The sequence below is a fragment of the Oryx dammah genome, unplaced genomic scaffold, assembly GCF_014754425.2.
Source record: "Oryx dammah isolate SB20612 unplaced genomic scaffold, SCBI_Odam_1.1 HiC_scaffold_4, whole genome shotgun sequence".
NCBI lineage: Eukaryota > Metazoa > Chordata > Mammalia > Artiodactyla > Bovidae > Oryx > Oryx dammah.
Window position 1 is genome coordinate 78,621,946 of NW_024070188.1, and position 144,179 is coordinate 78,766,124.

The 144,179-nt window shown below is 39.8% G+C and overlaps 1 protein-coding gene and 1 non-coding gene across 2 annotated transcripts; one reads left to right on the forward strand and one right to left on the reverse strand.

Annotated features, from left to right (window-relative positions):
* Positions 1 to 42,600: 42,600 nt before the first annotated feature.
* Positions 42,601 to 108,528, reverse strand: NOX3 (NADPH oxidase 3). Its single transcript, XM_040239324.1, has 13 exons — positions 108,481 to 108,528; positions 107,753 to 107,848; positions 107,526 to 107,636; positions 106,428 to 106,512; positions 97,044 to 97,189; positions 94,389 to 94,570; positions 88,966 to 89,089; positions 83,441 to 83,533; positions 80,851 to 81,104; positions 74,106 to 74,268; positions 59,273 to 59,419; positions 54,246 to 54,370; positions 42,601 to 42,727 (listed from the first exon to the last, which is right to left on the reverse strand). The coding sequence occupies exons 1-13, from the start codon at positions 108,526 to 108,528 to the stop codon at positions 42,601 to 42,603; spliced, it is 1,701 nt and encodes a 566-aa protein (XP_040095258.1).
* Positions 108,529 to 118,880: 10,352 nt separating this feature from the next.
* TRNAE-UUC lies at positions 118,881 to 118,953 on the forward strand. Its single transcript has one exon. It is a non-coding gene; the product is annotated as a tRNA-Glu (tRNA).
* Positions 118,954 to 144,179: the final 25,226 nt, after the last annotated feature.

Here is a 144,179-nt window from a genome sequence, read left to right on the forward strand (position 1 = left end):
GGGAGGGATTGGGGGCAGGAGGAGAAGGGGACGACAGAGGATGAGATGGCTGGATGGCATCATTGACTCGATAGACGTGAGTCTGAGTGAACTCCAGGAGTTGGTGATGGACAGGGAGGCCTGGCATGCTGTGATTCATGGGGTCGCAAAGAGTCGGACACAACTGAGCGACTGAACTGAACTGAACTGAATTTTGAAGAGATCCTAATCTTTTAAAGCAAAACAATACTCAATTGCACTGAAATCAGGGCTCTCAGACATGTTTGAGCACTTTGCTCTGGATGGTTGAAGCTTCTAAGTAGCTCGGGTGTCTTACTCTTGAAGCAAAGTCTTTCCATGTTAATTATTTTGGACAGATCATCTTTCTAAGATCTATTAATATAGATCTTAATATAGCCACACCTTTAAAAACAGCAGATAATTAACCTTAAAAGAAGATTAAAGTTTGCCATTTAAAACCAATTTTAGAAATAAGAAGCCCATTCCCTGGTGGCTCAGTGATAATCTGCCTGTCAATGCAGGAGACACTGGTTCAATCCCTGGTCTGGGAAGATCCTACCTGCCTTGAAGCCACTAGGCCCGTGCACCACAACTATTGAGCCTGTTCTCTAGAGCCCAAGATCCGTGACTACCGAAGCCTTCACACCCTAGAGCCCGTGCTCTGCAACAAGAGAATCCACCGCATTGAGAAGCCCTCATGTTACAACTGGAGAAGGCAATGGCACCCCACTCCAGTACTCTTGCCTGGAAAATCCCATGGATGGAGGAGCCTGTAGGCTGTAGTCCATGGGGTTGCTAAGAGTTGGACTTGACTGAGCGACTTCACTTTCACTTTCATGCATTGGAGAAGGAAATGGCAACCCACTCCAGTGTTCTTGCTTGGAGAATCCCAGGGACAGGGGAGCCTGGTGGGCTGCCGTCTATGGGGTCGCACAGAGTCAGACACGACTGAAGCGACTTAGCAGCAGTAGCAGCAGCAGATCGCAACTAGAGAGTAGCCCCCAGTCTTGGCAGCTAGAAAAAAGTCTGTGCAGCAATGAAGACCCAGCACAGTCAAAAGTAAAAATTAAAAAAAAATAAAAATAAAAATGTTATTAAAAAAAAAAAAAAAGAATCCCATTAGATACCCTCTAACCAAGTGCCCTTGTGGCTCAGCTGGTAAAGAATTCACTGGCAATGCGGGAGACCTGGGTTCGATCCCTGGGTTGGGAAGATTCCTTGTAGAAGGGAACGGCTACCCACTCCAGTATTCTGGCCTGGAGAATTCCATGGACTGTATAGTCCATGGGGTCGCAAAGAGTCTGACACTACTGAGTGAATTTCACTTTCACTTTCAACCAAGTGCCCTCATGAACTGTTGGGACTCAGAATCCTGCTTAACCCATTCGGGTCTCTGTTTACTCATTCAGGGGCATCTCCCTCTTCCCAGCAGTCAGCAGGTCTCTTTTTTTGTGACAGTGGCTGAGTCCAGCAGCATTCCATTTCTCCCCTGTTCTTGGTAACCAAGATAATCAGGTGATGAACTGGTCAGAACTGAGTTTCCTTCCTATGAGACTCTGTTCTTCCTTTCTTCTTTTGGAAGGTCTTCCCCTAGCTGCCAGCCTAGCAGAAAGTAGAAGTCTCATTCCAGGGTTTAGTTTTAGCACTCAAAATCTGACCTTGGTCCTCAGGTCCCTGCTCTGATGAATGTTCCCTGAGCCCTGGCTTCCTCTAGCCTCCCACCACACATGTCTGGTCTGCATCCCTAATTGCTTTCTGTAGCTCTTGTTAAGCTCTGTTCCTCTCCATTGGGATTGGGGATTGCTTTGAATTGTACCTCTTTTTCCCAGACTTACCTTCTTGACTTTTGCTGTCTTTATTCTCATTGTTTCTTATTATCCCTCCTGAACAATCCCTGTAGCCCAAATACAGAGCAGTTGCTTGCTGGAAATATTGGGGAGCAAAGCTCTGACATAAGGACTCTTCCATTGCCTGACTTAGAGTCTGAGCACTACATTTGACCTTAGGACTGATTGGACATTTGATTCGAATATCAGCCACAAGTTCATTAAGTGCCCTGGTGATTGTGATTCGGTGTGTGTGTGTGTGTGTGTGTGTGTTAGTCACTCAGTCATGTCCTACCATTTTGGACCACATGGGCTGCAGCCCACCAGGCTCCTTTGTCCATAGAATCCTCCAGGCAATAACACTGGAATGGGTAGCCATTCCCTTCTCCAAGGGATCTTCCTGACCCAGGGATAGAAGCTAGTTCTCCTGCACTGTGGGCTTCCCTGATAGCTCAGTTGGTAAAGGAGACCCTGGTTCAATTCTTGGGTCGGGAAGATCTCCTGGTGAAGGGATAGGCTACCTATTCCAGCATTCTCGGACTTCCCTTGTGGCTGGTAAAGAATCCGCCTGCAATGTGGGAGACCTGGGTTCGATCCCTGGGTTGGGAAGATCCCCTGGAGAAAGGAAAGGCTACCCTCTCCAGTATTCTGGCCTGGAGAATTCATGGACCGACTGTATAGTCCATGGGGTCACAAAGTCAGACATGACTGAGCGACTTTCACTTTCACGCCTGCATTGCAGGCAGATTCTTTACCGTCTGAGCCACCAGGGAAGCTCTTATGTGATCATTGGCCCCGCTCAACCCTGCCCTTCTAGGTTGAGTCTGTATGCTTCATCTGTCAGCTGCAGGTAGCATCTTGCCTCTCGGGGGAGGCACAACAGCTATTACAGGGAGCAAATAAACTCTAAGAGAAGGACCGAGGAACTTGCACACGTAAGGACATGGCTTTGTGCCCTTATGTTTCCAGGGTGGCCGTAGGCTCCAGTTTGCCTAGGGTCATCCCAGTTTATGTTTGCTGTCCTGTCATCATTATTAACAAGGCCCCAAGCACTGTCATGATTTGGACGAAATCTTATATGGTCACCCTTCATTTCTCATCTGAAAAATATGGATAATATTGCCAAGCTTTTCTTTCTTGCAGTGTGGTTAAGAATAACCAAATGAGATTACATTTATGAAGGTATTTCAAAATGATTTAAAGAAAATCCTCTGTGGCAACTTGAGGTGGTGGTATTATTTTTTGTTATCCTCTGTTTTGGCTCTAATAGACTTATTAGTTCAATTTCATTTTCTTGGATATGTTTTAGATTGTTCAGGTCATGAAACAAGTTATCTTCTGATTAGAAAGGTGTTATTACGTATACAGTTCCATTAACAGTAAAAAAAAAATCTCATTTTTTCAAGTTAACACTTCATTTAAAAATACAATTGATTTTTTACAAAATAGAAACATGCTAGTGCTATAAATTTCCCCCACTATTCATGTTGGACTCTGATTAAAAAGATATAGAAACAGAACTTTAAGCAAAAGATAAGCAATAAAGCACTCTTTACTGCAATAATACAAATAAGAAAAAAAACCTCCACAGAATACCTAATGCTGTATGTATTCTGTATGTGTGTGTATTTTTGGCTCAACTTAAAGATATATAAACTTGATAAGTCTGCATTTGCCAGCATCTGGTGGCTCAGATGGTAAATAATCCACCTGTAATGCAGGAGACCTGGCTTCAATCCTTGGGTTGGGAAGATTCCCTAGGAGGAGGGCATGGCAACCCACTCCTTGTCTGGAGAATCCCCATGGACAGAGGAGCCTGGTGGGCTACAGTCTATGGGATTGCAAAGAGTTGGACACGACTGAGCAACTAAGCCCAGCACATTAGTACTGAAATAAACACATACTTCTAAGCAAGAAAGGACAAAATTTGGGGTTGAGTAACCAATAAAATGGTGAATCAGATCCTAAACACCTGAGAGTTGACTGTCTTTTAAGTATTGACATTACTTCTTTTAGTTAAAACAGGCCAACAACCCACCTGTAATTAAACTCTGGCCTGATTATGCTGTTCTAAGGGTTGCCTCTGGTGCAATAACGTGTTTTCTCAAATGGGATTGTTCTTCTATTGCTGTTGATTCCTAAATGACCTGATATTTCCTAAATAGGGAGAAAATGTGCTTATTTAAATGAAATAATCCTTTCTTTCAGAGTCCAATAGTATCATTTGGCATGTGATCTATTTTGGGGCTTCTGGTGATACCTCCAGGCAATGAAGGAGTTAATGTTCCTAAGATGGACACTGTGGGTTCCTTCAAAGGGAGGAAAGCATTCATGGATTTCACAGGAGGATCCTTGTTTGCTCCATTAGCGTCTTTTGTCCTGACCGCTCACAGCAATTTTGTTTGAAAGTGGAGAAATGTCATCTGTACTAGAATGCCTCTGAAGTTGAAAACTGGTTACCTGTATGTTCTGCTTGACAGGTGGCATTAAATTTTTTTTTTAATATGAAACTTCATACAGAAATATAGAATTTTAGCTTCTCAAGAAATGGAATACTTCATGTCAATGACTTGGCTGCAAGCTTAGTAGTAAGAAGCTGTTATAATGCTGCCCTCAGTGGATGCCTGGCATATTTGACAACCCCCTCTCCTCTGAGACTTCGATTTTTGAAGTCTTAATCTACATCTTCATTTATTAAACAAAGTAAAAAGACTTCAGTTCAGTTCAGTTTAGTTGCTCAGTCATGTCCGACTCTTTGCGAACCCATGGACTGCAGCACGCCAGGCCTCCCTGTCCATCGCCAACTCTCGGAGTTTACTCAAACTCATGTCCATTGAGTCGGTGATGCCATCCAACCATCTCCTCCTCTGTCATCCCCTTCTCCTCCTGCCTTCAATCTTTCCCACCATCATGGTCTTTTCCAAGGAGTCAGTTCTTCACATCAGGTGGCCAAAGTATTGGAGTTTCAGCTTCAGCATCAGTCTTTTCAATGAATATTCAGGACTGATTTCCTTTAGGATGGACTGGTTGGATCTCCTTGCAGTCCAAGGGACCCTCAAAGTCTTCTCCAACACCACAGTTCAAAAGCATCAATTCTTCAGTGCTCAGCTTTCTTTATAGTCCAACATTCACATCCATATCTGACTACTGGAAAAACCATAGCTTTGACTAGATGGACCTTTGTTGGCAATGTAATGTCTCTGCTTTTGAATATGCTGTCTAGGTTGGTCATAACTTTTCTTCCAAGGAGCAAGTGTCTTTTAATATCATGGCTGCAGTCAGCATCTGCAGTGATTTTGGAGCCCCCCAAAATAAAGTCTGTCACTGTTTCCACTTCTCCCCATCCGTTTACCATGAAGTGATGGGACCAGATGCCATAATCTTAGTTTTCTGAATGTTGAGCCTCAAGCCAACTTTTTCACTCTCCTCTTTCACTTTCATCAAGAGACTGTTTAGTTCTTCTTTGCTTTCTTCCATAAGGGTTTCATGCAAAACCCTGTTCAAGGAACTGAGTCAATATGTGTATGGTTTTTTACCCAAACCGTCTTGTGGAATCCCTGAGATGCTCAGTGGAAGGCATTCCATGGACACATGAGATGGGATGTGTTACCTATTTCTGTCTTTGAAATTCATAATGCATTTTTGTTGTTTTTCAGTTGCTAAATCGTGTCTGACTCTTTGTGACCCCATGGACTGCAGCGTGCCAGGCTTCTCTGTCCCTCATCATCTCCCAGAATTCACCAAAGTTCATGTCCATTGAATTGGCAATGCCATCCAATCATCTCATCCTCCTGCTGTCCTCTTCTTTGCCTTCAATATTTTCATAATGCATATTGGCATATAAAAGGCTCTGAAAAGGCTTTCAGTAGAGAAACTTGTTGAATATTGCTTAACCATTGTTTATTTACTAAAAAATTTATATTTAAAGTAAAAACTGGGCTTCCCTCATGGTTCAGTGGTTAAGAATCTGGGGACACAGGATTCTTGTGCAATGCTGGGGACACAAGTTTGATCCCTGGTCAGGGAAGATCCCACATCACAAGCAACTAAGTCCTTGGACAACAATAAAGACCCAGCACAGTCAAAAATAATTAAAAATAAATTACTTTCTTTAAAAAAAGTAAGAGCTATTACTTCCACAAGGCTGATTCTGGGGAACACACTTTAAAAAAGAGTGATCTGTAGCTTGGCTTATAAATTGAAGGCTGTTAACATTTACATATTAATAACTGTAGGGAATAAATTAGAAACTTGGGAAAGTCTCTAGCAAAAATATTCAAAGGGGGAAAAATAACTGAATTAAAGACTATTTGTAACCTGCAATAAGGCTCATAAGATATAAAGACTCATGCTTTTTTTTCATAAAACACTAATATTGGATGTACTTTTTCCTTCTCTTTTTAAAAATTACCATTTGTATAGAGAATTTTTAAAAATTCAGTCAATGTGGCAAGTAGGAAGAGTAAATAAATGTGAACTATTTTGAGGACTGATCCATTAATACATTCATGTATTTGTTTAGCAAAACCAATTCTTGTAGGTTTTACCTCCTGAATGTCTCCGGAATGCACACACTCCTCTCTAACTCACTGGTATCCTTATAGCAGCTACTCCTGTCACCTGGTTCAGGTCAACAGATCTGAAAGGTCTCCTCACTCTAATTCACTGTACACAGGACGAGCTATTAAAAATGTGAATCTGGAAAACTGAATGGCTTATAGTTGTTTTTGAAGATCAAACTTCTTAGGAGGTCTGCAAAGACACACATACGTTGGGTCCAGCTCCCTCCAGCCTCTGGTAATTCAACCCTCTCACTCTTTTTCAGTGTTACATTCTCTCAAGCCTTTCACTTCTTCAATGTGCACTCTCTCTCTTGCCCCAGGGCCTTTGCACATGTTTTTATTTGCCTGTAACTTTCTCTTCTCCCTCTTGTCCTTCCCTCCCAAATTCTGCTGGGTTGGGAAGATCCCCTGAAAGGGAAATGGCAGCTCATGTTTTTGCCTGGGAAATCCCATGGATAGAGGAGCCTGGTGGGCTATAGTCTAGGGGGTCGCAAAAGAGCTGGACGCTACTTAGCAACTAAACAACAACAATGATGTCCATTTACTAAACTCTCAGCTCAAATAGTGCTTCCTTCTTGACCCATCACCCCCTCAGTCCTACGATTATATGATTCCCCTGTTTCATCCTTTCATGTAGCACCTTCTACAGCTATCAGGTTTTGTAATTCATGCTTTTCATGATTATTTAATCAACATTTGTCACCTTTTGTTTACTAGTTTCCTAGCGCCTGGCAAAATGAGAAACATTCAGTAAATATAAATGAAGAGGTATGTGACAGAAGATAGAATTTTCATGCTTATTGGCAAAAGAAGTGGCAGAATCTACCTTTTGGAGATTTAAAAATAAGCCAAGATTGTTTATAAGCTGGAACATTAATCCATATATTTTGACATAAACTTTTTTTCTTTTCTTTCTGCTGGTGGAGGGGAGGGAGGTAGGATGAAACTAATGCAGCAGCAAAGAAAAACAATTTTTTTTCTGGTGAAATAAGTAATGGTTTTCTGGATGGATAATTCGACACACAGAAAATGATTGATTAAAACTTCCTGCAAGCTTGGGCTATGCAAATAAAGCAGGTGTCTATGTATATGCCAGGCTTGAACGCAGTCTTCAATTATATTTTGGAAAAATTGCCCTGGTTGAGCTTTGAATCATACTTCCACATCTGTTGGTATGTTCCAGTCACTACCCAAACAGGAAGCAGACATGGCCAACTAGGCCAAAAATGATAAAATAATATAAATAAATATAGTTTGGCTTCCCAGTATAGGGTGACTGTTCCAACTTACTTATGTCTGTTTCAATGAAAAAAAAATGATAGAATGATCATGAAGGCATAAGTATGGCCTAACAAATCCCTTGGTGCTTGGTGTCACCATAAATACGTGTTACATTAGCGAAAGAATGAGTGAATGAGTGAATTTCACCAGGGAAAGCGATCTGAGGACCTTTTCCTCTGATCTGTGGCCTTTTTCCCTCAATCCTATGGTGATCTTCTATAACCAAAATTGCTTTTGAGAGTTAGCTCCTCACTTATAACCTTCTAATACACCAGGGTTTCTTTGAAAAACACTTTAGGCTGAATGCCAAAGAATTGATGCTTTCGAACTGTGGTGCTGGAGAAGACTCTTGAGAGTCCCTTGGACTGCAAAGAGATCAAACCAGTCAGTTCTAAAGGAAATCAGTCCTGAATATTCACTGGAAAGACTGAACCTGAAGCTCCAATACTTTGGCCACCTAATTTGAAGAGCCGACTCTTTGGAAAAGACCCTGACGCTGGGAAAGATTGAAGGCAGCAGGAGAAGGGGGCGACAGAGGATGAGACGGTTGGTTGGCATCACCGACTCAATGGACATGAGTTTGAGTAAACTCCTGGAGATAGTCAAGGACGGGGCAGCCTGGCGTGCTGCAGTCCCTGGGGTAGCAAAGAGTCAAACACAACTGGGCGACTGAGAGACAGCAAAAGATTGCCCTAAGGAGCTCTTAAACAATTGATGAGAAAGGATCCACTTTGTTGCATGGTATGTTTTACTTTTCAGGTAGGTCAGTGGATCAGTGTTTCTGGTCCATTTCAGCCTAACTGCATTCCATTTGCAGAATCACTTTTTTATGATCATCTTCTGATCTTTTATCCTCATAGGTCTCATTAAAAGTCTCCTCAAATCACTGAAGAGTGATTTCTAGCAATGGATTCAACAGCAAAAATTCATTCCGACTCTTGGACACATTATTGCCTAGTTCTGCTTTATCTTATACAGCAAAACAACAACAAAGACCCAGTTTGACCATTTAAATAGGAATTGATGAAAAGAGCCAATGCTTAAGATGGATTCACATATAGCTGACAGTGTTTTTCAAAATTCATTTTTTTCATTGTAAGTAACATTTTCCAATTGACATATTTATTAAGCACCTTCGATGATTACCAAGATTCCTTCCAATTACAAGAACATTCTATTATTCTGTTCTTATATAAACCATCTTCACTTATGATTCTGTGACCCTGATTTGTATGTGAATCTGAACTCAAACTCTGCTCGATTGAAGAGAATAATAATATCCATTTCCAGTAGCACAAGTTTAGAAAATGAGTCATACTACATAAAGTAAATAATTGTATTCACTTTAGAAACTAATACTAGTATTTTCACGTTTTAAAGTTAGGATAGTAACAGTATACCACTAGCTCTCTCAACAACTGGAATTCTTCAGATCTGAAGAAAGCAGATGTGAAAGGAAATCGTTTATTCTCAAACAAAGAAGAAACTTGATAGTATACACGACACCTTCAACAATTAACTCCATTGTTATGAACAACTCTTTAAAGTCCTATTTAACATATTTCCCAATTTAATATTATATATTTTTAAAAGGACAAGTCTATGGTACTTACTTATCTAATGGATTTCTTGGCCATTTAAAATGAAGGTAGACTGCATGTGTGCGTGTGTGCCAAGTTGCTTCCGTCATGTCCGACTCTGTGTGACCCTATGGACTGTAGCCCTTCAGGCTCCCCTGTCCGTGGGATTCTCCAGGCAAGAAGACTGGATTGGGTTGCCATGCCTTTCTCTAGGGCATCTTCCCAACTCAGGGATAGAACCCGTATTTCTTACATCTCCTGCGTCAGAATGTGGATTCTTTACCACTAGCGCCACCTGGGAAGCCCTCAAAGACAGCTTGCTGCTGCTAAGTCACTTCAGTCGTGTCCCACTCTTTGTGACCCCATAGACAGCAGCCCACCAGGCTCCCCTGTCTCTGAGATTCTCCAAGCAAGAACACTGGACTGGGTTGCCATTTCCTTCTCCAATTATGCCATAATTTTATTTATTTATTTATTTACTTTTATTTTTATTATTTTTTTAATTTTATTTTTTTTACTTTACTGTATTGGTTTTGCCATACATTGACATGAATCCACCACAGGTGTACATGAGTTCCCAACCCTGAACCCCCCTCCAACTACCCTCCCCATTTTTCACTTTTTTTTGGCTGCACTGTGTGGCCTGTGAGATTTTAGTTCCAAGACCAGAGATTAAACCTGCACCCCCTGCTTTGGAAGCTCAGAGTCTTAACCACTGGACTGCCAGGGAAGTCCAACCATGTCATAATTTTAAATACATTTATTTAAAAATGCTATACTTAAATGCAACTTGAAAATCTCTGGGCTGACATAAAAAACATATTTGTCTAGTTCTGATTTGTTCTTCTGAAGCCTGGCCATACTTCTTGGCCTTGCTTTTCTGGCTCTCAAGTAAATGATGAAAAATTCCCCAGGTCTTAGGATTACTTCCTGCAATACAAACTCTATTTGTAACTATCCTTTGAAGTTGTATAATTTCAACTTTGAGACTGATACGCATCATTTAAAATTATTGCCTAGTGTCTAGGTTTATTTCTAGGTTTATCACAATATTTGCCTTATAAAGGGTGACACTTAAAAAAAGCCTTTAAATTTAGTAGTAGGCTTTGTTAGATAGGAAGTAGGTTTTATTTTGAAAACAATTGAAATGAATGGAGTTTTGGGGTCCTCATTCAAAAGGCCACTGAAGTGGCATTAGAATTCTACTTTAAATGTGATTGTGTGTGCACATGCGTGTGTGTTTTCCATTCCCTAGTCTAATGTCCTCAAGCCCTATTTGTTTTTTTTTTTTTTTCAAATTTTAAAATCCAACTAATGTCTCACTTTTTCAAAGACATTCTGAGTGAAGCTTAATTGTCTCCATCCACAGTGGTTCTGAAATCTCTCTCATTCAGGTGTCATAAGACGTTATGATTTAACTCTTCTTATCAGGAAGCAATAGTTAGAACCGGATATGGAACAACAGATTGGTTCCAAATAGGAAAAGGAGTACGTCAAGGCTGTATATTGTCACCCTGCTTATTTAACTTATATGCAGAGTACATCATGAGAAACGCTGGGCTGAATGAAGTGCAAGCTGGAATCAGGAGTGCTGGGAGAAATATCAATAACCTCAGATATGCAGATGACACCACCCTTATGGCAGAAAGTGAAGAACTAAAGAGCCTCTTGATGAAAGTGAAAGAGGAGAGTGAAAAAGTTGGCTTAGAGCTCAACATTCAGAAAACTAAGATCATGGCATCTGGTCCCATCACTTCATGGGAAATAGATGGGGAAACAGTGTCAGACTTTATTTTTGGGAGCTCCAAAATCACTGCAGATGCTGACTGCAGCCATGAAATTAAAAGACGCTTGCTCCTTGGAAGAAAAGTTATGACCAACTTAGACAGCATATTAAAAAGCGGAGATATTACTTTGCCAACAAAGGTCCATCTAGTCAAGGCTATGGTTTTTCCAGTAGTAATGTACAGATGTGAGATTTGGACTGTAAAGAAAGCTGAGTGCTGAAGAATTGATGCTTTGAACTGAAGTGTTGAAGAAGACTCTTGAGAGTCTTTTGGACAGTAAGGAAATCCAACCAGTCCACCCTAAAGGAGATCAGTCCTAGGTGTTCTTTGGAAGGATTGATGCTGAAGCTGAAACTCCAATACTTTGGCCACCTGATGCAAAGAACTGACTCATTTGAAAAGACCCTGATGCTGGGAAAGATTGAGGGCAGGAGGAGAAGGGGACAATGGAGGATGAGATGGTTGGATGGCATCACCGACTTGATGAACATGAGTTTGGGTAAACTCTGGGAGTTGGTGATGGACAGGGGAGGCCTGGTGTGCTGCAGTTCATGGGGTCGCAAAGAGTCAGACACGACTGAGCAACTGAACTGAACTGAACCGATCTCATGATCTATATTGTTCTCTTTTTCTGGGATCATTAAAATAACCACTAGACTTCTCAAAGTTGATGCTAATGAAAGATAATCATTGCCTCACTCAACTGGCCAGGGTTAAAATGAGCTATTCTAGAAATGCTTTGCAAAGTTAAAAACTTTTACCATTTCCCTTTTCCCCTGCTAATGGGAAATAGGCCTAGTATCACCCCTGATGAGTAGACTGTGGATCACAGGCATCTTGTCATTTTTGCTGGTAGGACAAAGGAGGAAGAGGAGTTTCCACATTAGGGTGGGACAGACATTCAGGAGCAGAGAATGTTTGTTTTTTTTTTTTTTTGTCATCAGAAGCCATAGACACATAGGAAACTCCTGAAGCTCCATAGGTTCATCCATCCATCCATTCATTTATTCATTCAGTTCATTTATTCATTCCACAGAGACTTTTGGAATGCCTTCTCTGTGTCAGTGATGGGATAAAAGACTGATTTGTGTGCCCTGCAGCTTTTACTTCAGGTTAACTACTCTTGTCCGATTTGTCTTGCTCCTTCTTTAAAGGGTCTCTCTGTTCTCTCTACCTGTGTTTGCCAGGTTCAAAGTGATTTCAATACATGCTTTTTATTGAGGATGATGTTTGCAAAGGGCTTTTAACATAATTTAGCTGTTGAAAATTTTCTTATATAAGAGTCTCTCTTTTGCCAAAATCTTTTGTCTCCTTCCTTCCTTGGTCTCTTCTTTAATATCATTTAATTTCTTATACGACTGTTTGTCATTCCTTTTCTTATCCCCCTATCCTCTTGAATTCATTTTCTTCCTTGGCTAACTAAATAAAAATGCTTGGAAGATTTTTTTACCCCCATTTAAGAAAAATCTCTTTTATCTCTACGTGACATTTTCCCTTTCTTATAGCTCTTTCATTTTAGTGCTTTTTTCTTTTGCCTTTTGTTTGGCATTGCTTTTTATTCCTGTGCTCAGTAAAGTCAGTTTTTTTTACACGTTCTTCCATTTCTTTTCAAGGTGGGCCTATATCTGCTCTCAGTTTCTCTCTTTTCTTCTCAATAAATCTCTTTTTCTCTGTCTGATGTCTTCCTCTTTCCTCTTCTTATTACTCCTTCCTCTTTTTCCAAATTTTCCAGTATACCTTCATCTTTTTATTTTCCTCGATTATTTCCTTCTTCCTTTTTTTCAGTTCTTTCTAAGGGAAGAACAATTTGGAAACTTTTTTTTCTTTTTTTTACACTATTATCAGGAGAGGGCACACATTTCCAGCCTGCCTCTCCAAGCACAGCAACAACACGGGGGAGGTGATGGGTTTGAGAACCTGCTGTCCCCAGTCCTGCAGTCAGAGCATCACAGAGCTGAAGAAGCAACCAGGAACCCACACCTCAGCCTTTATGCAAAAGTCCTCTTTCATCTCAAATATTGGAGAAGGAAATGGCAACCCACTCCAGTATTCTTGCCTGGAGAATCCCAGGGACAGGGGAGCCTGGTGGGCTGCCATCTATGGGGTCGCACAGAGTCAGACACAACGGAAGTGACTTAGCGGCAGCAGCATCTCAAATATAGACAGCTCTTTACTCCTTTCTGAGAAACTACAGTTTAATACCTTTTTCAACTTTCCAAAGTATCTATGGCCTCCTTTTACCCAAGCTGAATGAAGCACGGGGCCCATCTCCATCGGATGAACGGGGCAGCTGAGGCAGAGTGAGGAAGCGTGTGTTTCCTGAGATCTCCCAGTCCTGCTGCAGCTCCATGGCACCTGGGGATGACCCAGAACGTGGTGTGGTCGTAGGCCTTACCCTCTAGATTCCAGAGGGGGCCTTTTTAGTACTTCTCCCTGACTCTCCCAGCAAGGCAGGTGGTGTTTGTGGCTCTGCTTCGCCTCCTGCCTGTGCTTCTCTTCCTCTGCATCTTCTGAGGAGGAGGCTAATGATTCAGGTAGTTTTCCACCTGTGGATTGGGAGGCATTGCCTTGAGCCTCACTCATCAAATTCCAGTCTGTCATCCTCTTGTCAGAAACACCATAGAACGGATTCCTGACCTTTTGGCTGCAGAGAGGAGATGGGATTCAGAACCACGTGTTTTCCAGTCCCTTCTAGAGGGCCATGTAATTCATTCATTTCTGCTGTTTAGTCACTCTGTCGTGTCCGACTGGTAATTCTGTGTTGTGCATGGAAATACGTGTTGTTGAGATTTTAAAAAATGCACATCCCTCTTACTAAAATAGAAAATTCCTTTCATATTTTCTTTCCCTGTGTTCACTTTTCCTTTGTTTCACAAATAATCATCCATAACTACATATGCTTGGATGTAGACTGTCGACAGTTCCCAGCCTTTTCTTCCCTAGGTCCTAACCCCTAACAATGCAGATTTCAAGTTAGAATGGGAAGGCCCCATAGATAGGTTCCAGACTGCTTTCACCTTGGAGACTGGATACAGTAATGTAGAGGTAGCAAGGATCTGTTTTCACCTTTAAAAGGGAGAATATTTACCAATGATAAATTGTATAGACTATAAAAATGTAATTTTCAGCTCTTAATTGTATCGACTTAGCGTGTTAACACTGGTTGTCTCAAGGGAAAACTACATAGGATTGCCTAATGAAGGGGATTTGGCAGCCCAGTATTTTTGTGGCGTGATCCTAATGTGGGAAGGAGTGATAAATGTGGCCCTTTGTTTTCAAAAGCTGAAGGACGCCTCACTGGAACTTAAGCAGTGAGTGGTGGAGGGGGCTTTAGAACTCAGGGGTGTTGACTCCTACTCAGGTGCTTCAGACTGAAAAACGGAGCATTAATTTGTCCTCTCTTTCAACAAACATTGAATGAGTTCTTACTATAGGTCAGCTAGGTAGAAAATGGGAACACACAAGGACATACGAACATATGCAGCTGAGCAGAAACACAGCCCTGAAACTCAACAGAAAGTGACTCACAGTGGGTGACACCGCAGGGCTGTGTGCTCTGCCATAGTCGGCAGAGGGGCTGGGGGACCCTCAAACCTTACAGTTACTGCTTTTATTGCCTACTTAGTATCTGTGTGTTATACGTGTAAAATGTGCCTATTTCATGTTTATTTATGTCTGTTAACTTATGGTATTAAATTTCTCTGTGATCAGCCCGGTTACTACTTTTAAACCTCTTACCCACAGTCATATATTCCTTAGCTTGATGAGCACTCAGGTAATAGTTCTTTGATTAGGTGGTTTGAATAAGTGGTTTGTTCTTCTTGGAGCTGACAATCTCATCATAAATCCCTACTGAGTCTCTGTTGAGATCTGTCCACTTTTTCAGCTTGTGATCCTTATTAACTTTAACCAAGATTTGAAAGCTGTGGAACATCCCCTACAAATTTAATTAGCATCTTCTCAGTTCACTCATGAGTGCAAAATAGAACCCCACCCAAGGCCAACACTGCGCCCTGCTCTAGTTCGTGCTCACCAGCTGGCTTTGTAAGGAGGCTCAGCTCACCCTAGAGCTCCCTAGAAAGTTTTTCTGTAGTCAAGGACAGCAAATAAAATTATTGTTAATTACATGTTTGATATCCATTATAGATACATTAACTTTTAGTCAAATTTATGGCAAGTTAGAGCTGTATTTTTATGTGATCAATGTACTTAATAGCAGGTTAGGGTTCTTTCATAATCACCGTGCCTGTTCTATTTTTGTTCATTTTATAAGACCTGGGGCCAAATTTTACTATTTCAAATGACTATAAAATTTTATTGTTGTGTCTTTTCCTTTATGACTTATTGTTGGTCATATCTATGATTTATTGGATTTAAGTCCTTGATCAAGAACACAACCCCTAACTACAAACTTGTTTCTAGGGGACAAAACAATCTGCTTTACAATTGTATGTTTTGCGATGAAGCTTTTTTAGGAATTCTTTGTGGTGACAGTTGTGGATTTTTTACCCTTAAAACTGCTTTCAGTTAAAATTCTCACCAAGGGCTTCTGACATTAAAAAAAATGATCATTACATTAAATAAACCAACCTAACTTCATTTTAAGAGAGGTTTGTAAATTATTTTTGTTTATATGCTTTAAGAACAGGGAGTCTAAAACCTTATTTTGTGTAGGAAATATTGAAGTGTTTTGATTTACTACAATGACCATTTAAAGGGTAAGGGAGAGGAACGATTTTAAAAGGGTGAGAGAAGGAAGGAAGTCCAAAGGAAAGAAAGAAGGTTTGCTAAAGGGGGAAAAAAAATTGAAGAAATGCCTAGACCAAGGAAAGAAAGATTAAGAAAAAGAGGCAGGCTGAGGAGCAGGATGAAGTAGACTAAACACAAGACCCTGTTGGTCACTGATCCCATTTTCCTTGTCAACTTTGACAAGAAAGTAGGGAGCTAGTGATGAAAGTAGTGAGATAGTTCAGCGCTTTGAGCTAGTGATGACCAGGGACTGCTGTGCTCAGACCTTCAGGGACACCTGGGGGTCTGGGTGGGACGACTCAAACCATTCTTCTTCCCAGTGTCACCCATGGCGGTGAGACTGACGTGGGACCAGGTTCTCGATCAGTGAGGTTCTCACCCACTTTTCTCTAGCAACGAAGCCACTGGAAGGATATTTTTTATAGGCACCAAACCTGTAACACTGTAACTTCTGGAAGGCTGTTGGAATCCAGAATTAGACAGAGGTAGTTTCTACAGAGCCAATCCCCGTCATATAGCCTCCTGCAAGTCAAACTGCCCCCTTCCACAGACCCTGACCCCCCAAACATTGAGCAGAAGTCTTCCCAAATTACCCCACAACCGCCCAAGTGAGCATGCTCCTTCCTGTGTGAGCTGAGCTCAATCTCAACATAAATAAATACATGCCACTGGTTGTAGAGAATTGCTAATAACTGCCATTGGCATAGCACTAAAATTTTACAAGAGTTTTTTAGCTATGTTATCTTATGAATCCCTATAACAACTTTGTAATGGATGCATTATAATTACTATTCCCATTTTACTGATAAATGAATAGGCTCAGATGCTAGGAAAGATTGAGGGCAGGAGGAGAAGGGGACGGCGGAGGATGAGATGATTGAATGGCATCACGAACTCAATGGACATGGGTTTGGGTGGACTCCAGGAGTTGGTGATGGACAGGGAGGCCTGGCATGTTGTGGTTCATGGGGTTGCAAAGAGTCGGACATGACTGAGCAACTGAACTGAATTGAATAGGCTCAGACAGATTTGGAATAAAAAAAAAAAAAAAAAGAAAAAACAAATAAATAAAAAAACAGGCTTAAAGAGGTTAAATAACTTGCTTCATACCACACAGCCAGCAAGTAGCAGAGAGACAATAAAACCCTCTGGTTCTAATTCTAGCAATGTTCTTATTACACCTTGAGAAATTTCCCCATACATTCAAAATAAATATTTGATAATATGTCACAGCAGAGATGGTGCAAATAGTTCTTTGAAGTGAGAAATACAGGGATTTCATTCTTCCAAAGGTTAATACTGAGTTGGCCAAAAAGTTTGCTTGGGTTTTTCTGTTAAATGTTCCATAAGATGGTTGTTCTACTGGAGACCCCTACAACTTTGTTCTTTTTTCATCTCAAACACACACATTCTTTCTTTTACTTTCGTCTCATGAGTGGAGTTCTATACCACCGTCTTCCGCCTTACACTGATAGATCTGACTTTGCCCTGAGTATGCAGAGTGAAGAACCATTTATCTGTGATAGCTCTGTATTTCAACTATCCTGAGGATTCAATTTCAGTCTGAGATTGACTTCAGGTCACGAGTAGCTGAGAGCCATGGAGGGGGAAACTGGAGAACCTCCTTCCTAGATCACCGGAGCTACTAGCAGTAACGTTCTACTATGAACGACTCTACAGGAAAGCCAAAATCAGATTAAATTTATATCCTTAGGTATCCCTCTCTTTTCTATTACACACCTATTTCTATTTCTTCCTGCATTTGGTCTTACTATTGTATTTGTGTCATAAATGAATATCATTAGAAAAGTTGGTTTAGCAAATGTTGGCATCAACTACATTGATAATATCATTTATAACTCTGTAATTGAAAAAATGTTTTAGATTTGAGTGACATCAAGTTTTACAACCACTAAAGACATATATGTTATAGCCTACCCTGCAGAAAAATACACCATTATAATATATTGATAATAATATATTAGCATACATGTTACATATATGTATTATACCAACATATACCCAATTTATATCCAGAGAAACTCATTATTCTAACATAAAACACATGTACTTGGTACTGAGCTCTGACTCGTGTCCTACTGGGATGCAGGAATATCTGGATAGGGACTTCCCTGGTGGTCCAGTGGCTAAGATGCCGTGCTTCAGAAGCAGGGGGACAGGGTTTGATCCCTCATCAGGGAACTAGATCTCACATGCTGCAACTAAGACCTGGCACAGCAAAAAAAAAAAAAAAGAATATCTGGATAGTTCTTTATCACTATGATATGTTTGATACCAAGATTAGAAGAGGAAAGACAAAAAGAAAAAAACATTTTTCTTTTTGATGGTGAGTATTTTGGTACATTGTCCTTTAATTTACTATGTAGGTAGATGTATATGTCCTCACTGGAAACTCCAGAACTATCTACCTGCCTCTGAGGATTGACAAAGTTGGATACTATTGTGGCCCAAGAGATAACAGGGGTTGAATACAGGATCTGTGCAATTGCCCTTGATGGATGGTAGGAAAGAGAACTGAAACTTGTGCCTTAAGTTACTCAAGGTTTCTGGGGAAGATTGGCAGTAAGCACAGCACAAAAAACGACTCTTAGAAGCATCAGACCTTGGAAGCGACAGGGGCAGATTTGGGAAAATGAAAATACAATACAGCTGGGTGAGACATGCTGAGTCCACCTACATAGTTCAGGAAATCCCAGGTTGCAGGGAGTCAACGTGCATTCAGAAGAGATCTTCAACTAAGGGCCACATCCAATGGAAAGAGAAAGAAAGGTAGGAAAATGCAACTCAGCCAATCAGGGCAGATGAACACCCACCTGAAATTCATTTCTTATGTCTCTGCTTGTATCCTCCAGCAGGCATGCTCTTCAAAGGGGATTGGAGACACCTGAGAAGAACAAAAAACTATTTAATGCCAGAAACAAATGCTTGGTTCTGAGTAACCAGGTCACCTCAAGACTCAGCCCTCAGCCCTCCACTCCCCCCGTACACTTCCTGTTTGCCCCCATCTGCTCCTTTGCTGAAATACTAATAACTTCAGAGAGTGTGCCTCCTGCCTCGCGTGCAGCTCACACCAGGCATGACTCCATGATATTTCCCTTGGATGGCTTCTGCTCATCACAAACTCCACATTGCAAGCTGACTCTGTTCAGTCCTGGCCGCACTTCCTCTTCTAGAAATATTTTCCTCTCTTTATTCACAGGGATACTGTGCTCCTGGCCACAAAAGCTTATGTCTTCTTTGAGTCATTTTGCTCATTTTCATATCCAGTCAGTCTCCAAGTTCTGTCAAGTCTTCCTCAAATAACTTTTTTTTTCTTTTTTTCTCTCCATTTCTACTGTTGATCCCTGCTGACTTGGATTACACTTCAATCTCTTAACAGTTTTCTCTATGACCTTGCTCACTCCATTTTGCCTGACCTACCAATGCCAGAACATTATTCTTTAAACACTTAAATAGATCGTGTTGAAAAACTTCCAGAGACTTTATTTTGCCAATGGAATAATGACTGCATAAGATCACACAGTTCATTAGGGACACGGTTTATGGCTGGAGCCCAGGATTTTTTAACCTCAGTTCCAACACATTTTTTACTAAAGTATATACACTGAGTCCTAAGAATTCCAGCATAGAATGCATTATCTGTACTATTTTCTCCCAAACAGCTTTAGTTTTTTTTGTACTTTGTTTTAATCTGTAATTTGTCTTAATTCTTTTCAGAAGTAGGAGGGATGTTAAAATTTATGTAAAGCAAAACAAATATTGGTCAAAATAAAAATCCTGTATTCGTAGACAGCCAAAACTATATCAAACTGGTGGAACCACCCCTGCTCTTTTTCAGAGACAAGTTATACTGAATTTGGTTTCACAAGTCCATTCCAGATGATTTCTGACTGGAGATTCTCTTTTCATTGACCCCTGCTTCCAGAGAGAGCATCTATTCTGAACGCTCAAGCTGGAGCTAGCTCTTGGTGCTGAGCTCTGACTCTTGTCCTACTGGGATTCAAGAATATCTGAATCGCTCAATATCTCAACATTGTAGAAGAATGGAATTCCATCTATCCAGGGAAAGTTGGTTAAAATCACATCTTAACAAATTTCAAATTGGACTTGGAAACTTCTAACAAAATTATTTATAAATTCTTCACTTGGCCTTAAGAAACCTCCTGCAAGGAGCCTGTAGCAGGGGGATTGGCAAGCAAAAGCAGGGAGCTGCAAGGATAGGAGCTCTAGAGCTGGGACCTCACAGACACTTGGGGAAGATGCTCTCCCCAAATCCTAAAGAGAGTACACTGGGCTCAGTCTCCTGAGAGCCAAAGACCTTATATAGCCCATCTTGGGCATAATAGTTGTCTTAACTATTAGTGGACTTATTTCTTACGCCACTCACTTATAACAAATGAGAAACCAGTTCAATATACAAAGCCCTTATTTGGCAATTTTCATCTTCAGTGCACTTTCCAAATGTTAACCAATTAATCTGCTTGACAGTGCTCCCCTTAACAGTGGTACATGTTTTATGTTCATAAGCTCTTTGATATTTCATTTCTAGCTCTTTTTTTCCTCTCTTCTTCCAAGGCCAAAGTAGTGAGGTTCTTTGCTGATGTGGTGCCCGTTTTCTTTTTACAATCTAGATGCCCTCATGGTGGTAAACGATCAAGTGAGAAGATGAGATGAGGATGTCGGAAGGAGAGAAAGAGGGAATGAGCCTCACCCTTATGAATAGCAGAAATGCCACCCAGCGAAAGACCCTGCCTTCGGGGAGCCGCTGCCTCTGATGGCACCACCAGGATTCCCCTAGCTCCTGAGTGGTCAACAAGTATTTAGTGAGTGCCTACCATGTGCCAGGCCCCTGTTCTAAGGACTAGGCATAGAGCAGCAAACAAGATCTCAGTCTTTGCCCTCCTGGAGCCCCAATATGAGAAACTTCGAGATCTACCTTGCATATCTCCCTCAGGCAGTTTCATAACTTTGTCTTCTTCTTCTATGGCATTTCTCAGGGAAATGAACTCCTCACGTTTATTTTTCGTGGAGTAAACACAACTTAATTAATTCTAAAGCTTTCTTTTGCAAGCCTCAATATCTACTCCCAGGAATTAGTGTCTGAATCTTCACCCTTACCCTCTAGATAACTAGTTCTGGAGATTTTAGGGTTATGAACATTGTTAAGGATCTGATGATAACTATGCATCTAATGAACAGAAGGAACATATATGTATCATAAACATATACAATATATAGATATAGATGGGTTTCCCTGGTGGCTCCGTGGTAAAGAAGCTGCCCACCAATGCAGGAGACCAGGATTCAATCCTTAGGTCAGGAAGATCCCCTGGAGAAGGAAATGACAACCAACTCCAGTATTCTTGCCAAGAAAATTCCATGGACAGAGGAGCCTCATGGGCTATAGTCCATGGGGTCACAAGGAACTGTATACAACTGAGTGACTGAGCGTGCATGCATATACATACACACACACACACACACACGTGCATGCCACGCCAACGCCCATGCTCTCCAGGTTAAAGAGCATGATCTAATCCAGCAGTATTACCATTTTAAAGATTTCATTGTATTTAGATTTCAGCTGCCACAATTAGATTTTATACTTTGGAGAATGCCAGTTATAATCATCACTGACTCTCATAGGCAAGTGTCTTCACTTCTCTGACCTTTTAGAGGATTTTTAAAAAATGAAGTATGAAAAAAAATGAAGTATGGTTGATTTATAGTACTGTATTAGTTTCAGGTATACAACATAGTGATTCAAAATTTTTATAGACTATATTTCATTTACAATTATTATAAAATAGTGGGCTATATTCCTGTGCTGTTCAGTACATCATTGTAACTTATTTATTTTATTCATAGTATATACCTCTTAATTCCCTACCCCTATCTTGCTTTGATTATTTATTTGAATTATTTTAGCTTTTATTAGGGCAGGACTAAAAATGCACAGAGCACTCTAGCTGTGGATATACTGTTCTTTTTGAGAATATAATATTGGCTTCTGCATCATTTTAAATCTTTTAGTTGAATCTGTACATTGTCTTTAAGGTATAGTCTATAATGATGGCATGCTCCATGTTCTAGACGGTGATTAAAACTGTGGAATCCATCATTTTTCTAGGATAATTGGTCTTACAGTCCCCTGAATATATTCTTTTACACTTGCATATAAGGAATTTCATCTGCCAGTTTTCTGCTCCCATATGCAGTCTTGTGAAAATTTCAGTTTCCTCTGCATACATGGTATAATATTTCATTATTAAAAAGAACTTAGTGTCACGTGCAAACCTGAGGATTTTGTTGTAAACAGTCTCTTGTTAACATCTTAGCATTCATTTGTGAGTTGGTACAATTTAAAAAATATTTTTCCTTTCCCTTTTCTCCTTTTTCTGGAGCCAGTGTCAGTTCTCTTCTAAGATAAAACAGTTAATTAAATTCTGTGTTCGGTCCCAAATAATATATGGAAGAATATCAACAGTGGACTCTTCTGGTTAGCTGGATTATGGATGATTTTAATTGAATTCATTTTGCTTCTCTATTTTCCACATTTTCTACAAAGAATATATATTGCTTTTGTAATTAGAAATATTAAATAGGCAGTTTTTCATGGAATTGTAACCCACCCAGGCTTACTGAGCATTTAAATAGAGGACATTTACCACATGCTTCCTTCAAAATATTAGGCAGGTGTTAGTCTTGCTTTCATAAACTGTCTTGCCTTACTCTGTAGATTGTCTCTTTCTTAAATGTACAGGGAATCGTATTCTCCGGTCTTTACTCGTAAATGCTTGTCACATTAGCAGCCTGCCAGTCCTCCATTAAATTGACCTGTCTACACAAGTTTCAGTGGATCCCAAATTTCACCCTTGAATGTCTTCTAAACTCTTGGGTAGAGCCCATTTATTTCCAGTGATTACTCAAGTTCGGGAAAGAAAATTGTGACAAAATGCATTATTGATTCAGCCACGACATCTAGTTTATTTATTGCTATTTGATTTTGTACTTGTGACTGATCTGCTTCAGAAGTTAATTTAGGAGTGAGACTGTCACTAATGCTTTTCTTTATAAGCTGATTCATTCTTCTATCTCCTTTTCAGACCTGCATGGACTTTTTATATTGTGATCATCAATCAATTGGTCTCATTGATTCTCTTGCTATCTCTCTGGCTCCCCTGTTTCTAACAAGTATTTTAATACTGGGCTTGATTCCTCAGATATGTACCCTGGTTCTTTTTGAGCTTAAAAATTTTTTCTGCTATATATTATGCATATATATTCATTTTTTCCTGGTATATATTATGTCACTTATATTTTTCTATTTGGGCACATTTATTTTCCGTATGATGCCTTTAAAACAATATATTTTTATTTTTAAACTTCGTTTAGATTGCAGGCTATACAGAAATAAGCTGCAGGTTGGATTTGGCCTAACAGGCTGTAATCTGCCAAAGTCTGATCTAGATATTTAAGTATTATATTTTCTACCCCTGGTGATTCTATCATATTTCCTCAGTCCATAAATTCCTGCAACTTGTTTTCATTTAAGAGGCCCTAAAATACAAAGCCACATCCCCTCCTGTGTGCCTGCACCATATCCTTTCAAGACAGAGTTTTTGTTTGGCAGCAGGAGGCTATCTGGTTCCTTCTTTGCTAATTACATCATAGCTCTCATTTGCTGTCAACATATTTCCTTCTGGCCATTTGGTCTGATAAGTCTTTATTGTTTATTTGAAACAGTTTTGCAGGCTGAATTGATCTTTCACCACTTCTCCCATCCACTAGTTCTTAGATTACACCATCCTTATTTTTCTCAGATATGTTCTCTACTTCCTCCTTGATTGCTTTATTTGAATCTTGGATAATTCAAGTATGTTTTTAGCCATTTCCCACTCTATTATTTAATTTTAAACTTTCTGAAATTTGAAAAGTATCCTTAATAGTCTGGTGCTATTTTACCTCAGATAGTAGCCCATTATTTATTTTATTTTTTCCTGTGTGGATTCTGACTTTCCAAAAGATATCCTGGTTCTTGGTGTATCTATAAATCTCTTTCTTATACCATTATTTTATCTATATGTTCTGGCTTTGTAAGTCTGCTCTCATGAAATTCATCATAGAATCTACCTTACTTCAGGATATTGGACTGAAGCTGTTTGTTTTGTAACTTAAATTTGACTCAGGTGTGATTCAAGTTGAGTCCCTATAACGATCATTATTAATTATTTATTGTCCCAAGAAATTGCAGCTTGTTTTACGAAGGTCACTGTAAGTGTTAGAGTGGGTATTTTAGTACATGGATCACGGCTAACACAATCTATTTTTGAGTCAGTGTTTAATCTACTAATGAAACTAGCTTCTGTCCATTCAGTTAGCATTTCTCATCCTGGAGAAGTTTGGTCAGGGCAAGATGACACTGAAAATTTCTTAGGAATTGAATTCTAACTAAAGATCAACTTCTTTTCTCATTATTTAGATATTTTTATTTGGTGTGATGAAAATAGCATTGAAATAAGATTCAAGAGATTGGAATTTTTATTCTAGTTACATGAACTTAACTGAGTGAAACCTGTCTGGACCTAAAGTTTCCTCAACTGAAAAATGAAGAATTGGTTGCAGTTGGCTTCCAAGTCTGTCTCCAGCATTCTGAGGCTCTGTAACAAACTGTATCTTAGGCATAATGATGTGCCTAAGTGGTATAAGAACTGGCGCATAGAGATACAACTTTCAGGACCATGACACTTTCATGTGAAGTAGAATCTGAAGTTTTAATTGCTTAATTCTTTGATGGAAGATTTTTTTTCCAGTGATTATGAAAATGACTATGTCTGTCAGGACTATAACTTTGAACTTGGAAACTTAAACTTTGAAAATTGCTCCCTTGACTAGGTATGTGATGAATCTGAGGCACTGAACAGCAGTGAGACTCTTCCCAAAATGAGAAATAATTAATTCTTCCAGGACCCAGAATTAATTACAAAATTTTACTACAGTAATATCAGTTTAAAAAATACAGGATTATTAGTTTCTGAACACTAGTTCTAATTATGGTTTCATGATATTCAGTGTATGCTATTTCAGTTCCAGAGTTCAAACTGGTTTTGACTTCTTATTCCCAGAGTCACACTTCATAAGAGAAACAACAATCCATCAGAAAAGATCTCTCTTTCCTCTGGGTCCTCAGACCCAGGATTCTGTTTCTTAATATAAAGCAAGGTGTTTACGTAGAAGAAATAAGACTTGAATTAAGAAAGGTTTCATTCGGTTTTTGCATTTGGTATCTCTGTTGGTAGTAATGAGATGATTAAGAAATATGATTTCTAGTTTATTTTAATATTAATGTACTTAATAACCCCAAATTCTACCTTTAATAAAAATAAAAAATATAGAATGTTTTCTTAATATGTCTTGTACACTGGACACATTTTGCTGGTAACAGGCAGCCTCTGACATATGTGTGATCTCCATGTACACCAGCAGTGCTACTGAAAATGCACAGTGGGTCTTACTTCGGTTGAGACTTTGTCTGTGATGTTGCATATTTATGTTCATCTTCTGTTGATGGTTTTGCCTCCAGACTCCTGACAGCTTACTTTTGTTCTCTGAGTCCAGCTTTGATCCCCCTTTTTGGGGTCTACTGTCTATGACCCAGGCCGATACCACATCCAGAGACTGGTGCAGACAAACTGGAGAGTGTTCTGATCTTACAAATTTAACTTTGAACAAAAAATGTTATGACACAGAGGCTTTATCTGAGATGGTGACTGCTAGATGTGAAAGAGGTGGTCTTCTGAAGGTAAAATTGCTTGGCTTATGTGTGGGGAAAACTGTTGAGTGGATCACTGGGCAAATATCCATTCAAGGCATATATAAGTGATGAGTAGAGGACAGGAAGGAAGCTACTTAAAATAATAAATACGATTTCACCTACAGAAGGGGCCTAGATTAGTCAAATTCATAAAGATGGAAAGTAAAATGGTGGTTGCAAGGGGGTGGGGAAGGAGAGGAAGTGAAGAACTATTTAATGGGGACAGAGTTTCAGTTTTACAAGATGAAAGGGTTCTGGAGATGAATGATAGTGACGGTTGTACAATAGTGTGAATTTACTAATAATCCTGAACTCTACCCTTAAAAGTAGCTAAGATGATACAGTTTTTGTATATCTCACCACAGTGAAAAATGTAAATATTAAAAATCATTGTCTTTAGTTTATTTGGCTTTGGGTAGGTTTTTTCTGCTCTTATAAAAATCCATTCCTATAAAAATCCATTGTATCAATTCTTTTATCTTATGAACTTGGTGACTTATTCTCCTAGGAAATGGATCTCCTGATAGTTGAAATTATTAGGCAAGGAGAGGTGAGATGGTTACTGGAAGGGTGTCCAGTATGTCATAGACATTTCGATTTCAAGGTTAACTTTAGCATTTCCCCAAACCATAGAAAAAAATTAATTACCAAAGGACTTACTAATTCTAGCATATGGAACTTTGTTCTCTTTCTCTTTTTAATTTGAAATATTAAAATACCTGGGAAAACTAATAGCAGTTTCATATTTCATCAGCTTCATTCAGAATGTTCTCCATCTTAAAATTTCTTATAACTCATATAAAACCCATTTGCCCAGCTCTTTAAGTTTGATAGCTATTAATCACCAGTATAATGAGCTTATTTAAAACACATAGAACAGAAATTCCAAATCAACTGTATTTTCTCAAAATTCAGGTATTTCTGGGCATATCTGCATGACTCAGAGTGTAGAACATGTACCTAGTTATTTCAAGGACCAGAGAAGGAACCTGGAAAATTAGAAGCTCAAGTTGTTTGGGCCAGGATGTTGGCATTTGAGGAAGTAAATACATAACACTCCTTTTCTCTTCCATCTGGTTTGAAACCAAATAATAAAGTGAAATAAGGAGCTGGAGGAAAAAATAGCAGTTTTGGGGGTGTTTTGTTGTTTTGTTTTTTGTTGCTGGAGAACATGGCTTAGGAGCAGCAATGTGAACTTCCATCCTGAATCTCAGAATCAGACAAACACCCACCCAGTCACAGGGAACGTTGCAGGGTCCCTGTGTAGGCATAAAGCTTTCGTGGCAAGCCTTAGCACGTGGAAGGCATACCACATGTGTTCTGTATCAGCAGAGGTTGTCCATGACTGGTGCCTACTCCCAAACCTGCCAATAAGATAACACAAGCCTCCTTCTTAGAGAAGAGTGAGTGAGGAAGTAGGGTGCATCCAAACCCACCATTGTCCCTGCAGGGGAAAGATGAAGCTGGGGGAGGAGCCTTCTCTCCTCCAACATCTACCGCTGCAGCACAGGGGGCTCATCAGTATCTTCAAAGCTGTTTCTGAATTGAGCCCAGAACTTGCCACACAGACTCTTCTCTGGCCCAGTTTCCAGTGACCAAAGTCTAAAAATCAAGCCAAACAAAACAATGTGGGTTATTGAGAACACGGGCCTCAGCAACACTGGCTTTTGTGCTTAGGCAGGAACTGGTGGCCGCAGTCCACAATGACACCAGCAGTCTGGCCTTTGGGGGCAGCGGCCTTCATGGTAACGTTGGCAGGCACATCAGTAGCAGTAGTGACAGCTGGAAATAATAAAACACAATAATCATTGTAAAAGCCAGTATTAATAAGCCTATACTGTGTGCCAGGAATTCTGTTCAACAAGTCACATGCATTGTATCAACCTTTTAAATTCTCTTTTTTATGAAAATTTACATCCTAAAAAGTAGAGAGTCTGAATAAGGATTATCCATAAGCCCATCATCTACATTTTCTATATTTGTATCTGTTTTATTTTGGTGGAAGTAATTTAAGTTACAGATATCATGACACTATACTCTTAAGTACTTCAGTATGCACCTCCAAAATATAAGGACATTTTCTACATAACTATAACATTATTATCACCCTTGACAATTCCCTAATATCCATAACTTAGTGCATATTCAAATTTCCCCAGTTCTTCCCAATAAATATCTTTATAGCTCTTTTGTTTAAATCAGAATTAGATTGTCACATTTACTATGTTTCTTTAAGTATCTCTTGCTCTAGAAAAATCCTCCCATTCTCCGTTTCATTTTATTTATTTGTTTTTACAGTTCAACATTGCTTTTCTTTTTTTTAACAATCATGACTCTGGCTTGAAGAGACCAGGTCCATTATCTTTAAAATGTCCCTCCTTCTGTATGTGTCTGATTGTTTTCTGTGGTGCCATCTAACCTGTTCTCTGTGCCCTGTATGGAAAGACCCAATCAGATTTAGGTTAAACATTCTGGCAAGAATATGTCATAGGTGTCGTTGTGTATTTCATTTTAATTACGATAGGTGGTACCTGATTTCTGGTTGGTGCACCACGAGTGATACTAAAATTTATCACTGGGTTAAGGTGGTAACAATCTGATCTTCCTATGGAGGCATTTATCATCTGAGCCTCACAACTGTGGTCATTTTACAAATTTGACTGGCATCTGAATGGCAGAACGGGACCCCAGATTCTGTGCTTAAATCCCTCTTATCCTGCTTCCTATCAGCTATGTCTTTAACTCAGGTCAGAGGCATGATCTTTTACAAGTAATACATTGGCACCACAGTGAGCTGGCACAAGAAGAGAGGAAAATGGCTGAGAACTACTCTGGGTATTCCAGACCCATCTGATAGAAATTTATCAGTGCAAAATCAGAAGAAAAAAAAAGTGTACGCTGGAATCAGAAATTTAAAGTTTTTGCTTACATTCTTACTCTTAGGTTATTTTGGCCTGGAAAAACATGGGTAGACAAAACCAAGTGTGCTAGTAATTACTTTCCTTCCCTTTATGGTATAGACGAGAGAGTGAGTGGGTTACCAGCTACTGCCAGATAAAGGATGCTGGCACAGCCTGCCTCGGGCATTTTGTTAAGTGTTGTTTCCCTATTTGATGGTAAGCCCTCTGAGGTCAGATTTAGGTCTTTTGTCTTTCAGCAACGATATTTATGTGGAAAGAAGCTGGTCTTTGGAGTCAGACCTAATTAACCTTGAATATGGGTAATTGTCTCGATGTGTTGTGTGATCACGTGCAGATGGTTCAATCTTTGAGTTGAAGTTTCTTTGCCAGAAAGATGGGGTAATGATACATGCTTCACAGATTTTGCTATAAAGATCCATTCATTCATTTATTGAACAGATGTTTACTGAGCGTGTTCTATCTGCCAAGCCCAGAACTAGGAAAAGAGGATAGAGTATTGATTGTAAGATAACATCCCTGCTCTTGTGGAAATCTATGGTTGAGATGTGATAACAAGTGAAACATTTAGCATCATCCCATGGTTCTAGCACAGAGTGATGCTCAGAGCTGATTATTTTCTTTGCCTTCCTCTGAGCTGTACTCAATGCCCAGCACTCACTGGTCCACACTGTGCAGGGCAAGGGGTGGGCTGCGGGGAGTCAGTCAATTAGGACTTGAATTGACAAGGAAAACATCCAGAGGCTCCTCTGCACTGCTGAGAGTGGGGCGTGAAGACAAAGGCCTCTACTAGCTCAGTTCTGTGGTCCAAAGTGTAGCTTTGATGTGGAGAAAGTCGTAGAAATAAGGAAATGGAGACTTCCTAATTGAGTGTGTCAGGAAAAGAAGGTAAAATATATATCATCTATGTAAATAAAATGTTAATATAGAGATAAATACACATACAGACATTCTGGAGAGAGTGGCTAAATTCCTAGAACATTTCCCATTAGACCCTAATAGCTCAGTTGGTCAAGAATCTGCCTACAATGCAGGAGACCCCAGTTTGATTCCTGGGTCAGGAAGATCCGCTGGAGAAGGGATAGGCTACCCACTCCAGTATTCTTGGGCTTCCCTGTGGCTCAGCTGGTAACAAATCCGCCTGCAATGTGGGAGACCTGGGTTCGATCCCTGGGTTGGGAAGATCCCCTGGAGAAGGGAAAGGCTATCTACTCCAGCGTTCTGGCCTGGAGAATTCCATGGACTGTATAGTCCACAGGGTCGCAAAGAGTCGGATATGATTGAGGGACTTTTACTTCACTTGATTTCCCATCAGAATCTGGATCACTGCAGCAACTCCTTTGAAATCCACACCTTCTCCCTACAATTCTAATTCTCTCTTAAGAAGTGTTTTTCCTGCCCAACTGGACAATAGTCTCCTTGCAGACAGCATTGCTGTCTTACACATCATTTTGCCCAACTCAGCAGCTGCGGGCATAATTCATGCTCAGGGAGTGCTTAGACCCACGTCATAATACAGGATTAACTATTCTGAGGAGGCCAGGGTCTGGTCAGCATGTCATCTGTTTCAGATGGATATGTGACTTTAACATAAGCCTGCATGGTTCTTTGAGACATTGCATTTTGGCCACTGTTACTATTCCACACCTCCAAGCGTTTTCTGCTAAAGAAGCTGACTGAGCAAACCCATGGAGATATTTTTCATTTCCTTTGATGGAGCATAATGCCTTCGTATATAAACACAATAACACAGTCATCACATATGCACTTACATTATTGTAGCGGCTGTGTACTCAGCAATACTCTCGGCCAGGCAAGGAGCCCAGGCGTTTTATTTTCCATTCTGATCTAAATTATGTTCATAATAAAAGAGTTTTCAATCAAGGTAAATACAATTTCATCCCAGCCTAACATCTACATTCCTGCTCTCTTTCAGTCTCTCTCTCCCCTACTTTTTTTTCCCCTTTAATTCTAGGTCACTCACCCTGCCACGTGGGAGATTCTCCTCTTGTGGGGATAACAGCCTGCCTCCTCAATGAACTATAACAACAGTTCTAAATGCATCTCCTGTAACATACCTCTGTGATTTGCAAAAGTGGGAATAAATCAAAGCCAGGAAGAGATGCCACGTTAAGCCAGAAGCTAAATGTTATATCATGTAGCACGAGGCTAGGGGAAGAGAGAACCTGCTTTTTCCTGGCAGCACAATATCTTTGTGCTTGTTACCTCCGCCACAGCCCCATTAAAACAATCATTTGGAATCTGCGGGAAATTGTCACCTCTTTCTTTCCTGCCATGGCAGCTGGTACTGGAGGTTGCAGACAAAGCTCATTCCCTTCAAGGTTCTTAACACACATGCGAAAAGGAAAATGAAGCTTAATTTGTTAAAAAAAGAAAAAAAAAGTGTCAGCTTACCCTCAGGCTCAGCACAGGCACCAGGGGAAAGAAAAAAAAAAAAAAAGCAAAGATAAATGCCTCGAGGTGAACTGGCACCAACGCTAATTCTCCACTCACTCGGCTGCTCTTCTGTATGTATCACATTAATCATGCTGGATGGAGAGACATTTCCAAAACTTAAGCAATTTTCGAACCAAGATGCACCATTAAGGATAAATACAGTAGCATGACTTTATTTTGGGATGCTTTATTTGTACCAGCAGTGAATCTCAAAAATGCGCTGCAGATGTTAGTACAAATAATGAATACCTGGGTGGGGATGGGAGGGAGAGGCGGGAGGAAATTGACAAATGTAAGAAAAGGAAAGGCAACTGCCCTCCCTTTTTTCTCTTCCTGTGACCTTCCTCAGGTCACAGGAGCTGGGCTGGGGCTTGCCATTCGTTGAGATCTGCCCTGGTTCTTGGACCGAATCAGACAACAGACGGGCTGAATATTGCAGCTCCCCAGAGCCCTGTGACGTCCCTGGGCTCTCACGTGCTTCACTGCTGAGGTCTGAGCGCCGTTTCGGTTCTCAGCACCTTGCCACCCTCCAGTGAGCCCAGGCATCTCTGCTTCTGACACCCAGTCCTGCAGCCACTGCCCTGGTTGCTAGGTTTGAAGCTTCCTGTTGATGACACTTGTCATCCTCAATCCACTGTGCTCCCCATCTGGGTTCTCCACTACCTTGGTCTACTTTCCTTCTCGGGATGTGTCTATCTCTTGGAAGTCTTAATGTCCACTGTTGCCTGACCCATGGCCCTTCTGTGGGCATGACACTTGTCTTCTTGCCCAGCTGCTCTTGCACGTAGACTGAGCCTGCCTTCTAGCCTGCTATCTGCTGTAGTTTTAGAGGTTTGTGCCAGATCTTGTCTCATATTTTCTTTCCATATTGTGTTTTTGCCATACTCTGACCCTTACTTCAAAGTTTAAAGAGAGTAAGTGACTAGAAGCAGAGTGGGAGGTCCTAGAACTCCCACAGTAGCTATGTGACGGTGGCTAAGACAGAGTATTCAGAGGATTAGCAAAGGACATCCTTGTGAACTGGAGGTGTGTCATCTTAAAAATCCAAATCTCACATGCCTGAGCAAGTGATCATGTGTGTTGGGAGATGGCAGTGATGGGAGACATTGAGTGTCTGGGTCTCTTTCATTACAGACTTTTGGAAATTTTCTACAGTTATTGTTGAGATGAAAGCCAAGCTTCCTTGACACAGGCACAAAGATGAATTGAACATGCTTTCCTGGGTTCCAGAAAACCAAGTTTTTTCTAACCCTCACCTTTAATATATGGGACAAGTGTATAAACCCTGAAGAAGGATGAACCTGGGAACCTACTGTCTATCCATTGAGGACAATCCATACATCCCTTGATAATTTGAGGAGTCATCCCTTGCTTAGCAGAGAAAAAAATCTATCAAGAAAGTTTTAATATTATAAAATATGTCAAATGCATGCAAAATTACAGTTTATTTAATACACATTAAAAATCCAATTTAAGAAATAAATATATCCAAGATTATTGAGGTCCTTCATTGTTTTCCTATTATCAGAAATAATTAGTGTTCTGAGTTTGGGTGTGTAATTTAATTTCTGTACATTTACATCTATCGATTATGTGTGTATATGAGTAAATAATATTGTTTTGTATGTTTTTTAATCTTGTTGAGTAGTTCCACACTATATCTATTCTTCAATGACTCTTTTTCCCTCAATATGATTGTGAGGCTTATTCATACTCTAATTCTGGCATCGACAAACTATGCCCCATAGGCCAAATTTAGTTGGTGTTTGTTTTTATACACCCCTTGAGATTATACTCCATTTAAAGTTATCACAAAATAATGGATATGTTTCCCTTTTCTGAATAATATATCCTTGTTGCTTGCCTATTTTATACATAGTAGTTTGAATCTTTTAATCCCATAACCCTATCTTGTGATCTTGTATTTTTTTAGGTCAAACTCCCACACGAATCTCACAGAACTAAAATCAGGGTGTTGGCAAGGCTGTGTTCCCTTCCGAAGGCTCTGAGAAGAACCTGTATCCTTGTCTCTCCAAGCTTCTAGGGGAGGCCCACATCCTTTGGCTTGCAGCCCCTTCCTCCTTCAAAGCCATCCATCACATTCCAACTTCCGCTTCTTGACTCTGACCTTTCTGCCTCCCTCTTCTCCTTTTAAAGTCCCTATGATAAAACGTGGCCTGTCCAGGCAATCTAAGATGATCTTCCCATTTCAAGAGGATCATCTCAAGGCAACCATCGTTCCATTCAGAATTTTAATTGCCCTTTGCCAAAACACCTCACCAGTTCCAGGGATTAAGATGTGGACATTTTCAGAGCCTTATCTTACCTACCACAAGTCATCTAGTGAGCTTTTTCTTTCAGTTATCATATGTTTAAGTTCTGAAATTTGCATTGGGTTCTTTTTGCATCTTTTATGTCTTTGCTGAGACTATTTATTCTTCCATTTGTTTCAGAGTGATTGCAGTTGCCTGTTGGATCCTTTTGATGATAGCTGCTTTAAAATTCTTGTTAGATAATTCCAACATTTGTGTCATCTTGGTGTTGGCATCTGTTGATTTTCTTTCCTCATTTGAGTTGAGATTTTCCTAGTTCTTCGTATGACAAAAATTTTGGATTGTGTCCTGCACATTTTGAGTATAATGTTATGACACTCTGGTTCTTATTTAGATCTTCTATTTTAGCTGGCAGTTAACAGGTTTAGGTTCAGAACACACAGCCTGGCCCACTTCTGTGGTTTGTGGTTCCAATATCAATTTAGTTTTTAAAGCCTTTGCAATTCTATTCTGGTATGCTTCATGTGTGCAACCTAGAGGCTGATGTGAAACCTAGATAATATTCCTCACCAGAGTTCAAATCTCAAATCATTTGCTGTTGTTTCTGGTTGACCTCTTGGGAATTTGCCCAGTACTTCATACATAGATTTTTTTTAAAAAAGTGAACAGAACCCTATTAGAGAAAGATCCTGACTTTAATTGTTTTTAAGTTTTTTTTTTTTAATGTGGACCATTTCTAAAGTCTTTATTGAATTTGTTACAATGTTGCTTCTATTGTTTCTATGTTTTTGAGCCACCAGGCATGTGGGATCTTAGCCCCTTGACCAGGAATCAAACTTATACCTTCTGCATTGGAAGATGAAGTCTTAACCACTGGTCCACCAGGGAAGTCCCTTGTATATAGATTTACAAATCCTTTTCTCCAACATTCTTAGTTCTATAATACTCCCCTTCCCACCCTCTTCCCAGACCCTTCCTCTCAACCTTTCCTAGATATTTGTTTAGGATAGGACAAGAATACTTGACAAGTCCCCATCACACAGTCCCAAGGTGGAGGTGAGATAGTAGAGAAGGAGCACCCCCATTCATGTTAGTGTGAGAAGGAAGTGGTTGATAGAGTTCTATGATTTTCTTTGTAAAGTTTGCATATATTTTGCTAGGATCATTTGTGGGCACCACATATTGTTGATTCTATTCCTACACTTCAAACATTTTTTAAAAATTTGAATTTTGAGGTAAATCGGCTTGAGATTTGGAGGAAATGGCACAAGACTGTTGTATAAAAAATGTAACAGTGACGGTCCTTTTCTTAGTTGGCAGATAACTTAGTTAAATCAATAAATTGAGACTGGATCATTATTGAGCTGCTTTCTTTAAGATCAATCAGGAAGTTTTAAAAGTGTTTGGAATTGATAAAGATTTCTTAAAATAGCTTTTCTTTTGTTCTGTCTGAGGGACAGAATTGACAAAAAACAACTTAGAGATGCAGAATTCTTATAATAATTGATAGGGAAAACAATTTGAGAATTGAAGAAAAGAAAAAAGAGAAAAAATTCAGCGTAATAATTACTGATGTGTCTAAGAAAACTTTCTATTATTTGGTAATGAGATGACCTATGTAGATGAAATGCATAACTAGGATGCCAACCATCTCTTAGTGAAGGGAAAGACTGGTTAACCTGATGAGCAGTCCTTTGTGCCTATTTGTGGGTCAGATTTGCTATACAGATTGCCTGAAGTTGGACTACCCATAAGCATTAACTTGGAAATTTCTATTGTACATATTCAAGGTCACCAAAGCTTGACATATGCCTTAGTGAACTGTTTTTAGGAAAAGGTAGAAGAAATAAGATGATGAAACAGTGGTTTGGGATAGGGATTTGAGGGCACTGGTGAGAAAAAGAAAAGAATTAAAGATGGCTCCAATATATTCAGTGTTTTTAGTATAGGCATTTTGGTAGACGATGGTGACATTCAGTTTAGTCACTCAGTTGTGTCTGACTCTTTGTGACCCCAAGGACTGTAGCATGCCAGGCTTCCCTGTCCATCACCAACTCCCGGAGCTTACTCAAATTCATGTCCATCGAGTCGGTGATTGCCACCCAACCATCTCATCCTCTGTCATCCCCTTCTTGTCCTGCCTTCAATCTTTCCCAGTATCAGAGTCTTTTCCAATGAGTCATTTCTTTGAATGAAGTGGCCAAAGTATTGGAATTTCAGCTTCAGCATCAGTCCTTCCAATGAATATTCAGGGCTGATTTTCTTTAGGATAGACTGGTTGGATCTCCTTGCAGTCCAAGGGACTCTCAAGTGTCTTCTCCAACCCCACAGTTCAAAGCATCCATGCTTTGGTGCTCAGCTTTCTTTATAGTCCAACTCTCATATCCATACATGACTAGTGGAAAAACCATAGCTTTGACTAGATGTACCTTTTGTTGGCAAAGTAATGTCTCTGCTTTTTAATATGCTGTCTAGATTGGTCATAGCTTTTCTTCCAAGGAGCAAGTATCTTTTAATTTCATGGCTTCAGTCAGCACCTGCAGTGATTTTGGAGCCCCTCAAAATAAAGTCCGTTACTGTTTCCATTGTTTCCTCATCTATTTCCCATGAAGTGATGGGATAGGATGCCATGATCTTAGTTTTCTGAATGTTGAGTTTTAAGCCAACTTTTTTACTCTCTTCTTTCATGTTCATCAAGAGGTTCTTTAGTTCTTCTTCTCTTTCTGCCATAAGGGTGGTGTCTTCTGCATATTGGAGGTTGTTAATATTTCTCCCAGCAATCTTGATTCCAGCTTGTGCTTCATCTGGCCAGGCATTTCACATGATGTACTCTGCATATAAGTTAAACAAACAGGGTGACAGTATACAGCCTTGAAGTACTCATTTCCTGATTTGGAACCAGTCTGTTGTTCCATGTCCAATTCTAACTGTTGCTTCTTGACCTGCATACAGATTTCTCAGTACTGAAACAAAAAAAATGGAGGAACAGCAGGTGTATGAAGAGAAAAAGAGTCTGGTTGTGGATATGTAAAATTTGAGATGCTTTTTATATCCCAGTGGTGGAGTAAGCAGTTGTATATATCAGACTGGAATCCAGAGGGGAAATATATGCTGGAGTTTTAGGTCTGGAATTCATTGGTTCAAAACCATGGAAGTGTGTGCTACCAGATGGTGTTCAAAATCATGGAAATGTCTGCTACCAGTCAAGGGTAGAGGGTAGACATGAGAAGACAAGAACTGTGACCAAGTCCTAGGACACCCTAACATTTTAAAGTTGAACAGAGGAGCCTGAGAAGAAAACTAAGGGTCAGTATGACATCAGAATCAAAAGAAGGGAGAAGGAGTCAATTGTTTTAGTTGCTGCTAACAATAAAAAGGAGTTGAATTTCACGTTTTGGAGATACATACTTTGAAAATAGTTATAGTTGTGGAGATAACAATAAATTAAGAGAGACCATTGTGGGCAATCAACCATGGAAAGTAGATTGATATTGCAATGGACACACAAACATTCATCAATAGACAAAATAAAGGACAAATATCATCTAATAAATTTTTAAAACCTGTGGACAAGAAAAGGCACCGGAACTTCCCTGGTGGTACTGTGGATCAGAATTCCCCTGCCAATGCAGGGGACAGGAGTTTGATCCCTGGTCCAGGAAGATTTCCACATGCTGCGTGTATTACAAATACTGATGCACCACGCTCAGAGCCCGAGAGCCTGAGAGTAGCTGTAGCTCCTGAGTCTATGCGCTGCTACTAATGAAGCCTGCTTGCTTCCAGCCTGTGCTCTGAAGCAAGAGAAGCCACTGCACTCCACAACCAGAGAGCAGCCCCACTCGCCACAATTAGAGAAAGCCCACATACAGCAATGGAGGCCCAGGGCAGTGAAAAATAATCAATAAGCGAACATTTTTTTTTATACACGTCAACAGTTTATTCAGATACATAAATAACTCCAAAATCTTAAAAGTAGGAAATAAACATCTGCTCTGATAACTGAACAACTTTAGAGGCCATGAATACACATCCCAGGGTCATTGGCGTGAGATTTTTTTCCTGGGAAGATGGCTCTATCTGGAAAGTAATATACAAACAAGGTAGGAAATGAATGTGGCTTAATTTAGTTGCGTTGGTGCATTTAACTCACCTGATGGAAGGATACTTATTGTTTAGTGCTTAGCAGAATGGCAGCAAGTTGATCTGTTCTTTTGATTACATTCACTTCTGTAACCATATAGAAGCAAAGCTAGTAGCCTATGGCTGAAATATGTCTTCTTGAGATTTAGATTAGCATTGTTATTATTTTAAGATCTATCTATCTCTCTACTTCTCCATCTCTTTCTCTGTTAACTTTCTATCATCTATCTACTCATGTCTACTTTGTGTCACTTTTTAAAAAAAATTATTTATTTTGATTGAAGGATAATTACTTTACAATACTGTGATGGCTTCTGCCATACATCAACATGAAACGGCCATAGGCATACATGCGACCCCTCCTGAACCATCCTCTGATCTCCCTCCCCAGCCCTCCAGGTAGTCACAGAGTACCTACTGGCTTTGGGTTCCCTGCAGCATACATCAAACTCCCATTGGCTATCTGTTTTACATATGATAATGTATATGTTTCAATACTAGTCTCCAAAATCATCCCACCTTCTTCTTCTCCCATCGAGTCCAAAATTCTGTTCTTTATGTCTCTGTCTCCTTTGTTGCTCTGCATGTAGGATCGTCAGTATGATCTTTCTAGATTCCAGATATATGCATTGCACATGATATTTGTCTTTCTCTTTCTGACTTCACTCTGTATAATAGGCTCTAGGTTCATTCACCTCATTAGAACTGACTTAAATGCATTCCTTTTTAAGGCTGAGTAATATTCCATCATGTATAGTACCATAACTTCCTTATCTATTCATCTGCTGATGAACATATCTAGGTTGCTCCCATGTCCTAGCTATTGTAAATAGTGCTTCATTGAACACTGGGGTACAACTGTCTTTTTCAATTATGATTTCCTCAGGGTATATGCCCAATAGAAGGATTGCTGGGTCGTATGGTAGTTTTATTCCTAGTTTTTAAAGGAATCTCCATATTGTTCTCCAGAGTGGTTGTATCAGTTTGCATTCCCACCAAGAGTGTAAGAGGGTTCCCTTTTCTCTACACCCTCTCCAGCATTTATTGTTTGTAGAATCTTTGGTGATGGTCATTCTGACTGATGTGAGATGGTACTGAGAGTTAATTCTTGATAAGGAGTTGGGGACCCTCAAGGAGGAAGGAGTCCAGGGCTCTCAAGGAGGAGAAAGGGACAAACATTTTTTTCCTACATTCCTTCATCTTGGTCACAGAAGACTTTTCTTTAAGCCCAGAGCTAATGATTACACAACGAAACAATGGTCTTGCTCAATTCAGTTCAGTTCAGTCGCTCAGTCATGTCCGACTCTTTGCAACCCCATGAACTGCAGCACACCAGGCCTCCCTGTCCATCACCAACTCCTGAAGTTTATGCAAACTCATGTCCATTGAGTCGGTGATGCCATCTAGCCATCTCATTCTCTGTCATCCCCTTCTCCTGCCCCCAAGCCCTCCCAGCATCAGAGTCTTTTTAATGAGTCAACTCTTCTCATGAGGTGGCCAAAGTATTGGAGTTTCAGCTTTAGCATCAGTTCTTCCGAAGAACAACCAGGGCTGATCTCCTTTAGAATGGACTGGTTGGATCTCCGTGCAGTCCAAGGGACTCTCAAGAGTCTTCTCCAACACGACAGTTCAAAAGCATCAATTCTTCGGCGCTCAGCTTTCTTCACAGTCCAACTCTCACATCCATACATGACTACTGGAAAAACCATAGCCTGGACTAGACGGACCTTAGTCGGCAAAGTGATGTCTCTGCTTTTGAATATACTATCTAGGTTGGTCATAACTTTTCTTCCAAGGAGTAAGCGTCTTTTAATTAGTTTCTGGTCTTACATTTAGGTCTTCAATCCACTTTGAGTTTATTTTTGTATATGGTGTTAGGAAGTGTTCTAATTTCATTCTTTCACACATAGTTGACCAGTTTTTCCAGCACAACTTGCTGAAGAGACTCTCTTTTTTCCACTGTATATTTTTGCTTCCTTTGTCAAAGAAAAGATGTCCACAGGTGTGTGGATTTATGTCTGGGCTTTCTATCTTGTTCCATTGGTCTATATTTCTATTTCTGTGCCAGTACCATACTGTTTTGATCTCTATAGTAAAATTTAAAAAAAAAAAAAAAGCACAGAGAGTTCTGAAGCAGAAAGGAAATCAGTGGTTTGACTCGAATTCTACCTTGCTGTACTCCTCTGAAGCTCCATTCTGAGTCATTCTTTTGTTTGAAAATATCTGTTATTTTGCCTTCACTTTTTTTTTTTTTGGCTGCCACTTTTGCCCAATAACTTCACTAAGCACAAAAATCTCAATTTATAGTTATGTTCCTTCAGCACGTTGAAGATATTACTTCATTATCATTTGGTCTCTACTTTTGCTTCTGAGAATGCAGTTGTCAAATTTATTGTTGTTTATTTGTGAGTAATTTAGTGTTATCTTTCTGGTTACTTTACGATCTTATGTTTTACGATGATGCTTCTGGATGCTGAATTTTCTTTTCTCTTTCTTATCTTCTCTTTCTTTCTGTTCTGTTCTTCTTTCTCTCTTCTCCTTTTTTCTTTCTTTCTTCTCTTTTCTTTTTCACTTTTTTTTTTGCTTCATCTTGCTTATATATTCTTCTAGGTAAACTTTAGCCTATCTAGTATTTCAAAAAGTTTTAAAGAAAATTTAAATTTTGATTGTGATTTTATTTAATCTATTAATTAATTTAGGACAAATCAATATTTTTGGTATGCTTAATATTCCTATTTAGAAACATGTTATTTCTATCAAATTAAAAATGTCTCTTTGTAAATGTTTGCTAATTATCAAATCACCTTACATAATTCTTGTCAGATAAGTTTATGTTTGCTATATCTTTGTTTCTATTTTAAATAGACAATTTCCTTTTTTAAAAAATCTGTATTTTCTATTTGGTTATTGCTGCATTAAAGAAATCTATTGGGTTTTTTTTTTTTTTTTTTGTATTTTTACTATCAAGATAGGTCAGATTCTACATAGTATTTAAAGAAATAACCTAAAGCTCAAAACTAAAAATGGATGCAAACAGGAAAGATTTTTTTCAAATGCAGCAAAATCTTTTTTTTTTAATTTTTGTATGTTTTGAACAATTTTAGGTTTATAACAAAATTAAAAGAAATCTATAGAGGCTGAAACCTATTTTTAATGACAAGTATACTTATTAGAAAGTTGACTAGAGAGTACATTTTAATTACAAATACACAGGAAAAGAAAAGTAAGAATTGAATATAATCAAGAGAAAATATTTTAATATATTTATTTTCCTGCTAAAGGTTAGATAAACATATTTGACTACAGAAATGCCTAGTTGTAAAGGCTAATCAAATTTAAATGGGGAAATAAATAGACAAAGATTTGGTGTACTAAAATTAGTAGAATTTGGATGATATTCTCCAAGGGATAATTAAAGATACTAATAAGTTACAATGCAGAGTTAGCAGAAATAATTTTTGAGACATCAGGATAAATCTACTTTCCCTCTAGAATATAGTTAAGTATATACCCTAGAAATTACAGAATCAGCATTAATATTTGAGGATAAAGCAAAACAAATGATCAATTTATAATTTAGAAATACTTGGAAGAACTTAAGTGGCTGCCTAACTGTAAAAACAAATCAGGTCAGACCAATTAAATTCTGTTCTATGGCAGAATGGCCACCTACAAAGATAAGAAGGATTTGTAAAACATAATCTGTTTTAATTTCAATAAATGTTTTTGTTTCATTGTATATGATATCTTATTTTTAAGCTAAGCCAGTATAGGGCGATGCGCCATTCTCAATGGTTAGTTATCTTTAATAGGTTCCCAACTGGGTGCTCATATTAACAGGCAGTAACAAAAATTCATCATGGAGTCCTTTGGATTTAATAACTTGAATTTAAAGAAAGGAGTCTAAACTTGAACATTGAACAAAAGATTTGAGATAAACTGAGCTAAATACTAGTATTAGTATCTGGTGATAAAATTAAAAACAATATTGAAATATTAGAAAGAAAAATTCTAAAAAAAGAATTGATACCAGTAGAGAAAACTATACAATATGAAGAGTATTTTCTGAACATTTTTGGGATAAAACAGTTGCATGGCATGGAAATACTGGCTCAATAAGAGTATATATAAAAAAAAAAATTCCAGTATGTTTGTGGGGTAGAAGTTGAGCTGAGGTGTAAGTATCAAGATGATCATAGATCAAAATGTGATAGTAACAAAAAGTACTTATTAAAAGAGAGAAAGAAAGAAATGTGGAAGGAAGGAAAGAAAGAGATGCAAACAGAATTTAGTTGTATTGAAAAGCATATGGCATCCAAGCTCTAAAAAAAATCACTCTTTTATATACTACTAGTCATGCTTAGATTAGAATGTTACATCTCATTTTAGTCAACACATTTTAAAAGGATGTGAAGAATGAAAATGGATTTGAAGAAGGGCAACAAGAATGATTGAAGGGCTAGGGTATATATCCTTGGATGAAAAGTTAAGAGTTCAGTATTGTTTGGACTAGAAAAGGGATAGGTAAAGGATGATTTTATTATCATTTTCAAGTAGAGAAAGGATTTTTGTGAAAGATAACCCCCATTGGTGATTTCTCAGATCTATAGAGGATGAAAAAAGCACAAAGGAGCTTAAGTTTAAAGCAGAAAAGATCAGGTTTGGATACAAGGCAGATGTCTCTGCCATCAGGGAGATGAAATTTGAAATGACTTCTAAAGGAGGCTATGAGCCAAGCAGCCATGCCGCTTTCCATTTGGACGTATTGTTAAGCATGAAAACAACCTTGGGAAAGATGACCTATATCAGGGCTCAGCAAACTACTGCCTACAAGTCAAATCTGGCCCACCACCCATTTTCGGACAACCCATGAGCTAAGAATGTCTTACATTTAAAACTGTTGAGAACAAATCAAAAGAAGAATATTTTATGACAGAAGAAAATTATATGAAATTTGGTTTCAGTGTCCATAAATAAAGTTTTGCTGGAACACAGCCACCTCCATTTGTTACGATACAGGGGCTACTTTGGTGCTTGCAACGGCAGAGTTGAGTAGTTGCAACTGAGACCATACGGTCCACAAAATCTAAAATAATTATTATCTGGCACTTTTTGGGAAAAGTTTCCTGACGCTTGACCTATATGATTGTAGCCACTTAACAGAACACGTGGATTTTTTTTCCCTCCAAAGTCTAGAAGCTTTCTCTGTTGTAATAAAAGTGAACACCCCTGGGGTCAGCGGATGAATATACGCGGCACATTCTTTGAAGTGTCTTTGAGAGAGCTTTGGGTCCACAGAAGAACACGCCAATGTTGCTGCTGCGGTGGAAATGAGACAAGAGAAAGTGTTACACAGGGCAAGACCAGCCAGCAGTCAAGACAGAAGGGTACAGTTAGCGAGTAGCCGCGGTTGTGACTTTACGTATTTTTCTCCACCCACTTTCTTTCTTCCTTAAAATCTTTTCTCCTACTTTTAGCACCACGTTCTCACAGGTTCCCAGAATCCTGTTAAGCTCTGTATCACAAGATGCTGTGGGATACTGATAGGTGTTGTGAAGAAGGTTGAGATTGGCAGGTGCCATGATGACAGATGAAGGCGTTTCATTATAGAGGTGATACTGGGTGGAATTTTGGTCGTGACCTCGATTAGCATTCTCTTGGATTGGTGATTAGAATGTCACCTTCCTGAAAGCAAGAACCTGGTCTGTCTTACTCATCTCTGTAATCCTGGGTAGACAACCAATATTTGTTTGCTGAAGAAATGAGTAAATGGGTCTGTTCCCTATTATCTGCATGGTCTTGAGAGCAAGACTATGAATCTCAATCTCAACAGGAGTTGAACTAAGATTATAGTGACTACATGGTATGTTTTATCCAAAGCAAAATGAGATAATGCATTCCAAAAGGTTTAAAAAGTGTTAGTTATTACTATTTTTCAACTCTGCCTTTTCATGGTTAAGATCATTTATACAAAAGTTCTAGCAACTTTTGCTTACTTTTCCTGTCGGAATTACTTTAATTTTCAAAGAAGGCCAAAAAGAAGAGTTGGAAAGGAAAATCACACGGCTGAAAATGAGGTCACCTCTAAGTTGTCCTCCCTAATTACGGCATTTCAGAAAACAGTGTTGAAGGGATGTTTTTGCATATAATGAATGTCCCAGGGCTGCTCCAGTCCCTTAAAAACACAACTGCTGGCTCTTCTTGTATATAAATAATGAGTTAGCACCAGGATTCAGGTTGTCTCTGAAAAGTAGGAGTGGCTAGTCTCTACAGGGACTTATAGAAGATGTGATTTCCCTTATCTTGTATTGTACTATTCCTTGTAACTTTTTTCTAATCTCTGGCACAAGCTTAATTAGTGGGTTCGAGTCTGGGTCAAAAGTTCTCATACTTTGCTCGGCATAAGATTATCTAGACAGATTATTAAAACAGAGTCTCAGGCTCGAATCCAAGGAATGCATTTTTAGCAAGCCTCCCAGGTGCTATTAAAGCACATAGCCCTTTGAGCTATCCTCTGAGAAACACTATCTTAGAAAAATTCCTTGAACTTCAGGACCAGCCTTCCACACCACCTTTACCTCCTCATATCGTGTTTGTTGAGAAACACCTCTATAACCTCATTCTTCTTAGCTTGTGTGTTAACATGATTCTCTGCCATGTATTGAATCCACATTTAATTATGTGTTCCTGAACAATAATAGCCATGGTAGAAATTGATGGTTCAATTACATTTCAAACTCTAGCTTCAAAGGAACTTATCAAGTGGATTCGTTTGTAAATGACAATATGTTTAAAATGTTTGAGTATTATTTTTAAAGAGATTATTCCTATGGCTAAATTTGAGAAAACAGTTTTTCAGGAAACATTTCCCACTGGAAAAAATATGAGTTTATGACTTCATGAAGGAATTTAAAGGTGTTTATGGGCTTCTCTAGTGGCTCAGACAGTAAAGACTCTACTTTCAATGCAGGAGACCCGAATTCGATCCCTGGAGTGGGATGATCCCTTGGAGAAAGTGAGACTTCCCTGGTGGCTCAGCTAAGGTTCATGGGGTCTCAAAGACTCAGACATGACTGAGCAACTAACACACGTGGAAATATCAGCCAATGGTTGAGAGCTGTTGATTCGTCTCTTCATTGCTGGGCATGTTAATTAGCTTCCCAAAGTCCCCCTTTGGGGACTTTGTCCATGGCGACAGTTCTATACCAAACTCCTAAGTGCCTCTGTGAGGGTTAGATCAGACTTAGCACATAGTGAGCTGTCAAGAATGGTTAGCTTACATTACAGCCTACATTATGTCTGCCTGCTCCACGAAGCTGACCACAGGATGTGACGTGCACTGTTAACTGAGCAGTGATTACAGACTTCCTGGATCAACACTCTTGCACTAGGATTTTTTTTTTTTAATCTGAAGTGTTCATCTATTTTTTTTCTTAGTTTTTTTTTTTACTTTGTATTGGGGTATAGCTGGCTATAATGTTGTGATAGTTTCAGGTGAACAGTGAAGGGGCTCAGCCATACATATACATGTGTCCATTCTCCTCTATACTCCCCTCCCGCTCAGGCTTGTACTAGGTTTTTTGAGTTCTGCACTGCCGCAGTTTGAATGATAGATGGGTCAGGCAAAAGCCTTCCCCTTGAGGAGTCTGATGCCCAGAGGCAACCTTGCATCTATGTTCAAAGACACTGTTATGGGTGGTGATATTTTTCCATTAGTGTAGGTGTCACTGAAGAGATTGCCCACTGGTCCATTCCCAACAGGCTAAGATTGCCCTTTCGCTTGCAGCCACGTGTGACTGTTTGCAGACCATGAAGATGCTCTTTGATGCTCTGCCTTTAAGACTCCATTTCAAAGGATTCTGATTGCTGGCTGCCAGGTGTACCCCTGGTGTCCCCAGCAGTTCACAGCTACCCTGCCCCTTTTGAAGCTGCAGCTATAACACTGCACAGCTGAGTACACATGTGTCTGTATTTATGTAACTGTCATGGTTACGTAATCTCCAAAAAGTCTCACAAAGGAGGCCCTTCATCATCTACCTTCCACTAAGGCAGAAAAGGCCAGTCCTTCCTTAGCTCTCTGTTCATTATGGTCCCCATACATGGCATTCTTTTGTGTCCCTTGCTTCCCTGCCTCGGCGTTTGTGATTTCAAGTATGGACCTTTCTCATCACGAAGCCTCACTGTGAAGCAAGGAGCCAAGAGGCCTCACAAAGTAGAAAAGGCACTGATGTGGCAGCATTTTTTTTTCTTTTATGAGGCAACGGACAAGGGCAACAGAACCCTAATGGGGTTGCTAAAGAAAAAACATTCTTCTATAAAGTTTAATTACCCACGAATGCTCAGAATGAAGAAAAAAAAAGATTCTCTGTAAAAGAAGTATAAAAACACAAGGCATTATTCTTCAGTTTACAGCCTGCAAGTTGCAGAGTTTGCACACACGGGAGGCATTGGATTGGGGACAACATTTGCAGCATTGATCAGTCTGGGCATCTGACTTTGATGGGGAAAGGACAAATTTTACACAAGCTGCAGAGATGGTTAACATTAACAGCATTTTTAGCTCTGATAAACAATACAGAAAATTCTCTTCTTCCCCTCATATTTGCTAAATGACTATTGTGCTCATTTTTTTGTGGGCTTGATGCAGTTTTCAGAACAGTTCGGTGATGCCATGCATGAAAGGCAGCCAAAATGTCACTTCCCGGGAGGTTTCTGGCCAGCGGATATATGGGAGAGCGAGTGTAATCCCACCACCTTGCTGGCTTCCCAGGTTCTCCCATCTTGAGCTCTGCTCTCTTTAAATTGCATGTTTGTTTTTATGTGTTGGCTCTTATGCTTGGTAAGTTATAACCCTATAGGGGCAGACCCTAAACCCCATTTAAAAAAAATCAAATTACTTTATGCCCTGAGTGCACTCTGCAAATAAAATCGATAAACAGAAGCTTCCTGTGGATTTATGGAGGCTTAGAAAGAAGACAATGAGAACTACAAGCTCACTATCAGACAATGAACTCACTATCAGACTTCTATTTAATCTTTTCTAGGGAATGCTTTTCATTAGAGAAGCCTACAAATAATTCATCTCATAATTACATTTTGCACACCTTCCTTTTTGTAACCTGGGATGATAACTGCGTTGGGCATTTTTTTTTTTTAAACCCGCTTCCTGATTATTTATAGTGGCCTCCTCTGCTACTTTTCACTGAGACCTAATTACTCGGGGGTTGATTAGGGGCTACAGGCATCCCTAATGGTGTTTGCACATGGCTGAAACACTTCCCTAGCTCTTCCCACCAACTCCATCTTCTTTGGTGAGTCAGCACTCTTGTCCCAGATTCCTCATCCTTCTCATGGTCCGTTCACTAGCTAAAGCTGGTGACTGGACTTGGCTCTGAGGAGCACAAAGTTCCTGCTTTTGAGAGCATCAGGGTTACAAATGTTTGTTGTTGTGTTTGCTCAGTCATGTTCAACTCTTTGCAACCCCATGGACTGTAGCCCACCAGGCTTCTCTGTTCATGGAATTTTCCAGGTAAGAATACTGGAGTGGGTTGCCATTTCCTTCTCCAGGGGATCTTCCTGACCCAGGGATCAAACCTGCATTTCTTGGGTCTCCTGCATTGGCAGGCAGATTCTTTACCACTGTGCCACCTGGGAAGCCCCTCATGATTAAAATAGGGGAGAGAAATGAAAGCGGCTGACTTGTAGTATTGGATCCCCATGGCAGAGCTATGTTTCTGCCAATTTGGTTCCCTCCTTCCTCTGATAAAACTTTGAAAACATACACCTCCCACAGAAATACATCACACAGAAATATCCTAATATTTTTGCTGTATCACCTGGTGTGAAGAGCTGACTCATTTGAAAAGACCGTGATGCTGGGAAAGATTGAGGGCAGGAGGAGAAGGGGATGACAGAGGATGAGATGGCTGGATGGCATCACTGACTCAATGGACATGGGTTTGGGTGGACTCCGGGAGTTGGTGATGAACAGGGAGGCCTGGCGTGCTGCGGCTCATGGGTCACAAAGAGTCGGACACTCCTCAGAGACTGAACTGAACTGAATGCTTCAATAGATAATTCCCAGAGAGAATTGAAGAATAATGATACATTTATCTTGTGCTCACCCACCTCCCTAATCCCACCTACCACAAATGGAATAATGTCACTAATTTTCAGTGAATCTTCACTTGATCTTAACAGGAGGACTGGATGTCCTCTGATGGAAAGATACTATTTGTGTATGCTAACAATGCCCAGTCATAAGTTTATGGTGGCTTTCTTTTTCTCTTGAAGCTATAATTCGTTTTGTGTGGAATTTCTACCAAAGTCTATTTCTTTGAATATTCTGAGCAATTTAGTCGTATAAGGAATGTTTAGGATATCCTTTTAGACAGACAGACTTGTGTGCTATAATCAGAATGTTAATTTCTTAAAAATATCATTTTAAAACATTTTGTGAATATGTACACACAAGTGAGAATCGGAGGGTGTGCACACAAGCAAATGTGGCTCCAGGTGGACACATTTACTCAATTTAGTAGAAAGGTATTTTTACATTTCTGAAAACAATGGGTGGTCTAAAATGCATTCATGTAGCATGGATCAGAAGCTCCCAGTCATATGGTAAGTCGGCATCTTTCTTCACTTTGGGGTTGTACTGTTCTAACAAATGGTAGTATTCTTCTATTCTTTATTTTTTCTTCCAGAGAAAAGAAACACTTCTACTGAAGCTATGAAAAAATGGTCAGATCTTCTAAGTTTTATCATAATTAATTGCATAAAGTTTTACGCCTACAAGGCACGGGGAAGTTATTAGTAGATAAGTCAAAAGTGGCAAACTATAAATATTATGTGAAAAGTAAGATCAAAGATTGAAGTCTTATGGAATATGATTTTATTCAATTAATTAAAAACAACAGACCTACCAATACAGAAGGTTGAGCACACACATAATATGTGTTTATCAAAAAGTAGCTAGATGTGATAAAGATATATTTATTTTCATTCTGGCTACCTTCTTGGAAACAATTTCCTGATTTTCTGAATATTTGCCTAAAGCTTGGAATCACAATAACATCTACAAATAATGATATGTAGCTCCCATTTTTGTATAAGACATGCATTTCTAAAGATGAATAAGACACAGATATCAATGTATTTAATTAACATTTATATTTTAATTAAGAGGATAGTTTCCATTGTTTGTGAGTTTAGAGTAATTTTCTGTGCTTGTCTAACTTAAGCAACGTACAACAATAGTTCCATGCATGTCAGTTTGGCCATGTCAATAAACGACTTACTTTTTACATGTCCACTTACTATTTGTTGATCTTCTTTTAAAAATATACTTGTGCTTTTGTTATACAGCTGATACAATTATGAAAATTAATTGCACATAAAAACAACAGAGTATACTTCCCCATTTCCTACTTTCTGTCTTTGATCTCTTTAAAATTTTTTCTTTCCCTTTCCTTATTTGTATTCATTCTGATGCCCATCAATTTGTTTCTCTATTACTGTTATTTTTGCAATTTTCTGCTTCCTTTATAGCTTGCACTGTTCTCTTTGATCTGCTTCCCTTCAAGCTTTATTTTTGGTGCTGTTTTTCATGTTCTGTAAAAAAACATTTTTGCCCCTCTTTCTTTTATTCTTTTGATTTAACTCCTTCTTCTTAGAACAAGAACAGACTCCTGCTTTAAATGAACAGGTAAATGTTTTTAAAAGAGTAAGCCCTAAGAATACTCTGCTTTGCACTGATGAATAGAAATGGTTGAGAGCCTACTTCAAAGACCCTCAAGAACAAAGAACCTTTTCTGAGGCCATGAACAAATCCACCAATTCTTTCTGGCCCATCTTTGCCAAAAGATATGAGCTAATGACAGGACAGACCTGTCTTCTATGAGTAACCAATGAAGCTTGGGAACAAACATCTCCTTGACATAATCAGGGGGGAAAACATACTGTTTATCTCTTTAATAACCATCTTGAGGAAAATTAATGTGACTTTGTTCTTTGTGCAGAACAATAATTGAATTGTGTGTTTTATTTATAACTTGGCAAAGGCCAAGATATTGAAATACTTCTCAATATTAGATTTTCTTGTTTAAAAATTAGATTCTATTGGCATTCTCTTTCTGTGATGTCTTCATTAAAAGCTTCATTAAACATAAATCTTTTACACAGCAGAAAACAAAATTACTTTAAGGAGGTCATTTAAAAAGTCTTTTGGAAGAGTAGTGCTAAGCCTTCTACTGGTGGGAATCTGGCATTCCATGAATAAAAGGATAATTGAGCTTTCCTAACCAGTGAATCCAAAAGGAAATCAACCCTAAATATTCACTGGAGGGACGGATGCTGAATCTGAAGCTTCATTACTTTGGCCACTTGATGGGAAGAGCCAACTCACTGAAAAAGACCATGTGCTGGGGAAGACTGAGGGCAGGAGGAGAAGGAGATGACAGAGGATGAGATGGATGGCATCACCAACTCAATGGACATGAATCTGAACAAACTCTAGGAGACAGTGAGGGACAGAGAAGCCTGGTGGGCTACAGTCCTTGTGGTGGCAAGGAATTGGCCAGCTGAACAACAGCAACAACAGTAACACAGGTCTAATGTTAATTACATTGATAGTTGAAGTTGTATAATACGTTGCAGTGTTAGAGAGTCTAAGGTTGTTATAGATACACTATTTTTAGAATTATAGAGGCTTGATTCAGTGACATCCAAACCTTGGGTGTTTTTTTCTTTTCTTAAAACTCTGGAAGAGATGAAGTCTTCCACTGGGAAGAGAGAGTTCCCATAACTCTTGTGCTGAAAAATTCAACTGGGCTTTAAGTACATGTATATACTATACGTCGATTATGGCTTTTGAAAAGGAATGAACACATGCTTCACAAGGCAATGAGAAAAGTGACAGCTATATGATTTTCCCACTTTCAAACTGTTCTCTACTCCTCACTCCCTGCAGAATCCGACAGACTCAATTCTCAGCACAATGCAATATGATTTTGGAGGAAGAGTTGGTGCAAATACAGTTCTACCCTCCATCTCTTGGTGCTGTGTTTCTGGTTTACACCTTTCTGAGGGAAGGGAGATAATTAAATGGTTTGTTCTGAAAGGTCTTCTTACTGGGCTGTAAACTTCATATGTAACACAAATAAACAAATACAACGTGAAGCATCAATAAGGGACAATCAAAGCTATGGTTTTTCCAGTAGTCATGTATGGATGTGAGAGTTGGACCATAAAGTTGGAGGACTGAAGAATTGATGCTTTTGAACTTTGGTGTTGGAGAAGACTCTTGAGAGTCCCTTGGACTGCAAGGAGATCCAACCAGTCAATCCTAAAGGAAATAAACTCTGAATATTCATTGGAAGGACTGATGCTGAAGCTGAAGCTCCAATACTTGGCCACCTGATGCGAAGAACCAAATTATTGGAAAAGACCCTGATGCTGGGAAAGATTGAAAGAGAAGTGGGCAGCAAGAGAAGTGGGCAGCAGAGGATGAGATGGTTAGAGAGCATCACCCATTCAGTGGACATGAATTTGAGCAAACTCTGGGAGATGGGGAGGACAGAAGAATCTAGTATGCTACAGTCCAAGGAGTCACAGAGAGTCAAACATGACTTAATGATTGAACAACAACAAAAACAGCACAGAAAAGAGCAGTCTTATCTATAAAAGCTTAAAGACAAAGATATGCTTTTGACATGCTCTTGTCAAAAGCCTGCAGTGTGGGAACATTAGTCCCACAATAATTAAAAATTGAGTGTAAAACATTTATCAGATGAATAATTTTTTTTTCTAAAAGAAGAACATAGCAACCTGATCCATGGCCTCCTGGATCATGCCAGGAACAGTGTCTGCAGTCTCAGGGCCTTGGCACATGCTGCCCTTTTGCTTTTTCCCAGTTGCCCACATGGCACACTTGCCAGCTCCTTACCTTCTTCAGGTCTTTCCTCAAAAGTGGAAACTATTCTTTAAACAAAGACAATATTAGGACATGCTGCTTCCAAGACCTGTAGATGATGTGGGCTCAGAAGAACAATGACTGATTTAGACAATATATATAAATAACAACAAAATCTTTGTATCAGTGCTTTGTACTTCACCAAGTTTTTCAACATACTATGCATTTTAAAATTATGAAGATAACAATGTGAATGTATAGAATCCTGCATGTTTTACACTGGGCCCCAAAAGCTCAAACAAACTCCCTTATTTGTCACATAGTAACTTCCAGAATCAGAAAACACAGCCTTCATTCTTGTCTTATGGTCCCAGAGCAAATGCCCTTCCTCTTCTATGATGAAGTTTATCATATAGTAGTCATACTTAAGTTTTTTTATTAAAACTCATCTCACACACTAGCAAAGTAATGCTCGAAATTCTCCAAGCTAGGCTTCAACAGTATGTCAACCATGAACTTCCAGATGTTCAAGCTGGATTTAGAAAAAGCAGAGGAACCAGAGATCAAATTGCCAACATCCGTTGGATCATTGAAAAAACAAGAGACTTCCAGAAAAACATCTATTTGTGCCTCATTCATTGACTATGCCAAAACCTTTGACTGTGTGGATCACAAAAAACTGTAAAATTCTTAAAGAGATGGGAATACCAGACCACCTTACCTGCCTCCTGAGAAATCTATATTCAGGTCAAAAAGCAACAGTTAGAACTTGACATGGAACAAGAGACTGGTTCCAAATCAGGAAAGGAGTACGTCAAGGCTGTATATTGTCACCCTGCTTATTTAACTTCTATGCAGAGTACATCATGCAAAATGTCAGGCTGGACAAAGCACAAGCTGGAATCAAGATTGCTGGGAGAAATATCAGTAACCTCAGATACACAGATGACACCAACTTTATGGCAGAAAGTGAAGAAGAATTGAAGAGCCTCCTGATGAAAGTGAAAGAGGATAATGAAAAAGCTGAGACATTACCTTGGCAACAAAAGTCCATCTAGTCAAAGCTATGGTTTTTCCAGTAGTATGAATGTGAGAGTTGGACTATAAAGAAAGCTGAGCAACAAAGAATGGATGCTTTTAAACTGTGGTGTTGGAGGAGACTTGAGAGCCCCTTGGACTGCAGGGAGATCAAACCAGTCCATCCTAAAGGAGATCAGTCCTGAATATTCATTGGAAGGACTGATGCTGAAGCTGAAACTCCAATACTTTGGCCACCTGATACAAGGAACTGACTCACTGGAAAAGAACCTGGGAAGAGATACTGAGAAAGGTTGAAGGCAGAAGGAGAAGGGGACAACAGAGGATGAGATGGTTGGATGGCATCACTGACTCGATGGACATGAGTTTGAGCAAACTCCGGGAGTTGGTGATGGACAGGGATGTCTGGTGTGCTGCAGTCTATGGGGTTGCAGGGAGTTGGACACAACTGAGAGACTGAACTGAACTGAGCTGAACTAATAATTAATAATGATCACAGCTAACACTGAACTCAAAGCAGTGTTTTAGGCCCTTTAAAATTCACACAGTTAATCCTCACAGAAGCCTAGGAGGTAAACAGTTTTATTATTTGCAGTTTATGGAGAAGGGGATGGTCAGAGCCAAGTTAAATAATCTGTTCAAGGTAAATTGGTATTAATGATGGAGCCAGGATTTACAACCAGGTACTCAGACTCCTAAATTCCTGCTTGGTTTTAGAATATTTTTTTCTGCTTTGCAAGATATGCTTTAGGTACAGTTTACAGTTTGACATAAGTGAATTCTCCAGTTTAGTAATTACAGATCAATTGTGTTTACCCAATATTTCTTGAAGGCATTGGCAGTTTAAGAAATACCATCTTCTGGACCTAGAGATTATCATACTAGGTGAAGTAAGTCAGAAAGAGAAAGACAAATACCATATGCTAGCACGTGTATGTAAAACCTAAAATACGACACAAATGAACATATCTATGAAACAGGAACAACTCACAGATGCAGAGAACAGATTTCTGGTTGCCAAAGAGTAGAAAGATGGAGAATGGAAGGTTTGCTAGTTTGGGATTAGCAGATGCAAACTAGTATATGTGTAGTATGAATAAACCACAAGGTCCTACTGTATGGTACAGGGAACTATATTTAGTAGCCTGTGATAATCCATAGTGGAAAAGATTATGGAACAGAATATATATATAACTGAGACACTTTGCTATACAGCAGAAACTAACACAACATTGTGGAACAACTATACTCCAATAAAAATTAATTTAAAAATAAAGATAAACATAATCCCTAAATTCTTTTTCAGCTCTATTTCTTTTGGCCCACAAATAATCCATCCTAAAAATCTAATGCAAAGACATATTAGAGGCTGGTTTGATAAGTAAATAAATAAATAAAAATGAAAAAGGAATGCTATCTTCAATTGAGTTTAAGTATTAAAAATTTTAGGGCTTCCCTGGTAGCTCAGTGGTAAAGAATCCACCTGCTAATGCAGGAGACATGGGTTCAGTCCCTGGGTCAGGAAGATCCCCTGGAGAAGGAAATGGCAACCCACTCCAGTATTCTTGCCTGGGAAATCCCATGGACAGAGAGCTACAGTCTACGGGGTTGCAAAAGATTCAGACCTGACTTAGCTACTAAACAACAATGAAAAATTTCAATGCAGTTGACACTTGTCAGATGTTGTAAGATGGTCATGCATAGGTTTGTGGTTCCTGAAATATCCCACGATTACTTTTTCTAAGGTCAATGTTTTACCTCTAAACAAGAGGCCCACTGCTGTGGATTAACTGGTTTGTGCTCGAGAGCTGCTTTCCATTCCTGCAGTGATGGAGACTGTGTCTCTCCTGGAGACTCCCAAGAGGCAGAGGAGAGAGAGCTGCTCACCTGGGGTGACTGAAGGCGGCCTGCTGGAACTCATGATTCCAGTTGGGTCTTCCATAGAAGGTTTTCTGCCTTAATCCTGTAATCACATCAGCATTTTCATCCCAATGTAAAGCTATGTGAAAAGCCTAAAGTAAAAATTGTGGCATCAGATGGGTGTTCAGAGGGAAAAAAAAATAACTCTAATAAATAAGGATGAAGTAATTATGCTCATTTGTAGATTTAACACACAATTTTTTTAATGGGAAATTCTTTGTATTCCACCTGAGCACTATTAGAACAAAGTGCCTTCTATGTGGTTGACATGCAGAAACGTGAGCCTGGAAAGATTTTTCTTGAGAGGATGCAGGTAATACAGTGAAAAGAGGTAAGGGAAAGCAGACACTAAGCTACTTTTTTCCTGCCAAATTTCTCAAAAACAAATCTCTAGCTCTGCCCCTGTTTGCTGCTGCTACTGCTAAGTCACTTCAGTCGTGTCCAACTCTGTGTGACCCCATAGATGGCAGCCCACCAGGCTCCCCTGTCCCTGGGATTCTCCAGGCAAGAACACTGGAATGGGTTGCCATTTCCTTCTCCAATGCATGAAAGTGAAAAGTGAAAGTAAAGTCTCTCAGTCGTGTCCGACTCTTCGTGACCCCATAGACTGTAGCCCACCAGGCTCCTCCGTCCATGGGATTTTCCAGGCAAGAGTATTGGAGTGGGGTGCCATTGCCTTCTCCCTGCCCCTGTTTACTTCACAGTAAACCTTAGGGATCTGAGAAGGGCCCTGACAGATTAAAGTGATAGAAAATGCCTAGAGTGAAGCTGGATTTTACAGTTAGATCTGCCTTTTGGAGTGAAACGATCTGTGTTCAAGTTCAAATGCTAGGAGGATGTTGAGTCTGGCAGGCAGAACAGGTTGCCAGACCTAGTAAAGAGCAAGATTAGAGCTCTGTGGCCAATGGTTTGCCTTTAAATTGCACAAAAGCACCCAGGCATCAGGTTGTTGATAAGTAAGAGCCTGGGGCATAGCCATGCCTAGTGATGAGTTTATAAGTTGCTATCATCTGTTTCAGCCCATGCTGAACTCTGATAGGTAAGAAGGATTCCTGCTTCTTAACTCCTGAGCTCTGTGTTTGCTCTGCTCAGGCCCCTCCAAAACTCCTGAGCTCACGGGTTTTACCCTTGGGTACTTCATTGGTTCAATTCCTCTGACCAGTTCGAGTAGCAGCACTGCAGGGCCCAACTCTTACCCCATGATCCTGCTGCCAGACTGGCTTCCCTGGCACGCTTCTCATCAGTCTAGAAAGCAGCCAGGGATAAGGAGGCTGGGCCCTTACAAGCCAGTAGATGATGGAGACTTTGGTGGAGTCACAGAAATCCAGGCTGCAGGGAGGTGCCATTAGGCAAGTCTGAGCTCAGGTAGCAAGGCTTCTATAAGAATTGAACTTGGGGAAGAGGACTTCAGGCAAGAGAGGGAAAACTGGCAAACATCAGGCAGTGCCCTCTTCTTAGGCAGGTTTATCAAGACGGAGAGTAAAGCATAAAATACAAGACAAGAGTTCAAGGCTAAGAACAGAAGTGATAGTTGAGGACTGAGTCTTGGAAACTGGCAGCAGCCCTGTTATTAGAACTGGAACTCAAGGTCCGAGTTGTATCGGCCTCCAGATTAGAATGGAATTTTTGTGTCTCCACAGCCCTTTTGCTGAGGAAACTGGTTCCAGCAGTGGGTGGAAGAAGAAGCCAGGGACAGTCGATTCCCGTTTTGACTAAGTACCAAATCTAATGAACAACTCGGGCCTTATTCTTCTTGGCTTCTCTACCATGTGGCCAAGCACTGCTTCCTGATTCTATTTTCATTACAAAATCCTCATCCTTCTACTTCTCTCTGGTTCTTGTTCTGATTCAAGAAACAGTAACTGTTATTTTGTTATCCTATCCCCTTGTCTCCATATGGGAAGACTGCCTTCCCAGTCTCTAACTCAGCTCTCTGAATCTCTTTCACACCACTACTCCCCAAAGAACTTCCATTTTCACAACCCAATTAGCATCACCTACATAGGTGAATCAAACTTTCTCTCCCAAACCGTCATCTTCCTACCTGAGTAGAGGAATGCATCTTAAACTTCCCAAACATATTTCTGTGTAGAATTCTTCCTGTACCTTCAAATTGGCCATCCCAGCTAAAAATGAATTATTACACTTTCCAAATAATTTGTGACATCAAGTTACTTCCACCTACAATCGTTAAGTGATTGCTGGGCAGGCAGAACGTTATGAATCTGAGTACAAAGAAGAGAGAGAGAAGCTCTCTGCTCTGTGAGGAACTGGTCATTGGAAGAAGGGACAGACCATGTGCACAACTGTGCTTAGTCATTTCAGTAGTGTCCTACTCGCTGTGACCCCATGGAGTGTAGCTGCCTCCCCTCTTCTGCAGGCGCCTCTGTCCAGGGGGATTCTCCAGGTAAGAATATGGGAGTGGGTTGCCATGCCCTTTTCCAGGAGATCTTCCCAACCCAGGGATGGAACCCAGGTCTCCCGCATTGCAGGCGGCTTCTTTACCAGCTGAGCCCCCAGGGAAGCCCATGTGCACACATACTATGATCTGAACCACCCACAGTGAACTGGAGACCTAAGTTACCCTCAAGTAATTGTAACTAAGAGAACTGGGGAAGGCCTTTGTGGGAACTGGGCTTTAAAGGATGATTCCATGCAGCAGGCAGCAGGAGAGACAGACAGCGGGCGCTAGTGATGAAGAATCCACCTGCCAATGCAGGAGACTCAAGAGACCTGGGTTCGATCCCTGACGGGGGAAGATCCCCTGAAGAAGGGAATGGCAACCCAATCCAGTATTCTTGCCTGGAGAATCCCATGGACAGAGGAGCCTGGCAGGCTATAGTCCCTGGGGTCTCAAAGAGTCAGACATGACTGAGGCACTTTAACATTGCATTGAAGGGAAAGGAAAGAGTGTGAGGGGAGATGGAAGCAAGAAAATCCTCGGTGTGACTGGAGAACACACACCATTTGGTGGCTCTGGGGCCAGTGGCAAATGACAGGAATTGTATAGAACAAGGGGGTTGCTGTCAGGTCAGGGTCAGGGGGTGCCCGGAGGTATTTGCTAAGTTTGGGTATTGTTAATAGAAAAAAGAGTTGTTTTTTTTTTTTTTTCCATTTCCGGCCATAATACTCTCCAGCTACCAATCACTGGTGTTCAACATTTGGAATTATATTTGCTCCATATTTCTCTTCCCATGTTCAATTAATCTCCAAACACTGTTGATTTGCCCTTCATAATACCTTTTCCATCTGTCCCTTCTGTTCTTGTCATTCTGCCACTTTGAGGTTGTTGAATTCAGTTTAACAATTGGCTGTTTCTAAAACAGCCTCTTGATTCCTGACTGACAGCATGTACCAATTATTTTGTCCTGAAATTTAAGCATCTCGAGAATTTCCAACATGTCATGGCAAAAATTTAAGAACGTGTCGATTTTAATTTACTATTTTCAGAAGAAAAGTATCTTTTACAGTGTACTTTTGGAAGTGGCAGGGAAGGGATGGGGCAGAGCTGTGTTGTCACAGAATCAAACAAAGTCTGCATCTTGCACCTTCCAAATGACTGGGATTGCCTAGGTGGACACTCAAAATCAATCCACCATAGAAGCAGAAGAGCAAGCACCAGACCAGAAAGCAGAAGACAAAGGCTGTGTTTGCACTTCACCAAATGGATCACTAGTCAAAAATCCCACTTGAAAGAAAAGTGTTTTTCTGGAAAATATAATTTACACTATTTAATTCATGAAGGTGTTTCGAGTCTAGTTCCCAAGAAATCTCTACTTCAAAGAACCCCAGAGGAATAAATATTTAAGGCTGACTGCAAATAAGACCCTAAAAAAACATTTAGCAACTGAATTTCATGCAAAATCTTATTCACTTTCAGAAACACAGAGTCAAATTACAGTGATATTCTATAGGGCCAAAGTGCATGTGTGTGTGTGTGTGTATGTGTGATAGAGAGAGAGAGAGAAAGACTCAGGAGTGCGTTCATTTGTAAATTTAGTGACTAATGCAAATCTCTGGCTCAAACATGCTTTCCTTAAATATCTCCAGTAACTGTCACAGAAGTGCTGATTAGGACATAAATGTCATAGCCTAGTAATCACTTCATCACTTCATTGTTAGCTACCACATTAGCGAAGTTTCAGTGTTAATAGTATTGAATGACAACTGCTACATTTTAAATGTTTTCTAACTTCCCTCATAGCTCATAGTTGGTAAAGAATCTGCCTGTAATGCAGAAGACTTGGGTTGGGAAGATCCTCTGGAAAAGGAAATGGCAACCCACTCCAGTATTCTCACCTGGAGAATCCCAGGGACAGAGGAGCCTGGTGGGCTGCTGTCTTTGGGGTCGCCCAGAGTCGGACATGACTGAAGCGACTTAGCAGCAGCAGCAGCAGCAGCAGCAATACATATTAATGGACAAGACAGACCACCTGTTCTAATGGATCATTTTGATCTTAAACATACATGCAAGCAATTTCCAAGAATGCCTTAAGAAAAATAAATCTCTAGATAAATCATATATTCATATTTATTTTCTGTAGGAACAATTATTTTTTGTAGGAAACTCACAAGTTTTACAATACAAAATGCTGAATGTCAACATCTGTGAATTTTTTCTGTTTGAACAGCTCAAAGCATAGAATTAGAACCAATTGAGAGCTCAGGACAATAGAGCTAATCCACAACGTCTGCTTGACAATACTAAATTTCTAAGGCAATTTCCAATGACGTAATTTTTCTTGAGTTTCCAAACTTGGAATCTTCTCACCTTGATCAAATTCTTTTCCAATCTCCTTTCCTATTCCTTTTATTGCTATAATGTGAATAGCTCTACTCTGGCTTTATTTTATTCTCCTCTTTTCTTTTAAAGAACATAAAAACAACACTTTCAGGCTACCTGATAATCGTAGAGCTCACTACTGAAATTATTCCTCTTTGCTCTATCATGACACAAATTAGATAATATTGCCCATTCTGAATCTTGTCAATACCTGGTTTTCATCCCAGCCAGTAAGGAATATATGATAACTCAGAAAGTGAGCTTGCCCTTGCTCACTCATCTTTGTTTCCAGTGAGAGTAAGAGGTCAGCAAACCACTCAAAGGCTCCTGGATCTCTGCAAATCCAATAGAAGTACACCTGTCAAGAGGGAGGGCAAGAAAGCAGATTGGTCTATCTTTTCATGATATGCCAATAATCGCAGACTACTTAGCCTCCATTAAATTATTTGAGCCCAAATGGGTACTTCTACAAAATAACATGCTTCTCTCTGCCAGTGAACAGTCACACTGTGATTTCTTTAGAGAACACTCACCTTGTGTTTGAAAAGGCCCAGAATGAATTCAGAGTCAGGAGCCTGTGGGTTGTTGCCAGTTTCTCTGGATGAGGATCAATTTACCCCATTCCTGGATGTGCTGTGTCTGAACGAGGTTAATAATCATAACTAGCTGTGCCTTTCACTGCTTCCTAAAGGGGGATAAACCATTAGACTAATCCTATTCATCTTTACTTATGGTCTAAGTTCTGGATTTGGACCTTCTTCTCCAGAGACCCAAAGACTTGTTCACTAACTGACTTCACCAGTCATGACCTCTAGAGGGTGAAGATTATGGTAACTGCAGAATCAACCTTGCAGACCAGAAGTTTGCTCTCAACCAGACATATTAGTGTCCAAGGAGGCTGGTGGGTGGCGGTGGTGGTCTTGTGTCAACTGCTATAATGAAATGATGTTGAAGAACATTTCTTTCTTTCTTTAACTCTGTGTTTAGCAAAGGGCACGTGACAGGTAGCAGTTTGGGTTTGCTAAAACCAAGGTTCAGCTTTGTACTTTGGGTTTCAGATAATTATATCTAGAAGAAACCATAGGAGATAGGTCTATTAATTCTCCTATTTTTCTCACACTCCTACTCACTACTGCCTACTGCTCTTTGTTGCACGCCCTCCCCAAAGAGATGCTGCTCAACAAGATAGAGGAAAGGGCCAGCCTGATCTCCATCAGGAAATATCGCCACCAACAGCCAGTGTTCTCGCCCGGCCCCCCCCCCCTCCGCCAACCTGCATCTCACCATCATCTCATTATGAAACTTCCAGACGAGATTTAATTAGCAGATCATATTTCATGAGGAAAAGAAAAATCACAGAATGTGTTACAAGGCTAAGCATCTTGCCTATTCTCTCCAGGTTTGTGCAGGAATTTATGAAATTAATAGTCAAGAACAAAAGCTTAGAGCCTCCCTATTTGTTGGACAGTTGCTGCTTGGAAGGGCACTTGGAATCTTAACCTCACAACAAACAATAGCTCCTAGGTGTGTGTTCCCCACTCCCAGCCCAAGACGAGCTTCTCCTCGGTTTTGTCTCAGTCCATGGGCCCCTCTGGTGATCGTGTTCATCTACCAGTGCCTACTCTATGTCAAGAGTGTTCTTGGCTCTGGAACTAGAAGAGCAGACAAAAGAGGCAATAATTCCCTGTCCTCACGGAGCCCGCATTTTAGAGGGAGAAAAACTGATGGTAATAAGTGAATAAGTGAAACATAGGCCACATCAAAGGGTGATCGGTCCTACGGAGAATCGAAGGCAGGCTGGAACGTCCTGCAGGATTAAGTCAAGGAAAGGGGACATTTGAGCCGGGCCACGGAGAAAGCTGAGGGTTGGGAGAGAAACAGAGTACAGAGGTCCAAGGCAGGAGCTCTTGGGTGGGCGGGGGTGAGGGTAAAGTGAGGTTGCTGGAGGCAGCAAGAGGTGAGGTCTGAGGGGAAGGCAGGAGGTGCAGATGGGGGGCTGTAGGGCCATCTTGACTTGTACTCTGAGTGACAGGGGCAGACACTGCAGGCTGTTCAGCAGGGGGAATGACATCATCTGAGGAAGGACCCTGGGGAAGGACCACTCTGGCGGCATCTTGAGGATGGACTGGGCGGTGTATGGGGGAGAGGGAGCAGAAGGAAGGAAGAATGGAGGCCGGGAAGCTGACTTTACGTCCTGTGAGGGTGATACTGCTATCCTCTTTCCACTTTGTGAGGTGTCTCTTTCAAATTATTATTTCCAAATCTCAGCCCCCAGCCTTTGACTCACTGGGCTCCCCATGGAAATGAAAACCCTGACTAAATTTAATGCCATTCTCATCTATGATCCTTTTCCTCCCTGCCCCTGGTAGGTTGTTTTATCTGAGAATATTAATGGTGGCATTTGGTATAAAACAAACATCATTGACTTATTTTCTACTATTTTCACTTTTTAAGAAACATGCTAAAAATATACTCATCTAGGAAATAAACAAAAGTATTAAAAAAAAAAAACTTCTCATTTCAAATCCAGTTCCAATCACCCTTACTTGAAAAACAGTCACATCTCAGCTTCCTCCACTTACTGACCCTTATTCTTTCAAAGAGAAATCATTCCTGTCCTTGCTTTCTTGTGGCTTAGCTGTGTGTCAGTGTTCTGAGGGTTTGCCAAGCCTTTTATATTTTTTTGCTTCCTTGTAATGGCTTTGTGTGTTTTTCCCTCTGTAATTGACTCATCGGTGACACTGGGCGGCTTTGGTGCAGGAGGCAATGGAAGGGCACTGAATGGGCCCAGGAGAAGTGCTTCAGGCAGAAAAAGGGAGAAAATGGACTTTGAACGGAGGCAAAGCGTATTTACTTTGCCTCCCTTTCATCTTTCTAATGTTGAGAGACGCTCGCTGTGAAGGGACAAACGGTCCCACCTCTGCATTTCCTTCCGTAGGAAGGGTCTGGTCAACGCTAGAACAAATGTCCCAAACAATAGGCTGCATGTCTGTGATCTGTGGTTCCCAACCCTCACCCCGCCCCAGTCTCCAAAAATAAAACCACCCTAAAATCGGGTACCCGAATAAAGCAAGGCTTTCAGGATTCTATAGTGAATAACAGAGGCCTAAAATACCTCAGGTAACTTTAAAAGGTTTTGTTGCACAGAAAGTCGTCCTCAGTAAAATGATGAAAGTTCTGAACTTTTGTAGTAATGAAGTTCTTTCTTTTACAGGACTCAGACCACACATTTCTGCAGACCTAACGGATCCCCAGATGTGATAGGGGACAGTTCCAGGATGGTGTCACGGAGTTGGGGAACTCTGTGCGCATGTGGCTTGTCACAGGCCTTTGCTTTCACTTTGTTCCTGGCATGAGCCACCAGACAAACTCCATCGCAGCCAATCTTGGGGTGCCTGGGTCCCAGCTCCAGCCCACCCCCAGCTTCCCTGCAGCCTGGGCTTCTCATTAAGAGTGTTTGAACCAGGTCATCTGGACCCAGTGGGAAATGGCCCTGTGCTATTTTTGGATACACAATTCTAGAAAATGTATTAAGGAAAGCTACTTGTCTATTTTACTACCAGAGCGCCAGACTCTTCCATCAGAGGTTCTCATGCCATGGCCTGGTTAGTTACTCACAGACACAGAACATGGCAGAGGACACACCCTCAAATACAGCCTTTAGACCCAAATCTATTTCCTGAGGGTGGAATGGGGCTAAAAATTATCTATCTATGACGCAGGGTCCCTCCAATCGGCTTTTTCCTTTCCAAGAAAGGAGATTGCATATGAGGGTGCAGGTTGAAGATGTAGTGCAACATGGTAACTAAACATTGTGAACCAGGGAGTCCTGCAACCTGTCCTCGTTTCCCGACTTCACTACCTTCAAGCTGTGTACCTGGGAGCAGATTATGTAATTTGAGCCTAGATGATTGCATATGAAAAACAAAAACAAACAAAAACACTGAACAATAACTCACAAGATTATTTTGAAGATGAAAGAGTAGGTTTCATGGAAGCATTTAGCTCTAAGACTAATGGATACAGTAAGTGCTCTGCCATGTGAGATGTGAGCTGAGATACTGCCGCCGTCTCAATGGCATCTTGCAGAGCTTACAGAATGAATACCACATGATGATATTAGTGGCAAAGGGGTCATCTGCTTTACTTAGGGGTCTGTGTCCCCACCGTCACTCCTGAATTATAAAGATGGTGGTCATCCACAGGAGGTGAAACCAAATTTTACCTCCAGCACCAGCTTCAAAACCTCAGCAGTGCTCATAATCACGCAGTTCTGAAAGAGGAACCCATTCACTAGTGAAAAGTACCTCAGGCTCCATGTGCTCAACACACAGTAAGGTGATTGATAGGGTGCTGGGTTGACCTCCTCCTCCAGGAGGCCAGGGGAATTGCACCGTGAACTTGTCTCCTCCTGGGCAGCACCCTATGTTCCCCACTGTTGTGGACTGAATGTCTCTCTCCCAAATTCATGTGTTGAAAGCTTAACACCCAATGTGATAATTGTGTGGCCTGTAAGAGGTGGCTAGATTTAGATGAGGTCAGGAGGGTGGGCCCCCGTGATGGGATTAGTGCCCTTTTAGGAGGAGGAAGAGAACTGAGCTCCCTCTCTCTGTCATGTGAGGACATAGTAAGAAGGTGGTCATCTGCAAGCCAGGAAGAGTCCTCCCAGAACCCAGCATCCTGGGCTCAGATTTCAGACTTTCAGCAAAATCCCAATCATCTGGGACTTTGATTTCAGGCTCCCAGCCTCTAGACCTATGAGAAATGTTTGTTGTTTTAAGCCACTTAGCCTTGGTATTTTGTTATAGTAATCTGAGCTAACATTCCACACTTCATGAAATATTGACAGAACTGGTAGAAGATCCAACCGAGGAGGGTGATGGAGACTTTCCATGGAGGGACTCATGACTGTTTTCCAAAACGAGAACCATTGTCTCTGAAAAGATAAAGACTGAGACTGATATTTAGAAAACATAATACCTCCTCAATAAATGGTAACTACTATTGTCCTGGTTTTTTATTTTGTGGTTTCTTTCTCCAGGGTCATCCTGGATGAAGACAATAGCAAACAGATTTTGAAGCAACTAGTTCTTATCGAGAAGCTTCCCTAACGTGGCTTCCACATCAAGTTTTAAAGAAGTAAAATTATAAGGCTGTTTTTCCCATTATCCATTATAAGACTAAGACCAGCCTTTGTTAATCATGTTAGCTCTTGAAAGTGAAAGTGTTAGTTGCTCAGTTGTGTCCCACTCTGACCTCATGAACTGTAGCCCACCAGGCTGCTCTGTCTATGGGATTTTCCAAGAAAGAATACTAGAGCGGGTAATCATTCCCTTCTCCAGGGGCTCTTCCTGACCCAGGGATCAGACCCAGGTCTCCCACACTGCAGGCAGATTCTTTACCATCTGAGCCACCAGGGAAGCCCTTAAGAGTTTTTCTGAAAGCCATTACTGTTATTGTTAACTGGTTCATGGCTATGCTGCTGCTTTGCCTTGTGAATGGGGACTGAACTTCACTGTGCCTCAGTTTGTTCTAATTATTGTTAATAATACTTGTTAGACAACCAGAATGTTCATTAATACTAGAATGATTAAATCAATTGTGAGATAGTCATACTATGGAATTCACTGAAGGCACTAAATAAAATAAAATCAATAAATAGGCATTGACACTTGAAGGAGCCCCAGGCCATGTCAGAATGAAAAACAGAAACATAAACGCGCATCTTTCTTTCTCTCCTTCCTTCCCCAGCCCCACACCCCTATTGTAATACTATACAAAATAAACATATGTGTGTAGGTGCAAATGTGTACACAAATGTGCAGGAAAGGAATGGAATAAAAGGTGCTCGACTGTTTCAGATGAGAACCCTGGAGAGTCATGTGGTGGTAGTGGTTAGTTTGGGAAGGAAGGTGACTAAAGGGAGATTTTTTTCAAATTGCTAAACCCATTTATTTTTAAGCAGAAATGAGTTTTTTAAAAACCAGCTAAATGAAGATGATGTGTTTCATCTCAAGGGTTCCCAGAACAGTATACTTTCCTCTCTTTAAAGCCATACTTATATTCATTTTTTAAAAAATTGAAGTGTCATTGATTTACAATGTTGTGTTAATTTCTGCTGTATAGTGCAAAGTGATTCAGATATATATATACACCCCTGAGGAAGGAAATAGCAACCGACTCCAGTATTCCAGTATTCTTGCCTGGAGAATCCCATGGACAGAGGAGCCTAACAGGCTACAGTTCATGGGGTCAACAAAGAACTGGACATGACTGAGCAACTAATACATATACACACATACACATGTACACACACCACACATGTACACACACACGTACACACACACAGACACAGACACATATGTATATATTCTTTTTTTGATTCTTTTCCATTATGGTTTATCTAAGGATAATGATTGAATATAGTTCTCCATGCTATACAGCGGGACCTTGTTTTTTATCCATTCTATATGTAATAGTTTACATCTACTAACCTCTCAAATCCCAGTCCAGTCCAGCTCTCCCCCACCTCCCTTGGCAACCACTGATCTGTTCTGAAGGGGGAGTTTTTTTTTTTTTTTTGAAGGGAGATTTTTGAGTGAGTATTTTATTTGAATCTTTTACAGGAACCCTGAAGTCATGTATAGCTTGTGTGATTAATAAACCAAGATATTAAAAATATTAATACTGGTCACTTCCGCCACAGGGCAATGGAGAGGACTTCTGGGGAACTGGACTCTTTTGAGGCCACCTAGTGAAAGATGAGAAGCACGTGTGTCTCCTGGAGATGCAAGCTGGCTTTGTGCTCCCTGGTTCAATTTATCAGAACACTCAGCAGTTCTCAGAGATGATCAATTCCAGGAGTAGCCAGAGCACCAGGGTGAGGGAAAGTGAAAGTAAATAATTTCTCAAGCTAAACAGATTAAATTAAATGCATTTTTCATTCATTAGAAAAGGGAGCAGGCCCTCCTTTGTTTTATTAATATATTTAAGGAGAGTATGGATTTTTGCCTTTCTTGGCCTCTTTGCCTTGTTCCCAGTGGCCCATGCTGTCTTTTTATTTGAATTATCTGTTTATTATATTAGGTTAAGAACCCAAAGGCCATTTTGCATGGGACACACTATAAATACCCATTATCACGGTTATGTATTATTGAGCTGATGAAGGAAGACAATTTATGAAGAGATTAGATTATCTCAGTTTTTCTAGAATCTATTTTATTATCATCTGAAGATTACATATGCACTTAAGAAAATGAACCACATCCTTCCGTTGGCCATCCTCTCGTTCTGACTGCATGGATGTAATACCGGGAGAAGCAAATGTGGAGGCCAATGCATTTATGTCAGCACTTGCCCCCTCCCTCCTGTTTGTACACAACTATTCCATTCATCATTTTGACAGTTTGTACAAGCAAACTGTCCTAATTTTTTTCAAGAGCTCTTTTTACAAATTGAGTGTGATGTAGAATTAATCATCCTAGTTGGGCATGAGTTGGGGTGCGTCTACTGCCAAGAGGCATTTTTACCCTCAGCTTCCTCCATATTGTATCACAGAGACTTCCTAGCCGCTTACACCCCCTTCCCTCATTCCCTCATCCTAAAGGAGCACTGCGTTCTCATCTGCCCTCAACTAAGTGAAGTTGGCTCTTACTGTCGGGTTGAAAATATTCCTTTAATATATTACAACTTCTACCCATTTTCTTCACAGCAGAGCATCATCATATTTATTGCTATTTTGCTTCCTTGGGAAGTCTCCTCCTAACCACTTCTCTCTCTTCCTCTGCCCGTTCTCCCCACTATTTTTAAATAAGAAACACAGCTCGAAAGAAATATGAAAAATGCCAGCTTCAAACAAAAAGTGCTGCTTATGACCAAAGAAGAAGCAGGAGTTCCATTGGCTATTCTCTCACATTTTACTTAGAGTTGTTCTGGAATAGCGTGTCAGAGGAGAAGGATAAAGAGATGCAGCTTACAACGGTCACAACTGAAATAGCGTTGGTGCAAAGTTTTGACTATAGACTTGCAACAATAAGACTTGTATGTAAAAAAGTCTGCTTTTATGCCAACTGGTGTTTTACACAAAAAAGAAGAAAATCCCCACCAATCACGTTTAACTATTTAAGCTTAAAATTTCAGCTTTACATCTCTATGCTGTTTTTCCCCCTTTCCTTGTGCAAAACAGAACGCTGAAAACTATGGCCCAGATCTATAATTGTGAAGACGTAGCTAGATAAGAATGCACTGCTTTGCTCTGCTGCACTCAAAAAATTATAGAGATGCTGACAGTTTAGTGGAAGGAGTAATATTTATAACTCAAAGGCATGTGGGTGGCCCTGATGAATATTAGTTATATAAGCCTAATGATAGCTGTATTCAAACAAACACAGCATTGCTTTAAAACAGAGAAATTTCCTAAACTTTTCTCAAGCATGCAGATTTTGAGGAAGTAGATCTCAAGTGTTATTTTCAGTTTAAACTTTCAATAGCATGAAACCTCACTTCTTTCCTAAAAGAGCTTTGAAATCAGAAGCACAATCTCCTATCCTGATCCAGTAGCTAGCCAGGTGGGGAATTTGGACCAGTCACTTGCCACTCTAAGTATTGTCAAATACCAAGCTGAGAGGTTGAACCCTTCAGTTGCATTTAGCTTCTTTTCTCTCATATACTACAACCTCTAGGATGATTTTCAGCTGAGGCTTGTCTCAATATTACTCTCAACTTTTATAAGTCATGAAACAATTGTGTTTTATTTCCAATTCCATGGTTTCTATTTTTTGGACTAGAGATCAAAGTTCTTGTTTTATGGTTTTGTGATCATTCCTTTGCCTTCCCACTGAAACAGCCTTAAGAAAACCCATAAACAAAACCCATAAACAGAGCCCATGAATAATAATGGAATGGTGGGAGAGGAGACAGTATTAAGATTTTGTGGGATCCTATAAGGACTTTAAGATTCTGTGGAATCTTAGAAGAATTTTTTCTATTTATGATAAAATAATTGGAATGCATTATTTTAATTATAAACTTACTAAACATTTTGTTTAAATAAAAAAATTATTCTCAGTAACCTAAAATTTTACAGAGAATTATGAAGAAGCCATTTTTTAATTTTTTGGGGCATGTAGACACTTATTTACTTACTGGTTTATTTAAAATTTATAGTGTGTGTGCATGTATAAATATATATATGTGTATATATTTATATATACATATATACACACATATTTAATTATAAAGATATCCAGAGTTGACACACTCAAGGACTTCAGAATCTGTTAAGGGAAATAAGGTAGTTTGTGAACCTTAATATAAAAAAGAAAGATAAATTATATAAAAGGGGAGCACAGGGGTAATGGATGTTGAGAAAAGGGTCTGGCATTATGAGTCTGATATGAGGAGAGGGGTTCAGTTCAGTTCAGTTCAGTTCAGTTGCTCAGTTGTGTCCGACTCTTTGCAACCCCATGAACTGCAGCACGCCAGGCCTCCCTGTCCATCACCAACTCCCGGAGTTCACTCAGACTCACGTCCATCAAGTCAGTGATGCCATCCAGGCATCTCATCCTCTGTCACCCCTTCTCCTCCTGCCCCCAATCCCTCCCAGCATTACAGTCTTTTCCAATGAGTCAACTCTTCGCATGAGGTGGCCAAAGTACTGGAGTTTCAGCTTTAGCATCATTCCTTCCAAAGAACTCCCAGGACTGATCTCCTTCAGAATGGATTGGTTGGATCTCCTTGCAGTCCAAGGACTCTCAAGAGTCTTCTCCAACACCACAGTTCAAAAGCATCAATTCTTCGGTGCTCAGCTTTCTTCACAGTCCAACTCTCACGTCCATACATGACTACTGGAAAAACCATAGCCTTGACTAGATGGACCTTTTTTTGGCAAGGTAATGTCTCTGCTTTTGAATATGCTCTCTAGGTTGGTCATAACTTTTCTTCCAAGGAGTAAGCGTCTTTTAATTTCATGGCTGCAGTCACCATCTGCAGTGAATTTGGAGCCCCCCAAAATAAAGTCTGACACTGTTTCCACTGTTTCCCCATCTATTTCCCATGAAGTGATGGGACCGGATGCCATGATCGTTTTCTGAATGTTGAGCTTTAAGCCAACTTTTTTACTCTCCTCTTTCACTTTCATCAAGAGGCTTTTTAGTTCCTCTTCACTTTCTGCCATAAGGGTGGTGTCATCTGCATATCTGAGGTTATTGATATTTCTCCCGGCAATCTTGATTCCAGCTTGTGTTTCTTCCAGTCCAGCGTTTCTCATGATGTACTCTGCATAGAAGTTAAATAAGCAGGGTGACAATATACAGCCTTGACATACTTTTCATGTCAGTATGAGTGGGCTTGGCCCGTAGTTGCTGTTGTTCAGTTGCTCAGTCATGTCCGACTCTTTGTGACTCCATGGACTGCAGCACAACAGGCCTCACTGTCTTTCACCATCTCCCAGAGCTTGCTCAAACTCATGTTCATTGATTTGGCCATCCAATCATCTTATCCTCTGCAGTCCCCTTCTCCTCTTGCCTTCAGTCTTTCCCAGGATCAGGGTCTTTTCTAATGAGTCAGCTCCGCATCAGGTGGCCAAAGTATTGGAATTTCAGCTTCAGCATCAGTCCTTCCAATCAATATTCAGAGTTGATTCCCTTTAGGATTGACTAGTTTGATATCTTTGCAGTCCAAGGAACTCTCAAAAGTCTTATCCAACACCACAGTTCAAAAGCATCAATTCTTTGGCACCCAGCCTTCTTTATGGTCCAACTCTCACATTATACGTAACTATTGGAAAAACCATAGCTTTGCCTATGGCACATAGTAGATGTTGAATAAATACTCATTGAGTGAATAAGTGGATGAAAGTGAGAAATACAATCCCATCACATTCTGCATGTGAAGCATAATATGACCGTTAGTGTGATGAGAACAATGAAGCAATGAGCCTTCTGGATAAATCGGTTTGACTTGGTAGAGCAAAGAGCAAAGAGTTTACAGAGACAGAAATCAACATAAACAATAACAGAGCTTTGCAGTGGGGTTCACATGTGTAAACAGTATCTGTTTTCTTGCTTTATGCTCTAGACTGTTTGTGTCCCCTCCCCCAAATTCAAATGTTGAAACCTATCCCTCCCCCCATTTGGAAGTGAGGACTTTGGGAGGTGATTAGGTCAGGAGGGTGGAGCCCTCTTGAATGACATTAGTGCCCATCAGTGTCCAAGAAACTCCCTTGCCTACTTCTGCAGTGGGAAGTTAGAGCTAGAAGATAACCTTTCATAAACCAGGCACTGGGCTCTCATCAGGTACCAAGTCTGTCAATGTGTTAACTTTGGACTTCCCAGCCTCCAGAACTGTGAGAAATACATTTCTGTTGCTTAAAGCCACCCCACCCATGGCATTTTATTATAGCAGCTCAAACAGAGCAAGACACTTAACTGTGGTATAAAGAAGATGGGATTTGTTAATAGCTTAAGAAGAACCGGGATTCAAGCTCTCATTCTGTTATTGACTAGCTTTCTGTGCTTCTGCTTTCTCATTGGTAATCTGAGGACACTACTCATCTGAAAGAGGTATTATAATTTTCTCATCTGTAAAATGGAATGAAAGTGTAAGTCCCTTAAAAAGATGATGTGAGATAGTATGTGGAAATGTGTTACTCCTTGCCTTCTAGAAGTAAGAGATTGTTGAATCTAGGCTATTAGTATTAGTAGTCATACTAGTAATGACAAACCTAGACAGCATATTAAAAAGCAGAGACGTTACATTGTCAACAAAGTTCTGTATAGTCAAAGCTATGTTTTTTTCCAGTAGTTATGTATGGGGCTTCCCTTGTGACTCAGCTGGTAAAGAATCTGCCTACAATGTGGGAGACCTGGGTTTGATCCTTGGGTTGGGAAGATCACTGGAGAAGGTAAAGGCTTCCCACTGCAGTATTCTGGCCTGGAGAATTCCATGGACTATAGGGATCGCAAAAAGTTGGACATGACTGAGTGACTTTCACTTTCACATATGGCTGTGAAATTTGGACCATAAAGAAAGCTGAGTACTAAAGAATTGATGCTTTTGAACTGTGGTTTTGGAGAAGACTCTTGAGAGTCCCTTGGACTGCAAGGAGATCAAACCAGTCAATCCTAAGGGAAATCAACTCTAAATATTCATTGGAAGGACTGATGCTGAAGCTGAAGTTCTAATACTTTGGCCACTTGATGAGAAGAGTTGACTCATTGGAAAAGACCTTAATGCTGGGAAAGATTGAAGGCAGGAGGAGAAAGGGATGACAAAGGATAAGATGGTTGTGTGGCATCACTGATTCAATGGACATGAGTTTGAGCAAACTCTGGGAGATGGTGAAGGACAGGGAAGCCTGGCATGCTGCAGTCCATGGGGTCACAATGAGTTGGACAAAACTGAGTGACTGAAATGAACTAGTAATATTTTTATATGTTTGGCAGATATAGTACACATTTACTATAATCTTATAGCTATTTACAGGCTTCCCTGGTAGCTCAGCTAGTAAAGAATCAGCCTACAATGCAGGAGATCCCAGTTTGATTCTTGGGTCAGGAAGATCCACTGGAGAAGGGGTAGGCTACCCCACTCCAGTATTCTTGGGCTTCCCTGGTGTCTCAAACAGTAAAGAATCCACCTACAATGCAGGAGACCTGGATTCAGTCCCTGGGTTGGGAAGATCCCCTGGAGAAAGGGACTGCTATACACGCCAGTATTCTTGCCTGTAGAATTCCATGGACAGAGGAGCCTGCTGGGCTACAGTCCATGGGGTCGCAAATAGCTGGACGTGACTGAGTGGCTTTCACTTTCTTTTTATACACATTTACAATGAAATATTTCTACATCATTTATTTGTCTTATTTGTTATTAAAACTATCTGGTTGAATATATAATCTTATTTCTCTGTTGTGTGGATCAGGAAACAGCTCAGAGAGGTGAGCTGATCCACTGATGCTTCTGGCAAGGGTGGAATCAAGCTGAGGTAGATTCTCTGGCCAGGAATTCCACAGTCTTCCTACAATACATGTTTACCATGTACTGCCTATGTCAAACCAGAGAGCCAGAGGACCTGAGTTTGAATGCTGGTATTATCTTTCATTAGCAGTGTGTTTTCAGGAAAGTGACTGTAGTCTCTTCAAAGCTTCCGAGTCCTTTGGAAAACAGAGATTATGCTACCTGCTTTCTAAGGTTGCTGGGACGATTATAAAAATAGAACGAGAAAGCATTTGTCAAGCGCCTGTCACTTGGAAACTCATGAAATGGGAGCTTATTTTACTCTAACTTCTTAGTTGAGAATTTGCCACATCTAGATATCTTCCAGTCTGGCTTTGCCCCAGTGCTTCAGAGTGCCATTTCTTTCTTTTTTTAAAATTTTAATTGGAGGCTAATTACTTTACAATATTGTGGTGGTTTTGCCATACATTCACATGAATCAGCCATGGGTGTACGTATGTTCCCCATCCTGACCCTCGCTCCCACCTCCCTCTCCATCCCATCTCTCAGGGTCATCCCAGTGCACCAGCCCTGAACACCCTGTCTCATGTATCAAACCTGGACAGGTGATCTATTTCACATATGATAATATACATCTTTCAATGCTATTCTCGCAAATCATCCTGCACTCGCCTTCTCCCACAGAGTCCTAAAGTTTGTTCTTTACATCTGTGTCTCTTTTGCTGTCCTGCATACAGGGTCATCATTACCATCTTTCTAAGTTCCATATATATGCGTTAATATACTGTATTGGTGTTTTTCTTTCTGACTTACTTCACTCTGTATAATAGGCTCCAGTTTCATCCACCTCATTAGAACTGATTCAATTGCATTCTTTTTAATGGCTGAGTAATACTCCATTGTGTACATGTACCACAGCTTTCTTATCCATTCATCTGCTGATGGACATCTAGGTTGCTTCCATGTCCTGGCTATTATAAACAGTGCTGCGATGTACATTGGGGTCACGTGTCTCTTTCAGTTCTGGTTTCCTCAGTGTGTATGTCCAGCAGTGGGATTGCTGGGTTGTATGGCAGTTCTATTTCCAGTTTTTAAAGGTATCTCCACACTGTTCTCCATAGTGAGAGTGCCATTTCTTAAAGATGGGAAGTGAAGAAAATTTCCATGGCTAAATATGCTTGAGAAGGGTGGGTGAAACAAAACTGACTGATATTCTTTTCTACAGAACTTATTTAATAGGCGAATAGAAGACAAGACTCGTCTAAAGGGGGATTTATCATAGCATTTCTGAAATCATTTGACTACAGAATTCTCTTCAGTGGACCCCATTATATGAAGACATGGAGACATGCTGACCTAATCAAGCATTTTCCTTGGATGGAAGAGGAAACTACAGCCAAAGTGTCAACCAGAGAAGTGGCAGGATAAGGACCAGAACCAGGTTCATCAGGCGTCCTGGGTCCTCTGGAGTTGATACCATTCAAGTTGACATCTCTTTCTCTTGCTGCTCTAGTGTCTGTTGCTAAACCTAAGAGGGTTCAGATAAGGAATGGAAAAAGGGAGGACGGGAACTATGGAGGAAGCTAGCCTGAGAACATTCAAGAAATGACAAAAGAGAGACTTGGAGTTGGATGACAACAACAAGCAAGCAGACAAATGAGTCCCAGCTGTGGCATTTTTGCTTCTCAATTAAGACTCTGAGTCCACAAGATGAAGATATTGAATCATACTCTTAAGCCATAGTAACAAGCCCAACAGTCAAAGCCTGCCTGTTAATATTACTCACTGCAGCCCAGTCACATAGCCATTTGCAGCCTGTCCATATTTTACTGACATGAGCAATTACATGTCCTGTAACGGCAATGAAGCAATAAAATTTATGTCTTGTCATCTTTAACAAGATTAGACATAACCCTTCTCATAAATGTAATACTGAATGGAGATTTTTAAGAACATAAGTATAGTTAAGGATCCTTGAGTTTATCCCTCATAGTTAATTAAAACCCTCCCCAGGAATCAGCAGATGATAGATAGAAGGATGTTGAACTTTTGAATTCATGGAAGGGTGAGCTGATGATTTTTTTCCATACCTTGTTCAGCTTGCACTGGGTTTGTGCCTCACAGCATTGGTACCAGATAGATTTCAGAAGAGCTGCAAAGGGAGTGACCCCTATTCCTGCAGCGATGCACATGCTTACTGGATAGTGAAATACATCAGTCAGTGCCGCTCCGAACGGCCCGTCCACCGCCAGCCTGCAGTCACAAAGTGCACGGTTTGACTTTCAGAACACTCTACCCTTAAAAACAAAACCATCCTAAACCAGTGCTTTGAATAGGATGTGTTGGCATAAGTGTGTGGGGAGGTTAGCTCTGTGCTCGAGAATGCCCTGTTTGAACACACAGAGTGTAGAGATATGGCGGCCAGCCTCACAGCACAGCTCTTTTTACAGTTCTTAGAAGCTTGCTTTGCATCATGAAGACTGATAAAAGATGCTTTTTCTTTTTCCTTTTCTCTCCCCAGCTGCCATCAGGGGAAAAAGAAGAAGTATCAAGGTGGTTTAGAAGGCTTATCTCTCCTTTTGCTAATGTAATTCTCCCCTGTTTTTATTTATTCCATCCCACTTCTTAGTATGTTTATATAATTTTAGTCTAATGGAAGCTATTCATTTGGAATAAATGTAATTTTGGAATAATTTGTCAGTTATGTTGAATTTCTAAAACTCATTATTTTAGATTATGCGAACTTAAAAATCTGTGATAATCAGGCCAGGGGCAGGCGGTCTTTGAGTAGGCAATTTTTTTCTTTGTAAGAATAATGCATACTCATTGAATAAATATAACTGTCTTTGTGTGTGCTTGGTTGCTCAGTTGTGTCCAACTCTTTGTGACCCCATGGACTATAGCCCACCAGGCTCTTCTGTCCATGGGATTCTCCAGGCAAGAATACTGAAATGGGTAGCCATTCCCTTCTCCTGGGGATCTTCCTGATCCAGGGATCAAATCTACATTTCTTGCACTGCAGACAGATTCTTTACCATCTGAGCAATCAGGGAGCCTGTAATTATCTTTAATAGGGTCCTAAATGGACTGACACCCCCTGGATTCTGCCTCATCTCTCATGACCAGTTCTCCACACTGGTTTTTCTTTTGTTTCTTAGGGAACACAGGACCCTCTTTGGCTATGGGGCCTCTGCCCATGATAATCCAACTAATCACTTGGAAAACTCTGCCCCAAGTTCTCCTCTATCTTCTTATATAGTTCACGGTTATCCTTCCATAATATCTCAGTAATCATTTCCCTGGGGAAGTCTCCATGGATTTCTGAGACTAGGTTAAATTCTGTCTTAGATGATTTATAACACCATGTATCTATCCCCTGGTTCTATGGTGACCTACAAGACCTTCTAGAACTAACACCCAAAAAAGATGTCCTTTTCATCATAGGGGAATGGAATGCAAAAGTAGGAAGTCAAGAAACACCTGGAGTAACAGGAAACTTTGGCCTTGGAGTACAGAATGAAGCAGGGCAAAGGTTATCAGAGTTTTGCCAAGAGAATGCATTGGTCATAGCAAACACCCTCTTCCAACAATACAAGAGATGACTCTACCCATGGACATCACCAGATGGCCAACACCAAAATCATATTGATTATATCCTTTGCAGCCAAAGATGGAAAAGCTCTATACAGTCATCAAAAACAAGATCCAGAGCTGACTGTGGCTCAGATCATGAACTCCTTATTGTCAAATTCAGACTTAAATTGAAGAAAGTAAGAAAAACCACTAGACCATTCAGGTATAACCTAAATCAAATCCCTTACAATTTTACAGCGGAAGTGACAGATAGATTCAAGGGATTAGATCTTATAGACAGAGTGCCTGAAGAACTATGGATGGAGGTTCATGACATGGTACAGGAGACAGGGATCAAGACAATCCCAAAGACAAAGAAATGCAAAAAGGCAAAATGGTTGTCTGAGGAGGCCTTACAAATAGCCAAGAAAAGAAGAGACACTAAAGGCAAAGGAGAAAAGGAAAGATATATCCATCTGAATTCAGAGTTGCAAAGAATAGCAAGGAGAGATAAGAAAGCCTTCCTCAGTGATCAATGCAAAGAAATAGAGGAAAATAATAGAATGGGAAAGATTAGAGATCTCGTCAAGAAAATTAAGATACCAAGGGAACAGTTCATGCAAAGATGGGCACAATAAAAGACAGAAATGGTATGGACCTAACAGAAGCAGCAGAGATTAAGGAGAGGTGACAAAAATACACAGAACTGTACAAAAAAGATCTTAATGACCCAGATAACCACAATGGTGTGATCACTCACCTAGTGAGTCAGACATCTTGGAATGTGAAGTCAAGGGGGCCTTAGGAAGCATCACTATGAGCAAAGCTAGTGGAGGTTATGGAATTCCAACTGAGCTATTTCAAATTCTAAAAGATGATGCTATGAAAGTGCTGCACTCAATATGCCAGCAAATTTGGAAAACTCAGCAGTGGTCACAGGACTGGGAAAAGGTCAGTTTTCATTCCAATCCCAAAGAGAGGCAATGCTAAAAAATGTTAAAACTACTGCACAATTGCACTCATCTCACAAGCTAGCAAAGTAATGCTCAAAATTTTCCAGGTTAGGCTTCAGCAGTATGTGAACCATGAATTTCCAGATGTTCAAGCTGGATTTAGAAAAGGCAGAGGAACCAGAGGTCAAATTGCCAGCATCTGTTGGATCATTGAAAAAGCAAGAGAGTTCCAGAAAAACATCTATTTCTGCTTTATTGACTACGCTAAAGACTTTGACTCTGTGGATCACAATAAATTGTGGAAAATTCTTTAAGAGATAGGAATACCAGACCTGAGAAATCTGTATTCAGGTCAAGAAGCAACAGTTAGAACTGGACATGGAACAACAGACTGGTTTCAAATCAGGAAAGGAGAATGTCAAGGCTATATATTGTCACTTTGCTGATTTAACATATGCAGAGTACATCATGCGAAATGTTGGGCTGGATGAAGCACAAGTTGGAATCAAGACTGCCAGGAGAAATATCATTAACTCAGATATGCAGATGACACCACCCTTATGGCAGAAAGCAAAGAGGAACTAAAGAGCCTTTTGATGAAAGTGAAAGAGGATAGTGAAAAAGCTGGCTTAAAACTCAGTATTCAAAAATGAAGATCATGGCATCTGGTCCCATCACTTCACGGCAAATAGATCGGGAAACAATGACAGATTTTATTTTCTTGGGCTCCAAAATCACTGCAGATGGTGACTGCAGCCATGAAATTAAAAGATGCTTGCTCCTTACAAGAAAAGCTATGACCAACCTAGACAGCATATTAAAAGCAGAGGCATTACTTTGCCAACAAAGGTCCATCAACACTATGGTTTTTCCAGTAGTCATGTTTAACAGTTGGACCATAAAGAAAGCTGAGGGCTGAAGAATTGGTGCATTTGAACTGTGGTGTTGGAGAAGATTCTTGAGAATCCCTTGGACTGCAAGGAGATCAAATCAGTCCATCCTAAAGTAAATCAGTCCTGAATATTCATTGGAAGGACTGATGCTAAAGCTGAAGCCCCAATACTTTGCCCACCTGATGCGAATGACTGATGCATTAGAAAACATGCTGATGCTGGGAAAGATTGAAGGCAAGAGGAGAAGTGCATGACAGAGTATGAGATGGTTGGATGCATCACTGACGCAATGGACATGAATTTGAGCAAATTCTGGGGTTTGTTAATAGACAGGGTAACCTGGTGTGCTGCAGTCCATGGCATCGTGAATAGTTGGACATAACTGAGTGACTGAACTGAACTGATCTCTCCTCTGCAGTCCTCTTCGTTCCTGTAATTTTATAGCTGTTTTGGGTGGTGTGTGTGTGTGTGTGTGTGTGTGTTTGTGGCACCACGCAGCATGTGGGGTCTTTGTTCCCTACGTGTGTGTGCTCAGTCGTGTCTGACTCTGTGACCCCATGCACTGTAGCCCTCCAGGCTCCTCTGTCCATAGGATTTCCTAGGCAAGAATAGTGAAGTGGGTTGCCATTTCCTCCTCCAGGGGATCTTCCTGACTCAGGGATTGAACCCGAGTCTCCTGCATTGGCAGGCGGGTTTGGTGTGTGTGCATGACTTGATTTGCAGCTGTTTGGTCACTAGACTGTAAGTTCTGAGGAGGGAGGGGCCGTATCTGTCTTTGCCCACCACTGCAAGCCAGCACCTTACAAGGGGTGGATTGTTCAATAACAGTTTGTTGAGTAGATTGTGAATGTTTAAAATATTTCAATCAACAGAATAACCTCAACTATTCCAAAAGCACACATTTACATATGAACAAAGATATGCTAATTAAAAAGCTTCTAAGTTATTCATAACCATTCCCTAAGGAGTGTCTATTGCAGGCACGTGGGGTTGGCCCATTTGGGCTTACTATGTGTTCATGAAAGTTCAATTGGGTTTATTTTAAAAATATTCCATATACCAAACCTCCTAATAATTCAAATTAACTCTCCTCAAATTAATATTAATTAATAAGGCTTTTATTACATATTGATGTATGGAAATAGAGGAATAAAAATGAAAGGGGGCCTTAATCAGAAAGGGTTTGTATCTTAGCCCATGGTAGATTCTTTTATAAATAATTAGATAAAGGGAACTGAGAGAGAGAGAAAAACAGAAACTGCCCACAACTAAAATGTCTTATGGTTATTTTTATACTTCATGGTATTTGGGATTTATTTGACACTGATGATAAAAGATAACAATTAAACCCAAAGAAGAATTGTGTCATAATTCATAGAAATGCACAATAAACACATTTCTACATAAAACTGAGAATCTAATCTGGAGCAGCAGGAGGGAATATTAGATCTCATCTCCCTGCTGATACAGTGATCCTTCCTTCACATCCCTGATTGCTGATCACTTTCCCACGTGAAACTGCAGAGCCCTGTGTTCCATCAAGGGGCTGATCTAGTTTTTCCTCCTTTCTCACTGGGATCAGCCTTCTGACAACTCATGGGCTTTTACCTTTCTGAGAAACACAAACCAGGCCTTTTCCCTTCCCTGCCTCTCTAGCCTTTAGCTGAATCTAGCCATCACGACACTCTGATGGTTCTTTTTGTGGACCAAAACACCTCCATTTCTCTCAATGGTGAACTGGCTGCCTTGCACAAATTCTTGTTTATCAAGTTCACTAAGGTACTTCCTGTCTGATGTAATCCAGTTTCTGATAACAGATCTTAGAAACAAGTTCCCTCTCCGGCAGTCACATCACACTGTCCCTATTGCTTCTCATCAGCATTGCCCATCAACCTTCGGTCTTGTCTCTGAACCCAAGACCTTTTTTCATCTACATTGTCCTCCCTTTCTCATCAGCACCTTCATTGTCATCTCTGTGGTAGATGACCTTTCTTATTTTGCTAATAGCAAGAGTAGCTAACTTTTTATTTTTTCTACTATGCATTATGCAAAGAGCATCATACTATCATATTTAATCCTAAACAGAACCTATGTTCTATTATTATCATTTTCATCTTACAGAGGAGGAAACTGAGGCAGGTGTTAAATATATCCTCCAAGATCACATGCAAAATTAGGCTTTGAACCCAGGTTGTCAAATGCTGAGGCCCTTGGCTTTGGGTTGTAGATATAAATTGCTGAGAACTCTAGTACCAATGTTGAGAAATTCCTCCCTTTTACCTCAGAAGCCAAAGTCTTTTTTTCATTTATTTATTTTTATTGAAGTATAGGTGTTTATATTGATTCAGGTGTACAGCAAAGTGATTCTGTGACCATACATGTGTTAGTGTTAGTGACTTAGTCACGTCCAACTCTGCAACCTCATCAACTGCAGCCCACCAAGCTCCTCTGTCCATGGGATTCTCCAGGCAAGAATACTGGAGTGGGTTGCCATTTCCTCCTCCAGGGGTTCTTGCCGACCCAAGGACTGAACTCTGGTCTTCCTCATTGTAGGCAGATTCTGCACCATCTGAGCCATATATCTATTGTTTTTCAGATTCTTTTCTGTTATAGGTTATTGCAAGGTACTGACTATAGTTCCCTGTGCTACACAGCAGACCCTTGTTATCTTTTTTATATATAGTAGTGTGTATCTGTTAATGTGAAAAATTTTTAAAAAGAGCTCTTGTTCTCTCATTTTCCTGAGTTTAGAGGAAGAGTTTTCTTCCTCTTCACTAGGCTTTGCTTCTCCTCTTGGAATCCTTAGTCACTGCTTGTCTCAGAGATTCCTGGGGCTGTATTAAATCCTTTCTGTGCCCAAAGCAGTGAAAAAGTATGGTTTTCTCAAATTTCTTCACAATATTTATCCCAACATTTTTTGTCTGTGTCCTTGTTTTTCTGGAACCCTAAACATAGACTTTGAGTTCTTATTGGGTAATCCTATAGCAAGAGTGGGAATCAGTTTTAAGCCATTGATTACTAAAAGGAACCAAGGCGTGGTGACTATACTGAACTTCTGTTGCATGCTGAGGCTTTTCTAAATAGGGTGTTGTTTTGGATTGACTTGTCCAACAACAGACTATGACAGCAGAAAGTGCACAGCGCTGCGTTAGGCATCACAAGTGGCTTGTAATTCGCCAACGTGATGTTTTAGACCCGGGAGAGCAAAATGTTTCCTGTTCCTGGATCATGACCTGCCTTTACTGATCATTTGATTTTTAAAGAAATGTACTTGTTCGTCCTCAAATTTTAAAAATGGTTTCAAATTTACCATCTAGAATTAAGATACTGCAGAAGCTCTCAGCATGTTGATACACTAAAGGACCTTGCTTTTTATAATATGGTAACTTATACATAAAAGAGAAATGGGCTCCCACCTTGGCAGGCTCCAGGGCTCCTTCAGGGGCTGTCCTTCTCCTCCAAAGGCCTTACACAGAGCTTCCGTCCAGTCTCCCGCTGCCCGGATGTGGACACTGAAGAAGTCCTCCTGGGGAGCGGAGGTGAGGGTGAAGGGGTGCCACTCCAGTGTGGATATGGATGGGCACTGGATCAACACATACTGCCCTGGTGCCATTTTAAAGTCATGCTTTTTCATGCAAAGTTCTAGCACTCCAGATGGATGGCTTACCACCTAAATCACAGCAAGAGAGTCATTGGTTCTTTCACTTAGGTTAAATAATAAAATGGCCTTCATCCCATCAAAGCTTTCTCAATTTCTATATCAATTCTTTTGAGGTGTAATTCACATAGACCATTAATTATGAGTTTCCAAGGATCATTGCCACAACTTTTATGTCTGAGTTGGCATCTTCAGCCAGAATGACATTTATCTTCTTCAGGGGCTAGGCCAGAAATTTGTGCGGCTGCATCGGGGCAAAGTGGTGTCTAGCACATGACTTTTTGTCTCAGTGACCATGTTTTCGGTAGCACAGTTAATTTCAGTCCGGTTAATTTCAAGAGAATATAAGCTAGCATTTCATCCATAGCACTTAATTAGCCTTAAAGTTATTGAAATAGCCACAGAATTAACTTCATGTTGTTTTAAAATGTAGGTCTAGTTTGTTACCATTTTCAATGACGTGTATCTTTTCTCTTTCCTTTGTGAACTAACCCTGGTATTTCTTTATTCTAAGTATGAAACCATCTTCAAACTCTGAAATGTTTTGTTGGTTTGGTTTGCTGTTATTCAAACCTTGTCCAATCTCCTACTTAGGCTCTGAGTTTTAGATGTAAGAAAGCATGATGCAAAATCTATTGCTTTTTAAAGTGCTCTATAACTTGCTACTTATCAGAGACAAAGAATTAATTTTCCTCCTTAGACATACCTCTTTTTTCTAGGCTCCCATGTCTTCTTTTTTGACAGAAGTCATATGGGAGCAAAATCTAGTGTCTGGATCCTGTGACAGTATTTTTCCATTCAGAAGAGAATTTCACAGCATTTTAATCATTAGTTTCTCCTCTCCCTACTGATCTCGTTCTGATTCAGCTGTTAAATGGTCTCCCTAGTAACAGCTTGAGTAGATTTCCAGAAGTTTTATGGTCTGGCTTTTGATACAGCTTGATATTCTTTGGTGCTTAACTTAAAAACAGCAACACAGAAGCAGCTTAAAACAGAAATACGAAGCAATTTCTGTGCATCTGCTTCCATGAAGACAGTTAAAGAGATAGAGTATTCTGTTAATATTGTATTAGCAAAGCTGCATGGGTTTGGTTAGCAGAGAATTTCTTCTAAGACATTAAAACCTCTGAGGGGAGAGTTTGGGGTAAATTTTCAGTCTCCCAGGCATGTGTTCATTTTTTCTTCATTCATTCATTTAGTCAACAGTTGTTTTTTGAATGTATCTTCTATTCCAAACTTATTCTAGGATGGGGATATAGTATAGAATATGAGGCCAAAAAAAGTCCTCACTCTCAAGTAGCATATATCTTAGCTGGGGTGGGGAAGATTTTATTTTATTGAAAATAATAACATATATAAGAAATGTATTTGGAGATGACACATGCTATGAAGAAAGTAAAACAAGACAATATGTTGCAGAATGACACAGGAGTTCTACTCTTATTAATCAAAAGCAGAGGTATTATTACACTACTATTATTGCCTGGGCTTTCCTGGTGGCTCAGATGGTAAAGAACCTGCCTGCAATGTAAGAGACACAGGTTCCATCCCTGGGTTGGGAAGGAAATGGAGGAGAAAATGGCAATCCACTCCAGTATTCTTACCTGGAGAATTCTGTGGACAGAGGAGTCTGGCGGGCTATAGTCCATGCTGTCTCAAGAGTCAGACATGACTAAGCAACTAACGCTTTCACACTTCCACTTTTACTGCTTGGGCATGTATTTTTGATCTATCTGCTGAGACCTTCCTCCAGCTCAAGGCAAAAATTGGGGAGCAGTGACGAGATATGTCAAGATTGGCAAATACTACCTTTTTGCCTTCATTCACTAGGGCAGGGCCCCTTCCTCTCCATTTTGAACTCCCTCCCAGTGCCCTTTCTCCATCTAAACCTGAGGGCAACTGTTCCCCCATCTTCTGTTGAGCAGTTCCAAATGTGAGCATGTGTACTTGAAAAAATATATACGTTATTTTTGTGTTTGCAACGTCCATGTTTTTATGTGGTGGAGGAAGCGATTATACTCTAAGGCACTGTGATCCATGTAAAGCATACTCAGCCCTCCTGCTTTTTCCCCTAGAGGACACCAAAATAAAGGGAAATACAGATGATTCCAGGGCTGTAGCATAACCTTTATCAGAATTCTGTGTACCAGTCGGGAGGCCTGATCTCTGTCTTCAGTAAAATTAGTCTCACTAAAAGATGCACAGGATACAAGCAATTATTAGAACAGAAGATGAGCCTCTAAATTACAGACGGTTCTGCAATAAAAATGGCAAATTAAAAACTTGGGCCAATAAACAATTTTCATCTACACTCAAGTTTTTATTCAGACATAAACCTACATGCATACCTTGGTAATGATAACTTCTTGTTGAAATCGCCAGAACCTAATTATTCTTTCACAAGCATACAAGACCATGGGGCCTAAAACCCATTTCCAAGCCTGCAGAGAGCGGCAAAGAGAGAGGAAAAGGAAATGAAAATAGAATCCAAATATTTTCAATTTGAACCAATCAATGTATAACACGATGGGGTTTAGACATTTTCCTTTAACTTCGGGCCAGTTATCAACAACAAAGATGTCTCCTTGTATTAAATACTATAACATTCAATTATGCCTTGAAGTCTACAAGCTTATTTAAGATTGTATTGGTTTTTATGCTTACTTGATCAATGATGCCTTTATGTAATTAGAAATAATTGAATTTGCAAAGAAATAGAAAGTAGATTGATGTTTATGTTATATATGATAGGGTCATAAATGCTCCCAAACTCAACCAAAGTCAAAGGCTTACAAACTACATTACTGAGTCAACATAGGACACGACAAATTCAATAAAAAACATTTCAAATAGTAATTTTGGGGGCCAAGAATGCATCATAACTTTGCAGGTCTGCCTAAAACAACTCACACTCTCACACACGCATGCACCCATGTAATCACACACCCACATACACACTTTCACACACATGGGCATAGTCAGTGTTATCTGAAATAAAACAAAGTTAGTTTCTCAGTGTTGTAAATCTAGATTAACAGAATCAGAACAAAAGCCTCAATACTTGTCTGGAGAATTGTGACAGGGAACATTTCCATTCTGTGTTGCCTTTTCTGAGTATAATCTGCCTTATTGAGCTTCAGTTTACTGGCTACCCTTGTCCCAGGGGTTGGGTTACAACATAAGGTGTCTGCTTCCTTAAAAGGGAAGGAATGGAAACTTAAAATTTTTGAAGATTTAATCTTCAAATTTAATCAAACAACCTTGTGAGGCATATGATATTTTCTTTATTTTGCAGAAGAGGGGACTGCGGCTCAACAAGATGACCCAAATTGTCCAGGGTCACAAAGGTGATAAACAAGGTTCACAGTGAAGATATGAACCCAGATGCCCTTGACTACCCACCCTATGCTCTTCCCATGTAATCATGCTTCTTTCTGTTCAATGAAGAACAGACACTTGCTTCACATTAGAGACTCATTAATTCATTGAATTTTAGGATGATCAAGGTTCTTGGAAATCTAGCCTGGTTCTTCTTTTAAAGAATAAAAAGCAATCTTCCAAGAATGGGTATAAATTGTCAGGGACACAGAGTGAGGTCGCAGAGAGCCAGGAGTAGAACCCAAGCCTTCTCCTAATTTCCCTCAGTTTCCTCCTTGGAATTCTAAATCCACTGGACCTTACTCTTAGAATCCTATCTTAGTAGCAAGAAGGGCGTCCCTTTCTCCTGAACACAGATATTCACTAAACCTTCACTGACCGACTCATCATCTTCCTGTTCATTACTCCCCTGCTTATTATCTTTCTCTGTCTTGTCTGTCTGTTGGTGGGTCACAAGCCCTTCAGCATTATTTTTTTGCTCTTGTTATCTCCTTGTTTCTTCGAAGCTCTTTTGTTTATTTCTAGGTCTGTTTGCATGGCGCCTTTTCTCACCTACATCAACCTTCTGTGCCTTTTCCCTGGGAGCCTCTTGTTTGCCTGATAAAGGCTCCATTTATGGAGGCAACACAAAGCAATTTGACCCACTTATTCTTTTCTGCCTCAGTGGGATTCAGCAATGTGTTCAGAATAGCCGACAGAATAAAACCTTTTGTCCACCTATGCTGTGGGTGAGGTGGGCATGATGATCAGAGTAAGGGAAAAGGCAGGAAGGGATAGACATGAAGGATGGGGTTGGACCAAAGCAGTGAGTCCTTAGGTCTCTTATGCTTGAATGAACCAGAAAGTATTTTGAGAATAGGCTTGGATATTTACAGAAAGGATAGCAAGAATGCAATTCTTTCTGTATGAACTTAGAGAGAGATTTGCAAAAAACACTCCCATAGTCTCTATGTATTTTTATAAATAATCTTCCACACCCATTTTAGAAAGTTTGAGACATCACACACTTCATTTTGTTGGTGTCAAGTCAATCATGGTCTCTGCTTTCTCCATGTTGATAAAATGGAATGGATTATTTTTCTTTGTACGGTCAGTCAGGAAGGTGAATGTAAGCTATTAATCCTCACCTCTATCTCTGTCTAGTATATAAATTGCTCCAGCAGGAGAAAGCCTAGTTTAGTTATACTGTGATATTCTTGGAGCCCCTGGAAATTAGAGATGGAGGAGAAGATGGCCAGAGATTAATATTCAAAGGTATATTTCCCAACAGGGATGACCAGGATAGGCAAGAGTGAGTGAAAACAAGAAGGGACAGCCCAGAGCAGGAGGGACATGTGACGGGGTGAGTCTTGGAATGGGTCTCAGAAGACCTGGGTTCTGGTCTTGGGATTACCCTCCCTTATTCTATGTCTTTAGGAATATCTTGGGTCCTTTTACGCTTAACTTTTCTGCCTTATAAAATGGGAGAGATGAAGCAAGTTATTATTTGTGTTCCTTCCAAGCTCTTAAATGTTTCAACTTTGCTCAGAGAGGTGAATACAATGTTGGGGGCATATACTTGTGGACAAGAGCAGAGAGCTGGCAAAATGGGGAGTGGTAAAAGGCCAGAGGTTCAAAATGAATGCTGAAAGAGCATAGAGGTGAAAGTTCATGGCCAGAGCGTGAGAAGCTCTGGCTCCTTGATGTGATTTTGCTTGGAATGCCCTCTGTGACCATAGGTAAGAAATGAAAACTCCTTGGATCTCAATTTTTCCATCTAATAAATAAAGGGCCAGGACTATTTAGTATCTAAGTTTCTTTAATGTTAAGAGACTCTGTGGATTTTTAGTGTTATATTTTCTTCTCTAAAAAATACTGAAAAAGTCACGGTACAGTGAATATTTTATGGTAGAAATAAAACCATGTTGATTTAAAAGCTGCAGTAATGAAACTTGTTTCTTCCACTTTCACTCCTGGTTTTTCATTCCTACCAGAAAATAAGAACATGCTGGCTTTGATTTTATTTTATGTGTGTGTTTATGAATGGCCTCTTTTTCGAGACAATAGGATTTCCAGGGGGTGGGAACCACATCCCTGAATCTTGCATCTAACACAATGCCAAGTATATAACAGCTACTTGGCAAGAGTTTGCTGAATTAACTCTACCTCAGCTAAAGCTTCTCCCTATACTGTTGACATCATTCCTTAGTAATTAAAAAGTGCCAGACATTATCATTATTATTTGTTAAAGCTGCAGTTAAGTGAAATAGGCTAAGGAAGACCAGGTATCTTTTGAGATGGATGGCCTGAGGAATTCTAGAGTCTGGAGTCTTGCAGCATGTGTCTGTGAGTCTGGGAAGAAAGGAGACAAGAAAGGGAAAAGAGGATTGTAAAATAATAATATAATTGGTTCCTTTGAGCAGTTCAGTTTGTAGAGGTGATGCATGCCGCAATATCAGCTTTGGGAGGAGTGGGAGCGTAGATGCACCCCTAAAGGTGAACTGAGAAATATTCTATTGAGAAAACCACCAAGAAAATGCACTGAGTCAAGAGAGGCAGAGAGGAAGCCACGGAGGCCTGCGAAGGCAGGGAAGGTGTGTCGCAGTGAGGTGCAGGAACCCTTCCTTGTCCTTGGGATGCCTTTTAGATTCGGTGTCCCTCAGACAACAGAAAGAATATTGTACAGCTCAGCCAAGTGGTAATTGCACAGCCCACACACGCTTCGAATCAGGATCCATTAAAAATAATGGGAAAGAGTGACAACACGAATTTGGGTGTGCAAGGAGGTATAGCAGGGGAGAGTGAACAGAGAGGTGGGTATGTTCCCCCCTTCTCTTGATAATTATGTCAGCAAAGGCTGCTGGAGCAGGCTCTAGTCTGTATTCATGAGGTGTGGGAGAGTATTGATTTTTTTATGGAGACACTGTAGCTGAACATTTGAGAAAGGCATTCATGTTCCTCATTAATATGCAGGCTGGGTAGTGGCTCCCGATAGTTGAGTTTAAGACAGAGACAATCTATACTGGCCATTAAAAGAACCACAGTCTAATGGGCACATCTATTCCACTTCTTTTGGTTTTAAACATTCCTCCTAGCAGTTTCCATCCTTAAAATCCAGCGCTTAATTTAACAGAGTTGAGGATTTTTGAAAAAGTCAATCATTATATTCTTCATATGCTGATGACTTAATTTCCTGAATCCTCACCATTTATGTACTATTATCCCATTTTAAAATATCTTTTGGCTTCCCAGGTGGCTCAGGGGTGAAGAATCTGCCTGCTAATTCAGGAGATTCAAGGGATGCGGGTTCAGTCCCTGGGTGAGGAAGATCCCCTGGAGAAGGGAATAACAACCCACTCCGGTGTTCTTGCCTGGGAAATCCCATAGACAGAGGAGCCTGGTGGCTATAGCCCATGGAGTCGCAAAAGAGTAGACACGACCGAGCACAACCGTGCACTTTTTTGTCCCTTGTTTCCTCCTCATTTTAATCTGCTGGCTTCACTCACTTTCTTTTACACATTAGCCAGCTGTCCCAAGGTTTGCATTGTTCTGAGACACATGAGGAGACAGAAGAAAATTATTATTTCTATTTATCTATGCCATCAACTGGGAGAAGGAAATGGCATCCCACTCCAGTATTCCTCCCTAGAGAATCCCGTGGACAGAGGAGCCTGGTGGGCTGCTGTCCATGGGGTTGAAGAGTGGGACACGACTGAAGCGACTTAGCATGCATGCATGCATTGGAGAAGGAAATGGCGACCCACTCCAGTATTCTTGCTTGGAGAATCCCAGGAACAGAGGAGCCTGGTGGGCTGCCATCTATGGGGTCACACAGAGTCGGACACGACTGAAGCGACTTAGCAGCAGCAGCAGCAGCATGTCATTAACTGTCATCCTGACAGCATACCCAGGAAATCTTACTTTTGAGATTTTGTGGACACTATTATCTACTCTAATTAAGTCTATTTTGGTTTAATATTGTCATTATTTCAGGAATAGAAGCTTAATTAGAAGAGGAAGCAAATGTATGTACTTTCAATTTCTTTCTGTCTCATAAGTTGTGGAAAGAAAGAAGGCAAGCTTGCAAAGGTGGCCTGATTTTCACTTGGGCCCTGCCTGACATTCGTTGAGAAGGGATGCTCTTAGTCCTCAGGATGGAGTGGGCAGTCGCCCAGGGCATCCGGGAACCGAGTGTGCAGAGAGCAGAAGGTGGCAAGCCCACCGTTTTCTGACTCCTCCAGAGACAGGGCTGTGCGTGCAGGGCTCTGAATCCCATGCTCTCAGACATCCATATTTAAATGTAAGTGGAAGAACATGTTTCAAAACGAAAGAGTGCTTTTGGCAGGGGATTTCTCTTGAAATTATCCATAACTCGAGTCCTCCATTAGCACTCTTAATAAAGAGTTGGCTTTGTCTCGTGGTGACATGGGCTGTTCTTTTTTTCAAGCATGTAAAAGCTCTAGCTATTTTAACTGTGGTGACAGCTATTTTTAAAAGCTCCTGGGCTCATTCTTACCGAAGGTTCCTTGCCAGAAAATTGAGGCACGGGGCACTGGGCCTGCCACTCCTCCAGGTGGTCTCTGCAGAAGGTGATGTTGTGCAGCAGGAGACTCTCGGGGGTTTGGCCTCGAACAATCCGGCTTGTTATTAAAAAAATAATAATAATAAAGCTCTCAGATTTGAAAGTGATTTTGTGCCTTGTGATTGCCACGGATACATAGACTATGACGGACTTTACAATAACACTGTCACTGTCTTACTCTCTGGGCTGGGGTGCATTTTCCTGAGCTTCTTTAAAAATAGGAATTTAAGGAGCTTCAAGTAACTTTGAAGAGCCCAGAAAAGAAGTGCCCCTCAGTGGTATCCTGTGTTAAATTGAAAGTGTCTACATTAGAGAATTCATAATGAAGGAAATTGTTTGAACACATCCTTTTGTAGACTGTTGAATCTAATTAGGTTACATCTTGTCCTGATTGCTGATTTGGGCTAATTGGCTAACTGTACTATTTGGGTCTTTTGCAAATTTATTGAACTTCTTCCCTTCCTGGTTTGTTTCTGAGCACCTTCAAGTTGTCAAATGAAGAAGTCACTTGAATAATGGTATGTGTTCCCCCAGGGACCCAGAGCAGGCTTAGTATTTGATGGGGGTCCAAATAGGTCGATGTAAAATGTGCCTTTTAAGATGATATTGTTGAATTGGAGAGTGAAAAAAGAAGCTGGCCTTCATGAATCACTGGATCAAGAGTCCTGTGATCCTGCTATATTAGATTTCCTACAGATGCGGTATCAACTGACCCAGGACAATTTGCTTCGGGGCCAATTCCTTCCCTTATCTACTGGTGCACAGGCTGTGACGCATGGGGTACTGAGGTCATACAACCTAGGCACTGCTCACTTCCTAGGTGTTTATGAGTAAAATACGTGGGTTTACTTTTTGAGGAACATGGTCCTTGCATAGAAAGCTTAGCATCACACTAAGCTTTAAAAGTGTGTGCTTAGCATCACACTAGGCTCCTCAGGTCCTGGGTAGCCTATGGAGTAACATATCCCCTTTTGCCTGGGAGGAGGGTACAGCAATGCCCTTGGAAGTGGCCTGGAGAACTGCCATCCTGGCCTTTGTCCTAGTCTGTTTTATGGAAGTCATCCAAACTTGATAAATCCCTTTGAGTTAGATGAGCAAAACTATCTGTGAATCTCCCATGAGCAAACGATGCCCAGACATTGGAAGAGTGAATAAAATACAGAAGCCAGACAAAAAGAACCTGTAAATTTTAACACCTTCCTTCTCAGGCCTCAGACAATTCATCTTGTATCCCAAGGGACCTCAGAACATTTCTCAAATGCAGTAAGCATCTTTTTAAAAATTTTTAAACTTTTTATGTCTTCATCTATGCCATCCCATAATAAGAAGATTAGTGGGCTTTAACACATTGCAATAATCCTACTTTACTTGGCATTTTTGTATAGAATTTGCAAATTACTTTTTGCTGTAAACAGTAGCTGTAGAATACTTCAAGCTGAGAAGATTAAATGAGGACCTTATCCTAAAATAAGCCTTTCAACTAAGTTAAAATGACTAAAAAAAAAAAAAAAATTTCATCTTGTGAAATGTTATTTGAATATTAAAAAATATCTCCAGTGAAACACTGCCCATCGAATCCTCTTGTGCTCCTACAATGTACCACGGAATGAATGCCGAGAAGGAAGGATCAGGGCGATGCATGCATAATTTTTGTGAAGAGGTCTTCTAGACACACGTGAATTATGAAGAGCTCTCAAGTGAACTCCAGGCGTTAACACTCTGGCATCAGCAGAAGAACTCAGAGAGAAAGGAAGGCCTGACAGCCTTTGGGGTGGAAGGCTTGGGGACTACATACCACCCACCCCATCCTCCAAATACAAACAGTCAGGGTGAAGGATGACACATTCAGGAGAGTCAAGTGCAGCTGTTTTAAAGTTAAAAGAGGCTAGAAAGCCCTTAGCCAAGCAGCAGCATCAACGTGCACATTGACTGACTAGGTTTCTAAAGACTAGCCGAGGGATGGCCAGTTGGTTTAGGGTTAAATATGCTGCCAGGGGCAATTTTTCCTTCTGTGTTTGTGTGTTGGACAAGCTAATGGTTGATGGGGAAGCTCTTAACTGGGCAGAGCCAGTGGAAGGCACACGAAACCCCCTGCAAGAAGGGGAGGCTAAGATTGGGGGTGCATCTAGGATGGAGTGGGAGGTTGGCAGAGGCAGCTGACTTGCTGGGAGGTGCAAACTGAACTGCCAGAGGGCCCCACACGGCAGCCACAGTCACCACGAGGTGTGTGACCTTTTCGGCCCGCCATCCAGTCTCCGTTGCCATGTGCTTGCCCTTCCAGACCTGGGCAGAAACAGAGCCCACCTCTGAGACCAGCCCCCCGCACTCAGCCGCTGCTAGGGTGGGAGAATGGGTGCACGACGGAGTATCCAGCGAGTGTGGGCAACAGAAGAGGAGCTTCTGGCAAGCTATGCAGGGCTTTGCATATCACCAGTCACATTCTCACAAGTGTCGAGGAATGTTTTATTCGTGTAAGTAGAGACTGATCTCCAGGGCTTGTTACCACTAAAGGCTGGGTTGTCTGGAAGCCGGTGTCTTGCATCCGACTGTCATTTACTTGTCCTTGGATTTTGAGTGAATCACTTAACCCTCTGAGCATCTATTTCCTCCTTATGAAATGGGAATACCAGCACCATCTTCATTGGACAGGACTGTTGTTGGGGTCACATTGATTATATGCTATATGAATGTGCTTTAAAATTTTAACATGGGAAAAAAACATCAATTTATGAAATAATTAATATGGGACAAACTAGTTTGTTGTTGTTCAATCATGTTTGACTCTTTGAGACCCTGTGGACTACAGCACTCCACGCTTTCCTATCCATCACCATCTCCCAGAGTTGCTCAAATGCATGTCCATTGAGTCAGTGACACCATCCAAAATCTCATCCTCTGTCACCCCCTTCTCCTCCTGCCTTCAATCTTTCCCAGCATCAGGGTCTTCATCAATGCATCATTTTTTTTCATACAAGGTGGCCAAACTATTGGAGCTTCAGTTTCAGCAGCAGTCCTTCCAGTGAATATTCAGGACTGGTTTTCTTTAGGATAGACTGATTTGATCTCCTTACAGTCCAAGGGACTCTCAAGAGTCTTCTTCAACACCACAATTCAAAAGCATCAATTCTTAGCCTTCTTTATGGTCCAACTATCACATCCACTCATGACTACTGTAAAAACAATAGCCTTGATTATATGGACCTTTATTGGCAAAGTAATGTCTCTGCTTTTTAATATGCTATCTAGGTTTGTCATAGCTTTTCTTCCAAGGAGCAAGTGTCTTTTAATTTCATGGTTGCAGTCACCATTTGCAGTGATTTTGGAGCCCAAGAAAATAAAGTCTGACACTGTTTCCCCATCTGTTTGCCATGAAGTGATGGGACTGGATAACATGATCTTAGTTTTTTGAGTGTTAAGTTTTAAGCCAGCCTTTTTACTCTCCTCTTTCACTTTCATCAAGAGGCTCTTTAGTTCTTCTTCACTTTCTGCCATAAGGATGGTGTCTTCTGCATATCTGAGGTTATTGATATTTCTCCCGACAATCTTGATTCCAGCTTGTGCTTCATCTAGTCTGGCATTTCACATGATGTACTCTGCATATGAGTTAAATAAGCAGGGTGACAATATATAGCCTTGATGTACTCCTTTCCCAATTTGGAACTGGTCTGTTTTTCCATGTCTGGTTCTAACTGTTGCTTCTTAACCTGCATACAGATTTCTCAGGAAGCAGGTAAGGCGGTCTGGTATTCCCATCTCTTTCAGAATTTTCCACAGTTTATTGTGATCCACACAGTCAAAGGCTTTAGCATTCTCAATGAAGTAGAAGTTGATGTTTTTCTGAAATTCTCTTGATTTTTCTGTGATCCAGCGGATGTTGCTAATTTGATCTTTGATTCCTGTGCCTTTTCTAAATCCAGCTTGCACATTTGAAAACTCTTGGTTCACGTACTGTTGAAGTCTAGCCTGGAGGGTTTTGAGCATTACTTTACTAGCGTGTGAAATGAGTGCAATTGTGCAGTACTTTGAATATTTTTTGGCATTGCCTTTCTTTGGAATTGGAGTGAAAACTGACCTTTTCCTGTCCTGTGGCCACTGCTGAGTTTTCCAAACGTGCTGGCATATTGAGTGCAGCACTTTCAGAGCATCATCTTTCAGGATTTGAAATAGCTCAACTGGAATTCCATCACCTCTACTAGCTTTGTTCTTGGTGATTCTTCCTAAGGCCCTCTTGACTTTGCACTCCAGGATATCTGGCTCTAGGTGAGTGATCAACCATCATGATTATCCAGGTCATTAAGATATATTTTTTATAGTTCGATGTATTCTTGCCACCTCGTCTTAATTTCTGCTGCTTCTGTTAGGCCCATACCATTTCTAACCTTTATTGTGCCATCTTTGCATGAAATGTTCCCTTGGTATCTTTAATTTTCTTGAAGAGATCTCTAGTATTTCCCATTCTATTATTTTCCTCTATTTCTTTGCACTGATCACTGAGGAGGGCTTTCTTATCTCTCCTTGCTATTCTTTGGAACTCTGCATTCAGATTTTATCATATCTTTCCTTTTCTCCTTTGCCTCTTGCTTCTCTTCTTTTCTCAGCTTTTTGTACAGCTACTCAGACAACCATTTTGCCTTTTTGCATTTATTTTTCTTGGGGATGGTTTTGATCACTGCCTCCTGCACAATTTTGGTAACATGTAAAGACTTAAAAACATTATCTTTGAAGGTCCTATATTTCAGATGATGCTACTCTAGCTTCCTGATGAAAGAATTAAGAGTATCAGGTTGGTGTTGAATGCCAGAACAGGATTTTATGGGATATTTGAGCAAAAAGGAATTCTAGATGCCAGATGGGGAAACTGAGGTTCAAAACATTGAAATGGCTTGCAAGTGGTCACTCTGGTGACTAGTGGCACAGCCTAGATCAGGTTGGTCATCTCACACTCTGTCCCTCCACCACACGGGGTCTCCTAATGGATTATTTTAGTCCAGCAAAAGTAAAATCTGAGCATCAAAAATATATATCCCAAAGATTCCCATATAAATTGGATTGTGGAAATAGATTCTAAATAAAATATAGATCTATTGTTATCCAGCATTCATTAAAATTCTCATATACGTGTCAAGATTCCCCAACAGAATTGGTTAGAAAAAATGAAGTCCCTAACCATCTATATTGCTTTTTTTTTCAGCATAACTAAAAAATACACTATGTTTGGCACAGTGAATTTGCTTTTTCATACGTTCTCTGTGTCCATCTGTCCTGCATGTCATGCTCCTCCATCCAACAGAATTTCTAAGACTATTCTGAGATTCACAGAGATAAAATCTTACTCATTGAGTGTCATAAGGACTCACCCTGCTCCGTGGATAGCCAGACCAATAAAGAAGATGATGAAAACATGGTGTGTGTACCAGAACAATTCATAGGACACCTGCCGGATGAATTCGGTGGAAGAGGTCATGATCAAGATCAAAGCCAGAGAGATCAATAGGCCAGTAATGCCTGCGATTGTAGTTAGCAACTCAGTGATTGTGTTCTAAAAGAAACAAACACCATCACATTAATGTCTCAGTTCTATTTTTCCATTTTAGGATCAACATTTGAGAATCCAAACAGGGAGCAATTCAAAATGTACTAGTCAGAAGCACACTAACCTTGGGAAGGGTTCCCATACACTTCTAACAGGGGACTTCCTTATCCTTTCCTCTGCCACCTGAGGGTGGAATTAACTATGCTCAAATTTTGTCCAATGTCATTTTGTTAACTACTTTCCCCCATCTGTATAAATCAGCCAGCATGCCAAGGTTGATGATGTTGAATTATAATTAGGACAATATATGAAAATGCATTTTAGGATACAATACTGCAAAAAAAAAATCACCGAGTTTCAAGTTTTTAATTTTTAAAATAAAAATGAGACTCACCATGCTTAATTGCATTTTAACATTAATAAACACTTTTCTGGAGAGGTCCCTCAGGGGCGTCCCTAATAAAGCAGCTGCACACTCTGTTCCCCTGGCAGTTTTTCCTTGCTCTCGATTTTTAATTGGAAGGACCATGACTTGCATTTCTTTCATGCCACCTCAAGAGGCTTGGAATACGGCTTTGTAAATCCTAGGTGATCAATAAAGATACAGCTATTCTTATCAGATAGACCCTGCCACAAGGCCAGAATTCTGACCTGTTAGTGTAGAGGATGGGTAAACAGCTTTTCAGAATATGAATCTTAAAACATTTTGTTTTATTGGGAGTTTCCCATATTCTGGTCAAGTCATTAGTATTCACACACTGTGTTGTTATCTTTGAGACAACCATGAGCTCCATAAATGCACATTGTATTTTTTGTCAGTAAAATCTCATTGATTTGGGCCGCTTTGAGATCTTGAGGTAATTTAAACAGGGACTTCTCTGTTGTTTACTTTTTCCTTTGTAGAGCAAACAGTGGAAATAAAATTGAAAGGGTTATGTCTAAAACATTTAAAAGACTTTTTTTTTTTCCCAGTGTACTCAGGCCTTTTAGAAATTCGTTGATATCACATGGTGTGCTAATTTCAAATCATTCTTCTTTGCTTATTAAAGCAAATCCCCACTTCCCTCTTCTTGTGACATATTTATAGACTGGTTTCAGTTGCAAGGGATCATCTAAAACAATTCCTCTGTGTCTCATTAGAAATGCTCTATAATGTACATGTTGTGTTATGGGTACCCATCTTTTTCTAAATTAAGGTTTCTTGACCTTAATTAGTACTTACATAGTATATTGCCCTTAAAATTTTGAAATAGCCATATGGGGAGTAGCTTAATCATGTTTAATTTGCTTCAAATTACTTTAAAAGTATTTGTAATAAATACAATTTATTGTATAGTCTCTTCAAAATCTTGAGATGTATTCTTGGTTATGTATCACAACGGACTTCCCAGAGCCTTAAGGGGGACAGAGTTAACCCCAGTAGGTGCCCAGATAAATCCTGCAGCTCCGATAAGTACACCAAAGGCATTCCATTCCCACAGGCTTAGGGCCTCTGTAGCTTCTAATTATTGTCAGCTAAGAAAATGTAGCTCTGCTAGATCAATGGCCTGATTTTCAAAATCACTGTAGGGTAATTAGAAGACATGACATGGAAGAATTTCCCCAGAAAGAGACTTTGAATATTGCTTCTTCAAGTAAGGCTAAATGGGCAAAAGGGTCACTTAAAGAGATGGCCCAGACAGTATCGGAGGAATTTCCATTTTGGAGGGTATTGTCTTAGGTTCTTCTTGGAAAATACAGATTTTTGATCTTGGTCAACATGCAGGATACATTTTCCAATATGACAGGCAGTACATGGCAAAAGTTTAGATCAACCAGGAAAACAGAGGTAGGGGGTGAATTAAAGGAGAGAAATGTCTTTTCAGGAGGATTTCTGTGGCTACACATTGGGTTTTCTTTTTGTTTCTTACATGTACACACAACTAATTAGCATTAATGATGTCACTGGCCATGCAGGTCTCATTATGGAATTTGCTGCTCTGTCCAGCATCAGATTTGGCAAACTAGCCAGTCATTTGTGTGCCAAAAATGACACAGGAAAAGCAATCCAGAAAACAATTTGCAAACTGAGAATAAAGACATTCAATTCATCATCCCCGAGTTTAGATGGCACTTCACATTCTTTATGATTCTAATATTGGCAAAAAAATATCTAATCATGAGCTACTTTGAAAACTTAAAGTAAGGTTTAATAGGTTATTTCATACCTTGTTTATGTGTATTTATTTCTTTATTTTTGCTATAAACTAATTAAGTGGCATCAATTTTTCTTGCTCATAACCTCTTAGCATTGATGACGGCAGAAGAAAAGAACTTCTTTTAAAAGGTGAAATTGATGTTAGCATTTGGCAGAAATTGGCTCTCTAGCTTTTTAAAAATTATTATCAAAAGCTTTTGAAATACAGGATTCCTTATAAAGGGATCAGAAAAAGAAGGATTTAGGGGATGAGAAATGATGTGACATGCAAGAAGAACTCACTGTGTGGAAGGTCCGGATGGGGTTGAGGTAGGTCTCATTTGGGGTGTCACCAAGTTTGGAAAGTGCAGCCACAAGTCCCTCTGCCTCTGGCGACTGGCTCCAGTAGTAGTGTTCCAGGTTAAACAAATGTGCCACGATGTGGATGGCTGCGGGCGGGGGACGACACGGAACAGGCACCATGTTAATTTCTTCCTTTGCGCTTACTTCCCTGGTGCTCAGACGGCAAAGTGTCTGGCTGCAATGCGGGAGACCTAGATTCAATTCCTGGGTTGGGAAGGTCCCCTGGAGAAGGAAATGGTAACCCACTCTAGTACTCTTGCCTGGAAAATTCCACGGATGGAGGAGCCTGGTGGGCTGCAGTCCATGGGGTTGCAAAGAGTCAGACACGACTGAGTGGCTTCACTCACTCATGGGTAGGGGATGACATGGAACAGGCACCATGTTAATTTCTTCCTTTGAGGTTACTCAAAAGCTCAATTCTATCTGGTCAAGTTTCTCTGTTCTGGTTTTTGTAACCTCCAAGGAAGAGTAATTTGTGCATTTTTCCTAGTGTCTTGAATGAAATTAACTGAATACTTTTGAAGATACTGTATGATTCAGCACATTCTTTTTTTTTTTTAATTTGGCTGTGCAACCCATCACCATACTCATTTTAACTATATTAAGACATAAAGTAAATTTCAATTCACCATAATTTAATTATAAATGTATAATCATTCTGGACATAGTATAGACATTATGATATACAAGCTAATTATATATATATTCCACCTTATACATATATATAAGAAGATATATATAGACACACATCTCTTCTTTCCCAAGAAATCAGAAAGTATTTTTCTAGAATACTGTATATCAAACACACTTATATATAAGCATATAACATATGATATAGATACCAGAAGAGACAGTGGTGTTTTTGTTCTCTTTCAGACATTATATTTTTTATTCTTACTTTATACATTTTAGTGAATATATATATATACACACATACACATACACACATATACTTACATGTATTATTCTCAGTGGACCAAAATAAATATTTATGAAACTAAACCTCTTAGTCGGAGAAGGCAATGGCACCCCACTCCAGTACTCTTGCCTGGAAAATCCCATGGATGGAGGAGCCTGGTAGGCTGCAGTCCATGGGGTCACTAAGAGTCGGACACAACTGAGCGACTTCCCTTTCACTTTTCACTTTCATGCATTGGAGAAGGAAATGGCAACCCACTCCAGTGTTCTTGCCTGGAGAATCCCAGGGACAGGGGAGCCTGGTGGGCTGCCGTCTATGGGGTCGCACCGAGTCGGACACGACTGAAGCGACTTAGCAGCAGCAGCAGCAGCAAACCTCTTAGTATATTCTTAAGAAGAAAATTTAGTTTTCTAATTCTGGGAATTGGTGATGTCTAAATTCCAAGTGAAGAGAACAAGCTCAGATCACAGCATCATCTGGCCTAAGGAGTCTATGCCCAGTGCTACTTTCTTATCTTCTGAAATCTATGGGGATGCCAGCAGCCCCAACATTCAGACAAGAATATCCTGAGGCTCTTCCTGCCAATGGGAGCCCTGCTGAGTGGCCAGATGATACTCACCATTGAGATCAGATTCAAATGTGAAATGAGAACTCATTACCCAGAGGATAGGTAATTTCCCAGTTGACATCTTTTTTTTTTTCCCCTGCCTCCACAGTGAAAAGTCGCAGAGGTTTCTACTATTCTAAGTCTCTACAGTTGTGGGTGAATTCTGGGGTCAGCCGTGGTTGTACACTGTGAGTTGAGGTGTGGTTGTTGTTTAGTAGCTCAGTTGTGTCCGACTCTTTGTGACCTCATGGACTGTAGCCCACCGGGCTCCTCTCTCCATGGAATTTCCCAGGCAAGAATACTGGAGAGGGTGAGGGGAGTGAGGGAAAAGGAAAGAGCAGGAGGTTCTGTGAAGTCGGAGGCATTTGGTTCTAGTAGCATATATATTTAGAAATGTCATCTCCAATTTGTCCTCTTCTCTCTGGCACTGAGTTCTGAGCCATTCCCTTTTTTGCCCTGAAAAGCAGTCTTCCTGTTTTAAGACCTGTTTTTGAATTGTTTTAAACAATTCAAAAGTTGTTTTCTCAAGCATTCTTCAGTTCCACAGGCATGGATGATGCCTTGATGACATTTCCCAGATATTATGGTTCTGATGATCTTTTACCTGCCTTGTTTGATGGATTTTGACCCCTCAAGACTTGATCATCTTGAAATCTCAACACCTGTCACTGGCTTAGCACCAGCCTGTCTTTAGTAAGGGCTTCCCTGACGGTTCAGTGGTAAAGAACATGCCTGCCAATGGGGGAGACAGGAGACTCGGGTTCGGTCCCTGGGTGAGGAAGAGCCCCTGGAGGAGGGCATGGCAACCCACTCCAGTATTCTTACCTGGAGAATCCCATGGACAGAGGAGCCTGGTGGGCTACAGTCCATGGAGTAACAAAGAGTCAGACATGACTGAAGCAACTGAGCATGCATGTCCTTAGTGATGATTTGCAGAGTGAGATTACAGAAAGGGAGAAAGGTCCAGACAGACAATCTACGTGCAGCATTGTTAGAGTAGCATTTTCTCTGCTAATATGTATTTTTGCATTTTTTTCTACAGCCTTTAAGTTGGAAATAAATCCAAGTATACTTTTGGTTGAAGCTTTTACTTAAGAATGCAAAGCATGTGACAGTGTTTCTGAGTCTATGATGTTGACTAACTCCTTATGGATTTAGTGAGGTAAGCACCCAAGAGGTAGTGTCTTTCCTTAAATGTTCTACTTGTCAACATATGCGGCCATGTCTCTGAAGGGGCTGCCTTGTTTGGTCCCAGCATCCATTGAGCTAGAAAAGCTTACCTGGCAGCAGTCTCTTGCAATGTTGTATATAAAAAGGAAACTATTTTCTTAGTTCAACATAAACATTGTCTAGTATTTTTTAATAGCTGTTTTCTGACAATTATCTTAAAGTTTTGAAGAACAAGTAATCTTTTCCCTAGCTAACATATATTGAATACTTATTATACTCCAAATGCTGTTATAAATTCTTTAGGCATATGATCTCATGTAATCCTCAAATATTAGTCTTATTTCCATTTTACAGATAAGTGTTTAATAAATTAAGAGACCTGTAGTCCATTGATGGAAACAGTAGGATAAAACTCTGCCTATGCCAGAGCCTGATCTTTTGACCTTTAAGTTATATTGCTTCTTTTCTTTAATCAATAATTGCTATACTTTACTGAAGATGAATTTCTCCTAAGGGCTTAGCTAGACTCTTTGAATAGCTCACTTGGTATCTTTAATTTAGAGTCAAAGAGCTCCTAAGACTGATGACTGATCATTATCTTTGGAGTCTTCTTTGTAGGTGGGTGTGAACCCTCTGTCTGCATTTTACCCCTCATCCTCACGCCTCTGCTCATGCCTCTCTTCCATTCTCCCTCTGTGGACTAAAGCACACCAGAGAGAGAGGAGTTATTCCCATTTTACAGAAACAGACACTGAGCTTCAAGCCCCAACTTAAGTGATGTATTTACCATTAAATAACCTACATGTGATGGTCAGAAAAGGAACACAGGGCAAAATCTAGGTCTTTTATAGTCTACATTCTATAGCTTCTTTCTCCCATGTAATGAGCTGTTGGTCACAATCTACTTTCTATCAGGTTGATTTCCACATGAACATTTGGCACTGATAAACTAAATTTAAGCACATTTATTGAATGAGCAAAGATATTGAGCTCTTCGTCTATTCCTATTGCCAGGTTTCCCATAACAAGTCTGAAGAAATTAATGAGGTAGAGTATGAAAACCCAAAATGCTTTTCACAAGGTAGCTCTTTAGGGAATGTATCGAAAGCTATTCTTTCCATTTTTTTCTAAGTACTTTAAAATTGGCATCTTAAATGTTTCATTTCTCCAGCTATCTCCATGTTGTCTTATTTTCAGGTGGTACAGTGGTAAAGAATCCACCCGCCAATGCAGGAAATGCAAGAGACTCAGGTTTGAACCCTGCAGGCAACCCACTCCAGTATTCTTGCCTGGAATATACCATGGACAGAGTAGCCTGGGGGGCTACAGTACGTGTGGTCATAAAGTGTCAGACACGATTGAGCACAGCACAGCAGCGGTGGTGCCTGTGCGCACGCTCAGTTCCTCAGTCATGACTGACTCTTTACGACCCCAAGGACTGTAGCCCACCAGGCTCCTCTGTCCATGGGATTTTCCAGGCTAGAATTCTGGAGCCAGTTGCAATTTCTCCAGGGGATCTTCCTGACCCAGGGATTGAACCTGCACCTCCTGGGTCTTCTGCACTGGCAGGTGGATCCTTTACCACCGAGCCACCTGGGGATCCATTTTCTCTTAGGTGGTACCCTGATTTTATTGTGATCATGCCTTGGAACCAAAGGTATTCCAGCTACCAAATCCAGGGTTGCTGGGACTTGATAGATATCAGGGGAGAGATGGATTTTGTTCTTTTTCGGACATTATATTTTCTCTTCTCCCATTTATGTGCTTTAGTTATTTTAATATGAATAGCTGTGCTATCTGTGTTTACAGCGACAGTTGCTTCAAGTATATGATGAAATAGTGACACGCTTTTAGTTTTTCTTTCTTAGTCATCAAAATCATGTTACTAGATTTGGGATGAGCATGTGGGAGAGAAAATACTGAAGAGGGTATGTCTCTTTTAGTAAACTTCTTTTAGTCCCTGTTTTCTCATCTGTAAAAGGGGTGGGTTGAACTAAACCATGATATCTAGGCTCCCTTCCAGCTGTCTGGCTCCTACGTCTCCATTTGAAGTTAATTGGGAACATTTGTCATCTGAAAGGGAGCTGCAGTCCAATATGAGAGCAAACATGAAACTTACCATTTTAAAACATTTTAAAAATCAACACTGTCTTAAAGGACCTTCTTCAGTCTTATGGCAAATCCAGCGTCACCAGCTACACGGGTTCTCTCCTCGTGGTGTCTCAGAGGACCTGCTACCAATCGCTTGGCAGATCTCAAGGTACACATTTGCAGAACCCACTCGAGTTCCATGCTAAAAAATGCTATGGCTCAGTCTTTCCACTATTTTTTCTTACCAAAATATTTTTTTACAGTTAAAAAAGCTGCAATCTTGGACACACTACAAATGCACATTTAATTGCTGTGTGAACTCTGGAGTTCAAATAAGGAGCTTTTATTGAAGAGTGAACAAAAAAAAATTCATAAAGACTACAATTAGAGCCAGTTGCCCTGAGAAAGTTCCTTTTTCTCCCTTCTTTCCTTCTTTTTCTTTTTCAGGAGATCAAAGGGAGCGTAATTGAGGGAGAATCTTGGAAGTGTGGTCAGTTCTATGCTATCTCTCTGCCTGCTTGTCAGTGATAACAGTCATTTTGGAGTTAGTCACCTCCTAATTAAGCAGCCTTTAGAAAGAAGGACCCAGGGACAAATTCTGGCTGTGTTTCTTGCAGCCAGAATTTGCCCCCAAACTTTCAAATTTGTGGTCTTATTTCTGCAAGAATATACATATTCTCTGGCACTCTGTGCATGCCAATCATTTGAAAATCACATTAAATTGTGTGAGGCAAGACAGGGGAGACGCCTATTTGGAACTCTCCATGCCTCAAGCAGAATTAGATCAGTAGCCATCCCTTTGGGATCAAGTCTGAAAGCATTTGGGCCTTCGGGATTGTTCTCTGTGGTGGGGCCTCCAAATCATTTTTTCTCAGCATCCCGATTCTGAGGTCACTTCTCTCAACCTGTCTCTATTGTGTTTCTTGAGGTTTACAAACTAATCAACGCATCAGGAGCTGCCTGTGAGTCATTATCCACCCCTGGAACCTAGCAGATGCCAACTGCGGGGACAGAGCTGCCAGGGTCACAATTCACAGCCCCTTGGAAGGAAGCTCGGGCTTAAAGTACCTCTATTCAATTGGAAGGGTCTTCAAGGTCTACTGTGGGCCAGAGTCCAGAAAGATCTGCATTAACAAGAACAGAGAGGCTGCAAAACTATGATTTTTCTACCAGGGAGGTTATGGGGCTCTGAAAATGATTTATTACTGGTTGAAGAAGGCTCCGGCAGCTCTTATCATAGGCAAGCAAGCAGGAAGGCAGGAAGCCAAAAGAAGAGTTCCTGTCACTGCATTTTCGGTGATGCCCTTGATTATAGATACCATTGTTTGCCTCTTCCCTCCTCCTCCCCAGCCTGCTTTCACCAGGCTCTAATTACCTCCTTTAATGATTTGACCAATTAAAGCCTGCAGTTCAACTTATAGGGGAACGGATGAGAAATTAGAGGCTGGCACGCAAACTTCGACGTGGATGCACTTCTTCCAAGGTTACACACCTCTATTAAGCCGGTCGGCTATTTGAAAAGCAGCATAATGGGCGATGCTAATAAAGCAAGCACGGGGACATTTTCAGCAGCTCCCAAGTGAATACACCAGAAGGACAAAATGTGAAAAGCAAAGGTATATCTATGAAACCAGGGCTTAGCATTTTTCTCCCCCTAAAAGCACAGTTGCCAGCCGCGTTTCTTCGTCAATGTGAAATGTAATAATTGCTTTGTCAGGGTTTGGGAGAAGCAGAGCGCTCTCTCTCCACCCTCCTGCCTCTGCCTGGAATGGAAACAACTGCGGGGCTGCTGGTTGCCATGGCGGTGGGAGATGAGGAGCCTCTGCTCTCAAAAGCAGTCAGACCCTGCTGGCACAGCCCCGGGAGACATTTGGGAGCCTGGCAAACAGTGGGGATTCAAGGAGAAGAGGGCCAGGAAGAAGACTTGAGTGTCTCCAGGGATTTGTGAGGGAAAGCGGGAGAACAGGCACCCTGCTTTGTCTTGTCATAGCAGAATGTGAATTGATTATTGTGGATGACTGGCGTCATTTTGAGTCTCTTTGCTGCCCACACACTATCTTTCGTCCACCCCAAAATGCTCCTGGTTCCCTGGCAACTCCTGAACGCTTACATCTAGCACCTTGTCCCAAGAAATCCCGTGATTTATCTCTTTTTTTCCTGCTGGCCAACTGTCCTCCTCATCCTCAGGTTTGACCAGATTTGTTGAGGTCGTGTGCCGCGACCAGGAGAGGGAAGAGGCATAAGGCACGGTCTCACATTTTAAGATGATCAGAATCTGAGAATTGTACTGTGTGGTAGGAGGGGTGCCTGGGGCCCAGAGATAAGGAAGCCCAACAGCCCAGATCTGGCAGCTCAGCGGGGAGCTGGCTAAGCACGGAGCCCTGGATATGGTGACAATTTATCCAGTGAAGAAGGAGAGGGCAAGCATTTCAGACAGAGGGAATAGCAAGGGCAAGTGCACAGGCTGCTCAGGGACCACCAGTAGCTAGGAAAAAGCAAGCGAGTGTGGTGAGAGATGAGCTGGTGTACAGTGGGCAGGACTTGGTGATGGGAGCCTGCCCACCAGGCTACACTTGATCTGATTCTCTTTGCAGCGACAGCAGTAAATGACTTGAAGTCTGGAGATTTCCAAGAGGTCCACTCCTGACAGCTAGTCTGCACATCTCATAAGAATGGATAGACTGCATTATTGGTGTTTTTTTTAAAAAATTCCACGGAGTAGGACATAAGGAACTTATCTGAGATCATGCAACCCATCAGTAGCAGGGGTATAAAATAACTTGGTCATCTGCTTCTAGTCAACTGCTGTCCCTGTGATTTATGCTCCATCCTGAAACCATTACTGACTGTACCAGTTTCAGGAGGTTATACATAGTTCCTATTATGGTATCTTGGGCACAGGAGGCAGATATTCAACATGCATCACTGATAAATATATATATATATAGACTATTGATATATGATTCTGCATGAAGAAATATACATACTCAAAGGTTTAAGGAGAAAAAATCATTGCATAACATATATTTTCCTTTATTCTTTGATCCCTTTTCTGACATGTTTTGATGCTCTGGGTTTTTCTGTTCCTTCTCTCTATTATATCTTTATAACTTTCTCTTAGAGTCCAATTCTGCCTTAAAGCTATTGCAGAGTGAGCATTCTTGCTGCCATTGTAGTGTGTTTTATCTCCTCTTTTAAAACAAAATTAAAGGTTCTTAGGCTTTAAAGGAAGCCTAGAGTTTCCTTGAATTCCTTCTCTGAAGCACTTTCCAAGATGCAACCTGGATTCCACTAGAACAGCTCCCCCAACAGGGAACTCAGCGCTCTCAGGGGACCCTCATTCTAATTTTAGATAATTTTCAAGGTCTGGCAAAGGCTTGCATTTCTGAGCTCAAATCTGCTTCCCTGAGTCTTCATTCCTTCCTGCATTTACTCATTCATCAAAGGTTATTGACATCTGCATATACTCTGCACCATTGCAGGCTTCCGGAACACAAAGATGAATTAGCCCTGCTCTTCGTCCTCCAAACTTTCTCTGGTTTTCTCTAGGACATGCTGTAGATTTACCCTTAATTCTTAACAAACACGGAAGAATTTTTCCAAACATTTCCTGGGTTGGCTTAATCTGACGTTGAAGACAGCCAGTAGGGAGCTCTCCCTACTTGTTTCAGCACACACCCCAAATTGTGCTAATTGGCACTGGGGCACCGTGTCATGTCTTGTTGCTTAATTAAATCTACATTTGTTTTGAATGTTCTTTTTATTCTGCTATTTTTTTATGCATGAGAAGATAAAAACAAAAGAGAAAAACATTTTATAGTTAAATTAGTTTGAGGAAAACAGTCCTGAATCATAACTCTTTATCGTTCAGATAGCCTTTATTTCAATGTCTTTGTTGACCAACAAAACCACAAGCCAGTTGGTTGTTGCCCCTCTTCATTTCTTCCTGACCAGAGTTTAACCTTGACCTTGGATGCTAATTTCTAGTGCTTTTATCTTGAACTCTCTTGTTTTCTAATTCAAGAAATGGTGATAACAATTTATATGGCTATAAAGCTTCAGATCTTTTCAAGATCCTTTTATATCCACTAGTTCAATACTATTCAAAACCTCGTTCACATGATCTTGCTTTTCTTCTTTTTATTGCCCATGATACCACTTGATAGTCGTTTTCCCATGACTGAATGGGATTTTGAGTATAGGTCAATTTTATTTCTGATGTGAATTATATTGAATAACAAAGTGTTTATTTTTCAAGTGGGTCTTTACCATGGTATTATCAACAAGCTTAATTATTCAGAAATGAAAATGAAGTTTCGTAAACTTTTCCTTGACAAATTGAAGGCTTGGTAAAAACAGAAGGCATGAATGTAAATGAAACTTAAAAATCCATTTGTCTAAGGTTTGCATGGTCAGATGGAAGGCAAAGATTCCTTTCACCTAAGGGTGAATCTTTGGCAGGGAGGGAATAAACAAAACTATTAAGTGAACGTGCAGTATTATAAAATTAATCAGACAATTAATAATAAGCACTTACTTGCATTAATGACTATTCCATAGGCAACCAGTTTGTGGAATTTGAGATTTTTGTCTAATTGCCTCCTACATGGTCCTCTGAAGCACTAGAGTAGCAAAAATTAGAAAGTCTTATTCAGGGAAAATCATAGCAATAACAGCGTCATGAGAGTCAAAAGGGCAAGACTCAGGCTCTGCCTCTAAATTACTAACGGCGGGCCTATCTGAGACAAAAAAATGAGTGGCCATTAATTAGTCAAACAGGCAAAATCAAATGGCTATTACTAGCTTTGCTGAAATTCCAACTCAATAAAAGTGATTGAGTTAGTAGTTCCCCGACTAAAAGTCAAAACTCTAGACTAAACCTGCTAAGAATCATGCATTAGCTAATTTAGAAAATGGAGATAATAACCATCATTCTCAGTGATGTGGTTTAAGTAGTCTATAAATTATTCGTTATTACACAAAGAAAGGCTCTATATTCACCTACATCTAAATATTCATAAAATTATGAAGATGATTGTATGATAAATTATTTAGTCTAGAAGGGTTATTGAGGTCTCATTTTTCTGTACAGTGCATTATTCTGTTTGGCAGGAAACACAGGTAAGTACTCAACGCAGTGAAATCTACATAATTAGGAAATGCCCCATTGTGTCTGCTAGGGGTTAAAATTTACATACTAAAATCTATGTACACTAATTGTGTTTTCCTGGGCTGAAAACTCAGAGAGACGCTTCTTTAGTGGCATTTGACTCATCTACGTATCTATTTCCTTTTAATCAGAAATGGTAATAGTTCAAGCTGTTATAATGCTTCCATCTTCAGGAGTCAGGTCAATCTTATTAGCCTTTCTTTTCCGATGAAGCAGATGCATCAGGGGAAGGTTGAGCAATGAGTCCAATGTCATGTAAGGTGTCAATGGCAAAAGGAAAGCACAAATCAAATGTACCAGTTTCCGATTTTCAGTTTTAGCCATTGTGTCCTCTCTACAAAGAAGCACATGTCAATCTAAACAGGATTATTGGGAATTTCGTAGTGAAGTACATCTTTGTTTTTAATAGTACTTATATTAATAGATCATAACAATGGAAATTATTTCAAATAACTTAGTACTTACAGTACTTGTCCCTCTCATGAATGAAATAAGGTTTCGACTGACGGGTAAGAGAATTAGCATGCAGTTAAAATTCAGGCCCACTGCAGATGCGCGAGCCCAAGCCAGTGTCGACTGTCCATATATAAAGACATAAGAAAGAGATACAGTGAAACAGGGAAGCTGGGGGAAATAGAATGCATTTTGTTTTCTGAAATGATAATTAATGCATAGTACCCAAATCTACTTACACCCAGAATAACTCGCGTATAAAGGAAAGACTCTTCCTCTTCATACCAATAGAATGTGTCGATAAACAGATATAAATTCACTCCCAGCCATGAGAGCTAGAGCAGAATGGAAAAAAGGGCCAATCAATACTGTCTTCAACCTTTCCTTCTTCTGAAAATCGTTTGGGGTTCTTGGGGTCTTTTTTTAAAGTGAAATGAAAAGCTTTTCAATATCAATCAGAATCATTCCATATACTTATTTCTTATAGGTTAGTTTTGTAACAGTTATCATCATGATAAGAAGTTGTTAACTTTATTAAAAAAGGTTTGAAATACATAGGGGTATACTTTAAGGAATTTAATGAAAAGTACAGAACCCTCCTAATCAACATTGCTATAATGTTTTAAGTCAATGATGTCAAGAAGGAGGAAATCTTTAAAAATCAACTCAGAAAATACTTCAGAAAAATTCCAATGTCATAGTCTAATTCAAACACTTCCTTCGATTTACAGAAACATTCATATCTGATGCAAATGAAAACCACTTGACTTTAAAAATAATGATTTGCATGATTCTGCAAGAGTAAATTAAGATTTACCAAGGTGTATCTACTGAATGTTTTCCAACAAGTTTTAGTCTTTTAAGCAGGGCAATACTTCACGTTACTTAGTATTCCTATACAAGTTATCTGAAGAATCAAGGTATGCAATGTATATGTTTAGAGTTGAATATCAAAAATGATACTTACTACTAATATGATGGAGAGACTCTCATTCAAAATCCAGCATCCCATCATGACAGCCTTGCTCGTTTGTGATTAGCAAATTATTTCTTTCATTCAGCTCAGCCTGGATGTTGTGTCCTTAGCAAGGGCTTTTTTGCTATGTTATTTTATCTTTTTGTCTTAGGAAGCACCTACTGGGAGCAGCTCTCGAGGAATTTCTAATTAAGGACTTCTTGCCAAAGGCACATCTCCAAGTTGACATGCCTCATGACCTGGGTGAAAACAAGGCAAGTCTCTGTCTAATGATTCCTTTCTTCAAAGATTTCACAAGAAAAGAAAGCTCGTTTTATTAAATTAGCCTGATGTACTTTATACCCCATTCATTTTCTACATGATTGCAGTCAGGATGATAATAAGTCCTTATGTAAATTTGAAAAATAACCCAACCGCTGAAGGCTGGATATAGCAAAACATTTTAATAGAGTTTTTGCCACTTTGTTCATTTTAGTTTCCTCACTTCCTTTCTTTCTCTTCGGAAAAAGCTTTTTATAGAAAACATAGAATGATGGGTCAATAAATATAAGTTAATCTTTCAGAAGATGATGAAGAAAACCAGAGAAGAATCTTTTAAAAAAAAACACAGATGGAGGAACTTTCATAAACTTAAAATGTGGATGGGACTTCCCTGGTTGTCCAGAGGTTAAGACTGCATCTCCCAATGCAGGGGACCCAGTTTTGATTCCTGGTTCAGGGAACTAGATGTGGCATGCCACAACTAAAACGTGATGCAGCCAAATAAGTAAATATTTAAAAAATCTGTAACTATAAAGAATGAAGGAGACAGTTTTGTGGGATTGCAAAATAAATTGTATTCCGCCCCCCAATCCCACTTGGTGAACCCATGAGGTCAGTGAGAATATTCTTTCATACTTTAGTGATCCAAGGAGTGGCTCTGTCTGGGACTGGTCCATTCTCTGAGTTTGTGTAAGTTACAGTTATTAAATGGGGCTTCCCAGGAGGTGCGGCGGTAAAGAATCTGCCTGCCAATGCAGGAGATGCAAGAGACGTGGGTTCGATCCCTGGATGGGAAGATCCCCTAGAGTAGGAAATGGCAATCCATTCCAGTATTCTTGCCTGGAAAATTCCATGGGCAGAGGATCCTGGAGGGCTACAGTGTTTGGGCTTGCAAAGAATCAGACACAACTCAGCGACTGAGCACAGACACATAGTTATTAAATACAGTGACTAGGACTGCTCTGCTTTTGAATATGCTGTCTAGGTTGGTCATAACTTTCTTTCCAAGGAGTAAGCGTCTTTTAATTTCATGGCTGCAATCACCATCTGCAGTGATTCTGGAGCCCCCCAAAATAAAGTCTGACACTGTTTCCACTGTTTCCCCATCTATTTACCATGAAGTGATGGGACCAGATGCCATGATCTTCATTTTCTGAATGTTGAGCTTTAAGTCAACTTTTTCACTCTCTTCTTTCACTTTCTTCAAGAGGCTTTTTAGTTCCTCTTCACTTTCTGCCATAAGGATGGTGTCATTTGCATATCTGAGGTGACTGATATTTCTCCTGGCAAGCTTGATTCCAGCTTGTGCTTCTTCCAGCCCAGCATTTCTCATGATGTACTCTGCATATAAGTTAAATAAGCAGGGTGACAATATACAGCCTTGACGTACTCCTTTTCCTATTTGGAACCAGTCTGTTGTTCCATGTCCAGTTCTAACTGTTGCTTCCTGACCTTCATATAGGTTTCTCAAGAGGCAGGTCAGGTGGTCTGGTTTTCCCATCTCTTTCAGAATTTTCCACAGTTGATTGTGATCCACACAGTCAAAGGTTTTGGCATAGTCAATAAAGCAGAAATAGATGTTTTTCTGGAACTCTTTTGCTTTTTCCATGATCCAGTGGATGTTGACAATTTGATCTCTGGTTCCTCTGCCTTTTCTAAAACCAGCTTGAACATCTGGAAGTTCACGGTTCACGTACTGCTGAAGACTGGCTTGGAGAATTTTGAGCATTACTTTATTTGTGTGTGAGATGAGTGCAATTGTGCGGTAGTTTGAGCATTCTAATGTATAAAATGCAGGTATTTTGGCAGCATTAACCCGAGGTAAGAGTGCAGTTAGTGAAATATCCTCAGTAGCTTTTTTAACAGTGAGACATATAAAGATGTAAAGTCTTCATATTCATTTCTTTAAGCCAATAATCTTCCATGATGAAATGATTTGTTATTTCTGAAGTGTTTAGGATTTACATATCTTAGAGGCATTATTCAGTTGGGTTATAAAAATTAATTCAGAAAGACTACCTCCAGAATTTTATACTATCTTCTCTATTTTAGATTCAGTGAGTGTGAGACAGAGCTGGAGTTTTCTAGCCTTCTGTATTCTCCACACGGTGTTACAAATGAGGGGCATATATTGCTGAAAAATAATGTGTGGTCACATTTTTTTTTGTTGTTAATTGCCTAGACTATTTCTAGTGCTACAATAAAAATAAAATTTAAAGGTTTAGGTTTAAAAACAACACACATCTTTGCATGTTCCATTCTTATTTCTAAAATGTTTGTTCCTCATCTTGAGCATGCAAAGACACTATGTGTTAAATCTATTATTCATTCATAGCGTAAAAGATGGTTCATAGTTGTGTTATAAAAGTATAAATCGTGACAGCTTCTGCATTTTTCTCTACAGATTTTATTTTTGTAGAACTTACATGTTTAGTTTACTCATATTAAAAAATATGCGACTTTCAAATTACATTCAGTTTATTCAGAGCTCAGCACTATTGTACAATTGATGGACATGCTTTTTCTTTTCAGATTCTCTATATTCATATATAAGAATAATCCATCGACACCACTGGTTGGTTTACAATATTGGAATCAGATTTTATAAAACACAAAGTATCGTATCTTATATCACACACACACAAGTTCAACTCAGTCCAACCTCTGCACTCCCCAAAAGTCCTCAGTTTTGATAAATATCATATTGTGATTTCTCTCTTTATTTTTAATTTATCTGGGGAAGTTCGAGGATGCCTATTCAGCCCCCAGTGGCTGCCTTAGTTTTTACTGCAGTGAAGAAATTTGTACAGATCAGGATTTAAATCAAAGCAATCTGAATCGTTTCCTAAGAATTCAGGTCAACTGAATGGAGTTGCATCTAAGGAGAGGAAATTGTACAAAATTTACTAAAATGATATGAATGCTCAGCATTCAATCTAGCTTCATCTAATTGTTCTTTGTTGGTAATAAGTTGTGCTCATTTCATTTCTCAGGATTTTCTCAGAAAAAAATGAAGTGAAGTTTGTTCTGTGTGTTTCTAAGGCAGATATAGTCCTTCTAATTAAATGGATACACCCATTGGTTCTTCCAGCTCAACACAAAAGATGTGGATTTTTTCCCCTTGTAAAGGTGACCAGAAGGAAACCAAACAGATATGTTTACAAAGGCAGGTTAATTGCGTGTATATAAAACAGAAGCTCCATACTACCCACACTACATTTCTGGACTGGATTTACTCCATTATATTTTTTGTTCTTTTTAGTTTCTTAGTTGAACAGTTGACCCAACAAAAAAACACTTTGATCCTCAAGGGCAAGATTGATCATCCAGTAACTTTTTTGCTGCTGCATACTAAAATCTAAGTTCCCTGTAGACATAGCAGAGTTCACAGTGCATAAAAATAGCATTGCCAAATCTTCTAAGCATTAGACATGTTTTTACCCCTTTTCCTAAAAGCAAAAGTGAAAAGAGATGAAAAAAGTAAATTAAAAAGTACAGACACATATAGTATCAGATCTATATATAGTTATTTTGAGGAGCATTTGTTGTAAAAATTATGAAACTCTGTTAGATAAATCATATGTTGAATGAATTCATTTTTTTAAAAAAGTAGAACAAAAGAAAGAGTTCAGAAAGGCCATGCATTGAAATATATCTGATTTTTAAAATAAAATAAAATTAAATATATCACCAACATCTTACTGTTTGCTGAATTAAGTATATTGAATTTTTGTTTTAGGAAAGGTTGTGCTCTCTTAATATTGTTTTCAATGGCTTCTTTCACAAACTTCGATTGGCATTAGTCAGTTCTAACCTTTTTTCCCCACTTAGGCAGAGTTTATTTATCCAAGTTTCCCAATTTCAAATGAACACTAACTGAGACCACAGCACTCATCACATGACACTCAGCTCAGAGGGTGTTAGCGTTTGGATTCTACTATTTAGAAGCTTACAGTGTAACAGGGAAGTGGCAGGACATGTGTGGCAATAAAACAACCATTTAAAGGTTAGTACATCCTGGAGTGGCAGAGACTGTCCACCTGGGGGCCACTGAAGCACAAAGAGATCTTGCTAGGATTTACTGTAGAGAGGATACTCTCTACATGGGGATCAAGCTGACTTTTGTCAAAAATTACATGGCATGAAGAAGAAAAGGAGGAAAATAAGTTTGAATTTCTGTGTCTCTCAAAGGGTCAATTGAATGAGCTCCCAAAACATCAAACAGCAAGGAAAAACGACTCCTGCTTCCAATCTCCTTCCTGCAGTCACCTCTGATTCGGTCTGCTAAGCCCAGAGGGCTTTTGCTTTGTTTGGCGTCCATTTTCCTGCCTTCATCTTTCTCATTGCTCACGTAAGTTTGCAGCACGTTTCATCTTTACATTTATTGAGTCACCTAAAATCTTTTTGAGAGTCATTTAGAAAGCTACTTCTTACAGGGCACCGATGCTGATAGCCTCAGGACCACAGTTCAAAAGTGAGCAGAGAGACTAACTCATCATTTCTTATCCCCAAACTAAGTGACACAGTTCAAAGTCTCCTGTTGTGCCAATTTTAACTTTTTGGTTTAGGAGTCTAGTGAAAGTCAGAATTATCATGCTTTTTATATTTTCTATCATGCCCAGCATACACTGAAACATAATAAATATTAAATAACAGACACAGAACTACATTCATTTCTCTGTTTCTTAAAACATAAGACAGTTCTATACAAATCCGTACACAGATACATTTGCAGGATTTTCGAGCAGTGTTTTCCCTTAAAGTTTAAAACTGAGAGGAAAGTTTTCCTGTCTAGGTCGTGAATTATTTAACTTCTGGGTTTAGGAAAATTTAAAGTTTAAGAAGGCTAGTCTGGAAATCCCTTCTTTGCATATCCAAGCTGTTCATCTCTCAAAAGTCAAAGTGGATGCCAGAATTCCATAGATTTCATTTTTCAAGATGAACATTCATATTTGAACATATTTCAAAGCAGATGGTTTACAGTTCATGTATTTGTTGCTGTTTTCCTGCCACAACAACTAAATATTGAAGACACATATTTGTGATGAGGAGAGCACTTCCAAACCGTCTCTCCCGCTGCTCTTTCACACTGCGTGCTCTAATTCCGTGTGCTGCAGGGAAAGGCTCTGAGGAATGAAGCAGTGAATTACAACCATTTGATTTAATAGACAGTGGAGGGGTGCAATAACATAAAACAAGCTTCCTAAAAATAAATACTTTTTTTTTGTAGCAGTCATGAATTTTCTGGTAGCAAATAAGAAAGCAAATGAACACGTATTGAAATATTCTGTTTTCATGATCCATTTAGATGAACTGGAAAGTTTACTTTTAAGCCCTCTACTACCTTATAAGGCAGTTTGCCAAACTGTGGGACTGTTTGATCACAGTTCAAGAAATAAGAGGAAAATCAAATGAAGGTTTAGTTTTTTGTTTTTTTTTTAAGTAAAGCCATCAGATAAGAAAGTATCAGCTGGAGCAAGCATTATACATTTGTACTGAAGGATGCCAATGTCCCTCAACAGGTTCCGTGATATCTCTCTTCTAGGATGAAATGATGTGCTGCTCATTTGTCATCTCATTTGCAATTTGCTATTATCCTACTCAGCTATCAGTGTCTGCATTATTACAACTCTGAAGAATCATTTTGTTGACAAAGGGTTCAGTTAGGAATTGGGACCAAAATAATACAAGCTTTTGAAAAATGGAAAATAGAAGAAAGAATTGTAAGCACAGAAAAGAGTAGGTTCACTTGCTACTTTAACAAAATTTCTGTGAATATTCAATAACCACTAAATAAGAAACTGGCAAAAAGGGACAAACCTGTCCACAGTTATCATCATAACCATCATCCAGCGACACAGGCCATGAACACTCAAGAAGATTTAGGAATACTTTTTTAGTTGATGGTTTGTAGAGCTTCATACCAAGAATCGAAATTGCCGAGATTCATCTGGAGGCTAGCCCCACTACCAGTACCCTACAGCGGCTGCGGTCAGGTCCTGTGGCCTTTCTGGGCGCCAGCCACGTCCACCAGCGTGCCACAGAAGCCATGCCCAAGCCCTGCAGCAGGTCCAGGTGCCAGCCTTGCCTAGGTATCATCAAAAGTATAAAATGTGCTGGAGGGGAAGTAAAAAGATGAAGCTATGGAATTTAATTTTTTTTAAAGTGTGTAAAAATGGCAGTAAATACATACATATCAACAATTACTTAAGAAGTACATAAACTAAATTTGGCAATCAAAAACAGAATGGCTGAGTGGAGTTTTCCAAAAAGATCAATCTATATGCTGCCTACAAGAGACTTACTTTAGAAAGAAGAACAGACAGACAGGAAGTGAGGGGATAGAAAGAGGTATTTCATGCAAAAGGTAATGAAAAGAGAGCTGGGGTAGTTATACTCATATTAGACAAAGCAGACTTCAAGACAAAGGCTGTAATAAAAGACAAAGAAGAGCATTACATAATGACAAAGGGGTCAATCTAGCAAGAAGATATAACATTGGAAATGTATATGTATCCAACAGATGAATACCAAGAAATATAAAAAAAATATTAATGGGCTTAAGGGAAAAAATTGAAAGCAATACAACAACGGTAGGGTACTGTAGTATCCCACTTACAACAATGGATAGGTCATCCAGACAGAAAATCAATAAGAAAACATTGGACTTAAATACCACATTAGAGCAGATGAATTTATAATAGATTTATGTAGAACATTGCATCCAAAAGCAGCAGAATGTACATTCTTGAATTCATATGGAATGTTCTACAGGATAGATAACACATTAGTTCACAAAACAAGTCTCAGTAAATTCAAGAAGACTGAAATCATATCAAACATCTTTTCTCATTACAACGGCATGAAACCAGAAATGGATCACAAGAAAAATATGGGAAAAGCCACAAAAATACAGAAACTAAATAATGTGCTACTGAAAAACCACTGGGTCATCAAAGAAGGATTTTAAAAGTACTTTGAGAAAAATGAAAACAGAAACACAAAATGCCAAAAACTATGAGATGCAGCAAAAATGCTTCTAAGAAGGTGGCTAATAGCAGTATCAGCCTACCTCAAGAAACAGAAAAAATCTTAAATAAGAAATTTCACTTTATACCAGAGGAAGTAGAAAACAAAGAACAAATGAAACCCCAAATTAGTATAAGGAAGGAAATAGGATCAGAGTGAAATAGAGACTGAAAAAGCAATAGGAAAGATCAATGAAACTAACAGCTTGTTCTTTGAAAAGATAAATGAAATAGAAAAACCTTTAGCTAGACTAAGAAAAAAAAGAGAGAAGACTTAAATAAATAAAATCAGAAAGGAAAGAATAGACATTATGGCAGAACCCACAGAAGTAGAAAGGATCATAAGAGACTATAAGAACAATTATACACCAACAAATTGTATAGCAAATAAAAGAAATGGCTTAGTTCCTAGAGATAGACACTCTCCCCAGACTGTATCAAGAAGAAACAGAAAATTTGAATAGACAGTTACTAGTAAGGAGATTGAAACAGCAATCAAAGATGTCCCAAAAAAGAAAAGCCCAGGGCCAAATAACTTCATTGGCAAATTCTACAAAATATTAAATACCTATCCTTATCAAACTCTTCCAAAATGTTGAAGAGGGGAGAAAACTTTCAGACACATTTTACAAAATCAACATGACCCTGATACCAAAACCAGATGAGGATATTATGAAAGAAGAAATTACAGGCCAATACCACTGCAGATGGTGACTGCAGCTGTGAAATTAAAAGGTGCTTGCTCCTTGGGAAAAAAGCTATGACCAGCCTAGACAGCATATTTAAAAGCAGAGACATTACTTCGCCAACAGAGGTTCGTCTAGTCAAAACTGTGGTTTTTCCAGTAGTCATGTATGGATGTGAGAGTTGGACTATAAAGCTGAGTGCTGAAGAATTGATGCTTTTTTGACCTGTGGTATTAGAGAAGACTCTTGAAAGTCTCTTGGATTGCAAGGAGATCAAACCAGCTAATCCTAAAGAAAATCAGTCCTGAATATTCGCTGGAAGGACTGATGCTGAAGCTGAAGTTCCAATACTTTGGCCACCTGATGCAGAGCTGACTCATTGGAAAAGACCCTGATGCTGGGACAGATTGAAGGCAGGAGAAGAAGGGGACGACAGAGGATGAGATGGTTGGATGGCATCACTGACTCGTTGGGCATGAGTTTGAGCAAGCTTCAAGAGTTGGTGGTGATAGACAGGGAAGCCTGGCGTGTTGCAGTCCATGGAGTTGCAAAGAGTCGGACACGACTGAGTGAACTGAACTGTTTCTTGATATACATGCAAAAGTCTTCAACAAAATATTAGCAAATCAGATCCAACAATACAGTAAGAAAATTATACACTATGAAATCCTGACATTAGTGACAACATGGATAAAAGTTAAAGATGTTTAGCTAAGTCAAGTAAGACGGAGAAAGACAAATACTCTGATTTCATTCATACATGGAATCTAAAAATAAATGAGCAAACAAAATAAAACAAAAACAGATACAGAGAACAGATTTGTGGTTATCAGAGGCGAAGGGTGTTGGGGGCAAACTAATGGGTGGAGGGAGTCAGCTATGAGGTGACTAGACTGTGGTGGCGATCGTTTTGTACTGTGTACAGATATTTATCATATTTCACAACCAAAATTCATGTACTCAAAATATTGCTTAACATCCTAATACTCAAGAACTGAGGGACTCATAGGGATCAAGTAGAGCAATATTCTCATTTTATGAAGGAGAAAACAGAAACAAGGAGCTTAAGTGACTAATTTAAAGTAATATTGCAGGTTAGTTGAAAAACAGAACTAGAGTCCAGGTGTTCAAGTCCACTGGCTATTCCATTACATCACTTATTACACTTAGGTTTTTGCATCTTTCCAGTCTACAGTATAGAAAGGTGAAAGAATTAGCAAAAAGCTTCAAAGAGTTCATTGAAAGAGCCTGGATCCTAGACAATGCAGCCTCGAAATGCTAATGCTGCTGCTGCTAAGTCGCTTCAGTCGTGTCCGACTCTGTGCAACCCCATAGACGGCAGCTCACCAGGCTCCGCCGTCCCTGGGATTCTCCAGGCAAGAACACCAGAGTGGTTGCTATTTCCTTTTCCAATGCATGACAGTGAAAAGTGAAAGTGAAGTCACTCAGTCCTGTCTGACTCTTCGCGACCCCATGGACTGCAGCCCACCAGGCTCCTCCGTCCATGAAATTTCCCAGGCAAGAGTACTGGAGTGGGGTGCCATCGCCTTCACTGGCTTAATGGCTCGGTTGTGTCCAGCTCTCTGTGATCCAATGGGCTGTGGCCTGCCAGGCTCCTCTGTCCGAGGGATTTCCCAGGGAGTAATATTGGAGTGGGGTGTCACTTCCCACTCCAGGGGATCTTCCCAACTCAGATATCTGGGAAGCCTGGAAGTGCTAATAGGGAAGGTGTATTTATTCTCCAAAAGCCCCGAGAATGGATATTTCCAGAGATCTTCCCAGGTGCCAGGCATTTCATACACTATGATACTTAATCCTGCAGACATATGAGGGTGGTAAAGGCATTCTTTCTGGAAAAGGAGGAGGCAACGAGACTCAGAAAACATCCTAAGATCTCCTAGTTAGTAAACATGGCTGAGCTGCACATGCCCAACCCCAGTCCTGTGATCCACCTGTTAGACTATGTTACCTTGGAGACAAATGCACAGATGCACTTCCTAAACCACCGAGGAAAACTTCCCCTATGTGCATGGATGCTTCTGTCTGATTGGTGACCAGAGCTAGATGCATTTTACGATGGTCTGCCTAATTGAACCAATAAAGAAAAAAAAATTATTCGGAATGACCACAGCCATTAAGCTGTGTTTTGGACACATGGAAGGATGGGGTCAGTCATCTAGTGCTCCTCTGACCCACCTCACTGATAACATAGCTCTTGAGAGAGTGTGAATTTCATGTCAAAGTTTAAGAGTTTATACTTAAAGCCTAAATTTTCCTGGGAAGAGTACAACCAAATAGGACAATATCCTAAAGTGCTTTTAAAAGTAAAAAAGTAAAAAAATTTTTTTTTCCATTGTGATATTTTTAACAATACTTTTGGTCATGTAGAAAAAAACAAGATAGTTGCTCAGGGACTTCCCTGATGGTCCAGTGGTTAAGACTCTGTGCTTTCACTGCAGGGGGCACAGGTTTGATCCCTGGTCAGGGAACTAAGGTTCCACAGGCCGTATGGGGTGGCCAAATAAAAATAATTGCTCAGAATCCATGTCAGAGTGCTTTTTGAAAGATGGGTCTTCGGTAAGAACAATGAACTCTTTAGAGTATGTTGAAAGGCAGTATAGGGGTCCGTTGTCACTTTTGATGTCTGGCTCTCTTCCTTTCTCCATGGCCTCAGTCATCCCAGCTGATTTCACTGTCAACTGAAGTTGCGGGTGCCACCATGCTACAGCCTCTACTATAACTATTCCATTTTTCAGTTTAAAGCCCCTTCCAGGAGGTAAGACCAATGGATCCAGTATCCTGCTGCTGCTGCCGCCAAGTCACTTCAGTCGTGTCCGACTCTGTGTGACCCCCCTAGATGGCAGCCCACCAGGCTCCCCCGTCCCTGGGATTCTCCAGGCAAGAACAGTCTCCTGACTGCACATCATTTGATTGATTGATGCTAGTTGTGAATAAATCCATCTTTCCTTTGTACTTTATCCTTTTTATAACCCAGCTCCAATTTTCCCTCCTTACCCCATCCTGTGTTAGCAGTACAAACTTTCAGATACCTTCCTGCTATTTCCCCAGGTGGAGCTACCTCAGCCATAGATATTTCATCTGTAATTAATATTTACATAATTTGCAAGTGCTTTTCTTGGGATGATATTATTGTCTTAAGAAAGAGGATTTGTCGTCAAGGTGATGGAGAAGGTGCAAAGTACAATATGGATTTTCTCAAAACTAGTTTGTTACACTCTGACTGTTTAGAAGGTTTTGTCAGATGACTGCAAAATACCCGATGGTGGCTTGACAGCTTCTGAATTTTCTGCCTCTTCATATTGCTTAGGTAGGCCCTGACCACCTATCCATTTCCCCTAAAGTTTACTAACACAGTAGTTTTTCCAACCAACCTTGATTCTACCTCCATTAAATTCAATCTCCTCACTGGTCACACTCAGCAATCATCTCATACATTCCAGGCTCCAAAGAGTACAAAGGAAAGCCGGAGGAAGGAAAAACAGAGGAGATTAGAGGTAATGCTCAAGGGGTAAGAAGTTTTTTTTTGCAAAACTAAAGCCACACTATTCCTGATTATTTTTAGACCATACAGATTTTTGGGGATGGGCAAGAAGCAGAGAAATAGAGCTTTTAAAAGGTGCTGAAAGGAAAAACAGTAGATATTGTGATGTAGAGGCACCAGGGCTGTCTTTAAATATTTCATCATTCTCCTCCTGCCTGTATATTCTTCCATTTATCCCTTATTTGATAAGTTATCATGTGCTGTGTCCCAGGAGTGCTGGGTCCTTGGCGCCAAGAGGAATAAGAAATGAGCTGATTTCAAGAAACTACAGTGCAGCAAACCAGCTGTCAGTTCATGTCATTTGATTCTGGCTCTGATTCTTAATCTGCCCCCTCTTCATTCCAGGTCCCTCATTACATGCCTTTACTATATTTTACTTGCATTTTTGCAGCATTTTGCTTCCACCCCAGTGCTGCAACCAAAGTAGCTACTTTTCTAAAGCAGACAGAACAAGTCCTAACTCTGCTTATATGTCTGAAATGACCCCCCCCGCCAAGAGGCCGGTCCCCAGCTCCGCCTCTTTCTGTGTCTCAGTATATATACCCCCCTGGTCCAGCCACACCTGACTCCACCAGCACCTCTGCATTTTTTTGTTTGTGCTTTCTGGAATGTTCTTCTTTCTCTTTTCTGTCTGGTGTTAATCAGACGTCTTCAGAGAAACAGAACCAATAGAATACACACACACACACCCCAGCTATTTATTTATTTTAAGGAGTTGTCTCACACAATTATGGGAGCTGGCAAGTTTTCAATTGTGCTGTAGGCTGGAAAGTCAGGAGAGGGTTGTAGTCTGGAGTCAGGGGAGCAGACTGAACACCCAGGCAGGGTTTCTTATTTGTTACACTGCAGTCTTGAGGAGAATTTATTCTATTTTGGGAAACCTCAGCCTTTGCTCTCAATACTTTCAGCTGATTGGACGAGGCCCATCCACATACTTACTTGAAGTCTACTAATTTAAATGTTAAGTACTGGAGTTTGACCAAACAGCTTTGTCATAGCTTAGTGAAGTTGACACATAAAATTGACACATAGAATTAACCATCACATGCCTCAAACCTTCACCTCTTTGAAAGATTAGTTCAAATAAGACCTCTGATGGGAGCTTTCTTACCCTGGCATAGTTTAGCCAGGTGTAGCCTGGTGCTTGGAGAAGGCAGTGGCACCCCACTCCAGTACTCTCGCCTGGAAAATCCCATGGATGGAGGAGCCTGGTAGGCTGCAGCCCATGGGGTCTCTAAGAGTCGGACACGACCGAGCGACTTCACTTTCACTTTTCACTTTCATGCATTGGAGAAGGAAATGGCAACCCACTCCAGTGTTCTTGCCTGCAGAATCCCAGGGACGGGGGAGCCTGGTGGGCTGCCGTCTATGGGGTCGCACAGAGTCGGACACGACTGAAGCAACTTAGCAGCAGCAGCAGCAGCAGCCTGGTGCTAAAAGGAGTTGTAGATCAGAGATTAATATTGGCACTAAGGGGCAGCAATCTGTTCATTTTCCCAGCTAAGGAGGAGTGATTCTCCAAGGAACCACTTTACCTTCTGACATGAGCCTTAAACAGTGAACTGAAATTCATCAGAAAGAAAGAGATATAAGAGTTTTCTAGGCAAGGGGAGCAGCCAGTTCAAAGAATCACAAAATCACACAGCTGTGAGGGAACAGCAAGCGAGTATCAGGGTGGAGACTAGAGAGCTAGGTCAGACCCAGATCACTGAGGGGCTTTGTTAATCTCCTAGGCCTGCTGTAACCAACTACCACAAGTTGGAAGTTTAAACCACAAAAAGTTGTCCTATGCTGCTGGTGGCTGACACCTTCCTCGCTCCTTAGCTTGGAGCTGCGTGATTCCAGCCTCAGCCTCCATCTTCACTCGGCCTTCTTCTCTCTGTGTGTCTTTGTCTTCCCCTTTTCTGTCTCCTGAGAGGCAGCCCATCCTCATATTTAAAAGGCCCATCCTATCCAGGATAATCTCATCTCAGATGTGTGTGCAGGCTCAGTTGCTCAGCCGTGTGTACTCTTTTGTGAGCATGTACTGTAGCTCCCAGGCTCCTCTGTCCATGGCGTTTTCCTGACAAGAAAACTGGAGAGGGTTGCTATTTCCTCCTCCAGAGTATCTTCCCAACCCAGGGATCGAACCCACCTCTCCTGCATAGGCAGGCGGATTCTTTACTGATGAGCCACCTGGGAAGCCCCAATCTCATCTCAGATACTTCCCTTTATTATACCAGCAAAGACCCTTATTCCAAATGAAGTCACATTCTGACATTCCAGGTGGACCTATCCTTTGGGGAGACACAATTTAATCCACTACAGCCTTGTGGGAAAAATGACAGATGTGGATCTGAGCCTGCATTCAAGGACCACAGATTCAGGTTCCAGGTGGCTAACCTCAGTGAGCAGGGGCCCGAGGTATCTGCTGTGATCAACCTCATCTGAGAGGAGCAGCCACTGCTCAGCTCCTGAAGGAACGTGGGCCAACATTGTCACATCGCTTGAAGTTGTGAAGAAAACTCAGACTTCTAGAATTTTACCTAAAATCTCATTTTTAAATTTGGAAACAAATTGAAGTGAAAACAAAACCAAGACTGACATCACAGTATGAGCCCAAGAAATGAGTCTGTTACCTGGGGATGGCCCATGGATGCTGGGTTTAGAAGAGTCACTGTGATAGATAATAAGCCCCATAAAAGTGGGAAATGCAGGGTTCAGGGTGCAGGCCCCAGGTTGCTTCACGAGAAGACAATCTTGGTGTCAGAGTGGAGGATGGATCAGAGGGACTGAGCCTCAAAGCCAAAAGGCACAGTAGGAGGTCACTGAGGTAGGCCAGGAGAGGCTACCAGAGAAGGCAATGGCACCCCACTCCAGTACTCTTGCCTGGAAAATCCCATGGACGGAGGAGCCTGGTAGGCTGCAGTCTATGGGGTTGCTAGGAGTTGGACACAACTGAGCGACTTCACTTTCACGCATTGGAGAAGGAAATGGCAACCCACGCCAGTATCCTTGCCTGGAGAATCCCAGGGACGGGGGAGCCTGGTGGGCTGCTGTCTTTGGGGTCGCACAGAGTTGGATACGACTGAAGCAACTTAGCAGCAGCAGCAGCAGCAGGAGAGGCTACATTCAGTTAACTCAAGGATTGGCAGTCTAAATGCTCCACTGGGGCCCTCTGAACGCTTACTGAATGATCCAGGAATTAGCGGGCACTTAAAATAACTAGGATGTATGAAATAGTAAAACCCAAGGAGACAAAAATGTTTTCCTATAGAGTTAAAATATCAAAGAACTCTTTTTTCTCTTTTTTAAGAACTAGATCTATCGACAACCACTCTGCTTTCATTTTCAAATGAAAAATATAACTGCATACACAACTAATTAAATTAATATAGCTTATTATGACAAAAATAATTTTCTTTTAACTTTGTGGACAGCACCACATTTTATATTAAGCTGCTAATACTCATAACCATATGATTTCAAAATCAGCCAAGCTTGAAAAATTATTGTCTCTGACATTCCCCATGATCAAAGCAACCCCAATTATAATATTATATTAACCAAGCTAAAAAATAGGATTACAATTTCTAACCTTTCTGAATGGTAATTAGTCATCTAACTATGTATCCACATTTATTTGATATATTTGCATAGTTAATTAATTATGATTTATTTAAAAGTATTCCATTTGTAAAACTTTGCTCTCCTTAGCCTACAAATCAAATTGTCAAGGGATAAATTTAATTTTAAAATATCTTTTAAAAATTATGTTAAGATATGTTTAAGTCATAGGAAAAGAAAGTGCTAAAAACATGTGATTCTTTCTCTTTTGAAAAATTAAACTTTTAAGAAGAGATGGGGGCTTATTTTGTGGAAGCTAATAACTTAAATGCAAATGAAGTGTCCTTCAGAACAATTGAGTAAATGATGAACTAGAAAATATAGTGTCCCTAAAGAGTGCTGGTGTACACCCAAAGAGAAAGCTTTCAAATCTGTAGGATCTATTAGGCTGTAGTACATCAGTGCATGAGTTAAATTACGTGATCTCGAACACAGAGAGATGCATCCTCATTGAGTCACTCAAGGTGAATCAAGGTCAAACTATTGCAGAGCATAGATTAAAAGGTTAAAAAATCATTTAAAATGAGTACCACAAATTAAAATGGATGTGTACCTACATGAACTTAACTGACCAGGTGAAAAATTCAATTATTCAGATGTTTATAAATATCAAAATATCTGGATGAAGAAAGCTTCCAGATTTGACCTGGATTTTCTGGACTGTGTGAATGTATCTGTACAAGTTAAATTTCTGGGACTTCTGATCAAGGCTGTGGCATCCACAGATGCAGAGAACTTCAGTACTACTTATAATGCACAGAAATTGTCACCAAAACTACTACTAAATATTAACAAAGAAATTTACGATAAAAATAGAAAACGTCAGGTAGCAAAATGAAGTGGCACAGTAAGCAAAGAAGTAGCGGTGGGACACAGGTTCCAGTGTGGAAACTCACCTCAGGACCTACAGGTCAGGAAAGATGCTCCACGCACACCCAAGAGATGACCCAGGTTCCCTTCCCGAAGGAAGAAGCTGTGACATCACTATTCTGTCGGTAAGAACTGAAAGATCTGTGCTTGTAATCCTGGAAGACCAATTCATACCTTACTGTGGGAGGAAACAATTGCCTTGAGAGTGGAACCCTGAATTTGTGCTGAAAGGCAATAAAACATGGAGCCACGAATTTATGTAAAAACGGTTCATAAACAGTGAAACTTTTAGGATCTTGGCAGGGACACTGAAAAATGTTCCATGGAAAGTAGAACTCAATTTTGGGGTTTCCCTTAAGACTGAGAGGTAACATTTCATAAGGAAGTTTCTCATACAGTCAAGGTTTTGTACAAAGGAAGACAATCCATAGACATTAAATTTGATAGTTACCCTCTCAATTAATAGGAATAAAGGAGCAATAGCTACATAAAGAGAAATTATTCCAGCTTATTTTTAAAAGTAATTGAACTACATCTGAGGTATTATCTGTAAAGACTAAAATAACTAAAATATACTTTCAGCGGTAATATTACTGTAAGACTGTTGTGTCCATTGAAGGATAAAGTGAATATTTATACTTGAGTCATTGAGAACCAAGGATTTCAGTGTGGGAAAAAATGATACAGATATGAGCTCAAGAAGGCTAAGTAGACACTCTGTAATTATGGATTTAAACTAGAAATAGTTCAAATATATAAAGTTCAGTATAAAGTCTTGATATATTTATCTACTTCTTGCCCAGTCACCAAGTCATGTCCAACTCTTTGGGACCCCATGAGCTGCAGCACGCCAGGCTTTTTTGTCCTTCACTGTCTCCCAGAATTTGCTCAAACTCAGGTCCATTGGGTCAGTGATGCCACCCAACCATCTCATCCTCTGCTTCCCTCTTCTTCTCTTGCCTTCAGTTTTTCCCAGCATCAGGATCTTTTCCAATGAGTCAGTTCTTCACTATGCTAGTAAAACACACACACACACACACGCACACACACACACACACACACACACACACCCCTAAAAACAAAAACAGTCATGAGGGTGGGAAGGGTCCAAATAGCAATGGGCAACGAACATCTCTTGGTTCGGGTTGTGGTTTCTAAATACCATTCACTAAACAAAGAAGCCACAAATCCATGGATAAGTATGTAAGTTCTGGAACAGGAAGTTTATAAAAGCCTGGACTACCTTGTCATACCTGAAATCAAGGGAATTATCAAAGACTCTAAATTACATGTCAAAGTGACTCAAAAGCCGAATTGAGAAAGTTCCCACAGGTCAGAGATGGGACCCTTTGAAGACCAAGAAAGATAGCAGCATATCAAATGTACCTAAACGCATGAGTTCATGAAGGTATTAAAAGGAAGCACTTCCCTGTCATCTTTTGAAGCGGTTGGGGGCACCAACTCATTTGAAAACTCTTAAATAAAAGAAAAAAGTCAAATATTTTTACATTCTTATCCTTTCTGTTTGAACTGTACCTGGGGTAACCAAATAATTGATGAAGAAAATTTCTCTCTCTAGGAGGATTGGTTTCAAGCTTATGAATACAAAAGGAATAATAATATTAAAACAGTCATTTCAAAATTCAACTTGAGTGAATTTAGGCAATTTTAAGACTTCCCAAGTGGCGCTAGTGGTAAAGACCCACCTGCATAAGAGACACGGGTTCAGGAAGATCCCCTGGAGAAGGATATGGCAACCCACTCCAGCATCCCTGCCTGGAGAATCCCATGGACAGAGGAGCTTACTGGGCTAGCGTGTCACGAAGAGTTGGACAAAACTGAAATGACTTAGCACATTAGCACAGGCAATTTTTATCACTAACTGGTAACATCAAAAAAAGAAATTCAACCAGGCATTATGAATCTCGTCATGGTATATAACATTATAAAGTATTTTTGCCAAACAAAATAATGAATATGATCAGGTTTCTAGGTCTAACTACCAATTTTCAGGAAATAGTGGGTATATAGAAGAGTACTTAAAATAGTAAATAATTGCATGAATTAATAAAAGATAAGTAAAATAACACAATAAAGATAAAACTGAAGCAGTGTACCCAACAACAGTTAAGAAAAATGGGAATAGTATGAATAACTAAAATTTAAAGTATCACAGAATAGTACGAATGACTAAAATAGATAAACATATGACTTTCAAGAAAAATATACATTGGTGCAATGTACTCAAGGAGAGACAGAAGACTGAGTAGAAAAATAATTATTAAAGAAATGGATTAAAAGTCAAAATCCTACCCTGTCCTTTCCCAGGGCAGTGATAAGACAAAGGCCTGAGAAGTTTTAGAAGAAAGTGTTATGGAAACTTTATAGGTGCTCTCTCTTTTATAAAAGCAATTTTATGCTAGTATAATCTTGATAAACAACAAAATCAACTCAATCTTGCTTTGAAATGATGTAAACATACTAAGTAAAATATTAGAAAATTGACAATATGGGTTATAGAAAAAATTGTTAGGACCAACTATGGTTTATTTAAGGAATTCAAGAATTGTTTTTAAAAAGATTAGACATCTCTAAATATTATTCACTGTATTAATAAATTCAGATTAAAACCAATATAACTGTTCAGTGATTAGAGAAAAATTATTCTATAAAAGTCAATATTCCTTTATGATGAAAGCTCTTATTAAGCTACAAACATGAAATAGAGTTCTTAAGCTAAAGGAGGGCATCTAAGAAAAAGTTATAATGATCCTCACACTTACATAACTTAAAAGAATTTTCACTAATGTGCTTTATAAAACAAGGATGGTCATTATAGTCATCCAACCTTGTTCTCATGGAACTAACCAACAAGATAATAAGAAAAATAGGGACATCCCTGGAGGTCCAGTGGTTAAAACTCCAGGCTTCCACAGCAGGGGCATGGGTTTGATATCTGGTCAGGGAATATACCATTCAGCACTGCCACCCAAAATAATAATAATAATAAATAAATAGATAAATAAATTCTTATTTAAAAAGGTAATAAAGAAATAAACTGCAATTTACAGAATTATAAAGAAGAAGGCAGACTGCAGATGATGATCTACATATGTGATCCAAGAGAACCAACTGACAGGATATTATAGCTATTAATAATAAAAGATTTTAGGAACATTAGTATATAAAAATTAACACAGAGAATTCATAGATTTTCTATTTCTAAAATATAATCGATTTTAAAATCCTATTCACAGTGGCAATAAAATTTGTGAGGTAGCCAGGAACAAATTTAGCAAAAGATATGTTAGATTGTTATGCAGAAATTTTACTCTGTTGAAGAATATTGAAATAGGATTACAGTAATAAATATATCATTTTCATGAATGAGAAGACTCACAATAATGAAGATACCATATCCCTACCAAATAAATTTTGAAATTCAATGCAGTTAGAATTAAAATCCCATCACCAAGTTTTTAGAGTTTGTGAAGGAGAGATTCAAAGCTTAAAATGGAAGAAAAAAAAACTGAAAACTAAGTGAAGTGAAGTGAAAGTCACTCAGTCGTGTCTGATTCCTTGCAACTATAGAGTCCATGGAATTCGAAAACTATCTAAGATAATTCTAAAAACAAAATTAAACAATGGTAATAGGCACAAACAAAGAAAAGATAACTCTTCTATAAGGTACCAAGATAATATAAAGCTTAATTTAAAATATGGTGTAATATAAAGCAATATAAAATGATATGCTTTTTGAATAAGAAAAAAATTGCAGAATAGTACAGAATATAATGTCTAGTGGCAGATTTGTCTTATGTGGGAACTTATGTGAAAGGTGATATTACAACCCAGTGGGCAGAAAATAGACTGTTAATATGTGATAAGGCGATAAATGGCTCTCAGTATGGAAAAAATAGACTCCCTTTCTCACCATATTACATACAAATGAATTCTGTGTGGATTAAATGCCTAAAAGCGAAAACCAAAAATTTGAAACTATTAGAAGAAAATACAGGTGGTAGTTTTATCAACTGAGAATGAAAAAAAAGGATGTCTTAACCAAGGAGATTTATACATTTGGCTGCATCACAATTAAAGCTCTAATTTATGCAGTAATAAACACAAACCTGTAGTTAAAGGTATGTGAAAACTGAAGAAATTAACATATATTAATGATATATTATATGTATCATTTTATTATTTATATTTATCATTATACATCATATATTAAAGATATATAATATATATTATATCTACTACTGCGGGCAGGAATCCCTTAGAAGAAATGGAGTAGCCATCATGGTCAACAAAAGAGTAGGAAATGCAGTTCTTAGATGCAATCTAAAAACAACAGAATGATCTCTGTTCGTTTCCAAGCTAAACCATTCAATATCACAGTAATCCAAGCCTATGCCCCAACCAGTAACGCTGAAGAAGCTGAAGTTGAATGATTCTATGAAGAACTCCAGGACTTTGTAGAACTAACACCCAAAAATGATGTCGTTTTCATTATAGGGGACTGGAATGCAAAAGAAGGAAGTCAAGAAAAACCCTGAGTAACAGGCAAATTTGGCCTTGGAATATGGAATGAAGCAGGGCAAAGGCTAGTAGAATTTTGCTATGACACACTGGTCATAGCAAACACCCTCTTCCAACAACCCAAGAGAAGACTCTACATGTGGACATCATCAGACAGTCAACACCAAAATCAGATTGATTATATTCTTTGCAGCCAAAGATGGAGAAGCTCTATACAGTCAGCAAAAACAAGACCGGGAGCTGACTATGGCTCAGATCATGAGCTTCTTATTGCCAAATTCAGACTTAAATTGAAGAAGGTAGGGAAAACTGCTAGGCCATTCAGGTATGACCTAAATCAAACCCCTTATGATTATACAGTGGAAGTGAGAAATAGATTTAAGGGACTAGATTGGATAGAGTGCCTGATGAACTATGGAATGAGGTTCGTGACATTGTACAGGAGACAGGGATCAAGACCATCCCCATGGAAAAGAAATGCAAAAAAGCAAAATGGCTGTCTGAGGAAGCCTTACAAACAGCTGTGAAAAGAAGAGAAGTGAAAAGCAAAAAAAGGAAAGATATAAGCATATGAATGCAGAGTTCCAAAGAATAGCAAGAAGAGATAAGAAAGCCTTCTTCAGCGATCAACGCAAAGAAATAGAGGAAAACAACAGAATGGGAAAGACTAGAGAGCTCTTCAAGAAAATTAAAGATACCAAGGGAACATTTCATGCAAAGATGGGCTTGATAAAGGACAGAAATGGTCTGCACCTAACAGAAGCAGAAGATATTAAGAAGAGGTGGCAAGAATACAAAGAATTGTACAAAAAAGATCTTCACGACCAAGATAATCACAATGGTGTGATCACTTACCTAGAGCCAGACATCCTGGAATGTGAAGTCAAGTGGGCCTTAGAAAGCATCACTATGAATAAAGCTAGTGGAGGTGATGGAATTCCAGTTGAGCTATTTCAAACCCTGAAAGATGATGCTTTGAAAGTGCTGCACTCAGTATGCCAGCAAATTTGGAAAACTCAGCAGTGGCCACAGGACTGGAAAAGGTCAGTTTTCATTCCAATCCCAAAGAAAGGCAATGCCAAAGAATGCTCAAACTACCGCACAGTTGCACTCCTCTCACACGCTAGTAAAGTAACGCTCAAAATTCTCCAAGCCAGGCTTCAGCAATGTGTGAACCGTGAACTCCCTGATGTTCAAGCTGGTTTTAGAAAAGGCAGAGGAACCAGAAATCAAATTACCAACATCTGCTGGATCATGGAAAAAGCAAGAGAGTTCCAGAAAAACATCTATTTCTGCTTTATTGACTATGCCAAAACCTTTGACTGTGTGGATCACAATCAACTGTGGAAAATTCTGAAAGAGATGGGAAAACCAGACCACCTGACCTGCCTCTTGAGAAATTTATATGCAGTGGTCAGGAAGCAACAGTTAGAACTGGACATGGAACAACAGACTGGTTCCAATAGGAAAAGGAGTGCATTAAGGCGTTATATTATCACCCTGCTTATTTAACTTATATGCAGAGTACATCACGAGGAATGCTGGGCTGGAAGAAACACAAGCTGGAATCAAGATTGCCAGGAGAAATATCAATAACCTCAGATATGCAGATGACACCACCCTTATGGCAGAAAGTGAAGAGGAACTAAAAAGCTTCTTGATGAAAGTGAAAGAGGAGAGTGAAAAAGTTGGCTTTAAGCTCAACATTCAGAAAACCAAGATCATGGCATCCTGTCCCATCACTTCATGGGAAATAGATGGGGAAACAGTGGAAACAGTGTCAGACTTTATTTTGGGGGGCTCCAAATTCACTGCAGATGGTGACTGCAGCCATGAAATTAAAAGACGCTTACTCCTTGGAAGAAAAGTTATGGCCAACCTAGAGAGCATATTGAAAAGCAGAGACATTACCTTGCCAAAAAAAGGTCCGTCTAGTCAAGGCCATGGTTTTTCCAGTAGTCATGTATGGATGCGAGAGTTGGACTGTGAAGAAAGCTGAGCATTGAAGAATTGATGCTTTTGAACTGTGGTGTTGGAGAAGACTCTTGAGAGTCCCTTGGACTGCAAGGAGATCCGACCAGTCCATTCTAAAGGAGATCAGCCCTGGGTGTTCTTTCAAGGAATGATGCTAAAGGTGAAACTCCAGTACTTTGGCCACCTCATGAGAAGAGTTGACTCATTGGAAAAGACTCTGATGCTGGGAGGGATTGGGGGCAGGAGGAGAAGGGGACGACAGAAGATGAGATAGCTGGATGGCATCACTGACTCGATGGACGTGAGTCTGAGTGAACTCCGGGAGTTGGTGATGGACAGGGAGGCCTGGCGTGCTGCGATTCATGAGGTCGCAAAGAGTCGGACACGACTGAGTGACTGAATTGAACTGAACTGAACTGAATATATGTATTATATATAATAGTGGCTTCCCTGGTGGCTCAGATTGTAAATCATCTGCCTGCAATGCAGGAGACCTGGGTTCAATCCCTGAGTTGGGAAGGTACCCCGAAGAAAGAAATGGCAACCCACTCCCGTACTCTTGCCTGGAAAATCCCATGGACAGATGAACCTGGTAGGTTACAGTCCATGGGGTCTCAAAGAGTTGGACATGACTGAGCAACTTCACTTTCTTTAATGATATATAATTAATATCTTTAAGGAAGATAAGAAATTCTAGAAATCCATAGGAAAGAGACAGAAAACTCTCTAGAAAACTAAACACATGGAATTGGACAGCTATGAGAAGAGGAAATTAAATTGGTTAAAACACCAATAAAAGGAAATCTAGCTTTATTAATAATTGGAGAAATACAAACTGAAGAAACAAAGTACCCTTTCTGGCTCATTTGATTGGCAAAAATTTAAATGCCAGAGTCTATTGAGTTGGCATTAAGGAAAAGGAACTCCTCCAAACTGATAATTGTGAAAACCACCTTGGAAAGCCATTGAGTAGTACGTAGTCATCTGGAATATTTTTACACTATACCTAGCAACTCTGTTAGGTACCTGCCTTAAAGAAACTCTCAGACATGTATCTGAGAAGCTATGTACAAGAAGTTTGTTGAAGCTTTTTTGTTTTTAAAGGATTAAAATATAAACTATCTCATGTCTACAACTAGGAGAACGTATGCTGCTGCTGCTAAGTCACGTCAGTCGTGTCCAACTCTGTGCGACCCCATAGACGGCAGCCCACCAGGCTCCTCTGTCCTGGGGATTCTCCAGGCAAGAATACTGGAGTGGGTTTTCTGTTTCTTTCTCCAATGCATCCATGCATGCTAAGACGCTTCAGTCGTGTCTGACTCTATGCTACCCTATGGACAGCAGCCCTCCAGGCTCCTCTGTTGACAGGATTCTCCAGGCAAGAACACTGGAGTGGGTTGCCAATTCCTCCTCCAAGAGAACATATAAAAGGCACTTAATTCTGAACTATGTTTCCTATTATAATTCTGGGTATTATCTTTATGATTCTTAATCAAATTCATCTCTTGCCCCGTGTTTTGTCATTGATTTGGGGTACAAAATTTTGTGACCTCCCCATCCTCAGTGATTTTCTGTGATTGCATTTCTATATGTTTTTATGGATTCCTTGACTAGGAAAAAAAATGGACCAGATATTTAAAATAACAAAGCTTGGTTTTGGAGGATGGCTCTCAATAACAAATGAAGACTCAGGAGAAAGAAGAAATTTATGAGGTGAATTGAAGAGGATGTGACTGAAGAAGGCTTTGGGATGGTCAGTGATTGGGAGTTCATGGGATCTGGAGAATATGAAGGGGGCTGTGAACCAGTTTGAAAACCAGAGGCTGTATCCTTCCAGTACTAAGTTCTAGGTCAAATTTTCTGGCTGAAATTAAAAATAAAATGATTGAGCAAATATTTTATTAAAAAATGTTATCTTCATTAAAATATTTTTGTAAGCATATACAACCTTTTTAATACAGTCTTGTTGTTGACTTTGGGGCATGGATGGTATGAGACTATCTTCTTCTTTTATGATTATATGTTAATTACATATTCTGATTACATTACACAGCAATTACATATTCCCTTGCTTCAGCCTTTCCAAAGGCAGTGTTTTAGACGATCTTGAAGTAGTCTTTCATAAATTATCACTTAATGAAAGAAAAGAAGCGTAGCCAATTATAATTAAGTGTTCAAGAGCTAACATTTTTTTTTTCTTTGTGAAAATAAGTTCTGGGAAATTTGTGCAGCCTAGTGTTCTGAGAGACTAAAAAACCTGATAGCAACTGAAAAACGACATTGTTAAATAAATGAGGTGCAAAATTTGATTTACCTAATATTGTTACAGTCTGGTGGGGAAAATCCACAATATTCTTCATCCTGTCACTTACAAATTAAAAAAGTATCCGTTGTTTACTTAGTCCCTAAAATGCTGTGACTGTTAGCATAATTGTAGATGCTGGGGTTGACTCAAGCGGTTCCATGTTGGGGAACATGTGAGTACTGCACGCGTGAACACACATGTTAACATATTTATGTCTACATTTTGAGGACAGATGTGATTTGTGTGTGTGTGCCATGACATGAATATTAGTTACAATTACAATGAGTTACAGTTTAAGGTGGCTGGTGATACTCTTCTGCTCGCCTCTCTTGAATAATTTACAAACTTTCACTTATGTGCAAATTTAGGACTCTCTATCGTGCAGATCATTTAGGAGAAAATTTTAGACTTTTGGTAATTGCTCTACTAAATCATTATTTAGGCTTATGTCATTGCATCCATTCAGTTTTGGGTCACTTAGGAAGGTAGAATAGAAGTGCCTTTCAGGTTCAGGTTTAGTTTAAGCAAAATTAATTATCTGTCTAGCGGTTTATCTGGATTGTGTTGGACCTGTTAATTAAATTTCAGCAGTATAGAGTTAGCCAAGTAAATGATGGAGGGATAATTTTGGAAACTGACAATATGGTATTCCAGAATATTCTAGTAGAACCCTCAGTAGAGTTAGTGTTGTTAGTCTTAAGTTTTCACTTCTGGTTTCTAGCTTTTGTCTATATAGTCAGAGAAATGAATTACTTGATTATTCTGTGATGCCAGCCACAGTGCTTTTGTGCAGGCTTCCCGGGTGGCTCAGAGGGTAAAGTGTCTCCTGCAATGTGGGAGACCCAGGTTCAATCCCTAGGTTGAGAAGATCCCCTGGAGAAGGAAATGGCAACCCACTCCAGTATCCTTGCCTGGAAAATCCCATGGACAGAGAAGCCTTGTAGGCTATAGTCCATGGGGTCGCAAAGAGTCGGACACAACTGAGTGACTTCAATTGGTTACTTGGTTACTTGGTTGAGCAGGTTAGGCATACAGGGTACCAGACTGAGTTCCTGTGAATCCTGGCTCTGCTCTCACCAGCTGGCTAAAGCTGGCTAAAATTCCAACCTTCCTGAGCCTCAGTTTCCGCAGCCACACAATGGGATGATCATCACACTCATAAGGTGATTCCAAGGATGCATTAAGATAGTATATGTCAATTCCTGGGCACGGTGCAGTGTAAATGCATAAAACATAGTTAGTGTTACTCAAAGTTCCTGCCATGTAACAGGATTTTCTGCCCACGTCTTTCATGAGATAGCCAGGTGGCTTGTAATTGGTTTTTTGCTTGTTGCCCACTTAAACCTGGCTGCAAATTTGAATCACTTTTGAAGCTTTAAAACAATATCAGGGTCATATCTATTTCAAAATCATTTGGATAAGAATTTTGGCACTTGGCCTGGGTGTCATTTTTTTCTTAAATTTTTTTGAAGTGATTCTAAATAGGAGCCAGGGTTGAATGCCACTCACCAATGAAGTCTTTCTGAAAAGAAAATTCACCTTCTGGCTGAGTGGAGATGCAGGAGTGGGAATAGAAGGATTTATTGCTTTCATTTTACCAAGAAGCACCTAGAAACATAGCCCATGACCCTGCTTCCATTTTCTCACTTGCCATTTTCTTTTGTAGCTGCTGTGGTTAGGTTTCTACCCTCGCCGGGCACACATTACTGCTGGCTTTCTCCTTGCAGGGTCTGCTTACTTATGTGGTTGACAGCTTCTTCCTTCCTTGTGTTCTCCTCCTTGTCTTTAATATCAGTCTTGTCTGTTCCCATTCAATTTCTCCTGATTGGTCTTTCTAATTTCCTTCATGGGCTCTCCTTCGTCTATCCCTATCAATACCAGGTGCTGAGAATCCCAAAGGTTTTATTCTTGACTCTTTTCCCTCCTCAAGCTTCGTGTTCTCCATCAGCAATCTCAACCATGTCCATGGTTTCACCATAATGGAGATGAACTCCAAACCATTTCTGATCCAGAACTTTGTACTGAGCTCTAGATGTTGAATTACTAAGTTTATTGTTGTTTTTGTGAACGTGAAGAATAGTTCCTAGCACATAGGATGGACTTACTTATTTTTAAAATTAAATTAATCTACCAATGGATGGCCTATACGGTTAGTGCCAGACTAAGTGATTGGGATTTCATTCTGGATGCAATGAGAAATCACTTGAAATTTTTAAAGCAGCAAACTGAAATGATGATATACGGTTTTCTTGGAAAGATTCACTCTAGCCATATTTCAAGAGGTGGAAAACAGAGGAGATAGGTCATAAAAAAGATGAGATAAGAAGATGGCAAAACTGATATTCATTGAGTTGATACAATGTGCCAGGTAAACAGTACTGAGCTATATACTTTACATGTATTATCTTATTTGATGCATATACTAGCCTTGAAACAGGTTTTATCGTCCTGTTCACTTCTCTAATAGGAAAACTGGGGATTAGAGAGGGATTTAATACTTTGCATGGCAGCATTAAGTAAGTTACATTGGAGCATGAATCCAAGAAAAATATTGCATAGCTGGGAACTAAGGTTTTGGAGATGGAGGTGAAAGGGAGAACACATATTTAAATGGGAACAGAATTTGGTGCCATTAACTAAGGGCTGATATGGGAGAGGAGGATGGTTGTTCATCTCTATGTTGCCATCTTGAGCATATCCATTGGTCTAGGTAGACTTATGGACCCAAAGCTTCCATCCCATTAAATTATCTGCTCCTAGACAGATCTCATCATTTCATATAAATTTGCATTTGACATTTTTGGGTTTACTATCCCCTGCTTTCACTTTGATGTGATCAATTCTTTCCTCTGTTTATTCAAGTAATAAACATCATGCCCACACTTCAAGATTGGTATCTCAAGTTTTGCCTCTTCCATGTCACTTAAAAATTAATTTTAGCCCAAACAAAATCTCTATTCCTTAGAGTATATTCAGTTCAGTTCAGTCGCTCAGTCGTGTCCGACTCTTTGTGACCCCATGAATCGCAGCACGCCAGGCCTCCCTGTCCATCACCAACTCCTGGAGTTCACTCAAACTCATGTCCATCAAGTCTGTGATGCCATCCAGCCATTTCATCCTCTGTCATCCCCTTTGCTCCTGCCCGCAATCCCTCCCAGCATCAGAGTCTTTTCCAATGAGTCAACTCTTCACAGGAGGTGGCCAAAGTACTGGAGTTTCAGCTTTAGCATCATTCCTTCCAAAGAACACCCAGGACTGATCTCCTTTAGAATGGACTGGTTGGACCTCCTCGCAGTCCAAGGGACTCTCAAGAGTCTTCTCCAACACTACAGTTCAAAAGCCTCAATTCTTTGGCACTCAGCTTTAGAGTATATTACCTGCATCCAAAAATTTAGGCAGTGATCAGGGGTGGTAGAAACAAATGTTTAAGTGTATGAATTTAGGAGTGAGAAAGACCATTGCTTCAAATTAATTGCTGATGACTTTGGCAAATTATTTAACTGTTTTGGGCTGAGCTTTCTTAGCTATAAAATGAGTATTTCAATGGCATGAATATAAAATACTATGTATAAATTACGGTGAACATTAAATAAAGTAATGGATGTATAATTCTTGGCCCCTTGACCAACACATAGTAAGCACTTACTAAATACTGGCTAATATTGCCTTTATCATTAAATGCTTATATTTATCTCTATGTTCTCCCAGTGTTCTGTTTTACACTTGCATGCTCTGGCTTCCCAGGAACAATGTAATTATCTCAAGGGCAAGAAAGTGTTCAACACATCTGGCAAATTACTAAATACTCAATAAATGCTGAATGAATATATGATTGCACAACTTCTTTTGCTTTTCTTTCAGTGTTTAGCATAATATCAGACCATACTAAATACTTAATAAACACTATTTGAGTATTTTAAAATTACTATTCAAAAACAATGAATAGTATGATCTTAATTAAATAGAAATCCAAGTACACTGTAACTAGAGGAATTTTCTCTAAGTTTCATAGTAGTAGAACATTATGCTGATGTCTTTTCTTGGTATCACTTGTATCTGTGTGAATATCTTCATCAAGATATTCACATTTTCTTCATATATGTATCATTGCTGGGACTACAAGGGTGGAGCCTGTTAGTTTATGAAGAAGATACAGCAGAATCCATTCCTGTCTCCTCTCTTCCTTCTTTCTTTCTTCCCTCCCTCCTACTCTCCCTCCCTTCCATAACTCTTTTCCTCTCTCCCTCTTTTCTTCCTTTCTTCATTCCTCAAATGGATATCACACGCCTAATGTTTTCAAGGTATGTGCCAGCATTGAAAATCCAAAGAGGAATATGAAGATTCAAAGAGGAAGAAAACTCAGTTATCATCTCAAGGAGCTTATAATTAGGCAGAGGGGGATATTGACAGTATAGACAGTGCAGACCAATAAGAAGAAAACGGGGTTATGCGGCAAGCCTGAGGATCGCAAACTTAAGGTTCATTACACCATTTTCTGTCGTCTTAGATGTATCCAAGACACAACTGAGCATACTACGTGAATGTGAAAACACATAATTGTGACCCTCAGTCTAGAAGACATATTGCAAAATTAGGCTAGAGCATCTTTTCTGATATTATGTATTTGATTTCATTGATACATAGGACACAATTACTTGAAACACATGTCCACAAAAGTCTGTAAAATCAAGTGACCTTTCAATATACAACAAAGGTGAAAGGTTACTGTCATCACATGAATCACCTCATTACCAGTATTTTAGATTTTTGAAGTAAAATAATGCCATCAGGTAATTAAGCCATCCTTTGGTTTTTAATACCAATGTTTCATAGGTAGGACTCCAAAGTATTTCCAGATATCATTCTTTATTTCATAACTACATTGATATAAATAGTTCTCTTCACAAGAGGGGTGACTGTGGGTGGTGACATTTGTCACTCCAACATTAACTTAAAGCATAGCACAAATGGATAAATATAGAGGTAGCAAGACAAAAGTTACAAAATGTATAACATTTCGTTTGTATGTTACAGTTCATGGTCTACCATATTTACTTCGTATTTGATATTTTAATTTGTGACATTAAGCAAATGTCCCCATAAATTCATAAATATGTTTCATAATGTTATTGCTGGGGAATACTCACAATGTATCTGACTTGTTACAAATGAACAGCTACATATGTCTTGTGTTGTCATCCATGTGACAAGCTACAAACTTGGTATCACCACGGTAGCCATTTATGGGAAATAAAATAATTATGCCTCTGTTGTAAATCACAAGAAGATTTCTCGTTGGAACCATAGGCTATTAATAAGAGTTGCACTCTTTACAGATTTATCAGGTTTGCATTTCTGCTGTGAGTTGGCATTTATATATTTCTAAATTCATTTGCATAAGAAATTGAGAGCAAGTGATGTGTCTAATGGAAGAAGAGCTTTCAAATCTTTTCAAACTTCAATCTTGTGAAGTTGTTTCTCTTGTGAAGATAGACTGGTCCTAAATCTTGCCCAAGTCATGTTCTTAATGAGTTTTCCTTGGACTCTTTCTGTGCAAAGGCTATGGAACAAGATTGCCAGGATCTGAACCTTGACCTATCTTTGGATAGCAATAAGATTAAAAAATATATATATATATATAGGTAAATATATATTTGAGCAGAGAAGTGTTTATTGCAGTGCCAAGCAAGGATAACAGGGGGTTCTTGCTCAAACTCCCTGAATTCCCCAGCAATATGATCTTGATCAAGTTCTCTTTGACCTTCTCTTTCTTCTGCTGCATACTGGAATAATAAATACTATCCACCTTGTAGCTTTGTGCTGAAAATTAAATGGGGGAAAAAAATGGCCCTTTGTAAGGGCCTGGCACACAATAGGTGCTCCATAAATTTTAACTACTGGCACACCATAGGTGCTCAATTTATTTTAAATATACATATATTTTAATTTTAAAAATTGAGATATAACTGATACATAACATTAGATTAGTTTTAGGTATACAACCTAATGGTTTATTGTATGTATTTATTGTGGAATGTTTTCCACAATAATTTTAGTAAACATTCATAATCAGACAAGAGTTAGAATTTTCTTCTCATGATAAGAACTTTCCGGACTCACTCCCTTAGCAAGTTTCAAATATACAATGCAATATTGGTAGCTATCATCACCACACTATACCTAGCACTCTCAGGATGTCATATAGCTGGGAGTTTGTACCTTTGACCACCTTCACCCATTTTGCCCGATCCTGACCCTTCCTCTGGCAATCTCTAATCTGTTCTCTGTGTCTAGGAATTCAATTTTTTTAAGGTTCCACATGTAAGTGAGATTATACGAGGATTTGTCTTTTTCTGCCTGACCTATTTCACACAGCATAATGTTTCAAGATCCACTCCTCATGCTGTCACAAATGGCAGAGTTTTCTTTTTATGGCTGAATATATACATATACATACTACAGTCTCTTTGTCCATTTATCTGTCAGTGGACACTGAGGTTGTTTCCATGTCTTGGCTATTATAAATTAGGTTGCAATTATCATGGAAGTGCAGATACCTCTTTGAGACAATGATCTTTTTTCCTTTAGATAAATACCCAGAAGTTGAATTGTTGGACCACATGGTAGTTCTATTTTCAGTTTTTGGAGGAATCGCCATACTATTTTTCATAGTGATGCACCAATTTACATTTCCACTAACAGTGCAACATTATCATATTTAACAGTGATATAAATACAATGATTAGATTTGATCTCTTGATGCTCATTCTGGTAGTCTTAATCACATCTTTAGGTTTAAAATGAAAATTTATTTGTCTAATAGAGTAATTTGATGGTATAGAGGTGAAAGCTCTGATTAGTTTTATAAAAATGTCTCAGGGGATGGCAAGTAATTTCATACACACACAACCGCTTTGATTTTCTGTGATCGTGTAGATATGAGATGGTCTGGTGGAAAGGATATTGTTGTAGAAGACAGTTCTGCATCTTTATGTAGTCTCTTCCTTCAAACAGTTTTGTGGTAATCCACTTACCCACTCAGATATGTCCAGTATAAAAGAAAGGTGCTAGACTAGTTTATCTTTCATGGTTCCTTTAGTCTCTGATGTCTTGAGAACTAAGAAATGTGTTAGAAAATCCAGGTAGATTTGCAGTTGCAGAAAGCCCCTATTTGTGGAAGTTTTCTTTTCTACGGTGGTGTAATGGTATGTTTGCACTAACTGGTTTTTTGTCCGTACATTTGTAGCATTACTTATTTCAGGGGAATTAAGAAAATCCTCCATACCAGAAATAGTCACAATTCGAGCCTACTTAAAACAGTTAAATAACAGTTCTGTGTTTTGCCATTGTGTTTATATTTAGGAAAAAATAGCTACGTAATCTATATAATAATTTGAAACTAATGATGGTTGAATCACCTAATACTCCTTGATATCCATGCAGATTAATTTGAAATTTAACTCCATTTGTTAGAGCCCTAGCATCTCCAGGCACTTGTATTAGATCTCCAGGAAATAATTTAAAAACATTTTGACATCAAATCCTTCTTGACTTTGGGGATGACATCTCAAAATACAAGAATTTTTCATATTGGATCATAAATCTATCTACTCCATAGGAATTTGATCTCCTTAGATTCTAGCTTTTGCTGTGTGCTTCTAAAAACAATTATACTAATAAAAAAAATGTCTAAGCAGGGGACAAACTGAAGTAGCAAGTACATTAGACGTCAAAACAGGATTTTTTTTCTTGTCAAATAAGGAGACATCTCTTTGGCATTCACCATTATAAAACACAAGATTAATGCAATTCTCAATAAGAAGGCTAAGTGCATAAAATAAAGAGCACAGCCATTATCCATCTCAATGGATATGCCTCCCACTTATGAATCCCAAGAATACATAAAAAATACATGATGTTATTAGGTGGTAGAAGCTGGCAATATATTGTCCATAACTTATTTATATAAGGCTGTCCTGAGAAGCAGTGTTTAACTCTGCTGGCTGGGCAGATAGGAGTTGGGACTTGAGCAGCTGTTTACTGAGAGTCAGAGGGGAGTTGACAAGCTCTCCCTGAAAACAGATGAAATGCTAGCCATCTTAACACTTCTGTCCTTATCTTCTGGACCAGTTCTGTTTTCTTTTAAGCTTCTACTGATCTCACAAAACGAGGGTCCTCTTACTTTGTCTAAATGTTGCTCTCAGTTGCTTATTTCATTAGTGGATTTATTACACTAATAAATGCCACTTAAATTAGGCTGCAGCCAATCACGGAGTTATCTCAAGGGAGGACCACTATCTCAGCTAGTGTGGTTTGTGGCCTGGTTTGTATTTCCGTGGGACTAGGATGGCTTGGATCTCTCCAGTCAAGGGTCTCTAGAGAGGGAGTCTCTTAGCAATAGCTTGTACAGTTATGTAGGGAGGTCCACTGGCCTCAATATGAAGTTTAATAGAAACAAATTTCAGCCGTAGGAAGGGAACTCTTGAATCTGGATGTTCAGAGATCCTGGGCCCCTGACAGACAGAAAGCCATGGCCGCTTGTGGGAGGTGAATTCATTCGATCATTGGGACAGTTGGGATCATTGGGATCATGGTGACAGCCTCCGTTGTCTGTGTCTACATTCTGAAGACTGTCTCCATGACGACCTCTCAAGTTTGTCTAGAGGAAACCACTTTCACCATTTTTTTTTCCCCAAAGAGAAGATGTATTCCTTTCAAAATAAAGATTTTAATCAAATAGTGAATTGAATTTCTGTTTAAGTAATCAAAACAATGAGTGAGTGAGGCCAAAATTGTGTTTATAAAAATTGCTGTGTTTCTCTGGAGAACCAGACTCAGAGCTGACTCTCAGTATTCATCCCTCTTTCAGTGGAGACTCAAAGAGTTCCCCATCAGGACTTAAGAGGCTGTCATTGAACTTGAACCAAGCAAATGCTCTCCCAATATATTTGGTAGAGATGGCACACGTCATTTAAGGTCATCAACTTATAGGGAAGTTAGATCATCTTTTTGCCTGGATACTACACAATTGATTTCTCAAAGGTCACCAATGAACTCCTTCAAGTGAACTGAATTTAAAATTTAGTTTAACCTTAAAGCACATTGCAGTTCAATGGTCTAAATTGAAGATTGACAATTAAAATTCTGAACCCTGCTTTTCTGGTATATTGGTGACAGGAGTGACTTCATGGATGCCCAGTGTTAGCAATGGGCTGAAAACTCTTGCTCCTGGTCATGTGTTCTTTCCTTGTACATGATGTAGGATATATTTATATACATGTAAATAAGTCTGGAGAATTTTAAGGTTATTGGATTTCATAACTTAGGGTAACGTATTCTAATCAGCTAATTAGAATACGGTTTCCCTGCTGAGTTTGGTTGCACTAGGGTAGGCAATCTTAACCAAGAGTATGCAGATGAAGCATCTATTTATGAATCCATGGGTGCAGACCCCATCCAGAGAAATTCTAATTTAGACTTAGGACACTGGAAAGTATCTATATATTTTATTTTTAATTTATTTTATTAAAGTATAGTTGAACTGCAATGTTGTTATTAATTTTTGTTGTACAGCAAAGTAATTCAGCTACATTAATACATATATGTATATCCACATTCTTTCTCATATTTTTTCCTATTCTGGTTTATCACAGGATATTGGATCTAGTTCCCTGTGCTATACAGTAGGATCTTGTTGTTTCTTCATCCTATATATAATAGTATCTGTGAATCCCAGACTTCCAAATTATCTCCCTCTACCCAGCAACCACAAGTCTGTTCTCTGTGTCTGTGAGGCTCTTTCTGCTTAGTTCATTTGTGTTGCAATTTAGATTCCACATATAAGTGATATCATATGGTATCTGTCTTTCTCTTTCTGATTTACTTCAGTTCAGTTCAGTTCAGTCGCTCAGTCGTGTCCGACTCTTTGCAACCCCATGAATTGCAGCATGCCAGGCCTCCATGTCCATCACCAACTCCTGGAGTTCACTCAAACTTACGTCCATTGAGTCGGTGATGCCATCCAGCCATCTCATCCTCTGTGGTCCCCTTTTCCTCCTGCCCCCAATCCCTCCCAGCATCAGAGTCTTTCCCAATGAGTCAACTCTTCACAGGAGGTGGCCAAAGTACTGGAGTTTCAGCTTTAGCATCATTCCTTCCAAAGAACACCCAGGACTGATCTCCTTTAGAATGGACTGGTTGGATCTTCTTGCAGCCCAAGGGACTCTTGAGAGTCTTCTCCAGCACCACAGTTCAAAAGCATCAATTCTTCAGCACTCAGCTTTCTTCACAGTCCAGCTCTCACATCCATACATGACCACTGGGAAAACCATAGCCTTGACTTAGTATCATAATATCTAGGTTCATCCATATTGCTGCCATGTCATTCTTTTTTAATTGCATTTAAATGCATTTAATTGCATTTCATTCTTCATTCATGGCATTATTTCATTTCTTTTTAATGGCTAAGTAGTATGGAAAGTATATTTTTGACCACATTCCTTGGTGATTAAAAAATAAACAACAGAACCACACACACAGATAAGTACATATGTACATAAACTTATGCATACACTTGAATAGGTATCTTTCACCTAACAATATACAGTGGAAGTCATACAGTATCAATACACATTGTCAGTTTATTCTTTTTGATGGTTGCTCTGACTCATTAACTTGAGGCACATTTTAAGTGCTAGTTTCTTTACTTCTTTGTGCCTCAATTTCTTTTTTATAATCAGTAAAGTGAGGGTAAATAGCACCTGCCCTACAATGTTGTGAGGATTAAATGTGTTAATATACATAAAAGCCTTAGAAGTATATCTGGAAGCTAAGAGGCATGATAAAGGAGTTTAATA

Coding starts and splice junctions, on each gene's coding strand:
- NOX3 (XM_040239324.1), bottom strand. CDS start 108,528: ATGATGGGATGCTGGATTTTGAATGAGAGTCTCTCCATCATATTAGTA. Junction 89,090..94,388: donor CTGGCTATCCACGGAGCAGG/GTGAGTCCTTAT, acceptor TTTAATAACAAG/CCGGATTGTTCGAGGCCAAA. Junction 81,105..83,440: donor AAGAAGTTATCATTACCAAG/GTATGCATGTAG, acceptor GCTGTGATTTAG/GTGGTAAGCCATCCATCTGG.